General features: G+C 37.9%; 13 protein-coding genes, 1 non-coding gene and 2 pseudogenes across 18 annotated transcripts; 8 read left to right on the top strand and 8 right to left on the bottom strand.

Annotated features, from left to right (window-relative positions):
* Positions 1–3,421: 3,421 nt before the first annotated feature.
* LOC148293759 (small nucleolar RNA R71) lies at positions 3,422–3,528 on the bottom strand. Its single transcript, XR_015836869.1, has one exon. It is a non-coding gene; the product is annotated as a small nucleolar RNA R71 (small nucleolar RNA).
* A 4,738-nt stretch (positions 3,529–8,266) lies between these two features.
* On the top strand, positions 8,267–9,439 carry LOC148293760 (uncharacterized). The gene has a single exon (XM_088254596.1). The coding sequence runs from the start codon at positions 8,267–8,269 to the stop codon at positions 9,437–9,439; it is 1,173 nt and encodes a 390-aa protein (XP_088110722.1).
* A 9,857-nt stretch (positions 9,440–19,296) lies between these two features.
* Positions 19,297–23,404, bottom strand: LOC110748126 (uncharacterized). Its single transcript, XM_088255635.1, has 14 exons — positions 23,075–23,404; positions 22,907–22,978; positions 22,701–22,772; positions 22,519–22,590; positions 22,205–22,276; positions 21,723–21,794; positions 21,536–21,607; positions 21,309–21,380; positions 21,151–21,228; positions 20,954–21,025; positions 20,605–20,676; positions 20,457–20,515; positions 19,733–19,798; positions 19,297–19,506 (listed from the first exon to the last, which is right to left on the bottom strand). Coding segments are annotated over exons 3-13 (654 nt in total). The 5' UTR covers positions 22,712–22,772; positions 22,907–22,978; positions 23,075–23,404; the 3' UTR covers positions 19,297–19,506; positions 19,733–19,796.
* Positions 23,405–30,392: 6,988 nt separating this feature from the next.
* Positions 30,393–39,450, bottom strand: LOC110773046 (2-isopropylmalate synthase 1, chloroplastic). 2 transcript variants are annotated; one of them, XM_088254913.1, is made up of 13 exons: positions 39,310–39,450; positions 37,656–38,420; positions 36,160–36,373; positions 35,986–36,066; positions 34,718–34,810; positions 34,525–34,611; positions 34,243–34,343; positions 32,682–32,715; positions 32,513–32,587; positions 31,786–31,869; positions 31,561–31,695; positions 30,840–30,985; positions 30,393–30,741 (listed from the first exon to the last, which is right to left on the bottom strand). In XM_088254913.1, the coding sequence occupies exons 2-13, from the start codon at positions 38,369–38,371 to the stop codon at positions 30,609–30,611; spliced, it is 1,899 nt and encodes a 632-aa protein (XP_088111039.1). In that variant the 5' UTR covers positions 38,372–38,420; positions 39,310–39,450; the 3' UTR covers positions 30,393–30,608. The 2 variants fall into 2 exon arrangements, with proteins under 2 accessions (XP_088111039.1, XP_088111040.1); XM_088254914.1 differs by lacking the exon at positions 39,310–39,450 and adding an exon at positions 38,951–39,107.
* Positions 39,451–39,870: 420 nt separating this feature from the next.
* LOC110773049 (GTP-binding protein-like protein) lies at positions 39,871–46,860 on the top strand. The gene is made up of 10 exons (XM_021977535.2): positions 39,871–40,097; positions 40,773–40,826; positions 40,929–41,102; positions 41,689–41,760; positions 42,618–42,677; positions 44,074–44,183; positions 44,880–45,179; positions 45,813–46,004; positions 46,292–46,343; positions 46,466–46,860. The coding sequence occupies exons 1-10, from the start codon at positions 40,056–40,058 to the stop codon at positions 46,514–46,516; spliced, it is 1,107 nt and encodes a 368-aa protein (XP_021833227.2). The 5' UTR covers positions 39,871–40,055; the 3' UTR covers positions 46,517–46,860.
* A 1,161-nt stretch (positions 46,861–48,021) lies between these two features.
* On the bottom strand, positions 48,022–76,746 carry LOC148293761 (uncharacterized). Its single transcript, XM_088255515.1, has 2 exons — positions 76,578–76,746; positions 48,022–49,640 (listed from the first exon to the last, which is right to left on the bottom strand). Exon 2 carries the CDS (start codon positions 49,613–49,615, stop codon positions 48,488–48,490), a length of 1,128 nt encoding a protein of 375 aa, XP_088111641.1. The 5' UTR covers positions 49,616–49,640; positions 76,578–76,746; the 3' UTR covers positions 48,022–48,487.
* On the top strand, positions 72,532–73,188 carry LOC148293762 (UPF0481 protein At3g47200-like). The gene has a single exon (XM_088254598.1). It carries the CDS (start codon positions 72,532–72,534, stop codon positions 73,186–73,188), a length of 657 nt encoding a protein of 218 aa, XP_088110724.1.
* Positions 76,747–79,348: 2,602 nt separating the features above from the next.
* LOC148293763 (uncharacterized) lies at positions 79,349–79,949 on the bottom strand. Its single transcript, XM_088254599.1, has 2 exons — positions 79,824–79,949; positions 79,349–79,705 (listed from the first exon to the last, which is right to left on the bottom strand). Exons 1-2 carry the CDS (start codon positions 79,947–79,949, stop codon positions 79,349–79,351), a joined length of 483 nt encoding a protein of 160 aa, XP_088110725.1.
* A 1,645-nt stretch (positions 79,950–81,594) lies between these two features.
* Positions 81,595–82,423, bottom strand: LOC148293764 (uncharacterized; annotated as a pseudogene).
* Positions 82,424–85,048: 2,625 nt separating this feature from the next.
* Positions 85,049–88,604, bottom strand: LOC110768751 (uncharacterized). The gene is made up of 3 exons (XM_021972598.2): positions 88,418–88,604; positions 86,860–87,096; positions 85,049–85,384 (listed from the first exon to the last, which is right to left on the bottom strand). The coding sequence occupies exons 1-3, from the start codon at positions 88,433–88,435 to the stop codon at positions 85,337–85,339; spliced, it is 303 nt and encodes a 100-aa protein (XP_021828290.1). The 5' UTR covers positions 88,436–88,604; the 3' UTR covers positions 85,049–85,336.
* Positions 88,605–97,622: 9,018 nt separating this feature from the next.
* Positions 97,623–98,537, top strand: LOC148293765 (uncharacterized). Its single transcript, XM_088254600.1, has one exon. It carries the CDS (start codon positions 97,623–97,625, stop codon positions 98,535–98,537), a length of 915 nt encoding a protein of 304 aa, XP_088110726.1.
* A 5,833-nt stretch (positions 98,538–104,370) lies between these two features.
* On the top strand, positions 104,371–108,497 carry LOC110768566 (UBP1-associated protein 2B). 3 transcript variants are annotated; one of them, XR_015836542.1, is made up of 3 exons: positions 104,371–106,014; positions 107,304–107,612; positions 107,733–108,497. XR_015836542.1 is itself a non-coding variant. In XM_088254872.1 (2 exons), exon 1 carries the CDS (start codon positions 104,507–104,509, stop codon positions 106,001–106,003), a length of 1,497 nt encoding a protein of 498 aa, XP_088110998.1. In that variant the 5' UTR covers positions 104,371–104,506; the 3' UTR covers positions 106,004–106,014; positions 107,304–108,497. The 3 variants fall into 3 exon arrangements, 2 of the variants coding, with proteins under 2 accessions (XP_088110998.1, XP_021828031.2); XM_088254872.1 differs by having other exon boundaries at positions 107,304–108,497; XM_021972339.2 differs by lacking the exons at positions 107,304–107,612; positions 107,733–108,497 and adding an exon at positions 106,741–107,057 and having other exon boundaries at positions 104,372–106,014.
* Positions 108,498–109,752: 1,255 nt separating this feature from the next.
* On the top strand, positions 109,753–112,844 carry TSC10A (NAD(P)-binding Rossmann-fold superfamily protein). 2 transcript variants are annotated; one of them, XM_088254462.1, is made up of 4 exons: positions 109,753–110,170; positions 110,464–111,239; positions 111,349–111,639; positions 112,455–112,844. In XM_088254462.1, the coding sequence occupies exons 2-4, from the start codon at positions 110,555–110,557 to the stop codon at positions 112,460–112,462; spliced, it is 984 nt and encodes a 327-aa protein (XP_088110588.1). In that variant the 5' UTR covers positions 109,753–110,170; positions 110,464–110,554; the 3' UTR covers positions 112,463–112,844. The 2 variants fall into 2 exon arrangements, with proteins under 2 accessions (XP_088110588.1, XP_088110587.1); XM_088254461.1 differs by having other exon boundaries at positions 109,754–110,170; positions 110,460–111,239.
* Positions 112,845–116,194: 3,350 nt separating this feature from the next.
* ABCF5 (general control non-repressible 5) lies at positions 116,195–120,947 on the top strand. Its single transcript, XM_021975137.2, has 9 exons — positions 116,195–117,280; positions 117,724–118,065; positions 118,565–118,705; positions 118,812–118,991; positions 119,160–119,315; positions 119,616–119,717; positions 119,826–119,954; positions 120,419–120,523; positions 120,611–120,947. The coding sequence occupies exons 1-9, from the start codon at positions 116,378–116,380 to the stop codon at positions 120,704–120,706; spliced, it is 2,154 nt and encodes a 717-aa protein (XP_021830829.2). The 5' UTR covers positions 116,195–116,377; the 3' UTR covers positions 120,707–120,947.
* Positions 120,948–121,596: 649 nt separating this feature from the next.
* LOC148293766 (DNA-dependent metalloprotease WSS1 homolog 2-like) lies at positions 121,597–124,505 on the top strand. Its single transcript, XM_088253930.1, has 5 exons — positions 121,597–122,107; positions 122,711–122,903; positions 123,000–123,080; positions 123,204–123,290; positions 123,390–124,505. The coding sequence occupies exons 2-5, from the start codon at positions 122,817–122,819 to the stop codon at positions 123,471–123,473; spliced, it is 339 nt and encodes a 112-aa protein (XP_088110056.1). The 5' UTR covers positions 121,597–122,107; positions 122,711–122,816; the 3' UTR covers positions 123,474–124,505.
* A 419-nt stretch (positions 124,506–124,924) lies between these two features.
* LOC110770906 (large ribosomal subunit protein eL6-like) lies at positions 124,925–140,409 on the bottom strand (annotated as a pseudogene).
* Positions 140,410–142,625: the final 2,216 nt, after the last annotated feature.

The following is a 142,625-nucleotide window of genomic DNA, read 5'->3' on the forward strand; positions in this document are numbered from 1 at the left end:
TGGAAGCATTATGTATGCACAAGTGTGTACAAGGCCAGACCTAGCCTTGTGCATTAGCAAGATGGGGAGATTTCAGTCAAATCCAGGAATGCAACATTGGATAGCTGGAAAGAAGGTTCTAAGGTACCTACAGAGAACAAAGGCTTATATGTTGATTTACAGACGCACAAAAAATTTAGAGTTTGTTGGTTATGCTGATGCAAATCTTGGAAAAGCAGAGGATGATTACATCTCTACTTCAGGTTTTCTTTTCAAGATGGCAGGAGCAGCTGTTGCTTGGAAGAGTGCTAAACAAACTGGTGTTTCGAGTTCAACCATGTTTTCTGAATACATAGCTTGCTATGAAGCCACTTCGCATGCAGTATGGCTGAGGAATTTTATTAAGGACATTAAGGTGGTGGACTCGATTTCTAGACCAATACAGATATTTAATGACAACACAACAGCTGTTTTCCACTGCATGAACAACAAGATGTTGTCTGGACTTCAGCATATTGACAGGAAATATTTAATAGTGAGGGAGAAGGTAGCGGACAAACTAGTCAGGTTTGATCATATCAGAACTCAAGACATGATTGCAGATCCGTTCACAAAGTTTTTGCCTTCATAAGCTTTTCTGAGACATGTTGAGAGTATGAGAATTTTTCCTAGCTTTGATGCTGCAATCTAGTGGGAGTCTTGTTCCCATTATGATATTTTACTAGTTTGTTTGTTTTTGTTCATTTTGCTGTTTTTTGGATTGAGGGATTTGCATTTAAGAATGTTAATTTTGGTTGACAGTTTTATTAATTGATTGAATAAATTCTGCCAATTTTGACTATTTAGCTATTTAAACTTGTTATGCAATTTTATTTATGCATGTGAGTTTATGGTCTCTTTTGAGATACTATTGTTTTTAATAACATTGCGGATTGGCTCTTGCTAAGTCGTAAATGGGCGCTTGTACTGAAATGCATAAAGATTCACACTAAGGATCAGTACATATTCAGGTTCACGTTGTAGGTACTTCATGTGTTTAGAGATTGCATTATGTGATTATAGATGGCCTATTTTAATAAAGAGAGCAGTGTTTGTCTATAGTTCGTTTTGTTTAATCACTCTTCACGGTAGCTTGAAGGGGAAAGAATTAACTATTTAAACTCATGGCCAATAAAGACTATTAAACCTTTCGGAATACAGAAACTTAGTGTTCTAGTGCTTGATCTAGTGGGAGAATGTTATGTTTTCCTATTTAGATCGGTGCACTAGATACTAAGTCGTATAAGGTTTAATAAGAGTTTAATTAAGTTATGCCTTGAGGCCCAAAACCTTGTGAAATAAGGAAGGGGTTTGGAGCCTAATTAAGGAGTCCTATTTTGTTTCCTTTTTGCGTGAACCAATTCAAGTGGGCTTGAAAGATAAGTCAAGTCGGCCTCGGTGATGAGTAGAGACGACTTGACCTAGCCGTATATAAGCTAAAGGCCCTGCTCTCATCAGACATGTTCTCAAAACCTATTCTCATCATAAAGAGAGAGCTGAAACAGATTCTGAGAAAGAGCAGAAGTCCGTGAGCTGTCACTGTTAAATTGCTAGGATTGCTGCGTGTTCGGTTCACAATCGTATATCATTTTGTACCCTTCTAGCTTATGATTTCGTTATGTTTTTGAGTTAACCCTGTGCTTTTAACCTCTTTTGTGTTTGTCATTCAGTTCATTGAGCTCTAGGTATCACTTGAGGCTTTTGAAGTAAAATGGTGAAAACAATGTGTAAAAACTGAAGACTGAGTTACAAATTCATTTCGGACATATCTTTTTCATCTGTGCTTGGATTAGGCCAATTCACGTGTGCTTGGAAAGAAGACATTCTGAACTTGAAGATGGACAGCTCAAGCTCATCAATTGATTAATCCAAGCCCAATCCGTGAGCCCATCAAAAGACACATCATGCTGACTTGCAGATGAGCTCATTGCTTGCTTGGTCATGCTGACATGAGGATGAGCTATTGGTTTCTGGATGGAAGCTTGGTCATGCTAACATGAAGATGAGCTAGGACTGCTGGTGGGATTTATTGGTGAAGTGCAGCAACCAATTCTGATTTTCTAATACAAGTGCATCAACCAATTCAGATTTTCTAATACAAGTGCATCAACCAATTCAGATTTTCTAATACAAGTGCATCAACCAATTCAGATTTTATAATACAAGTGTTGTATGCATTAGTCATATTGAATTCAGATTTATCACTCCCCTCTCCCTATAAATACCTCTTCAATTCCAGATTCAAAGTGTGCAAGCCTGGGATTCACAACCCCACAAAACCCTCTCCATCCATCCTCAAACACTTCCATCATTTTCCCAAACACATTCAGAAATTATCCTCAAACACTCTCACAATCCCAAACACTCCAGCAATCAACCAAAAGCTCTAAACAGCCTCAAATCACCAAAACAACTCCAACAAACCTCTCTTCTATTTCCCTACGAATTTCTTCTTTCTCAACCATCACCTCTCTTCTGTAGCTACAGTAATAATTTTAAAAATTCTTTCTATGTCCTTTTTGTTTTTAGACCTTTCATCCTTCGTTACAACTCGGAATTGAGCATGCCGTGTATCTACGAACTCGTTTCGACGAGCCCGATACAACGGTCCAAACCAATTTTCCAAATTCTATTCCGGTCAAAAAGTCGATTTTAATCATAATAAAATATTTCAGGGCAAAATTGTCTTTTTACCAAAATAAATTAATAATTAATAATTATTTAAGGACCGAGTTGTTACATATTCTTTTTAGTGTTTCTAATCAATCTAATTTTATGTTTCAGGTAGTTTATGTCTAACAGGCCATTCCTTGAACAAGTGAGGTCTTCGTTCCAACATTCCAGATCTTTGAACGCAGGACCATCATTGCAACCCAATCGGGTGACCTCTGAAATTCAGAATCGTCTAGAAAGGGAGTTGTCAACTACAAAAGAGCAAGCTCTTGCTACATTTACAAGTCTTGCTCTCCACACTGAACTTCATGGTTCTTCACCTTCAAATTCGGAACCAAGTTCAGACCAAGAAGAAGAAGAAATGATGGCTGCCATTGAGTCCATGGGAGACCTTGATATCCCAACAATTCCAGCATCCCCTTCAAGCATTTCGCTGCCCACTATAGCTCGAAACTATGAGCTTAAATCTTCTCATCTTAATATGTTGCCTTCCTTTTATGGTTTACCTAATGAAGATCCATTAACTCATATAAAGCATATTTTTAATGTTGTAAGTTCTTTTCCCTTGACAGGTGTGACGGAAGATCAACTTCGAATGAGAGTGTTTCCATACACTTTAAAGGATAAGGCGAAGTATTGGTTGAATTCTTTGAAGCCTGGTTCACTCACTACATGGGCTGCCATTCAAAAGAAGTTCCTGAAAAAATACTTCTCCACGCAAAAGACCGACATGCTTAGGGACAAGATCTTGTTATTTGCACAGCAAGATGATGAATCGTTTTGTGAAGCATAGGAGAGATTCAATGGGCTGCTCAATCAATGTCCTCATCATGGGATTCCATTGAAGCTTCAAATGCGTATGTTTTATAAAGGACTAACCCCTTCTAGTCATAATATTGTCACAAATTTTGCAGGTGGTTCTTATAAGATCAAGACTCCGGAAGAAACGTATGAACTCTTTGAGGGGATAGCAATGGAGACCCAACATACGGATACAAGAGGTAAACGTGTTGTTAGTGGTTTTAATGACTCTTCTAGTGTGCAGATTTCAAAACTTAAACAAAAGCTAGATACTCTTCTTGCATTGAACTCAAGAAACCCTCCGAAGGAAGTGTGTAGCATCTGTGAAACTCATGACCATGCTACCATAGCTTGTCCACTTGGGGCTGGATATCCAGAATTTGTGCAAGAGCAAGCTAAGTTGGTAAATTCCTACAACCAAGGTCCAAGAAATGATCCATACTCTCAAAGTTATAATCCATGTTGGAGGAATCATCCAAACTTTTCATGGAGAAATACCCAGAATCAAGCAAATCCCCCTTCATTCCAAAAGCCACAACAATCGTCATCATCATTGGAGGATATAGTGAAGCAGATGGCAATCAACCAATCCAATTTTCAGCAAACTACACAAGCTGCCATCTCCAAATTGGAAGTCCAATTAGGCCAAATAGCTGCTGAAATAACTCAAAGAGAGCTTGGGAAATGGCCAAGCCAAACTGAGATCAATCCAAAGAACCATGAAGTCAAGGCCATTCATGTGCTCAGATCAGGTAAGATTGTTGATAATAAAGTTGGTTCTAATCTTTCAAATGATGTTGTTATTGTAGGAAATGATGTTGTTATTGTATGGGTATCGTTTTTGTTAAACCCTTAGGAGACACAACTCCTCCTACTAGGGATGCCTAGAGGTTTAAAGGCTTGTTGCATATGCTCAATGCAATCGAGTTACCTGCGGAAGTGGTCTACTTAACTTCTTGTTTTTGTTTTATTTTGTTTTGCTCGAGGACTATCAAAATCTAGGTCTGGGGGTATTTGTTCGGTTCACAATTGTATATCATTTGGTACCCTTCTAGCTTATGATTTCGTTATGTTTTTGAGTTAACCCTGTGCTTTTAACCTCTTTTGTGTTTGTCATTCAGTTCATTGAGCTCTAGGTATCACTTGAGGCTTTTGAAGTAAAATGGTGAAAACAATGTGTAAAAACTGAAGACTGAGTTACAAATTCATTTCGGACATATCTTTTTCATCTGTGCTTGGATTGGGCCAATTCACATGTGCTTGGAAAGAAGACATTCTGAACTTGAAGATGGACAGCTCAAGCTCATCAATTGATTAATCCAAGCCCAATCCGTGAGCCCATCAAAAGACACATCATGCTGACTTGCAGATGAGCTCATTACTTGCTTGGTCATGCTGACATGAGGATGAGCTATTGGTTTCTGGATGGAAGCTTGGTCATGCTGACATGAAGATGAACTAGGGCTGCTGGTGGGATTTATTGGTGAAGTGCAGCAACCAATTCTGATTTTCTAATACAAGTGCATCAACCAATTCTGATTTTCTAATACAAGTGCATCAACCAATTCAGATTTTATAATACAAGTGTTGTATGCATTAGTCATATTGAATTCAGATTTATCACTCCCCTCTCCCTATAAATACCTCTTCAATTCCAGATTCAAAGTGTGCAAGCCTGGCATTCACAACCCCACAAAACCCTCTCCATCCATCCTCAAACACTTCCATCATTTTCCCAAACACATTCAGAAATTATCCTCAAACACTCTCACAATCCCAAACACTCCCGCAATCAACCAAAAGCTCTAAACAGCCTCAAATCACCAAAACAACTCCAACAAACCTCTCTTCTATTTCCCTACGAATTTCTTCTTTCTCAACCATCACCACTCACTCAAACTCATCCCAAATCACCTCCATATCCTTCATACATCTTTCTAGAAGTGGGGAAGCTCTTGGAGAAGCATTAGAAGTGGAGAAGCACTTGGAGAAGCCTTGGACACCACAAGAACTTCAGAAAAGGGGTTTTTCTACTCTTATTGCATTCATTATGTTTTCTCATTTCTGTTCAAGTCTCTTTTCCATTATGAGTAACTAAATCCATAACTAGGGTTTTGATGTAACCTAACATGAATATTCTGGGTTTATAAATTTCAAGTTTCAAGTTTGATTCATGATTCATGTTCTTATTCATTTTGCCTACTTGCCTATATGCTGATCGGAATGCCTAGCTACCATTCAGATTTGTATATCTTGGTTTGAATTAAGAGTAGACACCATACTTTAATTCGAATTGAACTATGAATAAGAAGAGTGTGTATGAGAATTCGACAATCTGGATTAGATACATACTTGGTTGTTTAAAATGTTCTTCTACGCTTAATGGATTCCTAATGCTTAATTTTAGGTTAGACAACAAATGATCAAATTAGGGAATTTGGAATACAAGGTTAGGACCAGACACCATGGCTTAATCATACATTAGCTAGAATCAATCCTTGAATCTGAATTAGACTTGTCACTTAAATCCTTATAACCCAGAATTGAATTGTTATGGTGAATCGAATGCCCTAGTCTCCAAACCTGTGTTTTAACCTTCAAAATCACTCTTTGTTACATTTGTTTACTTGTTTCCTTTGCAATTTCAGTTTGTTCAGTTCTTTTCACAAGCACAAGCACTCTCACTTCAATTTCCAATTTCATTTGCTTCTGTCTCAAACTAATCTCACTTTAAATTCTGTTTTAGACTTAACTTCTTAACTTCTTGAATTCGGTAATCTAAGTACATAACTAATTTGAACTTCTCAGTCTTCGTGGGTACGACCTCGTACTTGTCTTGCTATACTACTAATTGGCACGTACACTTGTGAGTTAACATAATTAAAGAACACTGCGCAATGGGTAGGATGTATTCAGAAGCTGTGTATTCTAGGAAGTCGGCTCCAGGTACGTTTTCATCATGTCCCTATACGTATTACATGTTTGTGTGAAAGATCTAATATGTATTAAAGAAATCTAACACTCTTAACAGACCCCAGCTCCAATGTAACAAAGAGCATGCTTTCGGCTACCATCAGAATTAACCTTACAACTTCCTGCCAAAGGGGCTTGCCAATGAAGATAAACTACACCCTGATGAAGAGGAACAGAGATAGACTTAGTGGCTATAAGACAATCATTAACATATTGCAGAATCATTTGCTACGATTTAGAGGGAAGCAAAAAACCGTGCTAAAAAACAAGCTTACAACGTCATTTCCAAATGAACCAAAGGCTAACAACAAACACCAAATTCCAAGCCAAACCAGTCATAAAAGATCTCTTGGAATGCAGATTATGAAATTGTGTTTTTAAGTACTGGAGCTTGCTGACCCTAAAGCAACCACCAGACTTGGAGGCCTTTGGCTAGTTGAGGGTGTGGGTGGGTATGGCTAGTGGTGGGTTTGGGTGAGCCCCATTTCGAGATTCCACCGGGCTTAAGCAGCCCGAGCAGTTTGTGGGGACCACCAAACCAGGCAGGCCCAAAGGCAAAAATGAGCCCGAGCTCGTGCCCGAGGGCAATGACGTTAGCGCATGAGATTCAAATTTTCTTTTACTATTGGCATGTGAATGCCAATGGTACAAAAATTTGAAACTTCCGTGCGCGCTGGCGCTAGTCCTGCTTTCCATCAACTGCTATAAGCTACGTGTCGCGTTCTGGCGTCTCCGATCAAAATTTTCCTCCAATTCAACAACTGCCAAGTTTTGTATAAAAAAAATTCAATTTTTTTTCTGTTTAAATAAATAAATAAACATTTTGATTTTTTTTTTCTATAAATACCTACCAAATTTTAATACTTGCTTTTTTTTTCTGTTTAAATAAATAAATAAATAAAGTGAATGTTATAGATAAATGGGAAAATGATGGATGCCCACCATACATCTTTTGGTATAAAACCTACCACTATGTCGTGCCCACTATATTGTACCTACTAAGATATAGTTTTTATATTTGCATAGTGTGGTAAATAGTGTTTCTCATTTGCCTATAAATACCAGGCATTAATTGAATGAAGATATCAGTTCCTACGAGTATCAATAAGATTGATACCATTCTCTCTCAATTTCTTCTGAATCTGACTAGTTTTATATTACGTTATCAGCACGAGTCTCTAACCACCCGAGGCTCTTGATTGAACTCGGTATAATCTTCTTCTCTCTAAATTCATATACTGTAATTTAAATATGAGTACTATTTTTACTAACCAAGTTTCATTTAGATGTAGCTATACATATATTAATTAAAACAGGTGGAAGCTATGTCAACACAAGAATATTCTATATTATCTAACTTTTGTGCAGGGTACTTATCTATTATCTAACTTTTGTGCAGAATATTTTTCTAATTCATTTTATATCTAACATTCGTGCATGACATTTATATATCATATACTCATTCCCTTTTGAATAAATGCATAAGTTTAATAGATAAAGTTTATATATTATTTTTATGTAATGAAGTTTCCTTATTATACATGAACCTGAAGTTCATATTATGAACCCGAAGTTCCAAACCAAAATGATAATTGTAATATCATAAATACTTTATAAGGAGTGAATTTTGTTGAATGAAAACCTGAAGTTTAAATTCAAAATAATATTAGAACTAGAAGTTCTAAATGATATGATAATCCAAATAGCCAGAAGTCTTAAAAATTATTAAATTTTGATATATAGCTTCAAGTACATAATCTTGAGCATTTAATTCATACTGTTATTTTATAGATACACAACAATGTCAAACCTTGCCAAAATCGATTTCATTGCACTAGATATTTCTGGAAAGAATTATCTAACGTGGGTTCTGGATGCTGAAATCCACTTGCAAGCAAATAATTTGGGAAATACCATCAGGGAAGGAAATCAAGCATCCCTGCAAGATCGTGCAAAAGCAATGATTTTCCTTCGACGGCATCTTCATGAAGGATTAAAGACTGAATATCTTGGGGTAAAAGATCCAGCAATACTCTGGAAAAATTTGGAAGAAAGATATGACCATCAAAAGAGCATAATACTTCCAAAGGCTCGATATGATTGGATGCATCTGCGTTTGCAGGATTTCAAATCTGTAAATGAGTATAATTCAGCACTATTTAAAATTGTATCTCAATTAACCTTGTGTGGAGACAGAATTACAGATGAAGATATGCTGGAAAAGACATTCACTACTTTCCATGCATCCAACATGCTCCTGCAGCAGCAATACAGAGAAAGGGGGTTTAAGAAATATTCCCAACTGATTTCATGTCTTCTTGTTGCAGAACAAAACAATGAACTTTTAATGAAAAATCATCAGTCTCATCCAACGGGATCAAAACCATTCCCTGAAGCGAATGCAAATGAGAATATGCAAGCATTATGGCCTGAAGCAAATGCAAGCAGATATGGGCGTGGTCGTGGTCATGGACGCGGCCGAGGTCGAGGTCATGGTCGTAATTATGACAATTACCGAAATCAAGTAAGTTATTCAAATAAGAGAAACGCATCACACCACCAGCAGTGGAATAATAGTGATAGAAAAGGAAAAGGAAAAGTGATGTATAATTCCCAAAAGAAAGATGATGATGCTTGTTATAGATGTGGAGTGAAAGGACACTGGTCACGTACATGCCGTACACCAAAACATTTTGTTAATCTATATCAAGAATCAATCAAGGGAAAGGGAAAGGAAAAGGAAACAAACTACACTGATTTCGATAATTTTTTTGATGATGATAACGAGCCGTTAGATATCACCCATTTAGAAGTTTCTGATTTCTTTACAGAAATAAATGGAAACACTGATCCCATAATCAATGAAGAAAATGCCAATGATGATGGCTATGATGGCTATGATGGCAATGGTGGCAATGAGGACAATGATGGCAATGATGGCCATGATGCCAATGATGACATGAATGATGAATAATTCAATGTTGAACTTTGCATTATACTTTATGTTGTGTGTTTAAAATTCCGCATGTTGTGCTTAAAATAAAGAGCTTGTTGTATGTTGAGTGTTTCGATTTCTGCATTCTGTGTGTAATTCAATAAGATAAATCTATGATCTAATTATCTCTATCATCTTATATAGAAATATGGAAAATTTCAATGCCTTGAGATGTGATGGAAATGTATGTCTAGTAGACAGTGCAACGACGCATACGATTCTTCGAGATAAGAAGTATTTCAAGCACTTGAAAATAGCTAAAGCCAATGTAAATACCATTTCGGGTACTGCCAAATTAATTGAAGGCTCCGGGAGAGCAACAATAATACTACCTGGGGGAACAACTATTTATATAGAAAATGCTTTGTATTCAGTCAATTCCAGAAGAAATCTACTGAGTTTTAAAGATCTTCGTCTTAATGGATTTCATATTGAGACTATGAATGAGGGGAACAAAGAATATCTTTACATCACTCATATTAACTCATGCCAGAAGCATGTAGTGGAAAAACTTCCAGCTTTCTCATCAGGATTATATTATACTACCATAAGTGCAGTAGAATCAAATTATATAAACCAGAAGTTTAATAATCAGAAACTATTCATGCTCTGGCATGATAGACTTGGTCATCCAGGGACAACAATGATGCGTCGAATAATTGGAAATACATTTGGTCACCCATTGAAGGACCAGAAGATTCTTCCACAAAGTGATTGCCCATGTGTGGCTTGTTCACAAGGAAAGTTGGTTATTAAACCATCACCGGTGAAAGTTGTTGGTGAATCTCCCATGTTTTTACATCGGATTCAAGGAGATATTTGTGGACCTATTCACCCACCATGTGGACCTTTCCGTTATTTTATGGTATTAATAGATGCATCTTCCAAATGGTCACATGTTTGCTTACTATCTACAAGGTCTAATGCTTTTGCAAAACTACTTGCTCAAATAATTAAATTAAGGGCACATTTTCCTGATTATTCTATTAAAACTATTCGTCTTGATAACGCTGGTGAATTTACATCTCAAGCCTTTGATGATTATTGCATGTCAATTGGTATTAATGTTGAACACCTTGTTGCACACACTCATACTCAAAATGGTTTAGCAGAAAATTTTATCAAACGCCTTCAAATGATTGCTAGACCCCTAATTTTTAGATCACAATTACCCACTTCGATCTGGGGACATGCTATATTACATGCTGCATCTTTAGTTCGCATTCGTCCAAGTTCTATTCATCAATATTTTCCATTACAACTTGTTTTTGGACAACAACCTAACATTTCTCATTTAAAGATTTTTGGTTGTGCTGTTTATTTCCCAATTTCTCCACCACAACGAACTAAGATGGGTCACCAACGACGTCTTGGCATTTACATTGAATTTGATTCTCCATCCATCATTAGATATCTTGAACCCTCAACGGGTGATATGTTCTTGGCACGATTTGCAGATTGCCACTTTAATGAGACAGTTTTCCCGCCGTTAGGGGGAGAAAAAGTACCGATTCCAGAAGAACGGCGTGAAATTACATGGAATGTACCATCACTATCTCATCTTGATCCACATACAAATCAAAGTGAACATGAAGTTCAAAGGATCATTCATTTGCAGAACATTGCAAATCAATTACCGGACGCATTTACTGATACAAAGAAAGTGATAAAGTCTTATATACCGGCCGTAAATACTCCCGCAAGGATTGATATCCCTGAAGGACAACATGATAACACATCAAAGGCACGCCTGAAGCGTGGGCGTCCTGTGGGTGCTAAAGATAAAAATCCCCGAAAGAGAAAGACACTAGTGCATATTCCAGAAGAATATAAAATCATAAAAGGTACTCCTGAAGAGACAATAACTGATCAGTTTAAGGTTGATAAAAACACTGCCCCTGTAGCGGCATATGCACCCGAAGATACACATGATGAGATTAGTTTAAATTACATGAGTACGGGAGAAAGCTGGAATAGAAAGGAAGTGATTATTGATAATATATTTGCTTACAAAGTTGCAATAGACATTGCAAAAGACAATGAGGATCCTGAGCCAAAAACGGTTGAAGAATGTCGACATAGAAAAGATTGGCCAAAATGGAAAGATGCTATACAAGCAGAGTTAGATTCATTGGAAAACCGTAAAGTATTTGGACCAGTAGTCCGAACACCTGAAGGCATAAAACCTGTTGGACACAAATGGGTGTTTGTACGAAAACGAAATGAGAAAAATGAGATTGTGAGATACAAAGCACGTCTTGTAGCACAAGGTTTCTCATAGAAACCCGGGATTGATTATAATGAAACATATTCCCCCGTGATAGACGCAATTACATTGCGCTACTTAATTAGCCTGGTTGTTACAGAAAGGCTTGATATGCGACTTATGGATGTTGTTACAGCATATTTATACGGATCACTTGATACTGATATTTATATGACGATCCCTGAAGGTTTTAAAAATCCTGTAACAAATAATCCAAAGCAATGTGGTTTGTATTCGATCAAATTACAACGGTCCTTGTATGGACTAAAGCAATCAGGGAGAATGTGGTACAACCACCTTAGCGAATACCTCTTACAAGAAGGGTATATAAACAATCCTATTTGTCCGTGTGTCTTTATCAAAAGAACGGAAAATGGATTGGCTATTATTGCAGTTTATGTGGATGATTTAAATCTTGTAGGGACCCCTGAAGAGCTTACAAAAACTGCTGCATATCTAACAAAAGAATTTGAGATGAAAAATCTTGGGAAGACTAAATTTTGCCTTGGCTTGCAAATAGAGCATTTGTCAAATGGAATATTTATCCATCAATCAACATATACAGAAAAATTGTTGAAACGATTCTACATGGAAAAGGCTCATCCATTGAGTAGCCCTATGGTTGTTCGATCACTTGATGTAAAGAAAGATGTTTTTCGCCCAAGAGAAGATAATGAAGAGCTACTTGGTCCAGAGGTACCATACCTTAGTGCAATTGGAGCTTTAATGTATCTAGCAAATTGTACACGGCCTGATATTGCTTTCTCAGTAAATCTGTTAGCAAGACATAGCTCTGCACCAACAAAAAGACATTGGAAGGGTATCAAACATATATTGAGATACCTTCGTGGAACAACCGACATGGGTTTATATTATTCAGAGAAATCAAAACCACAAATAGTCGGTTATGCAGATGCTGGTTATCTTTCTGATCCACATCATGGCAAATCTCAAACTGGTTATGTATTCACTTGTGGTGGCGCTGCCATATCATGGAGATCCATAAAGCAGACTTTAGTCGCCACTTCTTCGAACCATTCTGAAATATTAGCACTACATGAAGCAAGTCGTGAATGCATATGGCTGAGAAATATGACTCAACATATACTAGAAACGTGTGGATTGTCTTCAAATAAAAATACTCCAACAACATTATACGAAGACAATGCAGCTTGTATTACACAAATCAAGAATGGTTACATCAAGGGTGACAGAACCAAGCACATTTCACCAAAGTTCTTCCACACCCATGAGCTTCAGAAAAGTGGTGAAATACATATCCAACAAATACAATCAAGCGACAACTTTGCAGATTTGTTCACTAAAGCATTACCAACTACAAGGTTTAGAAAGATGGTTCACGATATTGGGATGCGTAAACTCGCAAATCTTTTGCCAGCATCAGGGGGAGCGTGTGAGTCATAAAGATATCCACACACTGTACTCTTTTTCCTTCGTCTAGGTTTTTATCCCACTGGGTTTTTCCTGACAAGGTTTTAATGAGGCAGTGTCACACGTTCGTCTGTGTTATATGGAACATAACACAAAATTATATGATACACATGAATATGTACTCTTTTTCCCTTTGACCAGGTTTTGTCCCACTGGGTTTTACTGGCAGAGGTTTTTAACGAGGCATATTTCATGCATGGTGGACATCCAAGGGGGAGTGTTATAGATAAATGGGAAAATGATGGATGCCCACCATACATCTTTTGGTATAAAACCTACCACTATGTCGTGCCCACTATATTGTACCTACTAAGATATAGTTTTTATATTTGCATAGTGTGGTAAATAGTGTTTCTCATTTGCCTATAAATACCAGGCATTAATTGAATGAAGATATCAGTTCCTACGAGTATCAACAAGATTGATACCATTCTCTCTCAATTTCTTCTGAATCTGACTAGTTTTATATTAGTGAACAGTATTTGCCCTTTGTCATAGCAATGGGTGAAAACACAAGTCTTTTGCAATGGCTGCAACTATTCACGTGAATAGTAACAACCCTTGCTTGCTCTTGTGCCCGTGAAGCAAGTTCCAGCGCGCAGCAAGCTGCTCGGGCAGATGTGGGCTCCACAAGCCTAGGCAGGCCCAAAGGCATAAACAACCTAAGCTATTGCCTGAGGGCGATGACATCATCAAAGTAAAAAAATTTGAAAAAATTCCAAGAAATTCAAAAACATTTTTTTATACATACCTAGCAATTTTATTATTATTAATTTCATACATTTAAATAAAATTAATCCCATGTAAATAGTGGTTGCCATTGGGTTACTATGGCAATGGGTGGAAACACAACTTGCCTTTTGCAAGGGCTGCCACTATTCACATAAATAGTGTTTGCCCTTACTTTCCATTGCCCTTTGCCATGGCACCATGGGTGGAAATGCTCTTATGGATGATGGTCCAATGGTTGGTTGCAAAAAGAGGATAAAGGAGGGAGGATGAGGGCATTCTTTGGGGATAGGGATGGTGGATGGGGGTGGGAGAAACGGGGATGATGGATGGGTTGTTTTATTTTTAATATTTTTAACTTTTTAATTTTCATTTAGTTTTTTTGTTTTCATTTTATTTATTAATTGTTTAAATTGTGGAAGTACAATTTTGCCCTATACGCACTTAAGCACATGCAATTAAACTAACATAATTAAAGCAAAGAGTCAATTCCATTATTAAACCCGTAATTGGGACCTCAACCCAATTCGACACCTAATTGATGACAAAGTTGCTATAGCCATTGACAAGATTAAATTTGCAAGCCCAAGGAATAAAGATAGACTGGTATGGCCTTTTGAAAAGAATGGATGCTACTATGTAAAATCGGGGTATCACTGGTTGCATAGCTCCTCAATTACTCAACAACAAAATAGACCATCCTCCTCTTGCGATGTTGATGCGGTTTGCTGAAAGTTTGTTTGGGGAATAAAAGCTCCCCCGCAAATTTGTAATTTTATTTGGAGAGCTATTCGGAATGGAATTGCCACGAAGGAGAACTTATTTCAACGAAAAATGGGCACCTCCCATATTTTCTCTATTTGCGGGGAATTTGCCGAATATGTTGAACACATCCCCTTACCCTATCCTTGGGTTGAACCTGTGTGGTTTGGTGGCCAATTGAATATCAAGATAGATAAGGGAGCGGTCACAAGTATGGATAGATGGTTGTTGTCAATCATAAATGAGGGGGTTCTAAGTGTGACCAATCGAGAATGGATGAGTGCTATTATTGCTCACACATGCTAGTACATTTGGAAACCCATTGCAAAGCTATTATGGAGCATAAGACCCTGCATCCCCTCTCCGTTAAGGGTAATCCAAACCTCTTGTGGCGATTTTTTGGAGGTTCAGCGTTCCATCAATCAACGTCGAAATGGTACATCTCAAGTATATAAACCACCCCAGTGGTGGTCTCCTCCCCCAAGTAATATCTTCACGGTTAATGTAGATGCTTCATGGCAATCTACTATTCAACAAGCAGGTGTGGGGTCCTTCGCAGTGCTTTGGGGGATTTTGTGGTAGGTGGTGCTCTTCCAATTATAATTGATTCCCCTTGACTCCTTGAAGCTTTAGTTGTGTTGAAGGGGTGCAAATTCACCAAGCAGCAGGGTTGTGCTCACACTGTAATTGAATCAGACTACAAGGAGATTATCAATGCTCTTCAAGGGTCCATTTCAAGAGGAAGGTGGCATGTATATCTTGTGCTCACTTTGATAAAAGAGATCCAAGAAGAATTCAGTGAGTGTAGTTGGTCTTGGGTTCCCAAAACCGCAAACTTGGCAGCGTACCACTTGGTCAGGATAGCAATGTCAAGGATGAGCCCATCTTTTTGGGTCAATAGACCTCCATCCTCGTTGGTAGGCATTCTTAATAAGGATGGGTTACCTTGTCCACCCCATTATTAGTTTGGGACTAGTGAGGAACTTGACAATGCCACCACCACCGGTTTGGACTCCAGCGTTGTAACTTTGGCTTTTTGCCCTGGCAATATTATTTCAGTTTGACCCAAAACAAAACTAACAGAATTGAGAGATGTGACTTGATTTGCTGACGATGCAAAGTGTGATGACCAAAATTGAAAATTTGAAAGTTCGGTGACCAAAATTAAATTCGACCAAAACCCGAGTGACCAAAAACGTAAGGGTTAATTACAGTTTAGTACCATGTGGTTACACCCTTGAGACATCTTAGTCCCTATCTTTTTAATTTTAACAATCACATACCCTAGTCTTTTAAATTTGTTATAATGCGGTTCCGCTGTTAGGGTTTCTGTCATATCTCTCTGTTAGTTGCCACATGGCACTGTGGGTCCCACATTTTTCATATTTTTTAATTTTAAATTGATTAAAATATGAATAAAATATTAAAAACCAAAAAAATAAAAAAAAATTCTCTCTCTCTCTCTCTCTCTGCATTCTCCCGATCAAGCTCCAACACCCAACCTTCAAACCCATACCACAGCCACCCTCCACTGCAGTGCAACCACCCAGCGCCCTCTTCCCCCATGACCACCGCCCTCCAACCCCTAAGGAACTCATAACCCTAACCCAGCAACCCCCCTTCTGATTTCCTTTTGTTGTTGAGAGACCACCCCGACTTGCAACGAACCCATAACCCAGCTTGCCGACCATTCTCTCTCCATCCTACAAACCTCGTTACCGCCGTTAGTCGGTGCTTTCCGGCTAGATCTGTCGGTCTTCATCTCTCTCTCTCTCTCTCTCTCTCTCTCTCTTATCTCTGCTTTCTACCCTATGACACCCCCACCTGCAAACTATACCACACCCCAGCTTGCAAGCACATTTCCATGAACCCAGAAACCCTGACCAGATTTCTTCCCCCCAACCCAAATTTCCTCTCCCTCCCCCAAGTTCTTCCCCCCCACCTAGATTTATTCTTTCCCTCCCACCTCCCAAATTTCTTCCCCACACACAGATTTATTCTTCCCCCCTCTCCGATTTCTTCTTCCCCCCTCTCCAATTTCTTCTTCCCCCTCATCCCAGATTTCTTCCTCGTCTTCTTAACCACTCGCTTAAATCGAAGGCTATTTGGCCGACGCCAGCTACAAGGTTTGCTCCTCCGATCTATGACATGTCACTCAGCCCCTCGAGACCGTCATGGTCAACTCCCCCAATGACCTCTCCCAGCTCGCCTCCAACACCGTTCTCTACAACCCCTCCGACCTTACCTCCTGGGTCGACTCGCTCCTCTCCGAGTTCAACCACCAGCCCCTCTGATCTCGACTTCCCTAACGCCATCATCAGGGGGATGAAATCGGGAGGAGAGAGAGAGAGAGAGAGAGAGAGAGAGAGAGAGAGAGAGTTTTATTTTATTTTATTTTATTTTCGATTTGTTAATATTTTATTCATATTTAAAAAAAAAAAAAATTAAATGTGGTACCCATAGTGCCACGTAGGCAACCAACGAAGAAATATGACGGAAACCTAACAGTGGAACCACATTGTAACAAATTTAAAAGACCTGGGTATGTGATTGTTAAAATTAAAAAGATAGGGACTAACATGTCTTAAGAGTGTAACCACATGGTACTAAACTGTAATTAACCCAAAATGTAATTACCCCTAAAAAACAGGATATGAGGGAAGAAAGGGGATGATGAAATTCAATATGCAAGCATCTCTTGGTCGTGATGGGTGGGTGTAGGCACTGGGTGGGGTTGGGTTTGTGGGTAGGAATGGTGGGATGAGGTCGACTGGGTTGTTTATGTGCCTCTGAGCTGTTGGTTTGTTAAATGAAGAGGCCCAGGAGAGAGAAGAATGGAGAAGAGGGGTCGAGAGAAAAAACGAAAGGAGAAAAATGGCATTTTTTTTCCTTCTCAAGTTTTTCTTTTAAAAAAAAAAAAAAAAAAAAGTTTATATTACTATGAAAATTTCAAAAAAAAAATAAAAATTGTAAACATATTGTAAAACAACGTAAATATCATTTTATGTTTTTTTAATTAAAAGGTTTAATTAAAAAAACATAAATATCAATTTCAATATCATATCCACAGTCACAACACTTCTAGAAAAAAGTTTACCAAACCCTAAAACATTGTTTTTTATACTCACATCACTTTTATAAATATAGATTATCAAACACTTCACAACTTCATTTCAAAGCTGTTTTATTTTTAAGCACATCAATACTATACTAGGCCTTATTGTTGTCCATTTGATTTGAACACAGGAATTTAAAATTTTGGAAAAAAGAACATAAGGAAGTTTAAAATACTAACGAATTTCAATTCATCTAAAAGGATGGGAATTTCTTTTTGTACATGTCTAAAAGGATGAACAAAAGTTCACGAATAAAACATATAAAGTTTTTAATTTATTATATGACTAACCTATTAGGCATAGTGAGAATTAAGTCCATTAAAATTGCAATGCAGTCTAGCATAATGAAGAAAATGCCTTGACTTGCAGACCAATGGTCTTAGATTCAAACCCTTATGGCACCTTAGAGCGATTCCAGCGATGTACCCCTGAGGCGGGGGGGGCAAGAAGAAAAAGGCGTTCCAGAGGGCCTTTTTTGCCCGGGCTGGGTGTGGGCTCCACAAGCATGGGCTGGCCCTCAGGTAAAACCAGCCATTGCTCTAGCCTGGGTTTGCTGACATCATAAACAAAAAAAAAACTAAAATTTCAGAATTTAAAAAAAATAAATACTTAGTCATATTTTTCACTTCCTACACCAAAACTCTATACAAATTCCTCTCCTCATATCTCATGTGAATAGTAGTTGTCATGGCAATGGGTGAAAACACTACAAGCCTTTTGCAAGGGCTGCTACTATTCATGTGAATAGTAATAGCCCTAGCCCCCCCTTACTCTTTGCCATGACAAATAGGTGGAGTGCTCTTAATAGTTTGTGTGTGAGAAACCCCCCTTATTAGAGCACTTCCACCCATTTGCCATAACAAAGGGCAAGGGGAAGCAAGGGCTGTTACTATTCACATGAATAGTGGCAGCCCTTGCAAAAGACTTGTTGTGTTTCCACCCATTGCCATGGCAATCTAAAGTCAACCACTATTCACATGAAATATGAGGAGATGAATTTGTATAGAGTTTTGGTGTGAGAAGTAAAGAATATGGCAAGGTATTTATTTTTTAAAAAAATTCTTATTTTTTTGGTTTTTTTTTTACTTTTTTTTTTTTTAATTTTTTTTGTTATTTAAGTTAACTGTTGACATCATTATGACATCAACATTACATCACTTGCCCAGGTAAGAGCACGAGCTAATTCTGCCTAAGGCCTTGCCCAGGTTGGTGGGCCCCAGACTTGCCCAGGCTTGCCTTTGGTGCCGGAACTGTCTTTGTGAGCTAGGCCCTATCTTGCCCGGGCAAAAGGCCTTTCACTAGAATGCCCTTAGTTAAGATTATTACTTGTATTAGAAAGAAAAATTAATTAATTGACAAGCGTCCTCTTTTCATTTTGTTGAGTAACTAGATTAAACTAAGTTAATTTTTTACCATTTGTCTATTGATTTGGTGGCTTAAATTTGAAATCCCATAAGATTTAAACCAAAATATTCTTTGCAATTTGGATTCGATCCAGGATCCAGGTAGTGCACCCATTCGGATGAAGCCTAAGACTGGCGTTACACTAGTAACTTCAAACTACCATACTTAAGAACCAAACAATGACGCATACACATTCTAAGTGACATGCAACTCGCACATCCATTATAAAAAATGTTCAAAACACTACGTGAGCTGCAGATCCAAAGAATGACCTGCTGTTTGAACTTTCTACGCTGAAGTTGTTGGCGATTAAATTACTGCAAATTACACCCAAAAAAACTCTGAGTGTTAGTTTCAAGTTCAACTAAATTGTGTAAGCAAGCCCATCCTGCAAAAACAAAATCTGTAGGGCTGTTGGAGAGAATGACACTAAAGACCTAGCAATTTCTATATACGAAGAGTAATCAAAGTTATGAAACTAAAAACGTTTAAATATATAGAAATAGAAAAATCTAAATATATAGTGAAATATCAAGAACATACAGCTTTAACTTTTCTCCGTTGACCCATGAAGGAAAGCTCCCCAGTAGATTGTTGTATGATAAATCTCTGCATGCGTATCATGAGAAAAAACATCAAATACATAGTTCATACAATTAACATAACAATGCTGTGATCATTATTGTCGTACATATAAAACCACTCAAGTTCTCTGTGTTTTCCTCATGAACCTAAAAGAGCTTTGCTTTGCAATAATAGGTATCCATGTCTTGAAGACAAAAAATATGACTGACAGAAAAGACTGCAGGACAAGGAATGGTCTCCAAATCATCTTGCCGGAAGAAAAACTTCAAAACAATTTGAGATTACTAAAATTGTTACAAAGTAGCCTAGGTGAAATGACTCTAGTGGTGAGCAAAATCGGTTCACGACTTATTGTAGCTTATTGCATATAAACCTGTACTTCCCTGAAGTTGTTTGCTTAGTTCTAGGTATTTAGTAGAAATCTCCAACTCAAAGTCAACCTTTAGCATCTAGTATCAGGGTCACTCCAAAAAACTTGGAAAAAGAAAAGTTGGGCATTCAAAATCCTTCAAGTTAATGTAAAAGCTGATACTGTACAGTTCAGATAAACCCAAAGTAAATGCATTCCATTCATACACACAGATATGACTTTATCAAATCTCAAATGTAGAACATATCTATCAGAAAACTCCAGTTTAACGCATTACAGTGATGCTCAAAGCAAATAGGCAGATATACTTACATGTTGAGAAGAGACGAACGTTTAGATTCAGGCAGGGCAACTTATTGTTTCCAAGAAACCTAATTATGAAGACAGAAATACATGCCGCAATACTTTAAGCGTACATTCAGAAGGAATATAAAATAATTAAGAGGGAGTGACAAATTACAGAATAGAGAGCGAACTCAAGTTAAACAGTGAGTCTGGTATCTGTCCAGTTAAATTGTTGAAGCTCAAATCCCTGGGGCGAAAAAAGAATAACTCAGTTATGTCCATTAAGACAAAAGCAGCTATCCTAAAAATTCTTATAAAACAAGAACCATCATGTTGATGAACTAAAACTGGTAAAATTGAATACCCTCATGGTAATATTAGTAAACCTCAACTATATTATAAAAGAGGACAAGGTTGCATTTACGATATGATCCACGCCAGTACTTAAAAAAAAAAAGGGTTCCATGTTGAGCCCCTTGGGTGTTCCCAACATGCATGCTCACCCATCACCAAGAAAAACTTACAGCTTAGACAAACTTTGGTATTCTCCAATGTTAGAAGGAATTGAATCAGAAATATTGTTATTCCTCAGCACTCTGCAGGATATGAAACCAAGTTATCATATTAGATTCAGAAGGAAAACAAACTAGAAAACAGAAGTATGATCTAGGTGTATAAATTTACAATAGATTCAAATGTAAGCAAGAAAGATTTGCCTTACAAAACACTGAGAGACTTCATATCCTTAATAAATCCAAGAGATGAGCTCCGGTTGAAATTGGATAAATCACTAATTCGCCTATTGTCATATCAAACATGAGATAGTTAGCATTATATACGCATAAAACCAAAAAGTGACAAGTAGAACTAGATACTCACAGCTCTTTCAGAGAAGTCAGGTTGGAAAATGTAACTGGTATAGGACTTTCAAAAGAATTTCCTTGAAACCTCCTAAGAAAATATTTCGCTAAGAATTAGTGGAATACAGAAGTGATTGATTTTTCTCAAAAAAGCATTGAGCTTACAAAATCTAACTAAAGAATTAACCTATTATCATTTAACTGCAACTGCATCAAAATAAAAAGCACTTATTTAGATTTTCTTACAAGACAGAAAGCTTTGACCAATTTCCAATGAAGTCAGGTATCCTGCCAGTCAGTTCAGTGTCCGATGCCCAACTGCAACAAACAAATGAATTCCTCTAATATATATTAAAGTAATAATTTTTCCTATTATTAATAAAAGCTTTTTTTTTTAATCCGGAAAAAATAAACATATCTTTAAAGTTCTTACAGTGTTTCCAAGTTTTGCAGATTAGCAAATGTTGATGGAATTTCGCCACTAACTCCAGAACTATCAAAGTAACTGCCTAGGTAAACAATAATGAAATATCAGAAATTTATTCCTATCATACATCTTTTAATAATCGCAAGTTAATAGATGCTAAGCCATCAGTAAAGAACAGATGAATGTGGAAAACTAACAATAGAATATTGTAATAAAATAACTAGATATCAAAAGAAATGATATCCCGGCTCTAAGTAATGGAGGTATCATATCCATTATGACAGTTCTATTGTTATACATTCACTTTAACTTGGAGAAATGAATATTTGGGAGCAACTATGTTTTTGCTTTTATAAATGAAGAGTCCTCCATAGAACCCTGTCTTGGGAGAACATATAAGATTCACATTGTGCGAACCATAACCTGAAAAGATTCTTGGAATTTCGCACTGCATACAGAAAAGAAAATGAACAACATATCAAACTTACATCTCTTTTAGTTTTGATAAACTCCCTAGCTCAGATGGCAGAGGACCAGAAAAGTTGTTTGCTCCAAAAGCGCTACAAAATTGACAAGTCATCAATCAAAAACTTTCCATGAATATTATCTTTTAGAGGTTCAGATAATCAAGACTAAATACAGGAACCAAGTATAAGACAGAAGGTACATGCTTGAATTGAGCAGTAAAGACACTAACATACTTGGATCAGGGGGTTACTTCATGTCCAATTTTGTAGAGTAATGGTAGACTGCCTGACAGGGGAACATTTTCGTATACAGAACAAAAAATAAGAAAACTTACAATGTTGTCAAATCAGTGAGATTTCCGAGTTCCTTCGATAGCTCGCCTGATAATGCATTAATTCCAAGGGTCCTAGAAATTAAAATTGAGATATCATCATGAACACCAAAAAATTAAAAAGAACAAAAACGAAAATTATGATGGTGGAATCAGTTTCTCAAATAATATTCAGAAGGGCTCACAAGTATTGCATGCTAGTCAGATTTCCAATGGGCGCAGAGAGAGGTCCTGTCAAGTAATTCTGATCCAAATTCCTGTAAGAAAATGGAGGAAACTTTAAAAATGACAACTTGGGCATTTAGTAAATTACACAAACAAACTAATCAAAGGCAGAGAGACCTAATTAGAAAGCATACAGATTGAAGAGAGAGCTAATTAGAAAGCATACAGATTGAAGAGGAAAGTCTAAGTCCAGAGCTCATCTGGGATTACACCAACAACATCCAAGGCATAAACTTTCCTGCAAATGCAGTTAAGCAAACAATGAAAGGTGTGAATTTGAAGACAAAGAAAGTGAAGCTCTTTCAGAATGGCATTGGCGTAAAAAGAGACTTACAGTTTGGTGATGTGGCAAGTGGAGTTGGTGTCGAAAGAACAATCGCATTTGATGAAGGGGTTGTAATCGTTGTTGTTGAAGTCGGTGGAATCTGTGGCTGCTTCACTGCAAAGGGTCTCCGATGGTGTTCCATTGCCGCTGATTGGCCGAAATCTTCCATTGCGCAAAGATTGAGTTTAAAGCTTTCACTGCACCGCTAATTACAATGAGTTGATATATTCATCACTTTCAAATGAACAAAATAACAGGACAGGCATTTTCTTTGTTCTGATCACAAAAAATGGACACCAAAAAAACAAAAAAGAACAAAATGAAGCAGGCCCAAGGCACTTCTTTTCCCCCCACTTGACATTTTCCATTTTAAATCCCACAAGGAAATTTTAAAAAGTAGCCAAATTTTGGACATGTTAAAGAGTTCTAGGTATTGCTAACGAGGGTTGGTTGAGTTGGTAAGAATCGTTATTTTCGTTATCAAAGACTAGGTTCGAGTCCGACAATCACTCTTGGTGGATAATCTGTAAAAACCAAAAAAAGGACTAAGATTGTTGACGTGAGTCTCCTAATTAATTAAGAGATTTATTTCCTTGATTAATTAAGGGATTTACTTTCCTATTTTATATAATTGATAAATCATTGTATAATTAGGAGATACTTTCCTAATTCTTTCCTGTATCTAATTCCTTGTATAGCACTCTTGTAAACTCTTATATATACCTCCTTATTGGGAAGAATAAAGTTAACCTAATACATTCAAACCATATTCATATTTTAGTATGGTATCAAAGCAATTGATCCTCGGTTGTCTTTAAATTCTCATATCAAATTTCTTCATATCCAAACCCTAAATCAAATTCCTCATATTTACAGCTTCAGATTCAGATCTTCATACCCAAATCCTTATATCCTCTTATCACAAAACCCTAAACACATATTTTTTTTTTCTCTTATCACAAAACCCTAAACACATCTTTTTTCTCTTATTCTTACATCCTTCTGCTACCATGGATATCGTCTCATCTTCACAAACTACTGCCTCTACTTCCCTGTCCTCCAAAATTGCCACAACAGGTTCCCAAGGTTATGTTTTGCATAGTTCTTCAAAGAAACACACATGGGTTATTGACACCGGAGCCACTGATCACATGACCTTTGATCCTGGACAAATTACCTCTCATACACCATCTTCTCAATCGGTGGTGTCTAATGTCAATAGTACCCCCTCCCCAGTAATTGGGGAGGGTTCCCTCTCTCTCTCTGACTCCCTCACTTTAGATTCTGTGTTGATTGTTCCATCCTTACATCACAAGACGATTGGTTGTGGTACTATGAAGGGCAAACTCTACTATCTGGACTTGGCATCTGACAGTGAAGCCAGTCTCAGTCAAACTTACAAAATTGGGGGTGCGAGTGTTGAGAAGCACACTTCAGAAGTACGGTTATGGCATCGCTGTCTTGGACATGCTTCGTTTGAATATTTACAGAAGCTATTTCCTTATTTTCCAAGTTAGATATTTCCAGTTTTAAGTGTAACATCTGTGAACTGGCCAAGAGCCATCGTGTTCCTTTTCCCTTAAGCTCAACTAAAAGTTTGGTTCCTTTTTCTCTTGTTCATTCTGATGTTTGGGGCCCGGCTAAAATTACCACTCCAGGGGGAGCTCGATGGTTTGTCATGTTTATCGATGATTGCACACGTATGACCTGGGTTTCCCTTCTCCAAACTAAAGGGGAAGTCAGTTCCAAATTTCAACAGTTCTATCACATGGTAGAGACACAATTTCATACTAGAATTCAGGTTCTTCGTTCCAACAATGGCGAAGAATTTCTCAACCATGATCTGAATCAGTTCTTCCAAGATGACATCATCCATCAACGCTTTTGCCCTTACACTCCCCAACAGAATGGTGTGGCTGAACGGAATAATAGACACTTATTAGAAGCAGTTCGTGCCCCACTCTTTGGTGCCAATATGCCTGGGTCTTTTTGGGGAGAAGCCGTCCTCTCTGCAGCATATCTTATCAATCGGATCCCCTCTAGTATTCTCAATTTCAAAACCCCCCTTCAAACACTCCACCACCATATCCAAATACCTCCTACCCAAAACTTGGAACCACGCATTTTTGGTTGTGTGGTCTTTGTCCACTTACATGATCATCAAGGCAACGAATTGGATCCCCGCACCGACAAGTGTGTTTTCATTGGTTATGCACCTCATCAGAAAGGTTACCGGTGTTATCATCCTCCTAGTCAGAAGATCTATACTTCTATGGATGTTGTGTTCCGGGAACACGAGATATATTTTTCAACCGCACAGGAGGAGCATCACGATGCCAACAGTTCTCAAATTTCAGAAATTTTTTCCTTCTGATTTTTTTCCAGATTCGTTACAGACTAAAAACGACCGGTCGCAGGACGCAAACGACCGGTCGCCAGACGCAAACAACCAGTCGCCAGAGAGTCTACCTGAAAGCGACCGGTCGTCTGCACCCAACGACCGGTCGCTCCCCAAATATTTTCCTCCACTTGATCCGCTTCAGTCATCTCCCTGCCATCAAACTCAGGAGGAGAAAATTGAGGAGTTTGTGCCCGCTCTAGAGAGTTTTTCAGCTCCAGTACCACACCAATCACCTGCTGAGGACGTCATTCAGGTAACTTCTCTTCCTAAAATTGATAACATTAATGAAATATCCCATGATGATTTAATTTCAGAAGGCACATAGCCTGCATATCAGATTCCAAAACGGAAGAATTGTGGTAAACCTCCAATTCACTACGAGGCATATCTTAAATCAAAAGGGAAATATCTCATCAACAATTATGTATCCCTAAACAGATTATTAGAGTCACGGGTACACTTTGTGAAGCAGTTGGTCGACATACCTGTTCCCAACAGTGTAACTGAAGCACTAGAAAACCCAAAATGGAAAGAAGCCATGAATGAAGAAATGTGAGCTCTCCAGAAGAATGGCACATGGGAACTTGTGCCATTACCTCATGGAAAGAAGACAATGGGATGCATGTGGATTTATACTGTGAAACTCAAAGCAGATGGATCCATTGAACGATATAAAGCTAGATTGGTGGCGAAGGGGTACACACAAAGATATGGAATTGACTACCAAGAGATCTTTGCCCCAGTAGCCAAGATTAAAACAATCAGAGTCCTTCTGTCTTTAGCAGCAAATCTTGATTGGCCATTACATCAGTTTGATGTAAAAAATGCATTCTTACATGGAGACTTGGAAGAAGAAGTATATATGGACTTACCACCATGATGTAACTTAGCTCGTGACAAGGAGAATCAAGTTTGCAAACTCAGAAAGTCACTGTATGGGTTAAAGCAATCCCCCAGAGCATGGTTTGGCAGATTCACTAAATCCATGAAGAATTTTGGATATATACAGAGTAATGCAGATCACACCTTATTCTTGAAGCGTGATGGAAGAAGCCTTACTGCATTGATTGTGTATGTGGATGACATAGTCGTAACTGGAAACGACACAGGAGAGTAACTAAAATTGCAAAAGTATTTGTCTCAAGAATTTGAGATGAAGGATTTTGGTGATCTGAAGTACTTTCTAGGAATTGAAGTAGCCAGATCCATAACTGGTATATTTGTCTCAAAGGAAGTATGTATTAGATCTACTCATTGAAATAGGAATGTTGGGATGCAAACCTGCTGATACACCTATCGAGATGAATCACAAGTTATGTGAAGACATGGATCAATAACCAACCAATAAGGAACAGTACCAACGCCTTGTTGGAAGGTTGATATATTTAGCCCACACAAGACCAGATATTGCATATGTTGTGAGTGTGGTTAGTCAGTTTATGCATTCACCCAGTATGTCACATAAGAATGCAGTTGATCGGATCTTAAGATACTTAAAGTCAGCACCTAGGAAAGGATTAATGTTCTCAAAAAATAGAGATCTCGAAGTTGTGGGATATACAGATGCTGATTGGGTTGGCTTTATTACTAATAGACGCTCTACTTTAGGTTACTTCACGTTTGTGGGAGGTAACCTAGTCACTTGGCGGAGTAAGAAACAAAATGTGGTTTCTCGGTCTAGTGCTGAAGCAGAGTATCGAGGAATGGCTCACGGAGTTTGTGAATTACTATGGATCAGAAGATTGTTGACAGAATTGGGTTTCAAGCCAGAAAAACCAATGGAGTTACATTGTGATAACAAGTCAACTATCGATATTGCCCATAATCCAGTTCAACATGATCGAACTAAACATGTTGAGATGGATAGACATTTTATCAAAGAAAAAATTGAGAAGAAGATCATTCACCTACCATTCGTAAAATCAGAAGATCAATTGGCGGATATCTTAACCAAAGCTGTTTGTGGAAGAGTATTTCATGACTCACTTACCAAGTTGGGCATTGGTGACGTATATGCACCTCAACTTGAGGAGGAGTGTTGACGTGAGTTTCCTAATTAATCAATGAGATTTACTTTCCTATTTTATATAATTGATAAATCATTGTATAATTAAGAGATACTTTCCTAATTCTTTCATGTATCTAATTCCTTGTATAACACTCTTGTAAACTCTTATATATACCTCCTTATGGAGAAGAATAAAGTTAACCTAATACATTCAAACCATATTCATATTTTAGCAAAGATCACCTCCCCTTGGTGGGCTCTGGGATGAAGTAGTCTCTCCTCCCCTTAAACTTTTATTCATAAAAAAAAAAGAGTTATAGGTATTTTTTTTCAAATTTTAGAATTTTAATCACTTAATGAGAATTTGAGAAATGTAAAGAGTTCTAGGCCTTGTCTCGAGTGGTTATGTTTCTGAATCTTGAAGGAAAAGGCTAAAGATCTTATTTTAGGAAATAAAAAGATTAATTTTTTTAAAGGGCTAATTACAATTTAGTAACTTGTGGTTACACATGTTAATCCCTATATTTTCAATATTTACAATAACATACCCCCGTCTTTTAAATTTGTTACAATGTGGTTTAACCGTTAGATTTTCGTCATATCTCTCCGTTAATTGTCTACGTGGCACTATGGGTCCCATATTTTTTTTTTACTTTTTAAATTTTAAATTAATTAAAATATGAAGAAAATATTTTAAACAACCAAAATATATATATATATATATATATATATATATATATATATATCTCTCTCTCTCTCTCTCTCTCTCTCTCTCTCCAATTTCTTCTTCCCCTTCTCCTATGAGCACCACCTACAAGCTCCAACCCCCAAACCCATCCCACAACCACCCTCCAACCCAACTTGCAACCACAGCCCCCACGAACCTAGAACCCCAGCCCCGATTTCTTCTCCCCCCAGACTCCCCGATTTCTTCTTCCCCGTCTGTTTTTTGTTGAAGGTTTGAGGACTTTTTGGGTTGATTGTTGTCCATGGATTTTCAGAAGAATTTGAGAAAAATGCAAAACCAAGAAAGAAAGGGAAATGAGGTGCCGAGAGAGAGAGAGAGAGAGAGAGAGAGAGGTTGATTGTTGTCTATGGATTTTCAGAAGAAACTGAGAAAAATGCAAAACCAAGAACGAATTTCACATTTAGTGGTTGCATATTGCAACATCGAATTTGATGCATTAGTTGGACATAGTTTACGACTTAAGACTTGATTGCAATTTAAAATCAAAATTGTAAATTAGCCATGCACAAAAAAGAAGTATAATTGCAAAAGACCCTCTAGTGTAGTGGTTTGGAGTATTTACTCCCTCAGACAAGATTATGGGTTCGAGTCCAAACATCTATGTAGTATGTGTGAGTTTAATATACTATCGCCCCTCTCAATAGAAAAGGTCCCTAAAAAAAGTATAATTACAAAAGTTTACTATTATTTTCTTGAACTAGAAAAGTTATGCAGTTTAATAATAGATTTAAAACTAAATTGAGGTTATTTTCTTTCTTGTATCCATTTCGTCACTTTGTGACTTTGTACTTGTTCTGTTTTATTAATAAATATTAGGGAGCTTCACTAATATACCAAAAATAAAGGTTGAAATTATAAAAAACCTCAAATGGAATATGAGCCGTGTATCTCTCCGCTGTACACAATCCCCCATATGTAATCTTTATCGTCCGTTTCAACAATTTACACGACACCTCCCCTGAGCTATCGGTCCACATCGCTACTCACGTTTCAACCTTCCTACAAACAATAGTACAGTATTTATATACTAATTTCTGTTTTTCTTTTTCTTTTTGGTTTTTGTTTTCTTGTTTGGAAAAACGTGGCGGGACAGACAAAAACTGCCAACATATATTTTTAGAAGATGACGAGAATGGCCAAACATATCGTTCAAAATGATTAACAATGGTGCTACTACTACATAAATTGTCATCCAGCAAACTGGGGTAATTTTTTTAATGCCGCATTCTATGTTTTAAAAATGATTTAAAGTTAGAATTTCTTCATACATTGAAAAAATACAATTATAAAAAGAAAATCAATTGGCACACGCGAGCATATACAAAGAAGCTAGTATTAATAAAGCATTAAAATCTTTTTAAAAAAAAAAAAAACTTAAATTGATTAATAAATCCAATTAAAAAGATTAAAATTAGTAGAAGACTTCACCTACCATTGCCCGACCAAAACAACTGCCGCCACCGCCCAGCCCATCAACCAAACCGCCACACCCCCTTTTCTTGCCCCAAATTCCATTCTCAATCCAAAAACCCTTCCCCTTCCCCTTCTAAGAGGTTAGACTTCTCAATTCTCTGTACTTAAATTGCCAATAGAAATGAATTGTTATTTTTGGTTTCTCTCTTCATTGTTTATTTTTCTTGTCTCTGTTTGATAACTATCAGGCCCTATCCCCTCCCATTCTAGATATTGTCATATGTGTAAAATTGAAATTTTGGATTGAATTTGTTTGGGCTGTAGAAATTTGGAAATAGAGGAAGTGAAGAATGAAGAAGTTGAACAAAATAGAAAAAAGAGGAAGGAAGAAGATGAAAATAATTGAGATATTAAGGACATTGAAACTGCTTTTGGAACCAATAATTATTCTGGACGGTCAGATTAAAATATTGTAATCCAACCCTTCAAAGTTTGATGTATTGATACTTGAAAGTATATTAGAATTTTCTCACTTCAATATGATTTCTTTGTCAACATCAATATCTATGTTTTGGGGATTGGCAAAGCATTAAAAATTATAATGCCCCCTCAATTTCAATATATTGATTTACAATGCACATAAAAACTCAAGAAATTATGACTTAATCAACCTAAACAATCTTATGATTAGGAAGCGATTTCAATTGTATTTAGTCAGACTTTCTACTTCGGCTTTCTCAGCCGCACAATAACACTCTCAACACACAAAATTCAATTATAAAATTCATAATAAAGTGCACCCAAAATTCAATTACAGGTTATGAACAATTCCATTTCCAAAACTTGTGCACACACAAGAGAGCCAATCTGGGTCGTCCCTAAATTTCTCGACACCTTTGTACAAAAAGCAAGAAATCAAATGGAATAATGATTTGAGAGCTTATATATCGCACGCGAATTGCTCCACCCCATTTCATGCAGACACTGGGGTTCGTTCTACGGGAACCTTTGTCGGGGAACTTTCCTTAAAACCTAACATCTTATTCAATGCACCAACGTAGGCCTTCACGCTAGACACAACAATATCCACTCCTGCCCCAATTCCACTGGCACCAGAAGACAAAATAGAGATTTCCATACTGTTAACATGCAAGTAAATGAAAATATGCAAACTTGAAAACAAACAAACTTTTAGACACCGCACCTGAATGTCCGTTGAACTGTTTCTCCGGTGAGAGCATGAGTAGTTATATGACTGTTTTCCCCTCGGATCAAAACACGAGTAGTTGCTATTGCATCAATTCCTTCTGTGACAGCATTCATAGAGTACTCAAGGAGTGTTACCGGTTCCTGCTAGAGGGAGAGGCCAACTTCTTACAACACACGCAAATAATGTTGTTTCCCAATATAAAGAACAGTATGACAATTTCTCAAAAAAACAAAAAACAAAAAACAAAAACCAGAACAGTCGGGCATTAAAAATATTTCAAACAAAAAGTACTACAATGGTCATCATCCATCATTCATCTTAGTTGACATAAATCCTCTGAACACAATAAACTCATCGGAGCATGCATGTCAACTCTGAAAATAGCCTTCAACAGCACACTATAGATTCCCAAGGTTCCATTATTATCAGTCTTACGGTAAGACTCTTACCAACTAACTCTTAACAAATTAAAGAAAAAGAAGAAAACTGATTGCAAACTATGACTCTTATTCCATTGACCGAAAGAAAGAAGGCTACATGCTACAAAGACGACTACATGATGAAAAAAATATAATACTTTAAAAAGGGAAACCCAGAAACCCTAAAGATGCTAAATAAATACCCTAAAAATATTAAGTGAATCTAACCTAAAAGCAGTACAAGTGTAAAATGCAAATGTAAATATAATTGAAAGATGCAAATTTTCTTATTGCACCTTTACAATGAGATCAACAGCCTTGTAAGCTGAATCCACTGGACCTGTTCCAACTGCACATGCCACATGTTCTCTCCCATCAGCATCGAATAATTTAACAGTTGCTGTGGAAAGACCAAGAGTTCCACAGGTAACCTGAGAATCCAATCCAGGTAAATTGGAGATTATTTCTTAAAACTTTAGAGGATCAGAAAATGAACAAGGTTGAAAACTATATTGACAAACCTGTAAATCATGAAGCTTCCAGACAACTTCTGGCTGAAAAACTTCATCCGACACTAATGCTCTGAGATCGGCATCGGTTACTCTCTGTGTCACAAACAATTAAAATAAGAGTGCAAACAAGAATATCAGAATCAAAACAAAAATATAAATATGTTAAAATATAGACATGTTCCGGAGTTCATTCAGTTTTGCAGAAGTAAAAAATGGATCCTCTAAGAAAAAGTATTTTGTTTTGGTTCGACCTGTAATCATATGTGAAGTAGTAGATGGTATCAACTGGATGGTTTCTTTTTAGATTCCAATGTTTCAGAGTTTTGTTCTTCAAATTAAACTTTTACTATACGTCAACAAAAGAGAAACCCAGGAGATACAATAACTCATCTGATAGCCTCACTTTCTATTTGCACAATGAAATACAAATGCCTATCCAACAAGGTTAATGTCTTAATGGTGTTCCCGTAAGATATAATAAGTGGGGGGGAAAAGCAAAGAAAAAGAAATCTATAATTCCATTGAGGTTTCACCAATGTTTAAACCGTTGGCCGATATACCAAAATATTGGCTAATATTTTAGTTTATGGGCAGCACCCACCTTGGTTAGGGTGGCTTCGCTTTGGTTTATTATTGTATCAGTGGAAACTCAGGTAAGCCTTCTCATCCTAGAATTTGACAAGGGAATCATACCCATGGAGTATACAGAGGGAGAATATTACACCTTTCAATTTACCTTTTTCTGGTCGGCTATTGCTTTGAAACGCCAGAATATAGTCTCAAGTTGATCATCAGCAAGTTCATAACCAAGCTAACAAGACCAAAGAAGAGCATAAGGGAAATGCAGGAGAGAAGAAACCAAATTCAATTGATACACCTTGCAAAAAATGAAAATCATTGTGTACCTCTTCAAGTCGCTTTTTCAAAGCATGGCGTCCACTACAAAAGAAAATTACACACAGAAAAAGAGCAACACCAAAAAAAAAATCACTATTTGGAGGGAGTGAAAGTGTAATACACACTTAAAAATAATAAGTAAATTCCAAAAAAAAAAAAAAAACAAAGAACACTTAAGTACCATACTTTTTTTTTTTTAAAATTGGGAAGTATCATACATTTTTAAGTCAAACAACGGAAATCCAAATGGTGCCTTTTATCTTATTGAACAAATGGCAAGGGCTTTAAGATTATTAATGAGCTCATTCCCAAACAAATTACAAGAACAGCAAGTTAAGAGGATATTAAATTTGAATCGAGTCAGGTTGATTAGCACAAAATGACAACTAACATTTAAAAGAACATGCAGACTACATCCACAAACTTGTATTTGACGATTAACAATCAAATTTAACAATCTACCAAATCGCAACTACTCAAACAGGTTTGGCATGGGCTGTCTGTGTGTCATCTTTACCTGTTATGCCAGATCCTTCCCCCAACCCCAGGTTAAAAAATCTGAATACAATTGTATTCATCTGAATGTCGCTGAAAACTGAAACAAAAGTAGTTGGAAGCTGGAGGTCCCAAGTCCTTTTTAAGAATTGAAAATAAAAACCAAAAGACTTAGCACCTCTTTTTGGTAACAATTTTCATTTTGTCTTTAATCAAAGATCTAGAAGGAAAAAACAAAGAAAAAAAAAGAATTGCATCGTAAGGGGGATGGGAATGTGTATGGAATCATGCATATGCATTGCATCGTATCCCCTTTATAGCAAATAGCAAAGAAAAAAAAAAGAATATAAAGAAAAGAAAAATTCGAAAGAAATTTAACTTGTTGGAAACTTAACTTGAAAGAACTAACTAGTTGCAACTCACAAGCCAGAAGAGACGAAGCAAGAGGTTTAGGTCATCCTATTTGTGCATGGTAGACAATTTGTTTAAAAACAAAAAAGTACAACGAAACAGAAAAATTGAACATGATTTTGAAAGCCAAAAGTTAAAGAACAATCAAATCTGCAAAATAAAATAGAGCCGAAGATTGGTAAATTCAATTGTGACTATCTAAACCAAATCATTAAGCTCTACAGGAAGAACAACAATGAAAATGTAAAAGTGAAAAATAACAGCATAACTTCTTGTGAGATCATGGTAAAAACAATTAAATTGGTCTCTGCACTCATAAACATGCTTAAGGGAACTAGTCACTGAGAGGGATGCTCTAATATGAACATCATTGCCTGTTTATAATCAGCCTCACTATATCAACAATGTGATAGCCAGCTTCACAAACCATGGCTCACTTACGCTAGGGATAGCAAATACAATTCTCAAGATTCAGTTCACACCTCAGCCACCAAGCATGCGGAAATTAATAAATTATTCCTCAATAAAATGCTTATTAATCATTCTATAGGAGGATGGAGCTCTTATTTTTCTGCATGTCATTTTCAGCAACACAAGAAACCACACAGGAAAAAAAAAAATTCATCCCACAACTTAGAATTACCATAATAAAAGACATTATACCTAAGTTTCCCGAGGACAATACCAGCTTCATTGGACCGTTCATACCCAATATCTTCAGGAGATATAATTTCATATGTACCTTTGTGCTTGAGCATTCCATCCTATAGATCAGAAAGACTTTTACAAATACATATTAACAAATTCAATGCATAACCAACTGAAAATATGGAAATTAGCAAAGACTTTTAAAATTGAAATGAGTGAACAAGCAATATGAGTAATTTAAATGATAAGCCAACAAATAGAATATATCCTTTCAGCTGGAACTTAAATGACAGCAACCTGATGGATACCACTTTCATGTGCAAAAGCATTAGCTCCAACAATAGCCTTGTGTGGCTGCACATGCAACCCAGTATACTCTTCGACCTAAACAATCAAAATATTGAGTAAGAAATGCCATTCAAAAGGACTTATGGTAATGAAGGAATAACAGGTTGAAGTTCCAAAAGAAGTTAAACAAAACAAAAGATACCATCTTGCTTGTTATATAGATATGCCGAGCATTGATCCCGGTATAAAGCCCCCCAAGCACATGATCCCCACGACAATCTAAGGTCATGACAACCTGCATGTTATTCAGTTAAAAATGTCATTTAAAGGAAAACAAGAAGAAATAATGTGAAGAGTAACACCTGCAGAGGAAGCTTTAAGAATTGAGTGATACAATACAGAAAAATGAAAATAAAACATATTTGGAAAGAATTTTTTAGCTTCAGTTTCATTTCCTAACGAAGAATGCCAATGACACAGAACCAATAGTTTTGATACCAGTATACATGGGAAAGGAACAAAATAATCATAGAATTTCTGAATACAGTTTGGTGACCAAATGGTTGAGAAACTCCTAAGAGGCTAGAAATATGTAGCAGCAAAACTTCAGAAGACTTATCCAAACTGTATCCATATATGATATGAATAACTCTGTAATATTTCAGAATACATAACAGAATCTTCGTAACTTAAACCAAAATATCAAAATGAAATCATGGAAACATAAGTTTCCAATATTATCAGTCACTGATTGATGCATACTGGATCTATCACAATATGAGCCCTTTTAGCATAGAAAAGGACTAAACGATTTAAAAGCATAGTCTCCAATATTGAATCCAGAACACATCTCCTTAGAAAAATATTGTTATTAGCAAATCCTTGAAGTATCATTTCTATACTTGTAGATGCTCGTACAAAATGTTTAAAGGGCTTGCAACTCAGATAGCTATCTGGTTGCGGGACGCTTAGTTAGTTTCAGGTTGCATGGAATTCAGGCAAAGTGGCAAAAAAGAAATTTGAGACAAACCACAAAGCATCTGGTGGCAAAAACGTTAGGGAGGTAAGAGGGTCTAGGGCCTTGAAAAGATGACACAAAAAGAGTCATATGAGTTTGAGGCTGGAAATACATAAAAGAACAGATGCAGGTATCATGACAAATGACACTCTAAAGCATTGAAGACTTGAAGCATTACTGTATTTCAAAAACTAGCAAAAGTAGTTATGCTGATAACAGATCATCAGTCCACAAATAGAAACAACTCAATGGAATAGGCGAGAATTTATCTCATAGCCAGACATCTTCGAGGTGTTATTTTCTTGCAGATAACATAATATCAAACTGGATTGATTCGAAATCAGGCTCATAAAAAGGACTTATTCTGAAATTTTGCTTTTTTCACATTCGAAATTGCACAAAATAAACTTGAAAGTATGCAATCTTATGTGGCTGCAGAAGTAAACCCTCACCTCCTCTAATGAAGCATTCCCAGCCCTTTCACCAATGCCATTGATTGTTACTTCCAGTTGCCTAGCACCTGCACTTGCCCCCTGAACATGGATGACATAAGATGTGAGTGCATGTTTTCATTAACTACACACCTACCAAAACAAAACCAAAAAAATTAGCAAAACATAGCATACCGCTATAGTATTGGCAGTAGAAAGCCCAAGATCATTTTGGCAGTGAGTCGAAATGATAACATTCTCAATTCCAGGGGTATTCGATTTTATGTCAGAAATCAACTGACTATATTCACTTGGCACGTTATAACCCACAGTGTCAGGAATGTTCAGAGTTGTTGCTCCAGCCTTTATAACTTCACCCAAAATCTGGTACAAAAATTCCCTATCGGATCTGGTAGGGTTTGGGCCAAGAAAACAAAAGACATTTATTATTAAAAACAAAAGAAAATGAAATGGATTAAATAGAAATCGATAATTGAAAGGACTGAAAGAAGTTTACAAATCATGATATGGACAAATAGGCTCAAATAGCAAGTCACAATAAAAAATATACAATCAAATTAATAGAAAGATATCCATATGAAAGGGAATATATTAATGACGAGTTTACATGTGGAACAAGTACAAATTTTACAAAAGTAAAGAAAACTATATGGCCTAAGTGAATGGAGGAGTTGAAAATGGTGCCTATCCTCCCCCAGATAATTACGTACAGTTTGCTCTTGAGCATCGGAACACTTTCCACATTCTCATTATTTGACCAGAAAACAAGAAGGAAGGCCAACTGAACTCTGATGTCCTTGCTGGTCAGATACATAACATACTTCAAAAGTAAAAATTTAAAATTATGGTCATGCTTAAAAGAATACCAGCCTTTATAAACCTATGAACAGGTGACAGCATGTAACATAGATTCCATGAGAATCAATTATTAGGTCATATAAAATATTCACTCGCTCAAGAAACAATTTGACAGCTTGCAGGCAAGCAACAACCACTAGCCATCATCCTCAAACTTGAATTAATTTCATTTCTCCTCTAATTGATAGCAGTAAAGTAAAAACAGAACAGGATTTGATCCATCAGGTACCACCAAACATTAGATGACATCTTGATATAACTATTACAAGCTCTGACCTTATGGCCAACAGCCAATACCACCATAAATTCTTACCAGTAATGCCAAGGTCAGTATCCATGTTTCCTACATCTGCAGTAGATATTTTCTAAACATATACTATCTAAGCCTTTATTTTATAATTTTTTGTGAACGATGAAGGGGGTACCATTTCTCACTTCAGTTATATAAAACGCAACCTTGCAAAACCCTTAAATGTAAGAAAACTTGTACTAATTAGTTGGGCACAATTTCTGAAGTGTCAACATAGCACACACAGAGTAATATATATAGTGTGCATCTGTATATATAAATTGCAGTAATTTAAAGGTTATAACTCATCACTATAATACATTATAAATTTACTAAATTGCAGAAATGATGGCATCACCATACAATTTACATAAAGGCCAGAAGATAGTAACCCATAGTTTTCTTTTTATAAGATAACTCAAATTTCTAGTTTTTCTTTTCCTAAGAAACCAACCAAATAGGCATTCCATACATAAATTCACAAAATTACAGAGAGAGAGAGAGAGTCAAAACAAAAACCTACCTCCCAGCATCTTCAGGACTAAACTCAACATCATCACAACCCAAGCTCCTGGCATAACTCACCATGTCCCTTGCAATCTCAACCACCTGTTTCTTAGTCTTCCTCAGCTTATACTCCATATGAATGGCACTGGTCGCAATAAAAGTATGAATCCTGGGCCTTTTGGCGCACTCCACGGCATCCCATGCCCTCTTAATATCTTTCTTATTGCACCGCGACAACCCACATATCACAGGCACATAACCATCCTTGTCAACTGAATTCCCAACCTCCTTCGCAATCATCTTTACGGCCTCAAAATCATCATTGGAAGCCGCGGGGAACCCGGCCTCGATTATGTCAACTCCAAGCTTTGCGAGCTGCCGAGCAATGTCGAGTTTTTCTTTGGAGGTCAAGGAGGCGCCAGGGGACTGCTCACCATCACGGAGAGTGGTGTCGAAGATACGGACATAGTTGGGATCGGAAATGCGGTTGGGGATGTAATCAGGGCGGCGAGCAGCCTTAGGGTTAGTGCTTTGGGAGCAGAGAATGTGGGGTTTGGACTGGGGTTTAGAGGTGGTGTGGAGATGGGGAGTGGAAGTTAAAAACGTGGGCCTGTTTCGGTTGAGCAAATGTGAGCGGAAGAGAAGTTGGGTTTGGGAGATCTTGGAGATGTTGATCGAGGACATGGAGGCTGGTGTTGGTAAGACTTGATGGTGTGTGCAGACAGCTGCCATGGTGAAGGGGGAGAGGGAGACGGGGACAGAGAGAGTAGACAAACCAACCCTGAGAGACAAATATGAAAAGATTCAAATTAGTGGGGATTGTGGGTAAGTGTACTTGAATTCAACCTAATGGTTACGGTAAGCATACTAATCAAATGGCTCTGTTTTATAAAACAGATGTCAGCAAATATGAAAGGGTACTGAACTGTAAAGCTCAAATACCAGCAAAAGTGTTCCTCACAGAAAATCAACTGCAAACACGCTGAAAGTTTCAATTTTTATAATACTTTAACATTGATTTAAATATCTTAAGATGTTAAGCAGCACATCAATAATGGAGGAGCCAAGGTGGGTTGGGGGCTGGGACTTAACAGGACACCAAAAAGAAAATTGAAGATTAAAAACAAACCAACCTCAGACTTACATGCATCAAACCCCACACACAAGACACGAAAACCCCAGGAAAACATCATTGCAGTAACCAGAGACAAAGAAATAGTGCAGAAAAACAAAATGGCAGACCTCAACAAAAAACCCAAAAAGAACCAGGAAAAAAGTTCAGAGAATATAAAGAACAAAATCAAAGCATACCTATTGGAAGATGAAAAAGAGAAGAGGGATTTGAAAGGCAAAAACGAGAGACTGAAAAAAGGGGAGCTTGAGCAGATGAGGAAGAGAACTCCGGATATGAGAGTTGTGTTTCTACACGGGTCAGTTGGACTGTGCTTTGGAGTGTGGTCCCATTTCTTTATTAATGTAACCAAAAAAGACAAGAGAATCTACCCATTTGAAGAACCACCTAAATTCTAATCTTCTAAAGTAGAAACCAGAATATAATATTCTCAGTCAATGAACATGAAAGGAAGATTGAAGAATAAGCATTAGAGTTGTAACAAATGCTGACACATTACAACTTTGAGAAGAGAAGAGAAAGTTGAAGAAGAACAAACTTGTAGGGAAGAGTTGAGCGCTGAAATCTTCTTGAAGAAAAGACCTTTAGTGCTGTTCAAGCCTTCTTAGAGCCACTGGGTTTGTTGTTGTTGTGGGTCTAAGGGTTTTTTCAGCTGCAGATTCTCAGTGGAGTGAGAAGACTTTCAGGCTATCTCAGATTCACATTTGGCGGCTGTATCAGGAAGGGAGGAAGGGCGAAAAACCGTGATCCTTTGTTGTTTTCTTTTCAGTCGAGATCACTTTGACTGTGAATTTCTTAATTAAAAAATTAAGATTTTTTTCGTGGCCGAGAAATAGTTACCTCATTTAAATTGATTTTTTTTAATATGAGAAGACGATATTCTAAATAAATATAAAGTACGGGAAGGAAAGGGGAATATTCAAGTCCTCTTTGAAATGTGCGTATCCAAGGGATAAATCTGAAAAATTCTAAACTATTATTAATTGATAAGGGATGATAAATAATTTTTTTAAAGACATGATAAGGGATAAATTTGTAATTCTGATAAGAAGTAAAATTGAGTGGGTATGTTTATGAAATAAATGGGTTCAAAACTTCAAATAGACTTTTACCCTACCCCCTCCTCCGTCTTGCTTCTGGTACCTTCCTCTTCTTCTCCTTGCTCTCCCAGACAGAAAACACTTCAGCAGAATCATTCCGAGGCCGATCACAAGCCCTTCCGTACATCTCCATTCTAGCTCTCCCACTCCCTCTCCGAGCTAGTGTGCTTTAAGTGCTTCAACAATGGCGACTTTGATGCAGAAAATTAAGGACATCGAAGATGAGGTATTTGCCTGTACTGCAATCTCTGTTGTACTTTTTCTGCGAATGAAAAACCCTAGAACATTCTATATTTTCCATTTGGTCAATGAAAACTAAAAGAAAGTGAGGGGAAGCGTAAAAAAATTTAGCTTTATCATTTCTTTGATGCTTAGGGCTTTAATAGCTAAGAAAAAAAAAATCGAACAATATGTAAATAGAAGAGGGAAACATATTTTTTGTCATAATTCTTAGGGTCTTTTAGATTTGTTAATTTCCAACAGTTAGAAATTGTCTATGTCCACTCAACTCCAATCAAGGAAGATACGAGAACAAAAAATTGAAATTTTGAGTTTGGCTTTTGGTTCTTTTAATGGATTTCCAAGATTTTTAGACTGAATTTAAATTGAGGGCTCTCTGCTGATTGTTTATTTTGAAGATAACAGTTTTAGGAAACAAAATTTCATATCTTTGTTTCTGTTTTTCTTCTTTCTTGTGTATTTTTAAAACTACATGATTAACAGTCCAAGTTTGATTTTATTGAATAGCTGTAGGTCCAGGTTTTGGTGCTTTTGATTTATTACTTCTCAATCAACTGTTTGAAATGCAGTTATTGTTTTTGAGGTGCTGCTTCTGGATATTGCATATTCCTTTATTGACTTGGATATTAATAGTTCTTTGTTTTTTTCTTATTGCTTGCAGATGGCTAGGACTCAAAAGAACAAGGCTACTGCCCATCACTTGGGCTTGCTGAAGGTAAATATTCTTGTTCGTTGTAATATTTGCCATTAAATTGCTGTTTATGATTTCATCCTTTGACAGAACTGATCCAGATGTAATTTGGTCATTTGTTGCTAGGCTAAACTTGCAAAGCTCAGGAGAGACCTACTTGAGCCTCCATCAAAAGGTGGTGGTGGTGCGGGTGAAGGTTTTGATGTCACTAAAAGTGGAGATGCAAGAGTTGGTTTGGTGGGTTTCCCTTCAGTTGGGAAATCTACACTGCTGAACAAATTAACAGGGACCTTCTCAGAGGTAGAGAACTGTTGATTAATCTCAATCTACACAAAATCTGTATGGGGCAAATAATTTTTTTTAAGAGAAAAAGAATTATTTGCCGAAGTATGTTAGGCATGGAAGCATATAGATTTTGATTGAGATTACTTATGATGCTTAATCTGTTGACACGTCTATAATATTGGGTCAAAATTAAATTTCTAATTTTCTGTGCAATCTACTGGGATTCATTGCCTGGTCTCCCTATTTAGAGATCCTCAATCAATGTCATTGCCTGAAGTTCTTTTTTTGTTTTTTTAATCATTGTCTTATGTCTTTTAGGATCGGCGGATTAGAACTATGCGTAGAAATCCTTTGTAATTTGGTTTCATTTATAACCTTCTGCTTTAAAACGTTGGGGTTTTGGGTGTTAAGCATTCCTGTGTTTGTGTCTGATATCTGCATATGTGATAAAACCTAAATGCTTGTTTACTTTGTGAAACCTGAATGTTATTATTGTTAGTCCTTCCTTCATTGTGCAGCCATGCAATAATTGTGGGTTGCCAACTAGGATTTTAAGAAAATCCCTGATATTCTGAAGACCATGTAATGTTTTTGTTTACAGGTTGCTTCCTATGAATTCACGACCTTGACTTGCATTCCAGGTGTGATTGTGTATCGAGGTGCAAAAATTCAGGTAGTATAATGTTCAGTATTGTTATCTCTGTTACATTTAGCTATATACTTTAGAAGGAGAAACCAAATTCTCTTATCTCAATGTGGCTGTGTGTATACATGCATATGTTAATTCATACATCTAAGCATGCGTGTGTAGATATAATAATATAGTATAATTTTTTATTGTCTCACAGTCATCAACTTCCACTTTTTGTTGTCTTTTTGTCAGTTCTGTTCTTTTTTTGAATGTGTAATGTTGATAGAGATTTGACAATTGAAAATAAAATGTGCATGTTTTCAATGTGTTTAAACTTTGTATTTGTATTTTTCCAAAAAGTAGATAAGTAAAGCAAAGGTTTCATGAATGGTGAACCATCATCTTAGGTAAAAGTAAAGATAAAAGACCAGTTGCTGAATCAATCCCCAACCTGCCACACCCTCCTTTTCTCCCTCTTCTGCCTTTATTTCCTGGACTCCTTAATTAAGTTAATGCTGTTTATGTAGATTAATGTTACCTTTTTCTTCTTTTAATTATTCTTTTTATCATATTTACCTTCGGGAAGTCATTTTCATCATATTATAAGCTTTATGATTTGAGTGCCTCACATCATTTTTCACCATTATAGGCTGGTAGCCATCATTTTGAACTTATGCATGAGATGGAGGGATACGTATATAAATTAGGGTAACTACATGTGCTGTGTCAAAACATGGCCTTAATGTTTTAGTTTTATTCAAAATGGCTGTACTGGATTTTATGGAAGATGTGCTTCCAAAACATGATACCAAATTTTCACTTGTCGAGACTGGTTCATTTGTTTCCCTTATTGTCAGTTTTGATTCTTTAACTTTTGAATTTCATACTTTAATTTGCAGTTGTTAGATCTACCTGGAATTATTGAGGGTGCTAAGGATGGAAAGGGTAGAGGAAGACAGGTAATGTGTGATATTTGTTCCACATTGTGCTACCGTAGCATGCTGAGGATTTATTTCAATGCACGTATTTCATATACTCATTTTTGTTTTTGATATCTGCATTCTGCTGTTAAATCTCAGCACCGATTTGATAATGTCTCTCTCTCTTTTTCTTTTTTTAACTACCAAGAGTGAAATGAGAAAGAGAATAGAGACGAGAGAGGTGACAAAGTTTGAAAGATTTGAAACTAAAAACTAAAACTAGAACCATTATAACTGTTTGTAGTTTTTAATTATATCTTAAACATCATCTTTTGTATTTTCCTTCATCCCTCCCTAACTTCACTCACCTCTTTCTCCTCTACCTCTCCCCTCTCCCCTCTCCCCTCTCCTCTCTCTTTTTTCAGTTTCCTGTTCTCTTTCTGTTCCGTCAGGCCTTTTTCCAAGCAATGATCTCATATCCAAATTACATATTCAATTTGATTTCTCCAATTAGGAGCCTTTTATAAACTTCATGGTTGGTCAATGAAATTTTATATTTGGCTAGAAAATAGATTTTACAAGTTACATGCTTATCTGATAGGATGTGCAGATTCTCCAGCATTATCTTTTCGAGATTTTTTGTTCATGTTTAAATGGGCAATAACTCTTGTGCAAGACGGGTATTTTACACCATCACAGTGGCATGTTTGTTTTACATGCTTACTACTGGACATGAATGTGACAAACATGTTAGAGCATGGGAATTTACAATCCCCTGCATATCTTCTCTTAGGTCCTGGAGAATGTTACTACTGACTGTCTTGAGTTAAACTATAGGTCTACGTAGAGGCCATGTTTTTGACATGCTTGCAGCTGAACATAAAACTGGGCAAGCATGTCGTACAATGTTCAGACATGTCAATACCCCGCCAACTCCATGAAAACTAGGTTATATTATACAGGCTGCTGGGCAAGGACATGAACGAGTGTTTGATAATGTATAGATGCTCCTATACCCTCAGCGGCTCAGTTTTCCATGCAATTTTTTAAATACTGTATGGGGTTAGATGGATAGACCAAACAATTGCTGAATAAACAAATGACCGGTATTGTCTCCTTACATATTGCCAACTAGTCCAATGGTTTTTGGTCATGGAAGTTTATAAAGACATTTTATAACATACTTTTGCAAAAGACCGACCTTGTATATTTTGCACCTTTTCTAGTAGTAAAAGATGCTTGAGATATTTTTCCCTTTTGGGTATGAATGGTATTGATATGATTTGTGTGATGCGTTATACCAATCAAGGCTTGAGATATGGCAGAGACTGTTCGGAATACAGAAAATGAGTTGTTTTTTCCTTCCTGGGTTTGTCTCTGCGCTTTTTCTTTTCTGGGTTTGCTTTTCAGCTTATTGAACTTTCATGTCATCCAGGTTATCAGCACTGCTAGGACATGCAATTGCATTTTAATTGTTCTTGATGCAATAAAGCCAATAACTCACAAGCGTCTAATTGAGAAAGAGCTTGAGGGATTTGGCATAAGGTAATCTATGTGGTTAACTCTGTATCTGGTCTGCATATGTTTGTTATTTTGTTGTTGTAGTGTTAACTGTGTGTTATATGATTTATCAGATCTTATGCATTGGTCAATGCTATTATGCCATATGAAACATCAGATGATCGAATGATCTTTTAATTTGGTTGTACCTGTACATTTCATTTACATCGTATAAACTTTTTTTTTCAAGTTTGAAATATTGGTTGACCAATATGTGTGTGTGTGTGTGTGTGTGTATATTTTCTAATTTCTTGTATGAAATCTTCCTGGGAATTACATCCTAGGGTGCATATTTCGTGTGGATGATGTAGTGTTGAATTAGCTGGTACAGACCTGTCTGGATTTGAAACTCAGATCTCTTCAAATGGTTTAGTAATGTACACTGCTTCTTCAGTGCTTTTCTTTTTTGTTTAACAGTGGAAGCTGTTCAGCTCTCTGTTATTGCCAAATATGGAATATTTCAATTACCTATTTTCTTTTGCAGTAAACACCATGTTCCATACTTGGTACAATTTATTTTTAGTACATACACACACAGATGCATAAAAATGTTTGTATGTGTGTGCATCTAGATTTATATGTATGTAATCTTTGCCACACACTATCTGGAGACTTTACTCATACATTCTCATCCTAGATAGTTTGTACTTCTTATAATGGATACATGCTTACTCTGAGCAGGTTAAACAAGGAACCACCTAACCTGACCTTCAGGAAGAAAGATAAGGGTGGGATTAATTTCACGTCAACAGTTACCAACACACATCTGGATCTTGATACTGTGAAGGCAATATGTAGCGAATACAGAATTCACAATGCTGACATCACTCTTAGGTTTGATGCAACTGCTGATGACCTCATAGATGTAATTGAAGGCAGTAGGATATATATGCCTTGCATCTATGTTGTGAACAAGATTGATCAGATTACACTTGAAGAGCTTGAGATTTTGGATAAACTTCCTCACTACTGTCCAGTCAGGTAATTCTTATTTATGACCGAAATTATAATTTCATAGCAGATTATTGTTGCAACACCTTAGTAGGAGTATTTGAAATTTTTGGATGTTCTATCTCCCCTTCAAGAGCTTGAACCTCTGTATTATGATTGAGATATAACATGCTGGAAACTCTAATTAAAAATATTAAAAGCCTGTTAGAGGAATTTGACTAGTGCCAAAACATTACTGCCAGTGGACATTTTCAACAATGCATTAAATATTATAATTTTCTATAAAAAAAACATTGCATTTAAAGTATCTACAAATTAAGAAGCGTTGTAGTTTTCAATATAAGATTAATTAAGCATCAGGCTTAGTGTGCAAACATTATGCAGTTGTACAAAGCATGACATAAGGAATAAGGTATTTTACAAATTCAAATAAATAGCATACAGCTTGCAGTCATTGATCCAATTGGACTTGGATTGTGTAGCACCTATGCGTCATTCTTTGGATTTGTTTTTCCGCGGCATTGTTTGTTACTATATTGCTGCTGTTTGTTTCTCGTAACTTTTCACCATTTTCTGGTATTGTTTGGTTAGTTCACATTTCTGAAATTACTGTGTAGTAGTTTTTTAACTTTAATTGTGTAATTTTCCATGACTGATCTGCAGTGCTCACCTGGAATGGAATCTCGATGGTTTGCTGGAGAAAATATGGGAGTATCTTAATTTAACTCGCATATATACAAAACCTAAAGGGATGAATCCAGACTATGAAGATCCTGTGATTCTGTCGTCTAAGACAAGAACGGTTGAGGATTTCTGTGAACGAATTCATAAAGATTTTATTAAACAATTTAAGTAGTAAGTACCTCTTCTAAATTTTCTTAATTTTTTTTTTGTTTGGAAATGATAACATGTAGTCCGACAACAGAAAAAGGTACTTGTGGCACTTGTTTTAACATCTGTAGAAAAGTAGAGCTTTAAAGTGGATATAGGCTTCAACTTTTGTGTGGACCAGATTACGTATAATACCATGTGATTTCTATACTTGAGACTTGTTCTGAAGCACTGTTGTATGCCTCATTGTTTCTTTTGAGCTTATTTCCCCATCGTTGTTCATGAAAGTTAACTTTGAGGTTCTGTTGCAGTGCTCTGGTTTGGGGGTCAAGCGCGAAACACAAGCCCCAAAGAGTTGGCAAGGTTGGTTTTTATTCTCTGTTCAGCATGCTCGTATCTTCCATTTGCTACTACTTGATTTGTGACTTATTCACGAACATTTGATTTGTTGATTAAGTTGCATGTTTGCTACTTTGACACAACAGGAGCATCTCCTCGAAGATGAAGATGTTGTTCAGATTATCAAAAAGGTGTGATTTGGTGGGAAGTCAAAAATCCTTGTAACCTTAGCATCAGGATGTCATTTACAAGACTAAAGCTTTCGAGATAAGGCTTTTCTCCCCAGCTCTCAGTCGATTGTACTTTGTAGACCATACAGCACTCATTCTCTATTGTCCTGCTTTCTTAAGGATAGGCAGAACTTGAGGCAGCTTGATATTTAAACATCATAACGCAGGTATTTTTGGTAAAGCTAATTTTTGGTCATCTCAACTTTTGTTTAGCTTGTATTAGGAATGTCATCTGTTACCAAATTGAGTGGTCGCATATATCGAAGGAACTAATGGTAAGGCATTGAAATCTGCAGAACTTGGAATTTAAATTCGCACTTGCATATTGAAGTTATAATCCAAAATCTAACTTTTCATGTCCTTAATTTTTGAATGGCATGTTTACTTATCGGAATGGATACGACAAGAAAGGGAATTATTCCAGTTCCTCTTTACTAACACAAAGAATATAAAAAAAATGTAGATTCCACCTAAAAATGAGTAATGCAATACCCTCAAAACTACGAATTGAATCAATTAGGGGATCAAGTTGATCTAATTCCGATTTCTTACTTACCCTATTCCAAGGGCATAAAGGGAACGAAATATTAAATAAATAAAAAGGGAAAAAGCATTTCAACACACCAAGCTGAGTCAGGACCCCGAAAAAAAATGAAAGTTATTTACGTGCCAGAAGATCAATGGACTTAAAATAATAAGAAATAATGATTCGACAACATATCCATCCAATAGTTGGTATCCTTTGCATTTTGGATGTCTTTATGAAATTGTCTATATTACAACTTCAACTTCATTATCACTTGAAGTTGTAACAAACGTTAACAGATTGAGTTAAAAACATGGATTTTCACCATCAGAGGTTCGTCTAGAATACTTAATTGCATCATTTGTTAAGAAACTTTTAATTATCGTAATTTATTTTCTAGTGAACTTCGGAGACATTTTGTGATAAAGAGCCTTTATAATATCCAAATTTTCAATATTACTTTCCAAATGTGTCTAATCAACTGTTTTTCATACAATGCCAAATTTTACAGTTCCAAGCGAAAGTAATTGGTTCAATGATCAACTTACTATGACTTATCTTATTCTAATCCAAAACTAGAATTAGCTATGGTCATCAACTAGTTCAACCATTTTAGACCTAAGTATGGCCCAAGAAGGGAGGGAGACAGATGCAGTGTAGACAGTGGCGGACCCAGACTTTCGTTCATCTGGGGGCTTAAAAAAATTCAACCAATATATAATCAAACAAAAAATATTTCAAACTTTGAATATTAATAGCATTGTCTAATAAGTAAATTTACAATTATCCTCGACGACATACCAGGTACTGGCCCAGACTCTTAAGAGCAAAATTTTTCTCAATCAATTTTAAGCTTTCGAGCGGAAGGTAGTGTAGAGACGTAGAGAATAAACATAATTATTATGAGGAATTCAAACATACAAAGCCAAAACCAAGGATAATAATATAGAGAAATTAAATACGATATCAAACGTAGTATCATTAATATTCAACAAACTTACATAGAAGCAGGGAAAGCAGTAGTGCTTAACAGAAGCTTCGCAGAAGCAGCACTTGAAAACACTCAAAAACACTCCAAAACACTCAAAACACAAAGTTTATTTTCTGCTTGAGAGGCGATCTTTTTCGGTGCTTCGCAAAGGAGGAGAAGCCCTTCATTTAAAGCCTCCTGGCTGTTGACGTGTCAATTAGAGGCAGAAGATCACAAAGCAGCCTACAGTAGAGCGGCATCTTCACTTTAATGATTCTGTCCGAACGTTCACGCAAACGGCCAAAAAAGGAAAAAGGCAGACTCTTACAAAAGCAAATAAAAACAGAGTAAAAGCAGGAACGTCTTGCTTTTACCAGAAAAACGTAAAAAGCTTTATCACAAATTACAGTAAACACAAATTGTCTTCTTATCAGACATAATATTACTTAGGCCCACCATAAAGATTCGAATGGAGATCTGGATGAAAGTGGTCAAGCATGTCTTCATTAGCAAAAGGGGCCACCTCATCTTCAGGTTGAGTGGCGGAAGCTGATGCCATCGACTCGTCATCTAAATCCAGGATCTCGAGGAATTTCTTTTTCAAATCTTCTTTTGATGAAGAAGAGCCTGGCTGATCTATCAGCATCTGTAGCCTTTGCGAAACACTTAGACTGGCAGAAGAAGTGACCAAAGGCTGAGCAGCAACAGGATCAAAGGAGGGAATAATTGCTGGGGTAATCTTGACAGGAACTAAGTGGTCTCTTGTGAATTTGTCCCACCAACGAATTAAGATGCTTCGGACTAAGTTAGGAATATAGGTCCATTCTTCATCAATGTCTTCCGAGATGACATATTCCCATTTTAATATCCAAGGTAGCTCATACATTATCATGAACCACATGAACAAAGTCCTTTGATCAGGATGATTCTTATTCCATTTACAAAATTTCATTTGAAAAGACTCCTTAATTTCAGGAGGAAGGTATTCCATAGTAGGACCCCAGATAAGGAAAAAGCTCTTGAACCAATTTGGGAGTTCTTTCAGAGCCCGAAGCTTAAATTGGATGAACCAAGTATGAGAATAGTTTTGATTTTGAAAACATAAGACATATTCCCATGCTTTTTTATAATCCCAGAAATTATATGAATATGGCCTAATTTCAGGATGGATAAATCTTTTAGCCCTTTCAGGGCTAGGACCCCATTCTTCCAAGGAAATAACATTTAGAATTTGGATTTTGGAAAAGGCTATTGTGTTGGTATTTTCACCTCTATGACGATGAACTATATTAACAGATTTAGTTTCAATTAGGAGAGTTTCATAGAATAGACGGGGCTTATTTAAGGGAGGAAGGTTATCCCTTAAATATTTTTCAGCTAGAAAATTCGGATGTTTGTCCAGATCATTCATTTCAATAATTGCTACAGACATATTCATATACTCACGGAATGGATTTTCAGCAATCTGCTTCTCCTTACCCTTATTATATGGAGAAGAAGTCATCAAGGGCTTTGGATCAGTCGGGGAAGACCTAGCAAGAGCTCCTGAAGAGCTCCTACTTGGAGTCATTTGTCCGGAACTCCTGGTTCGCACCCTGCAAAAATTCTCGAGTTAAGAAATCAGGGAGCGCATTAGTTTCACCTTTAATAAATTCAATATCAAAATCGAAAGCAGATAGTATTCCTTGCCATCTTGCGAAAATTTGTTTTGATGCTAAATTTTTTACATCTTTAAAAAGAATGTCTTTTGCAGCCTTGCAATCCACTCTTATTAGGAATTTTTTATTTAAAAGATCACTCTCGAATTTAGAAACAGCATGGACTATGGCTAGCATTTCTTTCTTAACAGTAGAATAATTCTTTTGAGCCGGTTTCCAAACTCCAGAAGTGAATCTAACCAGTTGCTCTGAATTATTGACCTTCTGTTTTAGGATTCCTCCATACCCGATTTCTGAAGCATCTGTTTCTACTATTTTAAAGGCTTCGGGGTTGGCTAAGGCTAAGCAAGGAAGTTCTTTGACTTTAATTTTCAACCTTCTTACCGCTTTAGTGTGTTCTTCTGACCAGGGAGTTGGGTTCTTTTTCAACCTTTGGTATAACAATTTTGAATCTTGAGCCAAATCTTTATAAAAATCTTTTATATAATTAAGACTTCCTAAGAACCTTTGTAACTGTTGCTTGTCCCTTATCTCATCAGGGAATTTTTCAGCAAAGGATATTGCTCGATCAATAGGAACTATCAGTCCCTTATTAATATTGTGTCCCAAAAAACGAATCTTTGAAGAAAATAATTTCATTTTCTTTGCCGAAACCACTAATCCTGCATGCTTCACAACTCTCAAAAAGATATTCAGATGTTTAAAGTGTTGTTCTAAAGAATTAGAATAAACCAAAACATCATCAATATAAACAATGGTGAAAGCTGTGTAAGGATTAAATATATCATTCATAATATTTTGAAACTCAGAGGGAGCATTTTTTAGACCAAACGGTAAAACATTCCATTCGTAATGTCCGAAGGGGACATTAAAGGCTGTTTTGTACCTGTCTTTTTCCGCAATTTGAATTTGCCAATATCCCGATTTCATATCAAATTTAGAAAAAATTACTGCCTTATTCAATCTATCCAAAAGGTCCTTTTATTAGGAATTGGATATCTAACCCATTTTAAGGCTTTATTAAGAGGTTTGTAGTTTATCACCAATCTAGGTACCCCTCTTTCTAATTCTGCTGCGTTTTCTACATAGAAGGCAGAACAGCTCCAGGGAGATGAGCTTTTCCTAATTAACTTTTTCCCTAATAAATCTTGAATTTCAGATTTACAAATTTCCATTAGCCTAGCATTCATTTGAATTGGCCTAGCTTTGGTTGGGATTTTCTTTTCATCAAAATCAGGCTCATACGGCAATTCCACTATGTGTCTTTTCCTATTCCAAAAAGCATTGGGTATTTCGGCACAAACTTGATTTTCAAACATCTTTTGGACTTCTTCTACCTTTTCTTTTACCCTATTGTCTTGCAGTTGTTCCTCTATTCTTTTGTACTGCAATTCTTCTTTCAGGTGATATAGATAACTTTCTTTTTTCTTTATCTTTTCTTGAATTTCATTAATATACTTATGCTTGGGTGGTTGAGAGAACCTAAAGACTATAGGTTGACCCTCTACCTCAGTTCTTATTCCCTCTTCAGAAACAGAGAAAGGATAAAGCATATTAATGAAAGGGGTTCCTAATATCAGGGACTGGTTTAATCCTTTCACCAAGACAAAAGGGGTTTCAAAGCAAATTCCCTGATTAAGTACAGCAGCATTAGATAATTTAAACTGAATCCCCATCCTTTGACTATTGACTGCTGTGTGTAGGACTTGGGTAGTTTTCTGAAAATACCTCGTTGGTACAACACCTTCATTTATACAATTAAGATCGGCTCCAGTGTCTATCAGCCCTTCAACAGTAAACTTGTAGGTTTTATTAATAACAATAGTTATCATTGCATACCATTTTTGTGATATTACCTTATCTATGCTATTAATGAATCTCATAGTATTAACTTGTTCTTCCTGTAGGGTTTCTCTTGTTACAGGTTCTATTTTCTCTTGAAATTCTTCCATTAGGTTTTCGAATTCTAATTGCTCAGATTTTTCTTCTGTATCTTTTTCTGAAAAAGGACGATAGAGTTCTAAAACTCTAACCCTATTTTTTAACTCTCTAAGTTCTTCTTTCACATCATGGACTTCGCACTGAAGGTCGTTGAGCGTAGGTTCCTTTTTATGAATTTTATCATTCATTCTGTTTACTATAGTCTTAAAACTATAGTTTTCAACTGGTTGTCTTACATTAGCTATGGCCGGTTGGGGATTATTTGGTCCGGTTCTAGCTAGCGAGATATAACTTTCCAAAGCTTCTCTCTTCTTTTCTGGATCTTCTATTTTATCAATTAAGACTACTATTAGACTTTCTTCTTTTGTTAAGACACATATTCTCAGATCTTTAAATTGACAGGCGCACTCTTCCTCGCTACCTGAGCTAGTCTCAGTATCTGATTCAAACAATTCCTCATTTTCTAGTTGGGCTAGTTCGTCATCACTATCTTGTTCAGAACTAGATGAATTAAGCATTATTTGGCAAAGCTGTTGCTTAAGGTCTTCACTAATGCTTAGGTTACTGATTTTATCCTTCATTTTGCACTCAGATTTATAATGTCCTACTTTTCCACACTTATAGCATGTAGGGACAGCTCCTTTCTTTCCTTTACTAGCCTTTTTGCTAGTATCTCCTGTGTATTTCCTTTTTCTGAAAGTTCTATATGGCTTCTTAGGTTCAGACTTATATTTCTCGTATTTTTTAGTCTTACGCCCCCCAAATTTCTTTCCCTTCTTGTATGTTTTATGTGAATATGATTTTATTGGTTCAAAACCAAATTGTTCACAAAAGTCACCTAATTCCTTTTTTCCTAGGGCCTTTTGCTTATCAAGCTGTTTTCTTAATTTCATATCTGTGCAAAGAGCTAATCCTTCTGCGCAGATTTCAGAGGACAATTCCCCATAGGTGTAAGACCCATAAGGAATGACACCACCATTTTTCTCTTTAATTCTATTCCTAACCTTTTCAGCGAATAGAAGTGGCAATCCTGAAAGAAATTTCTCTTTCCAAAAGTCAGCATTACAGTCTTGCCTAGTGAATACCTTGGAGTAAAACACGTCCTTATACCACCTAAAATGGGACAAGGTAGGACACTTAAGGTTCATTAAGAGTTCTCTAGACCTGTCGTGCTGTAATTCTGTAGTTCCTACAAAATGTAGAGTAATTGTGTAAATTAGTGAATTTACCGCATCTTCCTGGTAAATGTTTTCACTTTTGATTAATCCAGTTACTGGGTCTTGTACATTCTGCTGACCAATAGCCACCTGGGCGTTCAGGATTTGGGCTCTTGCTGAGTCGCTTAGGTGGAAATCCCACCATCCTTTTAATTGACCTACAAAGCCTGCGATGATAGCTTCAGCCACCCTCTTATCTCCATTTCCTTTTATCTTAGAGGCTGAAGCGTACATCATCATATGTTTCATTGCATTAATGATCTGATATTCCGTTAGACCATCAATATTCCATTCTACTATGGAGCTTCCATCATACTGAGCGGAATTCCACATTCCATCTTCCTCAAACTGTAAATCTACTGGAGTGGGTCTGGGGTAGTAATTTCTTGTTTTAGCAGTTTGAGTGAATTTCTTTTCATTTGTTAACCTATTAATTTCAGGTCGTTCTTCCTTAAACATCGTTTCAAGGTCTTCTATTTCTCCTTCAGTGAGAACCGACACTTGAGGACCTTTTCCTTTATCTGACAATTTTACTTCTGATAATTTCTTTGCCAGGATGTCAACAAAATTTTCATCTTCTGACAATGTTCTTCCCATCTTAAAGTTTTTATTATCTAAAGGGGGAGGTGGTTTGAAGAATACCTGACTACTCATTTCCTTGATCCTTTTAGTTTCTGAGGGACCGGGGTCAGATTTCTGCTCCTTTACAGAAACAGACGTTTCAATCCTAGTGACTTGCTTTCCTAGAGACTGCAGAAACAGGTTGGTGTAATTATTCTGCTGAATAACTGCGCCTATATCCTCTTTACTAGCTGTGCGAAAATTATTGGCGCTATCATCAAGGAAAATGGTTTCTTTGTAGGGAGCCGCTATCATATCTTTCTGTTTAATTACCATCTCGGGTGGATGTACGGCTTTTACTGATTTCCCATCTTTGGAAGTGTAAGTCGAGAATGGGCTTCCTATCATCTCTATATGGCTCCTATATTCAGGAATGTCATATTTCTGAGCACACCAATCTAACCACGTAAAAAAGAAACAATTGAATTTCTTTTCTTTCATAAAGGCGGTATGGGCTTTCCAGAGATGATTTTGCCTATGCTCCTGAAAGGCTGTTTCAAACCAGATTCTTTTATTAATATTTTCAATACTCAGATAATTCCTTTTTATCTTTTCGTGTTCTATTTCAAAGGATTTTAACATATTTATTTCAAATTCTACATCCGAGAAGGAAGGCTCGGGTTGAGGTGGATTTATCCTAATTCCTGGGTTTGGAAGGGTTTGTTCAAACCTGTAGGCTGGCCTTTGTGTCTGTTCCTGGGTTCTCCTAAGACCTGCCAAGATCATTCTATCATGGTCTAGATCGTAAGCTATATCAGAGGAGGTGCTCGACCTATGTGGTTCTAGGTTAGATCCAAAGGGTGCTAGATCAATCCTAGTTTTTCTAGCGTTGGAGAATTGTATTTCTACCTCTCCATCAGCGAATTGGGAGATCCGAGTAGGTTCTTGATTTTCAAGGGGCTTCTTTGGGACTATTTCATCCAAAATCCACTTTTCTGGTAGGGTTATATCACTCCACTTTATCATTTTTGGGACTGCTGGAGAATGTTGTCTATCCGTTCTTCTGGAGAAGCAAGCTCTAGTAACAGTCCTAGCCATAGAACCCTACGAGTTAAAAACTCTCAAGAAATAATCATGCGGGACGTAGAAAAGGAGTTGTGCAACTGGGATATACCCAGAGTACCCATCACTGATATATACTATAAAGGATCTTTCAAGTTCAGATCTGATTACGCAATAAAAACTGTTGAAAAAACGATATCTGTCATTGATAAAAAAAGATAGTTTTCAGCTATTCACCCAGAGTCAAATCGACCAGCATCTGGAGAGAAATTATAACTATTTGCACATAGGATTGGTGCAGGTAGCGGTGAAACCACTTACCAGAACAGGATTGCCCAGTTCAATCTTGCTTTGTGTAAGAGATGGAAGACATAGAAAGTTCACGGATTCCTTGTTAGGAATAGTTGAGTCAACCTTAGGGGAAGGTCCGATATACTTTAACTGTTTCCCAAACTTTTTTGTTGCACTTTCCGACGTAAATGTCTTAAAAGCTTTAACATTGAATATTCAAACTCAGGGTTATGATATGGACCCAGGATCCCAAAATCTAGCGATCATTTATAGGGTTTCATATAAGGTTATGAACACTGTCTGTCCCAAAGCTAAAGATTTAGACAGCAAAGGTGAAACTACCTTGTTCCAAACCAACCTTGAAAAATCAAACGTAATATAAAATAAAATCAATCATCTGTACAAATTGAATGCATATAAATAAGAATATAATGAAATTAGTTTGTAAAAAATAACTAAATACTAACCTGTAAAATCAATTGAAGTAGCGAGTTTGATTTGTTGGGCTGCAGACTTTTGTCAAATAACGAGTTTGACGGCTGAGTTCTCTACAAAATTACAGAATAAGTGAACTTGGTGGGATCTCTATTCTTCTTTTTTAACATAGGGTTTAGGGTTTTTCTTTTTTAATATAAGTTTTGGGCTTAAAGTGTATGTATTGAATGGGCTATGTGGGAGCTTTACTTAAGAAGGACCTAAAAATAATTAAAAATAATGAATTTAAATGGGATTATATGGCTGAAGCTTTTTGGTAAGTGTGGGCAGCTGCCCACAGTTGGCTTTAATTGGGTCCGCCAGTGAGTGTAGAAACTGCAGTCCCGCTCAAATGCCCATTAGATTAATCTAACGACACTCATAATAGGGGTTCTTAGATCTAGGTCCAAAACAATTAGTTGTCATTGGGTCTAATCCTCGTGTTTTTGGTTTTAGATGTAGGTCCTTTGACATTTATTACTTTTTTGCTGTGTCGATTTTACCCTTTAAGGTAAATAAGGAAAACACATTGAAAATATAAATTTAATGCATTATTTCCTTGAAATTGAATTCCAAATTTTGAATTTTGAATTTTTTTTCCTTGATAATATTCCTAATATATAGATAAAATACAATTTAATCAATAAAAAGTAAAGATTCACATATTATACCAATTGATCAAACAAGCACCCACATTAAATTATGTACATAACACACAGGTAAATAATGTTAATACATACAAGTATATATATGTACCTGTCTTACAGGTAAGTGTTTTTTTCTTGAGTTTTCTTAAGCATTTTTTTCTGGAGGTTCATATTTATATACATATGTACATGTCTTCCATGTAATAGTGTTTTTTTTTTTCCCAATAAATTTTGTATGGATTTTTATCTCAGTTAAGTTTAAGGATCCATACCAAGATATTATATGAGTTCAATTAGCTGGACTAGAGGGTATAACTACCTAGACTAGAGGTAATTTATGGATTTAATTACCTAGACTAGAGGTAATTTATGGATTTAATTACCTGGACCAGAGGTAATTTATGGGTTTAATTACCTGCATACTGCATACGAGGTGTATACCTAGGTACCTTACCTATTGTTAAGGTATGAAGTTTTTATGAACTCTTATTACAAATTTTGATGTCGGTATACCTTGGGAAAATTTCAGAATTCAATAAATAGATTTGCAATTAAATTCAAATCAAATATGATAATTAATATCGTACAAATCAATAACTTACCAGTTTTAGGAATTCATAATTTACCTTATTTATGTTTTAGGTGTATAACTGGAACAAAAAATAAAAAATAAAAAAAAGTAAATATCAATAAATTGAAATAGACATGTAATCTTATGTGGCGCAAAAGTCAAAGGACTTGGATTAACAACAATTTCTGCATGGATTGCACCCAAAATCTCTCCTCATAATTGGACTTATGCCAAATTTTCTATAATTAATAATCTTATCCCTCCCCCATACTCCTTGTCTTACTCAAACACCCATTTATTTTGTATAAAAAAAGAAAAAAAGAAAGAAAAAAGAAGAAGAAGGGATACACACTTCGTCTTCTTTCTTCTCTACACAACCTTTTCTTGATTACGTATCCTTGTCTCGCTTTCTTCTTCGCATCTACTGCAATCTTCTTCGCCTCTTGGTGCATTTAATTTGGGGCTTTTCTCTTTTCTATGTAATTTGCGAATTGGTCTTTTCTAACTCAAACGACCTCATCTTCAATTTTAGATTACATATTTTTTGCTTTTTTTTGCAGTTATGATGGAAGAAGACCACTATTAACTAACAATAGTAGACTTATCTAGTGTTCCTATCTATATGTAATTGGTGTCTACCACCCTATTTTTGGTACGTAAACACCACTAATAGTCACGGATATACGTAGAACGTAATGTTATGACTTATTTCATTATCTCTATTTCTAGTAATTAAGCAACATTAATAGTCATGAATAAACGTAGAACGTAATGTTATGACTCATTTCACTATTCATGGTTAGGTCGTGCCTTTATACTTTGTTATTAATTATTTGTAATTCAAGAATACTTCTCATAACTATTTTGTCACTAAATTATATTCAACAGAAATTACTACAAATGGAAGGTGCAATGTGAAGAAGAAGGTGGAGAGGGACCGAGAAGACTCGAGCTATGTGATAACAACATATGATGAAGTGCACAATCACGAGAGCCCTTGTGTGGTCTATTACAATCAGATGCCTCCTCCTATGGATCCCAACAACATTTGGACATGCTAGCTTCTTCACAATCTTCGGCTTCTTCATAGTTTAATTTCTCCCTTATTAAGTACATGCTATATATAAATTAAAGGGCTAACGTCAGAAGACTCTTTGGAGTTTTGGGGTCATTCTCAATATGGGCCCTTGAGTTTTAATTTCATCAATTTACACCAGATGGTTTTCAAATCTGACCAATTTAAGCCTTCTGTTAAGTTGATCGTTTGGTTAGACGTTAACTGATGACGTGTCCATTGCGAAACCGACCAATTCTTTAAAAAATTAATTAATCAATTATATAATATAATAAAATAACATTGAAAAAAAGCTTATTAAAAAAAAAACCTCCCTCTCTTCATCCCTCTCTCTCTCCGCCACCTTCTCCTCCCAACTCTCCCAACCCATTCCCCCTCACACCTCCTACATGTCTAGCAGCCACTCACACCTCCTCTTTGACCTGGAGGCTGGAGAAAGCGGCAAGGGCGACGAGGCGGCCCAGAAAGCCATGCTGGTGTACATGAGTGAGGTTGGGAAGGAAGAAAGCGGCCATTATCATCAGGTACAGGGTAGTGAGAGCAGAGAGAGTAGCCATGAGGCCTCAAATCAGTTGAATCAGAGATTTGTTAATTAATTAATTAGTTTTGTTGATTTAATTAAGTAATCTTTTTGGGTGTTTAGTTAATGTTTGTGGCTTTTCGATCATTAAGAGCACCTCCACCCCAAAAGGCAAGGGCAAGGGCAAGAAAAAAAAAATTATGCAACAAAATATAAACAATTTAGAAATGTAAGAAATAAAATGATTATGCAAGAAAAAAAAATATGGAAGAAAATATAAACAATTTACAAATGCAAGAAAAAAAAAAGATTACAATTTACAAATATTGGAAGGAGAAGAGTTAGTATGAGGATTTGGTGTGGAAAGTGAATAAAATTGTTATGTATTTATAGGGAAAACATCCATAATTTTTTGGTTTTTTTTTTTTTTTTTAAATTGAAAATTTATTTTATTTATTTGGATTTTTTTGCTTGCTGACGTCAGCGTCAGCACCTTCGAGCTTGAGCCCATGCAGAAATTGCCCGTGGGCTTGCTCGGGTTGGTGGAACCCAGGGCTTGCCCGGGTTGCAAGTCGCATGCTGGAGGGTCTTTTGGGCTGGCAAGGGGCCTTTTGCCAGGGTTGGTGGCATGCGCTGGACATGCTCTTAGGTGTGGATTTTCTTTTTCCTTTTTTTTTTGTTTTTTCCTCAAGAGAGCTGTATATTGATTTGAGATGAAGTGGAAGAATTCCCTATTCTCCTTATAGCTTTGCATTTTTCTTTTTATTCTCAGCTACTATGCACTTTAAATTCAGTATTTTTATTGTTTTTGAAGTAGCCACAAATTTCTAAAATAATGCAAGACCACAAATTAAAACTGGGAATAACATTGGCCCTTTTTTTTTTTTTGGGTGTTGGTTAATTGTTTTGAGGTTGGTTTTTGACTAACTCAAAAACCAATTTTGATAATTAAAAGACAAAAAAAAACATAAAAATATAAAGAAGTATGTGTGTGGAATTTGGTATTAGGTGCATATGAGTAGCAGATGGTGGAGCTGCACTTCGGAGAAGAGGTGCGGATGGCTAGATTCATCAAAGGAGGAGAGGGATGGGATGGGAGAGCTGGGAGGAGAAGGGGACGGAGAGAGAGAGGGAGAGAGAGAGGGACGAAGATAGGAGTTTTTTTAATAAGCTTTTTTAAAAATGTTATTTTATTATATTATATAAATGATTTATTACTTTTTAAGGAATTGATGGTCCCATAGTGGACACGTCATCATTTAACGTCTGACCAAATGGTTAACTTAACTGAAGACTTAAATTGCTCATATTTGAAAACCATCGAGTGTAAATTGATGAAATCAAAACTCGGGGGCCCATATTGAGAATGACCCCAAACTTTCAGGGGTTTTTTTTTTCATTAGCCCTTATATCAAATAAGAATGCTATTATTTTTACCACTTGTCTTATTTCTTCAACAAAATAAGATATGGGCGGAAGTAGTAACACTCACTCTATATAGTGACGAGAGTCATTTCCATTAGAGCACTTCCAGCAGAGCAGGCCAGCCCGGATAGGAGGGGGCTCGAGCCCTGTTTCGCGCTTCCAACGAGATTCAACAACCAGTGTAGATGGTGGGGGTTACCAAACTGGGCAAGCCCAAAGGCAAATTGAGCCCGAGCTTGTACCCTAGGGGCTAGTGTCAGCGCACGTGATTCAAATTTTTTTACTGTTGGCGTGTGGCGTGCATGCGACAACTGTAAAAAAAAATTGAAATTCGCGTGCGCTAACATAAGCCTGGCGTCAACCCTGCTTTCGGCCAATGGCTATAAACACCTACCAATATTCTTCACTTTTCACACTAAATCTTCATACATTTTCTTCTCCTTCCAATATTATTCACTTTCCACACCAAATTTTCTTCACTTTCCAAATTTCATTTGTGTAAAAATACAAATCGCATCTTCCATCGAAGCGGGAGGGATGTGGACAACCATAGAAGATGTATTGTTGTGTGAGTGTTGGGTATAAGTTGGTCATTGCCTGATCACGAGCAATGAGATGAAGTTATTTCATATGGAGAAAAAAATTCGTGCCGAATTTTGTGAAAGATCGAGTTCGGCTCGTACAGAAATGGCCTTGGCAAGTAGATGGAAATTTTTGAATAAAGAGTTAGGGAAATGGAGATATGCGTTGGCAAAAGCGAGGGACAACGTTCGAAGCAGCAAAAATCTTGGCAACGAGGTAAATTATTTGTAATTGTCGTTTTCTTAAATTTAATGTCCTTTTTTTGTTGTTGAAATTTTCTTGCATTTTCAATTTTTTTTTAATTATAGATTATGCAAGCATAAATATGGTTCAGTGCCATTGGCCAAGGAAAAAAAAAATTCAACATTCACCAATGTTGGGAGGTAGTGAAAAAGTGTTCGCGATTCAAAAGTATTCCCACGGGTCCGAACGTTGTGTTGAATGAGACGTCACTCCAGATTCAACGGCATCGGATTCACTATTGGAGTCCTCGATGAATCAAGACTCACCAATCTAAATGAAGCCGAGACCTATTGGGAGAAAGGCAGCAAAGGCCAAGAGAGGGAGTAATTCCAATTGTGCAAAAATTTTGGAGAAAATTGCTATGAACGGCACAATGAGAATTGAGAGAGATATGAAAAGAGATGTGGATGAGAAGGCAAGATATGAAGCATTTGCAAGAGAAAGGGAGTATGCACACAAACAAGACATGGAGAAGAAGGATCGGGAAACCATGGCCATGTATACGAGCCATATGTCCCCTGAAACAAAGTCATTTTTTAAGCTAGAACAAAGGGATGTTATGAGAAGAAGGCTTTTCCGTGATGATGGACCTAGCAACACTTATTGGTTAAATGATGAAAACCATTAGGTTGTATTGCTTGTCTTTTATTTAATTAGTTGTATTGCTTGTCTTTTATTTAATTAGTTGTATTGCTTTTCTTTTATTTAATAAAGAAAGCATTCAATAATTAGCTATTTATTTAACACGTTGCATACATAAAAACAAACCATACTTCGATTCAAAAAAGAAAGAAAGCATAGTTCAAAACAAAACACAAACAAAGCATACATCAACAAAAAGCATAATTAAAAACTAAGCATTAAACTTGACTTCATTGACCGTCATTGCCTCTCAGCGCCTATAAGTGCTCCATCAAGTCAACTTGACGTCGTTCATGAACATAACAAGATTGCATTTCTGTATAACGGTCAATCATATGGTTGTTGTAACGACCATCCCTAATCAACGGTTCGTGCTGCAGTGGTTGTCCATTTGCTCCCACGGGCCGTTCATAAATTCTTGTCAATGTCGTGTTCATAGGATCGGGTTCAAACATCTCTGGTTCATCATAATCATACTCATCCTCCACAATCATGTTATGGAGAATGATGCACGTCATCATAATGCTCTGAAGTAACTTTTCATCAAACATACAAGCAGCCCCCCTAATGATTGCCCACCAAGCTTAGAGGATACCAAAACACCTTTCCACATCTTTCCTATAACCCTCTTGATAAGCAACAAATGATTTTTCCTTCTCCTATTGGGGATGCGGAATTGTTTTGAACAATGTCGTTTACCTCGGGTAAATTCCATCTGCTAGGTAGTACTCACCCGAGTAGACGGTATTGTTGATTTCATAGGTGATATGAGGGGCTTAACCTCTCAACACATCATTGAACACCAGGGATTGATCGAGCACGTTAAGGTCGTTTTGAGATCCCGCAACTTCGAAAAAGGCATGCCAAACCCATGTATCAAATGACGCAAGGACTTCTAGAATGATACTTTTTTGGCTTTTCCTATTCCCATAATCTCCTTGCTAGACAGTTTGACAATTCTTCCATTGCCAGTGCATACAGTCAATGCTTCCAATCATGCCTGGGAAACTGATCGGTTCATAATTGTATATTATTTCTTACCCTTCTAGCTTATGATTTGGTTATGTTTTTGAGTTAAACTTGTGCTTTTAGTCCTTTTTGTGTTTATCTTTCAGTTAATTGAGCTTTAGGTAACAATGATGGCTTTGGAGAACATAATTCATGCAATTCAAGCATGTTAAGGCCTAATTTGGATGAATTGATGAAGAGCTTAAAGACAAATTCATTATGGCTACAGCCCCCTGCCAGTCCAGTTCCGTAGGTCATATTGCAAGCTTTGTTTCAGCAACCTACATAGCTCGGATGAGGCCACATTCTTCATGAAAGTTGCTCCAATTGGTGTGTACTATAACATATCCAAAATTCAGCCCCATTGGATAAATCTGGAGTCCGTTACCTAGCAAACACAGAACCATGCTCAGGATGGATCTTATCAGCGCGGAAAATGAGTTAGCAATTTGTTTCGGCCTTAACGTCTTCCTCCGACCTTGGATTGGCCCAAATAACATATGGCTGGAAAGAAGACATTCTGAACTTCAATTTAGAGTGCTTAAAGTCCTAATTTGATTAAGAGAAGCCCAAGTTGTAAGCCCTTGAACTTGCTGGTCATGCTGACCTCAGCATGTGCTGGTTGGATGCTTGGTCATGGTGAGCTAGGTATGAGCTATCATTTCTGGTTGGAAACTTGGTCATGGTGACATGAAGATGAGCTAGGGCTGCTGGTGGGATTTAGTGGTGAAGTGCATCAACCAATTCAAGATTTTCTAATACAAGTGCATCAACCATTTCAGATTTTATAATTCAAGTGTTGTATGCATTAGTCTTATTGAATTCTGATTTTCACTTCCCCTAGGCCTATAAATAGGGAAGTTCTCTAAGCTTGTAATAACACCCCAAGGGGGGGAGCTCTCAAACACTTCTCTAGAGCTCCCTTCCCTTCTCTCCCTCAAATTCTCTTAGTTTCCTTTGTAGTTCTCAATTGTTGTAATAAGATCATTCTACTAAATTTTCTTCTCCAAATCTCTCAAACACTTCTCCCATCTCTAAAGTTCTCCAAACACTTCTCCTCCCTTCTCCAAATTTCCCAAACACATTTCCCTTCTCTTCCAAAAGTCTCCATGTCTCAAACACTTCACAAACACCTTTCTCTCCACTCCCTAAGTTCCCAAAGTCTCCAAGTTCACAAACATTCTCCATGTTCTCCAAACACTTTCTCAAACAACTCTCTACTTCTACTTTCTTCTCCAAAAAGCCTCCATGTCCTCAAACACTTTTCCCAAACACTTCTCCTTTCTTCCTCAAAGTTCTCTTAGTCTCTCTTTAATGTTTTCTTAGTTGTAATTTATTTTTCTTGTAATGTACATTCTTTCTTAAGTATTCAAGTTTGATAAGTTTCCAAGTTTCAATTATGGTTTTTGTTCTTATTCATTATGCTTATAAGTTAATATGCTAGTTTGAATGATTGATCACCATTTAGGCTTGCATGTTAGCTATCTTGGTTTGAATTAAGAGTAGACACCATGCTTTAATTCGAATTGAACTATGAATAGGAAGAGTATGTATGGACATTCGACAACAGGGATTAGATACATGCTTGGTTGTTTAAATTGTTCTTCTATGCTTAATGGGTTCCTAATGCTTAATTTTAGGTTAGACAACAAATGATCAAATTAGGGAATTAGGAACACAAGGTTATGACCACACACCATGGCTTAATCATACTTTAGCTAGAATCAATCCATTAATCTAATTGAACTTGGGAACTTATCTACTTGAGTTAGTTATTTTCTTTCTTCCTTGTTTTATTTATTTCCCTTTTTTTTCATTTCTGTTTTGTGTAGGGAAAATGAATTGGATCATTCAATCACCAATCCTCGTGGGATCGACCTCGCACTTACATACGCTATACTACCGAACGGCTCGTGCACTTGCGAGTATCACAAGTTGAGGATGCAACTGAATCCATTTTGGTGCAGCTGTATTTACGCAACAAGTTTTTGGCGCCGTTGCCGGGGATCGGTAACATTGTTTGATTCTATTTGGCTTTCCTACTTTTTTTTTTTTTTTTTCTTAACTGGACAATTTCAAGTTTTAAAGTTAATGACGTTAATGGACAAGTTGTGTTTGTAGTCCAACAGAAAAGGACAATTGCCCAACAAGCAAGAGAACTGGGTTTAAGTCCCAGCTTACACAACCCATTGGTGCTTGTTGCTTTGAAGCATGGAATTGGACATGTGTTGATTTTTCCTTTTCATTTTTAGTTTTTTTTTTATATTTCGTAATCCTTTAATTCTGTTTCAAGTTTTTTGTGTTCGTTTTAGCAATTTATGATAGCTTAATAAAAATGGAGAGAGATGGCAACCTCAATCATAAGAATGGGAAGTGTGGAGCAATGGGAGAAGTCGCGACCTCCAAGTGCATCACATTCGACCTAATCGCTTCAAGGGGGAGCATTTCAATCCTTTCTCTTCTTTGAATTATGTTTCTTTCCGTCATTGTTTTTACCTTTTGGTCCGCGTTGAGTTCTTTGTTTTTCTGTGCTGAATCCAACCATATAAAGAACGTAAAATATGGACTTATGGTTGGAAAGTTATAGCCTAAAAACTGAACAGAGGTCGAAGCTGAAAAACATAGAAACGAATCTGTCCAAATGGTGATAAACGGGTGATAGAAAGTGCTGTTTGTGTTTTTCTTTGGTTTATTGGTTTGTTTCTTTTAGTACAACAATTTATGTTGTTTGTTTGAATTTGTTTAGAGTACTTAGTTCATTTTCGTTTATGGTTTGTTGTTCCATTTTATCTTTATTTGTTTTTGTTTCTTATCTTAAAAATTAAAAAAGATTTTTTATATTAGCTGACTCGTGGTAACTCCAGTGAGCGTCTCCGTCAATACAGTGTCTAGGAGTTCTTTAGGCGACACCTTCGGTGTCTAAGAAGTTTGGGTTTTAAGTGGGACCTTTGTGACCCCTCCAACCTTCCCGGATCCCCTGGCTGTGTTTTCTGAGGCCCTTAACTGGTCATCCATGAGTTTCTTGTATATTTGTGTGTTTTTTTTCAAAAAAAAAAAAACAAAACAAAACAAAATTAAAAAAATTAAAAAATTAAAAAGTTTAAAAAAAAAATTGAAATTTGAGTTTTTATTTAATTTTCCTTGTAAATTGCAATTTGGAACTTCTTTGTTGTTTTTTTTAGTTGTAAATAATAATAAATTAAAAAAAAAAATCAATTTGGAAGTTCTTTGTTTTCTTTTATGTTCTTTTTTTTGTTTTGTTAGGTTAGTTTATTTATTTACGTGGTGTGGTTAGTTAGTTTATTTCTGAGTGTTAAAAACACATTTTTATTTCATTTCAAACATTACAAACAAAGAAAAAAAAAAGTAAAAAAAAAAAAAAACATTCAAGTAAATAACAAAATAACAACATCATCATCATCTTCATCATCATCTTCTTCATCTTCTTCATCTCCATCATCATCATGGCTTGCCTCTATTTTCTCGCACTTGTAGAATCTGCAGCAACTCCACATGGTCCTCATTTTTTCTCTGCAGTGCTTCCACGTGCTGATTGGCACAGTAGAGCCGCTTCTGCAAGTCCGCCACCATAGCCTTCAAGGAAACTATTTCCTCGCTCATCGCGGCACACTCCCTTGTCCTCGCCAGTAATCGCATGCCCAAATTGGTAGCGGAGACCGCGTGGAGCACAGTTAAATTGTGGGACTCCTCTACCGCTGCCTTATCAGACCTCTGTGCCACATGCAGATGATCTGTCGGAGTGAGCTTGCTGCTAATCATGCCTCCTAGCAGCACTGCTTTGTTCGACAGTGCCTCAGAAAAGTTCGGTATTGCCTCAGCAAAGTTTGAGGCCGTGCCGTGATGATATGAAGAGTTTGGAAAGACAGTGTTTGGAGGAGCCCTTGTTTGGGCATTCGGTGGTGCAAGTGAGAGCTCAAGGTTGAGATCATCAAGGTGAGTGCATGAGGATGCCATTTGTTTTGCTTCTGAATTTTTTGATGTTTTTCCTTGAGTTTGCAGGAAGAAATGCTGGGTATCATCCGCTTGCAGAGGTGTGGTTTAAATAGACATATGCTGATGAGAGAGAGCCAACACCATTTCGGATTTCCCGGGCATGCTCGACCTAATCGCTTCAAGGGGGAGCACCTTTACTTTACTTTTCTTTTTTTTTTCCTCCGTGTTTTCTGGTGTTTAATGTTTTTGCCCGTTACTTTCATTTTCTAGAGCTTTGTGTTTTTGCTTTTCCCTTTCGGCTATCATCTTTAGTTTATTTTAGTTAGGGAAATGTGTTTTCTTTTCCGTTTGTCGTCTTTGTTTTATTTTAGTTGGGAAGTGTGTTTTCTTTTTCTTTTTCTTTCTGCAACCTTACTCTTTTATTTCCGAAACAAAATAACGAAAATACAAAAACAACAAAATAAAATAAAAACAACAATAATGCAGTAGGAAATCATTTCTTCTCGGTGCTTGGTGTCTCGACCATTGGAGCTTTGAGTTTGGCCCTCTGGCTGTCCTCTTCCGGGGCTTCACGCACAGCTTCTTGGGGCTCATCACTTGAGCTCCCAAAGATCGCAATCTTAGCTTGAGCGTAACTACTCTCGCGATCTGCTTGTTTGCGTTTACCCGGTCGGTCTAGGTCCTCCAGCTGTTTTCGCATGTCGCGAGAGTACAACTCTACCATTTTTGATAGGTTTTTATTCTCGTCTCGCAATACTTCTAGCTGGTGTCGATTCACCTCCACAATCCTTGACCTCTCCCTTTTCAAGCTTTTTATAGCACTCTGACAGTCTTCAACCAAACTTCGCTCCGCCGCCAACTGAGCTTTAAGCACCTCTACCTCATGGGACTTCGCAAGTAGGCGATGACCCAAACTTGCGACACATGCTGTACTCTGCACGCTCAGTGCCAGGGCATCACTCGTGACCCGGTTGTCATCCCTTGTCCCGAACACACGTATATCTTTGGGAGTCACTAAATTTCTGCAAACTCCAATGGCAACATCGTTGTCCAGGAGTATTGAGTCATTGACAGTCACAGGCCCCCGTGCGGAGGCAAAGTAGGGCATCCATACTGGTGCTACTGCTTGGCCTCGTGTCTGAGTCGGTGGAGCTAGGTTGAGATCTAACGAAAAGGGGTAGGAAGAAGCCATTTGATTTCTCACTTTTTTTTCTTTTTCTTGCTTCTTTTCTCTTTTGTGTTTCTGAGTTTGGGTGTTTTTTGTTTTTTGTTTTTTCCCCTTCTTTTTCCTTCTTATAGATGTAGTCTTTGACAAACAAACCCTAGCCGTTGCAGCGTCTAAGCGTTTTCTGAATATCCAGCGTTCCTCGAGTCCCACAACCTTCTCACTTTCCAACCGTTTCCAACACATTTGTCACGACTTGCTTTGTCTGAACGGACGCGTTCAGCAAAGTTGTCGCGCCTTTCCATGAGCCCGTAATTTTCGCTTGTGGATCTGCGGCGCCTCTATGCGTCGACACGTGGCTCCTGCTTTCTGCCCGTGACTATCCATGAAACGACATCAGGGACCACATTCCCTCTTTTTAGAAATCCCGCTTTGCGCTCATAATTCACGTTTTATCTTTTTAAGAAAAAAATTAAATTTAAACGTGTGGGCTTCAGATTTCATGTTGGGTCGGGTTTTACCGTTGTTGGGTTAATTTCATTTTGGGTTGGGCTTTCAATTGTTTGGGTTTCAGTTTGTGTAAGACTATCTGTTAGGGCTTACTGTTTTGAGTGTTTTACTGTTTCGTGTTTTTTTATTTATTTATTTTATTTTATTTTATTTGATTGTTTGTTTTGTAATTTTTATTTTGTAATTGTTTTATTTTATTTTTGTATGTTTTGTGATTTTTATTTGCTTTAATACCCTTCATTTGTTGTTATGACATTGGTTGTGGCTAATTTTTAAACATTGAGGACAATGTTCATTTCTAGGTTTGGGGGTATTGGAGTTTAGCAAGTAAATTTGGTTTTTCTTAAAATTTAAAAAAAATTAAAAATTGAAAGAAAAAAATTTTTTTTTTTTTTTTTTTTGCTTGTTTTTATTTTAAGTATTGTTTTGTTTTGTTTTTGTTTTGAGTCACTTTCCGAACACTTATGATGAGATAGTGATAAATGTTTGCATGACTTAAATAAAAATTGGATTTCATTTTATTTTAGTGTTTTTTTTTCTTTATTAAAAAATAAAAAAAAATTTGGCATTGTTCTAGCATGATATGTTTGAAACCTTCTTTACACTTGCCATTTGTTTCATAATTTTCCAATTAAAGGATTTGCATGACCCAAAGAATTGTATCAAGCACAAATTAGACTTATATAACCATATAAAGTGAGCTTTTGAGCCTTGTACTTCAATTCATGAGTGTTATATACATACTCTTATTTTCTTGTCATCAAAGTTGTTGTTTGATCTCATTATTTATTGATTTGGTTGAACACTTAAAAGTCATTCATTCTTATGCAATTTGACTTCACGACATTTAAGAAGTGATATTAAGGCCCTCTTTGGATCGTTTGTGCCTTTCAAGCTAACCTTATGCATGCTTAAGCATGATTTTCCATTGTTAACCATTTTGAGCCTACATGTAAACCTTTTCTTTCATTTAACCAATTATATTTCCTCGCCTTAGCCTGAAAAACAAATATTTACCTTTCTAAGGAACTCATGAGCTTTAATTGGGATGTGTTTTTCATACTAAGTTTGGGAATTTCGAAGAAAAAAAAAATCACACAATTGGTGAAAGAAAAGAGAAAAGTTGTGATTAAGTGGTGGTTGAATGAAATTTCATTTTTGGGCCTTCAAAATAAATTGGTGGTTGTTCAGGAAAGGAGTGAATCAATGTAAATGAAGGGTATAAGGAGTTTTGATCAGGTAAAAGAAAAAAATCTAATCGTGATGATTCGAAGTCTTGTAAACAATTATTTTATGCTCTTGCATTGCGAGTTCCTTGGACTTTGTATTATCCATATCCTTCATTTCTTACTCACCTTACACCCTTGGCCCCATTACAACCCATGTTAAAGACCTAAATTGATCTTAAATGTCATGTGGTTGAATTGCATTCATTTTTCTACTTTTAAGTGTTTGACATCCTTCTTGAGATCATATTAATGCAAGTTCTTCATATTTCTATTGCGAGTTAAGTCCCTTATGGTTTAACTCTATTCTCATGTTTATAACTGAGTGTGCATTATAGCCCTCTTCTGAGTGATTCATTTGTGAGAGGACAACTTTGGTGAGATTTGAAGTTGAACTTATGCTTTGTATGATTTTTGAAATTGTGTGAAAACTAAGATTGGGGAATTTGTTGCATTTGGCTATCACACTACTACACTTTGAGCATATTGTGTTTAGAACTTTGCCGCTTTGTAAATAATGTCTAAAAATTGAGCTTTTATTGTTAAAACGTTTAAGTCATGTGCATGAGTCATTTCTCTTCAGAAAATGTTCGGAAAAATTGTTTTAAGTTCTTTGTGTTTTTGTGTTTGTTTTTGTTTTTGGTTTTGCTTAAGGACTAACAATCTTTAAGTTTTCTAATTACTTTGTTTTACAGAGTCAGTAAAACGTTTGTGGGTATCGTATCTGTTAAACCCTCAGGAGACACAACTCCTCCTACTAGGGATGCCTAGAGGTTTAAAGGCTTGTTGCATATGCTAAATGCAATCGAGTTACCTACGAAAGTGGTTTAGTTAACTTCTAGTTTTGTTTTTAACTTTGTTTTGTGTTGTTTTGCTCGAGGACTAGCAAAATCTAGGTTTGGGGGTATTTGATCGGTTCATAATTGTATATTATTTCTTACCCTTCTAGCTTATGATTTGGTTATGTTTTTGAGTTAAACTTGTGCTTTTAGTCCTTTTTGTGTTTATCTTTCAGTTAATTGAGCTTTAGGTAACAATGATGGCTTTGGAGAACATAATTCATGCAATTCAAGCATGTTAAGGCCTAATTTGGATGAATTGATGAAGAGCTTAAAGACAAATTCATTATGGCTACAGCCCCCTGCCAGTCCAGTTCCGTAGGTCATATTGCAAGCTTTGTTTCAGCAACCTACATAGCTCGGATGAGGCCACATTCTTCATGAAAGTTGCTCCAATTGGTGTGTACTATAACATATCCAAAATTCAGCCCCATTGGATAAATCTGGAGTCCGTTACCTAGCAAACACAGAACCATGCTCAGGATGGATCTTATCAGCGCGGAAAATGAGTTAGCAATTTGTTTCGGCCTTAACTTCTTCCTCCGACCTTGGATTGGCCCAAATAACATATGGCTGGAAAGAAGACATTCTGAACTTCAATTTAGAGTGCTTAAAGTCCTAATTTGATTAAGAGAAGCCCAAGTTGTAAGCCCTTGAACTTGCTGGTCATGCTGACCTCAGCATGTGCTGGTTGGATGCTTGGTCATGGTGAGCTAGGTATGAGCTATCATTTCTGGTTGGAAACTTGGTCATGGTGACATGAAGATGAGCTAGGGCTGCTGGTGGGATTTAGTGGTGAAGTGCATCAACCAATTCAAGATTTTCTAATACAAGTGCATCAACCATTTCAGATTTTATAATTCAAGTGTTGTATGCATTAGTCTTATTGAATTCTGATTTTCACTTCCCCTAGGCCTATAAATAGGGAAGTTCTCTAAGCTTGTAATAACACCCCAAGGGGGGGAGCTCTCAAACACTTCTCTAGAGCTCCCTTCCCTTCTCTCCCTCAAATTCTCTTAGTTTCCTTTGTAGTTCTCAATTGTTGTAATAAGATCATTCTACTAAATTTTCTTCTCCAAATCTCTCAAACACTTCTCCCATCTCTAAAGTTCTCCAAACACTTCTCCTCCCTTCTCCAAATTTCCCAAACACATTTCCCTTCTCTTCCAAAAGTCTCCATGTCTCAAACACTTCACAAACACCTTTCTCTCCACTCCCTAAGTTCCCAAAGTCTCCAAGTTCACAAACATTCTCCATGTTCTCCAAACACTTTCTCAAACAACTCTCTACTTCTACTTTCTTCTCCAAAAAGCCTCCATGTCCTCAAACACTTTTCCCAAACACTTCTCCTTTCTTCCTCAAAGTTCTCTTAGTCTCTCTTTAATGTTTTCTTAGTTGTAATTTATTTTTCTTGTAATGTACATTCTTTCTTAAGTATTCAAGTTTGATAAGTTTCCAAGTTTCAATTATGGTTTTTGTTCTTATTCATTATGCTTATAAGTTAATATGCTAGTTTGAATGATTGATCACCATTTAGGCTTGCATGTTAGCTATCTTGGTTTGAATTAAGAGTAGACACCATGCTTTAATTCGAATTGAACTATGAATAGGAAGAGTATGTATGGACATTCGACAACAGGGATTAGATACATGCTTGGTTGTTTAAATTGTTCTTCTATGCTTAATGGGTTCCTAATGCTTAATTTTAGGTTAGACAACAAATGATCAAATTAGGGAATTAGGAACACAAGGTTATGACCACACACCATGGCTTAATCATACTTTAGCTAGAATCAATCCATTAATCTAATTGAACTTGGGAACTTATCTACTTGAGTTAGTTATTTTCTTTCTTCCTTGTTTTATTTATTTCCCTTTTTTTTCATTTCTGTTTTGTGTAGGGAAAATGAATTGGATCATTCAATCACCAATCCTCGTGGGATCGACCTCGCACTTACATACGCTATACTACCGAACGGCTCGTGCACTTGCGAGTATCACAAGTTGAGGATGCAACTGAATCCATTTTGGTGCAGCTGTATTTACGCAACAGAAACCTCGAGCCTTGGCTTTTTGTAGAAGCCTTTAGAGGTCTCTAGGAGTAGGTTTATGGAGGTAATCCCTTGTGTAGAGAGTTTCGATTGCATCACAGAATTTGACCAAGCTCTCTAGGATAGTGGATTTCCCCATCCTAGCAATCTCATCCACCTGGTATGTGGATGTGCCAAATGCCAGCATCCGTAAAGAAGCTGTAAGCTTTTGCTCCGGAAGAAGCCCCAAAACCCCAGTAGCATCACACTTCTTAACGAAGTATACGTCATAATTGCAAACATCATGCATGATTTTATTGAACAAATGGGGCTATATTCTATATCACCCTCGAAAATCAACAATAGATTACAACGAATTTGGGATAAAGTAATCTTCCAAGAGATTTTTACCCCGAGAATCCCTACGTCTGTCCACGTTTGGGCCATGGGCTAGCGACCTTGGCTTGATTGATGGAGCATACCCACTTCCATGGAAACTTGATCATCATCTTCTTCCTCCTTTCTTGCCTCTCCAACAACCTCCTCATGTAAGACATTAAGAGTGGAAATGGAAGGAAACAAACAAGTTGGTTCACATGACCTAGAAAGGCTTTACATTTAATTAGCAAATTTCATAAATAAATAAAAAGTTCAATCGTGTGTCCTCCACGTCCTCCCATCGTTGTATCTTCAAAATTCCAAAACAACTACAACATGTGAGTGAAAAGCTCTGCACACCTCAGTCACTCTCTATAGGCCCCCTTCATAAGTGGAAGGAAGGTTTAAACCCCTTATTGGAAGATTACAAACAAAAGTACCTAGATGACTTTGTAATGCGAACCGGGATGGACGAACATTACTATCAGGATAAAATGAAGGGCCAAGAACAAAGAATCAAGAGTTATTACGTAGACCGAATCCTATTGGACAATGATGACTTTGCAAGAATGATGGTACTTGATGGAGCATTCATTATCGAGATGTTATTGAAGAATTTTTTGGATAAATATGTCGATAACCTCATATTTGGAAAACCGCATTTGATAGCAGAGATATGGCCAGATCTCTGTATGCTTGAAAATCAAGTGCCTTTTTTATTTATTTTGGAAGAGCTTTTTGACGCAAAGAAAATCACACTGCCTTTTGATGCTGAGGGGACCTCAATATTGAAGCTGGCCTTATATTTCTTTGATCTTTTATTATTGGCGGAGGGAATGGAAAACCTCTTGGGGTCAATAGAACACTTTGTTGATCTCTTCAAGAAAGTGTACGAAGCAGATCTTCCCTTGGACTCACATGTTGAAAAGAAATCAAAACATGAAGTCATACCCAGCTTGACACTTCTATGCAAAGCTGGAGTCAAAATTGAGGCAGGACCAACGAAAAGCATATTTGATATACGATTCAATCGAACCAAAGGAGTTCTGAAGATCGCACCATTTCAGTTGGGTACCGAATTTGAAGTAATAAGAAATGTTGTTGCATATGAACAATGTTATTAATCATGAGATTGTTACATCATATGTACAATATTATTACTCATGAGTTTGTTACATGAGTGATTATGCTTACTTCATGGGTATTTGGTGAAAACTCTAAGAGATTTGGAATTACTGGTTAAGAGTAAAGTTCTATTAGAAGATAAAATGTTGGGCGAAGGGTTAGAGAAGTATACATCATCAGTTATCAACGATGCTACTGGGCTTATTGTGAATTATGATAACTTATTTTATGCTAATATTTGTGAGAAACTTGAGGAGTATTGCAAGAATCCGTGGAACAGATGGAATACTGTTTTGAGACAAAAGTATTTCAATACACCTTGGATAGTCATCTATGTCATTGTAGCCGCTCTTCTTCTCACACGAACCCTTACTCAAACCATATCATCTATTGTCCTGCATTAGCTAATCATTTGAGTTTTTTGATTTGGGCAGATTCTGGTTTTCTTATAGTGATTGATCTTTTTTAGGCTTGAGCTCTTAAATGGAACCTCATGCTTTATAACTGTTGGTATCTTAGCTTTTTACTATATAATGGTTATCAAGTAGGGAGTTGTGGACTGAGGTATGAGTGTTTCTCTTTATGTTTTTGTGTTTTGTTGATCTTCATCAATTGGAGTGTCTCCTTCCCCTTGGCAGCCAGAGTGCTTGCGTTGGTGCCAGTTGTCTAATACCGAATGTGCTCGGTTGATTATTATGTAAACAATAGTCACCCAAGTTGTCAGTCAACGAGTATGGGTTTGGAACTTGTAAATGTTAAATAATTAAATTGGGAGTTTCGGTATGACAGGTGTCGTAAGCAGTCCCTTAGTCCCTCATGTTCGGAATCTAGAAAGCACATTTGTTGGGAAAATGGCTTCTGAAAGGACATTCCTGTGAAACCGGCACAAGGGGAGACAAAGGATTGTTGGGACGTCATTTGCTGGTTATTTGAGTCATTTGGAGGTTCGGCATGAAGGGTGCCAAATAAGGCGGTGTGACGTGAGTGAAATCACATATGTACCTTTGGTACCAAAGGGAAATTGTGATGTCAGTGCGAGACTCGCGTGAGTCCACCTACACATTCGACACCATCTGTGTCGAACGGAAGTTGTGACGTCACCACTCTGTCGCATGTGCCCCCTTCCGAACGGACTGTGTATGTCATGTGTCGCCTTGCACGTTCGACATAGAGGGTGTCGAACAGAAGGTGTGAGTTCAGCACGCTTGTCGCGTGAGTCCCCTTCCACATTCGGCATGGAGGGTGCCGAACATAAGGTGTGACATTACTCCGCTTGTCGCGTGAGTCCCCTTGCACATTCGGTACGAAGGGTGTCGAACAGAAGGTGTGACATCACTATACTCGTTGCATGAGTCCCCTTGCACGTTCATCATGAATCCTCTTGTACGTTAGGGACGGAGGGCGCCGAACGGAAGGCGTGATGTCAGCACGCTTTTCGCGTGAGTCCCCTTGCATGTTCGGCATGGAGGCGTTGTTTCTAATGGGGGTGGTTAGGAGAGGGAGGCACGTTTCGAGTGTCGAGGTTGGCATCTATATAAGGGGGGCGAAGGGGAGAAGTGAAGGTACTTAGAAGTTTTCGAAAGATTTGGTAGAGCAGCATAAATGATTTCCGGCCGTCGTGTGTGGCGGAGATAACAAGGTATGACTTGTTTTGGATTGAAATGCCCTTTTGTGATGAACTTGCATGAGAATTTTCCGTTTTTCGTATGAACATGGATGAGAGTGGAAGAGTTAGGCATGTCATTTTCTGAGGTACCTTGTTTTCAATCTTTGCATGCCCATTAGTTTGTCTTTATTTTGTGTTTGTAGATGTCTGATATTTCTGAAGGGTTGATAGTGGAAGGTAATAGGGCGGGGGAAGAAGAGTAATCAGTGAGCTCTGTGGAGGGGGTGGGGGGGGCGGGGCGGGGAGGCTTATAGGGAGATGCAAAGGAACTATGCTGCCTTAGAGGCTATTGCCAACCGGGTATTGGGTATAACACAAGCACTGGAAGTTAGTTCAAGTGGGAAGGAGGAGCTATATGGGTCTGGTGCAATAGTGGTGGCCTCTGCTGGTGTGAGCGTTCCAGTGGGGGTACCACTGCTGAGGAGAAAATTGCTATGTTTCTATTAGTTGGAGTTGTTGAATGGGGAGTTTATGATCCCTGATTGTGTGGGGTTAAGGCCGCCAACGCCTATAGAAGTGATGATGTATCCACCCAAAGGTTGCGTGACGATGTTCTCAGCCATGTATAAGTCTGGGCTGAGGCTACGGTTTCATCCTTGGGTGCAGATGATGTTGGCGAGATTGGGTTATACTCCTAGGTAATACAACCCCACTTTTTGGATTGTGCTACATGAGGTGTACATAGCTTGGTGGTTGGCGAAGCGAGGAGAGCCAACCTTCGAGCAGTTCACACATATGTACTCTGTATCCAGGCAGCAGGGCAACTTTGGCTAGGTGCAAGTTAATTGCCGAAAGGCAAAGGGCAAGTACATGCCTACCCAATTTCAATCTATAGGTCCTTGGTCATAACTTTCTGTTTTAACTTCTGTTTTTTGTATGTGTTTGGGTATGGATGTTCATGTCTTCTGAAGCCTTTGAAATTGATAGCCCTCTTGTTTGTGCAAGTTCCGTGAAGTGCAGGCCGGTGTCAAAGGAAAAGGAGGAGGAGATAGAGTTGGTGAGAACTCTAGTCTTAGTTGAGAGACGAGAAGTGAAGAACATTGTGATGCCAGCACTGCTTCTAGAGTCAGGGTTACTTCAAGGGAGTAAGTGTGTTGGTTTTGCTATGTTGTCCTCCTTTTGTGTTTGCATCTGTATGTGGTGCTAACTCTGTTGAGGTTTGTGGATAGTAGTGGTAGGTATACCAAATGGAGTAGCTATAGTAGACGGGTCACCAAAGGTGGTGAAAGTTGACGAAGAGAAGAAGCAGCATAAGCTGAGGGAGATGAGAGAGAGGGAGAAGGCCAATAGGGCCAAGAAGGCTGAGGGGAAATAGGCTAGGGGTTCGGCCAGCACGACCGGGGAGGTGGAGGTAAGGCTGGCTATGGGTCGTGTCGTATCGGGTTCGTGTCGTGTCAAACTCTTAAATGTGTCAAGAAACCTCAACCCGTACACGACCCGTTTATTAATCGTGTCAAGAATTGCAAACCCAAACACGACCTGTTTATAAACGGGTTGACACGACACGACCCGTGTAACCCGTTTACTAAACAGACCCAGAGAATGCAAACTATTAAGATTTCAAATACAAACGCAACAAACCCAATCAAAGCAAATCAAATAGATAAGTTTTCTATATAGCAGAATACCAAGAACACAATCCATAGACTACGCCATGAATAAGAGCAAAAAAGGAAACCAAAAATCTCTGAAACCATTGAAGAAGGGATAAGAAGAACTTACAGAGTACCAGCAATGATAAGAAAAATTAAAAATAATGGGAGTGGCGGCTGAGTAAAGAGAGGAAAGAAGAAGAAGAAAGGAAAGAAGATGAAGAAAAAAGGATGAGAGAGTGTCGGCACAAAGAAGAGAGGAAAGAAAGAAAAAAAAAAGAGATGAAGGAAAGATGGGAGTGGCGGCTGAGTTAAGAAAGTAGGGTTAGGTTTTGTCTTTTGGGGTTCTTAAACCCCCTTTTCTCATAAAAAAAAAAAGAAAAAGAAAAAGAAAAAGAAAGTAGGGTTATTATTATTAATTGGATTTGGGTTATTAATTAGGTTATTCGGCATTTGGGCTGCTGGTATATTAAGCCTTTTGTTTTTCTGTTTTTGTTAGAAATGTTATATAAATAGTAGTTTATGATTTTTTTTATGTAACTTTTATTTATTAAATCTTACTTCATCTTTAAAAAAAAATTATGAACATTTTAAAGGAAATAGTAGTATAGTAGATAGCACCATTACTTATAATTATATGCATGTTTAATTTATATAGGGAGAGATAGTTTCTGTTTGATATAATTAAATGTATGTTTAATCTTGGTTTATATAAATATAACTTGGGAAATCTTTTTTGTTTTATGTATACATATACATTGTAACAAAAAAAAGATGATATATATGTACATCCAAAACCAAATGAAAGTATTTCACGTGGTATTAGCTAATGACAATTTAATGGAAAAAGAATTTGTGATATGTATGTTTGTTCATTCCTAAAAAAATGTGTTAGTCTTGCTCTAGACAAGCACACATATACTCCTATCATGATTCATAGGTAACAAGCACACATGCATTTTTGTTATATAGTATAGTAAAAAATACATAATCTTAAAGTGATATGTACTCTTATACATGTGCACATATATGTATATATATTAAGGGTTTAGGGATTAGAGTTTAGGGATTAGGGATTAGGGATTAGGGTTTAGAGTTTAGAGTTTAGGGTTTAGGGTTTAGAGTTTAGGGTTTAAAGTTTAGGGTTTAGGGTTTAGGGATTAAAACGTTAAACCCTAAACCTTAGATACATAATTAACTCAAATAATAAGGAAAAATTACAAAGAAATATAATTTAGGGATAAAAATGTAATAATTAAGTACTCATCAGTTTGTAAAGACATTATAAATATCAAATGTTGTAAAATATAATCACAAAGTTATCAACACCAAGATGGATAAGGTGCAAGGAGAGGGGTGGAATTGGCTGGGGTTCGAAACCCATTGGGTGTCTTTCCCGTGCGGGTTTCGAGTCGTGTAACGGTCGAGTTGGAAATTGTCACCCCTAGGCAAAAGGGGCTGGAGTCAGCTATCCAAGACGTCATGGGAGGATCAAAGCAGCCGCCTTTTAACCTGGGGCCTCCACTAAAGCTGTCGCTCGGTATAGAGGAGTTGTTCCCTAAGGGTACAAATGATACGGACTTCGCCGCTGTTCGGCGGCAGAAGAAGGAGGTGACCTTAGCGATGCATCGTCAGGAAGTTCCCCTTGTTAACGCCTTCCTAACCTGGGTGAAGATGGATGTGCGAGAGCTCGCTCAAACCAAGGCCATGGACTTCTCTGATTGAGTCCAGAAGTCGGTTATGTCTGCTGCCAACGTGAGTATCTTGATACTTTGGTTAATTTTTGGTTTTTGAAACTAACTCTATTTGATGATGATGTTGTTTGTCCGCAGGCTTTTGGGAATATGTATCTTACCCTAGTCAGGGCAGATAAGAAGGTGGCGTTAGCGAGATGGCAGACGGAGACGACGAAGGCCACCACTGCCGAAGCTCAAGCTGCCATTCAGAGAAGAATGCGCTGCAACTAAAGGTGGGGAGGCTGAAGAGGGAGCTGAAGGAGATATCTAGCTTGTTGGAGGCTGCAAAAAAAGGCCAGGGCCAAGGCTGAGAGGAAGAAGGTGGAGGAGCTGGCGGTGGAGGAGTACAAGGGTTCGGAGGAGTTCCGAGACCTTATGCTAGAGGGGATGGTGGAGGAGCAGCTGGGCTGGGAAAAGCTGATAGCGAGGTTCAACCCAGCCCTGAATATCAACTTCGACATTGGTGGTGTTCCTCCTCCTATTCCGTCAAGTAGGGAATGGATGTTTACTTCCCCATCTTTTGTGGATTCTGTTACTTCACCCGATGCCGAAGGCAGCAGTAGTAGAGCGATCCCTATGGCCAAGCCTGTAGCTAAAGAGGCGTAGGAGGAGCGTGCTGATGCCTGAGGGCCTTGTATTTTTGTTTTTGTGTAACTTAGTATTTGTTCCGAATAGTTTATTAGAGTGCGGATGGTGCTCTTGTTTTGTATGGATATTGACATGACATAAGGCAGGGTTATTTGTTATGTTTGTATGATAACATGTGCTTTGGTGTTTTGAAAGTCTATTTGCTAATTGAGATCATAAAATGAGTAAAAATAAGCCAGGGTCAGGCGTTTCATTAGGTAGGTACCGAAAAGCAATAAGTACATAAAATGTATGAGTTAAGGCTCGAGACATGGATGCGGAAGGTCTAAGAAAACAGAAAGTCCTAGGATCTGGGCAAGCTCACTTGTGGTATACTTGAGGTGATCAGTGTTCCATGGATGAGGCAAAGGTTTGTCATTGGGGTCGCGGAGCTGATAAGTACCTGGGCGGCAGACCTTGATAACCTCATAAGGACCTTCCCATGTTGGTCCCAAGGTGTACCTTCGGTTGAGTTTTTGGTGGCCAAGGAAACTTTGCGCATTACCCAGTCTCCAATCTTGAAGGCACGAAGTTTCACTCAGAAGTCGTAGTACCTGGCGACACGCTGTTTGTAGGCGAAGTTACGCATTTTTGCTTGGTCACGAAGCTCAATGATGAGGTCAAGGTTTAAGGCTAACTGCTCGTTGTTTGTTTCAGTGTCATATGCAGAGGTTCTGTAGGAGGGCTGCCCAATCTCCACTGGAACAACGGCCTCGATGCCGAAGGAAAGAGAGAAAGGTGTCTCGCCCGTGGAGGTACGAAAGGTGGTGCAGTAGGACCAGAGGACCTCTAGGAGTAGTTCTGGCCAACACCCCTTGACTTTGTCAAGTTTAGTTTTCAAGGTCTTTTTGATGATTTTGTTCACAACTTCGACTTGGCCATTGGATTGGGTGGGCTGGATAGGCAAAACAAAGATGGATCTTGAGTTTGGAGCAAAATTGCTTGAATTTTGCGTTGTTGAATTGCCGACCGTTGTCTGTGACAATTGCCTAGGGTATACCGAAGTAACATACGATGTTCTGCCAGACAAACGTCTCAATGCGAGCTACTGTGATGGTAGCAAGGGCTTCATCTTCAGCCCATTTGGTGAAATAGTCTACAACGACTACCGCGTACTTCATCGGGCCCTTTCCCTCCATCATGGGTCCAATGAGGTCTAATCCCCATTGGGCAAATGGCCATGGACTTGCTATTGGTGTCAATGGTTCGGCTTGGAGCTATGGGATGTTGGCAAACCGTTGGCATTTGTCGCACTTCACCTAACCCAATTTAATTACTTAACATTTTACAAGTTCCCAACCTATAAGCCACTCCTCGATTGACAATTTGAGGGACTACTGTTTACACCATAATCAACTGAGTGCATTCGACATTAGACGACTGGTACCTAAGCAAGCACTTCGGCTGCCAAGGGGAATGAGACACTCCGAAAGACATCCAGACAAGCCCCTAGAATACAAGTAACATCACCGCCTTCTGAACCCATCGAAAGAAGACCTCCTTCCGAAGCGATGACCACCTGTCGAAGCTCCCAACTACATAACCTAGGACCATGGACACGTGTCACCTCCGCAACAATTTGCACAAAGTCCCACATCGAAACTTTGTGCAAAACTCTCATTTTCACTTCCCTATAAATAGGGAACAGTGCCCAAATAAAAAAGAGTAACTACTTTTCACCTTTACTATTACTCTGCCAAAATTATCACATACATTCGCTGACTTAAGCATTGGAGTGCCTTCGGCAGGTACCACACCGGTGCCTGAAGCTTGATGATTGCTTCTTCCTTGTTTTCTTTTGCAGGATCCCTTTGTACCGAAGGTCCACAACCTTCTCTGCCTGTTGAAGATCCAACACTCCTTTACCTAAGTTGACCCTCCCAAAAAGAGCATCAACACTACTAAACAAGATGAAACACGAATGAAATATAATAGCATGGAAAGAGAGTAGAGAGACAACCAAAACAACCTAGTTGCCCTTGTAGACTCCATCTGTCCATAAGGAGGACGAGAAAAACAAAAACAAGATAAAAATGAGAGGATACAAAACAAAAAGACATCTATCTATCTTAATAAGAATAGCTTTCTCAATACATACAATCACAAAACATCCCAATAAAAAAATAAATAGCTTTCTAGGTCGATGCCATTGAGGTAGAAAGGTTATGGAGTTGTGGTCATTGATGCATTTCCATCGCTGCACATAACTGCATTTCACTAGGAAAAACAAACGGTCTTTTGTTACTAACAACATATCTGATTGAGTCATTATTGCGTACAAATCTACAGATTTTGCTATATTTTTGTTCATCACATTGACATGATAATTCAGCACTCAAAATCTTTGCTCCTTCAGAATCGGAAATGCCCTCTGGTCTGTTTAGTGAAGAGCCGACATTCCTCTCATCCAAGCAATGAAAAGGTATCAAGCAAGGACGCAGTGTAAAGAAAGGAAAGTGATGACTAGGTGAAGCTATTCTACTACTTCTTTCTGCATGGACAAGTTCCACCTCTCCACTTTCGAAATCGTAATTGCAGATCCACCCTAATTGGCCAAAGAAAAAGACATGGGAATTTGGACTTATTGCATAGGGTTTAGCTGGATCTTTCATACCAAAATTCCACACTCTACGATCATAATACTCTTTGCCAAGAAGAAGTCTAATGACCTTCCATTCAAATTGTTTTACAGAAACACTATATCTAAGAGTCCACTGACCAACACCAGAACCAAATGGGCTTGTCGATCATCGTCAGACCAAACGCGATAAGTATGCGAACTATCTACTTTTGCATAAGACCACTTGAGATCCCAAGACATCCCATTAATGTTGTATCATCATCCTTAATCTTATCATCCTCCTCAAGGACATGATCAGGGAGATCAAAGGAACACGCTTTTATAGTATTGAGGTCAATACACAAAAGTTTTCGTGAACTAGTTAGACTGCACCCCGCACAAGTATACAAAATGCCTGCAAAGCTTGAAAGTTTTGAACCCCTTAATAAACATAAGGTCGAGTTGCAGCCCATGTCGAACCCATTGTCTGGTTTTCAACGAAAATATATCCATGTCCAGCAAGGTTGAGGTTGAGGTTTGCCGGGAATAATCAATTCGAACAACTCTCAAGTGATTGGATTCAAGAGGGTCAAAAGCCAAGGCAGCACAAAATTGCTCATTCTCATGTACGCATGCTTTAGGTATGGAGACATGTTGTTTGGTGATAGGGTTGAACACACAGAACTAATAAGTGCCCAGGTTGAACAATAGAATTAAGCCATTACAACAATCCAGGCGATTATCAGAGGTATCGCGCTTCTAGAATTGACACAATTTGTACATATCAAGTTGTGGGGCATTCAAGAAGGGATAATCACGTACAAAGATATAATTGATTTGATGATCCGTATGTGTACCCTCAAGTTCAAGTGAGTGTAGAGTGCGGAAGAAAAGACCTACAATAGGAGACTATGACCAAAATCTTCCCAGCCGAACATGGGAGATTATTTGATGCCATGACTTGAACACCATCTTGCATTTTACCAAATCCTTTTGTGATAATTTGCACAAATTATCATACAACAAATCATCACAAAAAGATACATTCCCCATACCCGAATCCTGATTCAGATTGGCAGCAGCACCCGACGAGGACGAGGACGAGGACGAGGACGAGGACACAATTGACAAGTTAGAGAGACGATCAATAATCATTCTTGCATACTTGACAAGAAGAGAAATAAAAGAAACCTCAAGTTGATTGATAAATGTAGATGTCAAACTATAAATAGGAAGGCTGAGTAGTAAATCCTCCTCATATTTGGATTTCACTTGATTTCCTTTTGCCGGTTGGTTTACAAAGAAAAACTCCTAATATATTCATCTTTTCTGTTTTTGGTAGGAAACAAACGAACCATCTCTTTGAATTGATAAAACGTGTACACACACAAACATGCCTCGACCCAAGTAGACGCCCAGAATGAACTTTAAGTGCAGAAAACCAACACAAGCAAACGCCATGTTGTTTACAAAACCTACACAAGCAAACGTGTACTTGCTCAAATTTTAATAAGTTCTTCACTAGAAAAATACAATTGCATACAACAACAAAAAAGTCTGTGAATATGAAATATGTCATAATATTGATAAATGTAATCATTTACACTCATCAAGTGTTCAAATATGAATAGAAGAAGAAGAAGAAAAAAATCAATCATTCTTAAACTTCAGAGAGATATAAAAGAAAACAATAAAAAGGCTTCACAAATAATTTACAAATAGTTCTGACCAAAAAAAAAATTTACAAATTAGCGGTTTGGGTGGTGTGATACACATAGAAGTGTCAAACATGCCGTGTCGGGCTGGATCGGCCTCTTTAGAGTCGGCCCATTTAATAAACGAGTTGTGCTAGGTCCGTTCATTTATGAAAATCTTCAATCTTGGCCCGTGCCCACGGCTAGGGTCGTGCTCGTGTCGGGCCACTAAACGGGCCAAGATGGGCCCACATCCAATTAGACTTATGTATTGCCTTTTTTTTTTTGTAATTTTTTTACAACTTCATTTAAATTTTTTTTACAATTATGTATATACAAACAAGATTTATTATTTGTTGAAAAAAGAGGTCAATAACTTTATTTAAAGTATATTTAAATGACTAGATTATTGTTTGGATTTTAAAAATTGAAACTTGAAAAAAAAAATTATTATTTTATATATAAAGAAAATATTTAATTTTAATATATATTATTAGAGAAAAGAAATAAACTTGAATTTAAGATATAAATGTAATAATATCATGTATTATTTTTTCTCTTAAATAAATATAATTTAATAAATAGGCTTTAAACATGCCAGCACGGCCCTCAACGGGCCACGGGCCAACCTGGCCCATTGGGCCTAATTACCTCGTCTCGACCTGCCCAAAGATACAGGCTGTGTTGGGCCTTACTTAAGCGGGCCATGCTTGGACCGGCCCGATCTGTTTGACACCTCTAGATACACACGACACAACATATAATTGGTTAAAACATGCCACATTTAAAGGCCGATATCTTGCATAAGTTTTGAGTTTTGCGATTGTATAATTGGACTAGCTACTTCCGCGCGTGCGAGAGGCCTTTCTTAATCATGCGCGACTTAAGAAGCTTTTTTTTTTAAATCTTTTCTCTTTGCAATTGTATTTCTCTAAATCCCATATCAATAGTTTCTTATTTGAATGACATGCTTCTAGAAAAATATGCGACATTAATCACACGTGTGTCATTCAAATAAGAAAATGTTGAATCCGCACGAGATTATAAAAGGTTGTGCGTGTAGAGCAGGGGCGGAGCTATTCATGAGCCTGAGATGGCCTGGGCCCCCCACCATCTTCTCACCTCTTTGATTGTATAAAAAGTATAGTATAGATTGAACAAAAAATCCCATAGTTTTAAGCTTGTGGCCCCCCCAAATATCAAACTCTACCTCCACCACTGGTGCATAGGGTACTCACGACTCACCTAAGGTCCTAAAAATGACTTCATGTAAGGTCCTCTTTAATAACGGCCCTTAGATGAATCTAACAACACTTAGAATTAATAATCTTATCCCTCCCTCATACTCCTAGTCTTACTCAAACACCCTTTTATTTTGTAAAAAAAAATTAAAAAAAATTAAAAAAAATTAAAAAAAATTAAAAAAATATATATAAAAAAAAGGGATACACGCTTCGTCTTCCAGCTTCACCGTGTCTTCTTTCTTCTCTGCACGACCTTTTCTTGATTACGTATCCCTATCTCACTTCTTCGCATCTATTGCTCGATCTTCTTCGTCTCTTGATGCGTTTAATTTGGGGCTTTTCTCTGTTCTATGTAATTTGCTATTTGGTCTTTTCTAACTCAAACGACCTCATCTTCTTCTGCGAATTATAATTGTCATTGACAGTCTGGTGCAGCCCCTTAGCATCTTTTACGTTTGAGACGACATTAGAAAGAAGCATCATCCGCTTCTTAAGAGGATGAAATTTGCATAGAAAAAGTAGCCTATACTTTTGTCTCTCTTCCCTCCAAAATTCATAGACATATAAGTCGGATTGATTGTGAAGTTAAAAACTTTTATGATGGTTTTTTCCCTTGGTAGAAATACTTTCACATTGGGCATAGTTCACTTATGATGGTAAATGAATATAACCTCTCCAAATTAACCCAATAGTTTCTTGGCATCATTTATCTCTGTTCAGATTAAACCAATCTTCTAATATGAAATAAATTTTTCAGGTTGACATTTTATACAATTTACATAGACTACAGAGGGAGAAACACCAAGGCATCTTGCATCATACATACATGCAAGGTTTTGTTAAGAGGCCAAGGCAGCATTACATGATGCAGAGAGCAGAAACATGAGCAAAGAAAAAATCAGAATCACCAAATCCAACAACACATAACAAATGAGGGGGTGGGGTTAGGAAAAATAACACCCATTCTCAAAGTAGAAAACAGGAAACACATAACAAGCGCCAAGGAGGTAAGTTAATCTCCTTGCTCATCAGGCTCTCACACAACAGTTGAAGTAGCTGAAGATGCTCCTTCGAGTCTGTTCCGAAAACAAAACAAAACACCAACAGACAATAAATAATACGATCTTGTTAACAAAACCAAATTAAAGATTAAAGTATATGAAAGGGACAGTTCATGATCATGTAGCTGAGTCAAATCCTTTCACCATCATAGGGGCCCTTCTTATATAAAAGTAATCCATAATTATTTAGACAACTAATCAGTATGTTTTTTTTATAGGAAAAATGGTCCAAATGACATGAATAGGAAACTACTTATTACACAAATGCCATAAGAAAAATTATTAAAATTATTCCTTTTTATTTATCTTCTAAACACATACAAACAAATGACATCTTCTCAAATTGACAGATAAATCCACAGTCAATAAAATTATCGGCCAATATTGAATTATATGGCTTAAAACAGCCGGTGCATGTGCACCATTTGGACTTGCGTGTAAAGATCTAGGATCACTCATTAAATTCTTATTCTAGCATACAGAGGATATCTTTTTCTTTTTATAGTTTAATTTAAACACAACAGATTATTTTAATGGCCTGGAGCATCTCATGCATGTGGAACCACCTTTAAAATTAAATGTAACCTTAATATATTCATAAAAACATTCTAATTTATTTCTATATGTGCAACTATGTGAATTGTTCTCAAAGATTATCACCATAATGGGTTTTCCCCAGGATTTTTCTCTATATATATAATAAACTTTCCTATGTGACTTTCACAGACCCAAAAAGACATTTTGCATGTTTCATCAAGGATTTGGTCAATAGGCTTAGCTGATCCCGGAACTAGACGATTTGTATCCTTTACTTAAACCCCCAGGAAAGAAAAAAAAGTGATCCTTCCCTAAGTAATCCTCTTGGGGCAAAAAATCTTTCAAGCATTAAATTTTGGATGAAGTCTGATAAACTATTTTTGAAAGTGATTATGAAATTTTCCACTAAGGAAACATTACTTAGCACAAAGGCCTACAAACATCTTTGACCAAATCAGGTGGTTTATGCTCTGAGTGACCTTTACAAAATTATTACTTTCTCTAGTTTCTACTTTAATATAATAACCACAAAGTAAAAAAATTCTTCATGAAAAAACAGACTGAACAATGGTCAACCTACCTGTAACCCAATAAGCTTATTGAATTCTATTAAAAGATATCCTAATACAAGTGCATGAAGTGTCCCTTAACTTGCTTTAAAAATTGAATATGTATATATAATTAGTACTGTAATAGATGGTTGCTACCTACTCAGCTACATTGTCGACTCAGCTGCTTTAATAAAGGGTGGTCGATTTCCCAATCCCCACCATCCCAACAGTGCTACCACATGCATGCCTGCCTCTAACATAAATATTGTTCATGAGCCTACTCTCTCTTCATTTATAACTAGACCAACTACCACTTGTATAGTTGTATCATAATGCCATTTTATCACATTTATATACCAAAATAAGAACTGAAAAAGAAAGGCCATAAAAGGAATCTCTTACAGTTGGAGAGTGGTGCCTCTGATGGTAGTGGGGGTGGTGGTCATTGTGGGGAGGTTCCACATTAGCTGTGTTTGTTGCAATGAGTTCTTCTTCATTTCCAAGACTGGCTCTGGACACATCTCTCTTGTTTTGCTTCCTCATTTCCCTTATTTTTGAGAAATCAAGAGAGTAGTCTGGGACTTGGCCCTTCTGATCCCAGTCCCCAAATTGGGGCACTGATAACCATGGGGCATTTTTCTGCATGAAGCAAAGTAGCAATGAATAAATAAAATGTAATTAGTTGCAATAAAGGAATCAACATTGCCAATTGAAAATTGCTTCTCTCCATCTTCAATGAGCTTAAACATTAACCATAGAACAAAACAATTTAGACCCACATACATTGGCCACAATTTTTACCATCCATCTAATAGAGATGAGAGAAAACAACCTATTTCAAAGGACCAAAAGACTATTAAATAATATGTAGGGTAAGGAGTAGATATAGGCTTAATGAAGTTGGCCCCATTGTCCACCCGAGTATGAATCCCACTCCCTATAGTTTAGATTAGATTAAAGTAGAATATCATTTCTATCCAAAAAAAAATCTGGGGGTTAAGGAAACACGAAAAGAAAGCACTCAATCAATAAATAGGAACCTACATGGATAGGATTAAATAATCTGTACGTTCAAACCCAAGTATTAATGAAGAGGTATGAAATAAACACTCATTAAATAGCCATTTCAATCATCAAATCACTCCTCCAAATTCATTGAAGTGATTTTAATAAAGAATTTCACAATACTGTTGTGGAAGACCAACTGGGACAGAGTCATAGGCCAAGACACGGACTTTTTAGGACTTCGGTTCATGTAGTAAAGACTAAAGAAAGAAAGTAACATGGTTGGTATAACCAGTTTTAAGATTCAAACTTTGAAAAACACAATCCCTGAATTTCATTATGTTCTTTCAAAATGACAAATCACATAGTTGAATTCTATTTAAAAGACTCTAAGCTGATTGTGACGAACATTGAAATTCAAAACCCTCCAATTATATAAAAAAGGAGACAACTTTGACTGTAATCAATGCTTCTGTGGATATCTCAGAAAAGGTCAAAAGACTCAACCAAAAAAAACAAGCAGCTTTAAGTTTTCAAACCGGAATTAAGAGAAAGAAACAGATGGAAACTTGACCAATAAAATCATAATAATAGATCTAATTTTCTATGGAATTTCAAGCCAATGAACAAATTAAACAGAGTTCACAGCCCCTCTCCCCCACCTCTCCAAAAAAAAATGTTTAAGCTCCGTTTGGTTACCCAGAAACCGCAGTAAAACAAAAGATACCATTTACAGAACAGATTTTGAACTACACACTTGTTGTTTAGTCCAACAGAACCATTTACAACATTCAAAGAAAATTGCTAACTTGGGTTTCTTTCTTTCACCTTTTGCAACCAAAACAACCCAAACTTCCCTCACTTCCCTCACTTTTCCTCAGTTATTTTTTTCCCAGAAACCAAACAACAAACCAACCACAGCCAATAGAAAAAAGAAGAAGAAGAAGAGAATCACCTCCTTTCGATCCTCCATGAGATAAAGACTGGTCTCAGATCCTCAAAGAAACTTGCCCACCTTTATAATCGCCAAGATAAATAAAATACAAAGAGTCTACAGACTTCAGAGCTTTGGTGAGAGGGAAAGGAGACTCTGTTGCATCAAACTTTTACAGTATCATACACAGCACGGCAGACAAATCAGACAAATGCGTATATATAAGAAGAGATTTATTATAATAGGCCTCTTCTTTTTGAGTAATTACAGAAGTGCCACTCCCATGACGCGCTTTACTTGCGTCTTTGGTTTGGCCTGTCTATCTCTTTTGCTCGGGTGCCGCCTTGTCTGGCTTTACTTTTGCAAGTTTTGGCCTTGGCTTAGCTGTGTGTGCGTGCGCTCTGTGGACGCTTCATTTACAACTTTCTTTGCTGGTTAGGAATGCCTAGTCAACTTTCATGTTATCTGGCATACAAGCATCTTACGCGTGTCGTACGTGGGTTTCTTATCATTTTGGGCCCTAGATAAATCTAGTCCATGGGCTGTCCTAGACGATGAATGCGTAATTGCCATAAATTACATCTCGCGCCATTGGGTGTCCGTAAGTAGGGTGGGCACGGTCCAGTTCGGTTCGTTTTACCCTAAAATTGAAAATCAAAACAAATAAATAATTAGTTTGATTTGGTTTAATTCGGTTTTGGTTAGGTTCCACATGTTATATTGGGTTTTAGTTGTGCATTGATTTCTCTTTTTTTTGTTAGGCTTGTCTCATCATTACTTGAATTCAAAGTATATATATAGTGGATGATGGTGTTGAAGGCATGTAAAATGGGTCTGGCTGAGCCAAGCCGACCTTAATAGGCGTTGGCCCAAACTCTACCCAATAGCGGGATTGTTTAGCTCTAAGAGTTAAACGGGCCAGGTCGGGTCTCTACCTTTAATAAACTAAGTACAGGCCCAACTCAAGGGCCAAGTATTTTCGAGCTTATGGGAGGGCTAATGGGCCGGGCCTATATGGCCTTATCAAATGGGCCAAATTTTCTTTAAAACATTATTGGCTTATATTTTTAACATGAAATTAAATTTACCTCTCATAATTGTTAACTTTATTATAACAAGAAATTAATTTCAATTATATTCAAATAAATTTAACAATTACTTAGTGGGCAATTATGATTTATGAGATTAAACAATTTTTTTTAAATTTCATTAAAACTGGAGCAATATAGAAACTAGGGTTAATTACAATTTTGGTACTTCGGGTTTGGCCCGATTTTAATTTTGGTCACCGCACTTTTAATTTTTCGATTTTGGTCATCACATTTTGCATTGTTAACAAATCAAGTCCAATTGAGAATTCCGTCAATTAAGACACATGTGGTGCGTACATGCAGGGTATTATTGTCCTTTCACCTCAGCCCCTGAATCAAAACATGATTCTTGCGCATTTCTCCCTAAAACAATTTTAGGGTTTTGGGATTGGGGGGAGAAACCGGGTCGATTTTGAGGTTTAGGGTTCGATTCAGATTCGCAAGTAAGAAGCGTACAATTTCTGGAACTGTCATGAAGAAGCAGACATGGTGGGTTCCAAAGGTGTGGACCCAAAGAAAGCTCCAATTCATCCAAGTGAGTTTCTGAGTTTATGTACGACTTTATTGTTGTTGTGGGGTTGATTTATTGTTATTTTTGGTGCATTGTGGTAGTACTTTATATGCATTCATTGCGTGTGAAATGGACTGAGCATGGTGGATGAATAGTGTAAAGTGGAAAACGGATCTTTCCTGTAGAGAGTGTTGTCTAGTAGTGCTTTAGGAATGTAATATGGATGTTTTTAAATTCTTTTTTTGTCAAAATATAATGTCTGCTATTGTTAACTATATGCCAAAAATGTAAATTTTTTCAGATAATTGACACTTCATTCTGAAGGTAAGATATGCTGGTAAATTCATGAACAATGGGAAGGATTATGAGGGAGGTACGGTAGATGTTTATGATAATACTGATCCAAATAGGTTTTCTATAACAGAATTAAGGGATATTATGAAGCAAAGTGGGATTCAAAATTGCAGAGGATTTTTTACACTTTTGCTGGTAAGCGAGTGCATGAAGGGGTATTAGGGTTGGATTCAGATGCTGAAATTTTAGATATGTTATCTGTCATCTGTATCAATCTGCATATCATGGTATATGTAGATCATGAGGTTGATGTGCCTGACATTATTGAGGAGAATTACAGCCAATCACAACAGACAGAATATGAGCAATTCTTTAATGATATTCTAGATGAATGCTTCAGTCAAGTAAATGAGAATTTTGTTAAAACATAGTGTAAAAATTATGTGAATGATGGAGGTAAAGTTGCTAAAGGGAAAGGAACCATGTATGATTCATATTATATTGAGGTTGTTGATGTTGATAATGATGAGGAAGATGATGTTGATGGGTATGAGGAAGATGATGTTGTTGAGGCTAGTGGTGAGGCTTCACTTCATAGTGTTCCCATATATGAGGACAGTGGTGATGAGTTTGACAAAGAAATTTATGATGAGGAAAATGATGCAGCTCTTGGGGATGATAATATGTTTATGCACAATGTTCAAATTCCCAAGGTTCCAGTGTATGTTGAAAGAAAAAAAAAAACAAGAAAAGCCATTTATACCACAAGGTCACATGAATGATACTCTGCTTGATGAGAATTACAACTCAGATGGCTTTTGTAGTCCACCTAATTCTGATGATGAAGGACAAAAATCAAGGTATCCAGAGTTTAATGCTAAGACTGATGTGGAGAATCCTCAATTTGAAGTGAGCATGTTATTTTCATTTAAGAAAGAGTTAAGAGAAGTTATTTCACATTATGCTATTAATGAGGGGTATGAGGTGAAGGTTACTAAAAATGATGGGAAGAGGATGCAAGGAAAGTGAAATTAACTGTAGGATGACTAAGAATGCCTAGAGAGGGGTGAATAGGCCAATTTAAAATTATAATCAATAAATAAAAATAAACTTTAGTAGCATGATTGATATGGCTTATCAATCTTGAAACGTGCATAGTAGAAAATAAAGGAACACGCAGAGAATTATTTTACGTGATAAAACCTCACCTCTGGGGAAAATCCACGAGACTCCTCAGTCCAACACAAATCCACTATAGAACGATGATTACAAGAAGTACTCACACACTTATCCTAAACACATTCTAGATCATGTTTACCGACTTCTTTGTAACTCAACTTCTGTCATGAGATGATCTTTCGACACTCCTTATGTTGAACACAATACTGGTCATGATTGCTTCAAGCTCGCTGAAGGAAAACCGTCACCACGGTCTTGGTGCCCTCAACCGTCTGAGTCACCGAACATGCAAATGAATGCAATATGAATGATGAAAGTATTTGATAAATCACCAAGTAAACATGAAACACTTGATGACTTATCTCAAAGATATGCACATCAGCTTTTCTTAGGATTTCAAAACAAATATATCAAAGTTGTGTTTTGTAAAAGAGATGCACACCATGTTTTATACATAACCCATTCTCCTCTTTGCAAGAGAAGTGCAAAAGGCCACAAATCAATATCTTGCCATTGATTAGATTTGATACTCTTAGAATCCTAATTGATTTTATCAGCTCTATGACTTTCACTCTAACCAATTGTTTATAGAAGGAAACAATATTAATCATGGAAACCAATTTGGTATTAAAAGAAACATGCTCTCCAAGCCAAATATGAAAAATGATATTTTTACTTAAACCAAAATAAGGTCCAACTAGGAAAATAATCTCAAGAGATAAAATCTAATCCTATTAGAATAGGACTAATATAAAAGCACTTGAGTGAAAATAACTCCAACTAGGAATCCTATAATGAATGCATGATTATGTCATGATTTACCTGAAATCAGTTTCCTCATATCGATCAAGTCACACTTCGAAAATCCAGGGTTGAATATGTTGCGTCAAAACTTCCAGTAAAAGATATTCACACACTAATTCCCGACCTATTCTAAAGTCTAGGAAATACCAATACAATTTTCATACTAACACAAAGTGTATGAAATGCAAGTGGAATCTATGGGCTTCTTTCATGGCAGATGGGACTTTGCAAATTAAGAGCATGACAGAGACACACACGTGTAGCATAAGTTATAGCAACCCTTAAGCTACTGCAAGTTGCCTTGCTAAAAAATATCTTGATTGAATTATAAATGAGCCCAAGATGGGGTTGAGGTTATTCCAAGCTCTTATTAAGAGGGAGATATGGTATGAGGTTAGTTTGAGTATACGTGATCAGTACATAATTGTATACCTTTATACCCTTCTAGCATATGAATTTGGTTATGTTTTTGAGTTAAACTTGTGCTTTTAATCTCTTTTGTGTTTGACATTCAGTTCATTGAGCTTTAGGTAGCAATGGTAGTTTTGGATAGGAAAATGAGTAAGATGATGCAAAAGCGTGCAGACTGAGCTACAAACTTGTTTCAAGCTTAACATCTTCATCTGACCTTGGATTGGCCCAAATGACATGTGGTTGGAAAGATGACATTCTGTACTTCAAGTTAGAGGGCTTAAAGTCGTCAATTGCTAAAGGAAAGCCCAATTTGTGAGCCCATGAAGTTGTTGATCATACTGAGCTAGGCATGAGCTATTTTTGCTAGTGGGATTGTTGGTGGGCAAACAAGATGAAGTGATTTTGCTAGTGGGATTGTTGGTGGGCAAACAAGATATAGTGCTTTTGCTAGTGGGATTATTGGTGGGCAGACAAGATGTAGTGTTTTTGCTAGTGCGATTGTTGGTGGGTAGACAAGATGAAGTGCATCAGCCAAAAGATATAAGACAATATGAAGTGGGAGATGTAGCACTAAGCCTTATAAGCTAAATTATTTTCAAATGCAATTGTGTGTTAGGTGGAATGGGTGTGGTTGGTGGATTCAATTGTCTAATCTGATTTCATCTACCCCCTTGTGCCTATAAATAGAGAGTTTTCAAGGAGCTGGGGATTCATTCATCATTCATTCATATTCCATCACATTGTACACAAAGAGAAGGAGAGTTGAGAGTCACAAAGGGAGAGAAGAGAGAAGGCAGCAGCTAGGAGGCTTTTGGCCTCATGGCAGCCATGGAGATGAAGCTTTTCCATCTCTAGCATCTTCTTCTCTTTCTTTTGCCTTTTATTTTATTCTTGTAGTTCCTTAGCTTTACTTTGTCTTTCTATTTAATAAACACCTTGTAATATTCTGTTATTGTTATAAACATGATGATTTTAAGTTTTTGAAGTTTGATTGGTTTCCAAGTTTCAATTTTTGTTCTTGTTCTTAGTCATTATGCCTATCAGTTGATATGCTTGTTTGAATGTTCGATCACTATTTAAACTTGTATGTTAGCTATCTTAGTTGGAATTAAGAGTAGACACCATATGTCTTAATTCGAATTGTGTGAGAAATTTAATATTATTTTATTTAATATTAATTTTCTATTTGAATGGAAATTAATAAAGTCCATTGGGTTAAAGACATGACCATTGGGTTATTATAATGGCCCATCTTCAAATGGGGGATGGCAACTCTTCATATATGTCTGGAATCATAGACCTAGGGATGCATTGTTCACCTTTTCAGATTGGGATACCTTTTTAGAAAGGGTATTTCATCATCTATAAATTGAACAAGCCTCTTGCAGTCATTTTATTCAATTAATTCACTATATACATGCTTCCATATATAAAGAACATTAAAGTTTTCATATTCACAAAGTTCCTTGTGAATTGCAGTGCTTTTTTCACAAGGAGGGGAGTTGTTGTATCCTGGGAGACGAATGCTAGTAAACCATAAGCACTAGTGTGGGGCATAATTCATCTTAAGGTCAAAGTGTCCAACACTTGCCTCAACTCAATTAAGGTTCTTCTAATTCAATTCTCCTTTTGTAAAAATCTGTTCTATTTGCAGTATTTATTTATTTTATAGCAATTTAGCACTCATATTTCCAACAAATTGAACTATGAATATGAAAAGTATATATGGACATTCGACAACAGGGATCTCCTATGCTTATTGGATTTCTAATGCTTAATTTATGTTTGACAACAAGGATCTAATTGGAGAATTAGGAATACAAGGTTTATACCAGACACCATGGCTAAATTATACATGAGAGGAATCAATCTTTTTACTTGAATTGAACTTGTTAATTTTGATTGCTTTAGACTTAGAATTGGATTGTTCCCTAGCGTTCTAAAACTGTTTTCAAATCCAAAATCAGTTTTAGTGTCTTCTTCCTTTGTTTAATTTTATAGATTATTATAAATAAACCCAATCCTAGACATGTATTTATAAAAAAACCCAAACACTATTTAAACATAGAAACACACCCAAAATCAACAATTGTATATTTTTTGGGTGTGTTTATAAATGGATTTTGAGTGTGTGTAATGATGGGTTTTGGGTGTGTTTATAAAGTGTTTTGGGTGTTGGGTTTTTTTATAATTTCAGCCCCCATTTTGGGTGTTTTGGTGAAACTCCCTTAATTTTATGTTTTCAATTCTTATGCTCTTCTATATCTTCTTTAAACCTTGTTTCCAAGTTTTGTATAGGGAATCAAATTGAATCAATCCATCATCAATCCTCATTAGATCGACCTTGCACTTACATATGCTATACTACTGTTGTGTAGATTTCAGCTGCACCAAAATGGATTAAGCTGCATCCTCAACTTGTGATACTCGCAAGTGCACGAGCCGTTCGGTAGTATAGCGTATGTAAGTGCGAGGTCGATCCCACGAGGATTGGTGATTGAATGATCCAATTCATTTTCCCTACACAAAACAGAAATGAAAAAAAAAGCAAGGAAATAAATAAAACAAGGAAGAAAGAAATAACTAACTCAAGCAGATAAGTTCCCAAGTTCAATTAGATTATTGGATTGATTCTAGCTAAAGTATGATTAAGCCATGGTGTTTGGTCATAACCTTGTGTTCCTAATTCCCTAATTTGATCATTTGTTGTCGAACCTAAAATTAAGCATTAGGAACCCATTAAGCATAGAAGAACAATTTAAACAACCAAGCATGTATCTAATCCCTGTTGTCGAATGTCCATACATACTCTTCCTATTCATAGTTCAATTCGAATTAAAGCATGGTGTCTACTCTTAATTCAAACCAAGATAGCTAACATGCAAGCCTAAATGGTGATCAATCATTCAAACTAGCATATTAACTTATAAGCATAATGAATAAGAACAAAAATCATAATTGAAACTTGGAAACTAATCAAACTTGAAACTAAAGAAAAGAATTTACATAACAATGAAAATTAAGTAGAACTTGGAAAAACTTAAGGAGAATTTCAGCACAAAGATCTCATTATAACAATTGAAAACTAGAAAGAGAAACTAAGAGAATTTGAGGGAGAGAAGGGAAGGGAGCTCTAGAGAAGTGTTTGAGAGCTCCCCCCCTTGGGGTGTGTTTACAAGCTTAGAGAACTTCCCTATTTATAGGCCTAGGGGAAGTGAAAATCTGAATTCAATATGGCTAATGCATACAACACTTGTTTTATAAAATCTGAAATGGTTGATGCACTTGTATTAGAAAATCTAAATTGGGTGATGCACTTGTATTAGAAAATCTTGAATTGGTTGATGCACTTCACCAATAGATCCCACCAGCAGCCCTAGCTCATCTTCATGTCACCATGACCAAGCTTCCAACCAGAAATGATAGCTCATACCTAGCTCACCATGACCAAGCATCCAACCAGCACATGTTGAGGTCAGCATGACCAGAAACTTCAAGGGCTTACAACTTGGGCTTCTCTTAATCAAATTAGGACTTTAAGCACTCGAAATTGAAGTTCAGAATGTCTTCTTTCCAGCCATATGTTATTTGGGCCAATCCAAGGTCGGATGAAGAAGTTAAGGCCGAAACAAATTGCTAACTCATTTTCCGCGCTGATAAGATCCATCCTGAGCATGGTTCTGTGTTTGCTAGGTAACGGACTCCAGATTTATCCAATGGGGCTGAATTTTGGATATGTTATAGTACACACCAATTGGAACAACTTTCATGAAGAAAGTGGCCTCATTCGAGCTATGTAGGTTGCTGAAACAAGGCTTGACATATGACCTACGAAACTGGACTGGCAGGGGGCTGTAGCCAAAATGAGTTTGTCTTTAAGCTCTTCTTCCCTTTATCCAAATCAGGCTTTAACATGCATGGATTGCATCATTTCCTATCCAAAGCCATCATTGTTCCCTAAAGCTGAAAGATAAACACAAAAAGGATTAAAAGTACAAGTTTAACTCAAAAACATAACCAAATCATAAGCTAGAAGGGTACAAAATGATATACAATTATGAACCGATCAACTACCCAACATTTTGTGCACTTGCGAGTATCACAAGTTCAGGATGCAACTGAATCGATTTTGGCGTAGCTGAATCCGACACAATAATATGTGGTAGGGCTAGGTAGAAGGCTATTGAAATCATTGAGGGTACTTATGCTTCACAGTACTCTAAGTTGTGGGAGTATTGTGCAGAGGGTAGGGAAACCAATGTGGGCAGCACTATAATGATGAAAATTGAAGCCCCTTATTTCCAAAGGCTTTATGTGTGTTTGGATGCTTGCAAAAAAGGCTTTTTAGCTGGATGTAGACCTATCATAGGTGTTTATAGGTGTCATTTAAAGGGCATATTCCAAAGTATGAATCTCCTTCTGATTTTCTTTTTATAACTACATCATCATAGGGCAATTTCTTATCCAAAGCATGTGAATCTATGTTACACTAACTATGTTAACATATGATAGGGCAATTACTTGTGGCAGTGGGTATTAATGCAAATGACAATATGTACCCAATTGCTTAAGTTGTGGCTAAGTTGGAGACCAAAGAAACATGGTGTCGGTTCCTTCAATTACTTATTGAGGATTTGGGTCCTGTTAGTGAACATGGATGAACTTTCATTTCATACCAACAAAAGGTAGTTTAATATTCTTAGTTTAATCTTTAAGGTTTAATATGCTTAATGTAATATACTTAATTTAATATTCTTAGTTTAATATTGTAGGGATTAGATGCTGCATTTGATTTAGTTGTGCCTAAAGCAGCATATAGTTGGTGTGTCAAACATCTTTATGGGAATTTCAAGACATTGCATAAGGGAAAAGTTTTGAAAGATTTGTTAAGGAATGCTGCCATAGCACCAAAGTGGCTGAGTTTGAGTGTGAGATGAACAAGATGAAGGGATTAGAGAGTGGTGAAGCTGCACATGATTGGTTGATGAATAGGGACATAAACAAATGCGTTAGACATACATTTATTATAAGGATTAAGTGTGATATGTTATTGAATAACCTATGTGAATGTTTTAATTCTTGGATTCTGCAAGCAAGGGATAAAGCCATCTTCACTATGTTGGAAATGATTAGGTGCAACCTAATGAGGAGGTTACAAGTTAAGAATGATTCTACGAGGAGTCATGAGCAGCCAATTTGTCCTAAAATCCAGAATAAACTTGAGAAGTTCAAGTCATTGTCCAGGAAATATATGCTAATGTACTATGGAAATGGCTTGTTCCAAGTGGGGGACTCAATAGCATATCAATATGTTGTCGACTTAAGTAGAATAAGATGTAGCTGCAATAGATGGGATCTCACTAGCATTCCTTGCCACCATGTTGTTGCTGCAATTTTCCGAAATAGGGAAGATGCTGAGGTATATGTGGATCCATACTATACCAATAAGGCATATATGAGGGCTTACAAACCTATCTTCAATCCTATCAAAGCTATGCACATGTGGCCTAAGACAACTCAAGTTCCACCACTGCCTCCAATGGTTAAAAAGTTGTCTGGAAGGCCAAAGAAAAGGAGGATAATAAAGGATCTAGAGATGGAAAAGAAATATCCAAAATGTGAGCAAATAAGGTTGAAAAGAAAAAGTGGCATAGTCACATGCCAAAAATGCTCGAAAAAGGCTCATAATAAGGGGAGTTGCAAAAATCAACCAAATCCTACTTCCAAAGGAGTTTATGTTGACAAAAGATATGCAACTAAAACCCCACCTGCTGCAAATGTTAGTCAAACCCCACCTATTACAAATGTTAGTCAAACCTCATCTCCTTCAATACCTAATTTGGGTTGAATTCATAAGCTACCAATAAGTCATGCTTAGTATTTTTCTGTATTAATTACTGATTGTGCATATATATAAGTTGTAACATCCCACATCGACCAATGGAGAGGGGGTTGATGTGCCTTATATGTACATGCCCGCATCCATCTAGCATGAGGCCTTTGGGGATAGGGGCTAGAGCAATCCCATGACGGGTGACCCACTGGGAAGTTGCTCGTGAGCTCCCAGAAACAAAACCGTGAGGGCAGAGAGGGGGGCCCAAAGCGGACAATATCGTGCTATGGCGGAGCGATCCCGGGATGTGACAACATATAAGTAGCTTGTAAAGATGTATAATTTGTTGTTGTTGTGTTATTATAGCTGAGGAAAAAAATATGTTCCCAACACTCAAAGAACACAAGGAGGTAAATATTATAATGTTGGAGCAGTAAGACATTTGCTTGGTGGTTTCCATGAAGCATAATTTCTAGTTTGCCTCAATCCACTAGAAGCATATGCATTCTGACTTTGAGCAGAAGCAGGTGGAGGAATGGGTGGCCTCATCCTAGTTGTAGCAGAAGTAGGTGTGATGAAAGTTCCACCTCTAGGACCTGTGTGCTTGGTGGTTTGGGCAGGTGGTGGTGGATGAGTCTGCAATTGGATAATAAGATGATAAGATAAATATTTAATGAGAAAAACATAAGTCAGCAAAATTTCATCAACATAAGTCATCAATATAAGCAAGGCAGCTACTAGAAAGCAAGGTATGCATATTCCAAAGAAGCAGAAGACCTGATTTTTAAAAGGATGAGACTTTTTTGATGTTGACTGATATAATTTAGGATATTGTATTTTGCCTTATTTTGTGAACCATGGCCAAGTCTGTGTACTGTAGCATGTGTATATTGCTTCTAACTGATTTTGTGAATCATGGCCAAGTTTGTGTACAACAACATGTGTATGTTGGTTTGTGTACTGCACCATGTATATGTTTCCATTTCATTTCATTTAAGCCAAAGAATGTAACAACCAAAATAAGAGTTGAATGTTTTCATTTCATGACTAGAAATTTACAACCTCTGAGACATGTCTTTCCCCAAATTTTGATCACAATGCTACAACCAAAACGTTTGAGCAGCTAAAACATGTCTTTACCCAAATTAAAGCACCATCTAAGCACCTCATTTTTTTATAACTAAATTGAAAACCACATTGACAGTAATCAAGATACAAATGATCAACAACATCTCTTTTATTTCTTTCAGCAGATTCAAAACATCTCCAACTTGTAGCTGTATAAATTGAAACACCACGTCCTTTTTACCATTGTTTTCTATCCGTTGCGAGTCTCTAAAGATTATATCTTCCCTCTCTTTTGTGTTGTCAATATCATCACACCATACGAAATATTTGCATCCAGCACCTTCCTACATCATACAACCACTGTGCATAACCACAACATCCCTATCATAAAATAAAACTGATTCAAAACCATGCCTTACGTATTTCCTTGTACATTTCTAGAAATATTTGTTGTAATATTGTTCTATAGTTGATAGAAGTAATTTCATTTCATCTCCACATAAAAGGCACCTCAATCCATGAGAAGATGAAGTAGACATCTACAAACTACATGAAATGTAGCTAATTGTAAGAACTGAAATAATAAAAAAAAAAAATACAAGAAATAGGCAAATTTAGAAACTGAAATCGACATATAACCAAATCAGACAAGAAATTACCCCCAAAATGGATGAATTCCTACCTGAAATTGATGATTCCCTTTCAAATCGTGACTTCACCTATTAAATCTTCATCAATTGGATGATATCGAACCCTATACCTTGAAATTGACCAGCCTTTTCCCCAAATTCCAGAACCCTAAATCTTTTTTAGAAGAAATCGCACGCGACAATTGTGTTTTGATTCAGGGGCTGAGGCGAAAGGGTAATAATACCCTTGCATGCATGCACTACGTGTGTCTTAACTGACGGAATTCCCAATTGGAATTGATTTGTTAATGATGCAAAATGTGATGACCAAAATCGGAAAATTAAAAGTGCGGTGACCAAAATTAAAATCGGGCCAAACCCGAGTGACCAAAATTGTAATTAATCCAATCTATGAAGAGGATTTAAGAGCAAAATTGCAAATTAGATGAATGAGAAACTTGACTGCAATATGAGAATTAGAGAATTGGAAAGTTGTGAGGATGAAAGTATTTTGTGAGGAATGAGAGGAAATAAGGACTCATATTTATACACCTTGAAATGAATTGATGATCAAGTTTTAGACTTATTAGCTTCATTTCCTATAAAACTTCTTAACGTTTTATCTTAGAGTTTTTTTTAGGGAAAATGACATTGACTTAATAACCTTTAACTGTTGGGACATTGCTACTACCTGTGTGGGTATCTAAAGAAAGGGCATCTAAGCAAATATGAGATAGTGTATGGTCATTTTGGAATGTCATATTTGAAATGGGTTTTTATCACAAATGGTCCATGAGGTTTGCAAAATTATCACCTTTGGTCCTTTATATTTTTTTTTTGACATTATTGGTCCTTTATGTTACACATCACACATCAATTTGGTCCATACCGTTAAGTTCCGTCAAAATTTCAGTTACATTGATGACATGATATGTATGTGGTGCCCACATATCCAATGGAATAATGCCACATGTATCTAAATAATTTTTTTTTAAAAAATAGTTAAGATTTAAAATCTAAAGAATTTAGAAAACTAAAATAAAGAAGGAAAAAAATTGTCACTCCCCCTCATTCCCCTTATGTCTCCCCCACTTTCCCCCTCTAATCTCTCTCTCTCTCTCTCTCTCTCTCTCTCTCTCTCTCTCTCTCTCTCTCAACCCCACCCACCACATACCTCCCTATTCACCCACCCCCCTCCCTGATTCAACCTCACTGCCTCGACTCAACCCCACAAAATCGCCCACCCCCTCTTTCTTAGCACTGTCGTTGCCACTAGAAAGATTGCTTGTTTAAATTGAAAGGTTTTCAAATCCACAAATCAATTGCTTCATATTTTTCTTTTTGGTTTTTGAATTTTCTGAGGGAGGGGGTAAAGAAAAGGAGTAGAGGGAGCCATCAATGTTGATGGGGGTAGGGGGAGAGTGCGGTGGCGGTGTGGGGTGTGGGGTGTGGGGGTTTGTGGCCATGTGGGTAACTTCATGTGTGGGTCTGGGGGATTGGGGGAAGAGAGAGAGAGAGAGAGAGAGAGAGAGAGAGAGAGAGAGAGAGAGAAGCGGCAAAGGTGGTGGTTGAGAGTTGTGGAATGGGTCTCATTAATAGCAAAGGTGGTGGGCGGTGGGCGGTGGTGAATGGTGGTGGAGATGTCTCTAGGTTAGCTTTTTTGGTTGAGACGTGTACTGGGTTAGCTTGAGAGAGAGAAGAGATAATTTTTTTAAAATTATTAGTTTTTATTTTAGATATTTATAAAAATACCCAATCCTAGACATGTATTTATAAAAATACCCAAACACTATTTAAACATAGAAACATACCCAAAATGGGTTTTGGGTATGTGTGTAATGATGGGTTTTGGGTATGTTTATAAATGGGTTTTGAGTGTGTGTAATGATGAGTTTTGGGTATGTTTATAAAGTGTTTTGGGTGTTGGGTATTTTTATAATTTCAGCCCCCATTTTGGGTATTTTAGTGAAACTCCCTTTTTATTTAATGTTAAAAGCTTTATTAATATTTTAAGCTATTTTTTAGTTTCTGAAACATTTAAATATATTTTCTAACAAAAAAAAAACCCTTTAAATATATATTGTTTAATCCACATGGCATGCCAAGTCAGCAATTTAACAGAAATTTTAACAGAATCTCACGGTAGAGGCCAAATTGATATGTGAGGTGTAACATAAAGGAATAATAATGTTAGGAAAAAAAAAAACATAAAGGACCAAAGGTGATAATTTCGTAAACCTCAGGGACCATTTGTGATAATAACCCATTTGAAATTGGCTATTATTAAAAAAAGGGGGGTGTATCCAATCTATACTTATAAAGACTTTTTTCAAATGAGTGACTTTTATAGGGCTGACAAATTCTTAAATACTTTCATATAGTTGATAAAAGTTACTAGTAAATTGGCAAGACTTTTGTATTAACAATTAGCCTGAAAAGTATAGAAAAGTCATTAATTTAATAAGCTTTTTAAAAGTCATTAACTTTTTGGATACCACCAAACTTGTAAAGACTTTTTAAAAGTCACAACTAGATATCACCAAACTTTTAAATACTTTTTAAAAGTCACAATTGAATACCACTAGACTTTTATAAACTCTTTAAAAATCTAAATTGAATACCTCCATACTTTTAAACTATATAAAAGTCATTAAAAGTTTGAATTGGATACACTCCTAGGTGTTTTACAAAAGGGTTATTTTAGAATTGGGATTACAAACTTTAGAGCATCTCCAAGGGAGATGTCAATTGCAAAATGTTAAATTTGAATTTGATGGCTTATGTGGCAATTTAACACTTTATAAAAAATTGAACTCCACCCGAAATGTCAAATATCATATTATTTTATTATATTTTTAAAAGCAAATGAGCCCATATGATGCATACAGTTTGAAAATAGAGTAAATGACAGTAGGTCCATGACAAAAAAATATTTGACATCAAATTCATGTAAGATTTGACTATTCAGTTAGAGTAACTTTAATCTTCAATGTTTATAATTTCATATTTATGTGATAATTTGACATATCGGTCGGAGATTCTATTTACAAAAAATGCAATAAGGGGGGATTCTGTTAGTTATTGTTCTCTTGGCTGTGATAGCCATGTTTCTTTGCTTAGATGAGGTGTTGTTCCCCCGATTGTTTGTATTTGCTTCCTGCTTGTTGTCCAATGAATTATCTTCTTGACCAATAAAAAAAAGTCCCCCAAGCCAAGCCAAATTATGACCTAGACCAGAAGTTGAATTCATGTTTTTTTTTGGTCATCTTGCTTTATTAACCTCATCCTCGCACAGAGAAGGTTTCAAACACAAAGAGGTGCTGGTGAGGACAGAGAGGAACAGAGAGATGACGGTGAGGATAGTGAGGAGCTTTGAACCCTGAGAAAAATCGGAGATTCGCTGAGTTAGAAATCCTGTTTGTTTTTTAGAGTCAGATTCTTGTATTAAAAAAAAGCCAGGTGAAGGTGGTATTTTTTTTTTGGTGAAAACCAAGGTATCCCCGCGCGATTGCGGGGACTAACCCTCGAGGTACTGTCGGACGCAAAGTGGGGACCTCTTCCAACAAAGTCTGCTCTATTCGCAAGCGCCTGGGATCGAACCCAGGACCTCTTGTTTAAAGGATCCAAGCCCCTTCCACTTGGACCAACTCCTGTTGGTTGAAGGTGGTTTTTTACCATCATTGTTGGATTAACATTTGGTATTTTGGATGTTGATTATGGACTTCTTTGTAACATAACAACTATAGATATTGAACAAATTTAAATATGGTGTTTGTGGAGGAGGTCTGGGTGTGCGGGGAAGGGAGGGAGTGTGAGAGGATGTAGTTCAGAGAAGGGGGTTTTGGGTTGGGGAGAGAGAGAGAGAGAGAGAGAGAGAGGCGCGATGGGGGGAGGATGGTCCAGTGGGTCGGTAAGAGAGATGATGTGCAAGAGTTGTAATTAAAATTTGTTTTAAATCTGGACCATAGAAACAATCGAACGGTGAAAAACAAAAGTTGGTAACTAATCCGCATATTCGTACTCCGTAACGAAGAATCCACCATGCAATAGGGATTTACGATTTTAGGCTTTAGTTATTTCGGTAAAAGTACCAAAATATCCCTAAACCCTAATAGGGTGGAAAGATCTTTGTTACCTTTATATTTCTCGGTTCCCCTATTTATTTGTGTTCCTCTAGTTCCTCTGTATCCCGTGTTTCCACTTGGGCGCCGTCACCAGCTCCCCAAAGAAACCCTAACCCCCAAATCCCCAATCTCTCTATCTGAGACGCCTCCGTCCACCCACAAAATGGGGAGAAAACGAAAGCTCGACTCCAACAACACCGAGTCCTCCGAGCCCTCCAAGAAACAACAACCGGTCGTTGAAGAAGAGGAACCCAAACCCCAAAACGAACCAGCAGAGGAAGTAGTCGAAGAAGAAGAAGAGGAAGAAGTTGAAGAAGAAGAAGAGGAGGAAGATGAACCAGAAGAAGAAAAAGAAGATGAAGGAGAGGAAGAGGAAGAGGACGAGGATGAAGAAGAACCTGGTGTTGAGTATAAGCAAAACGAGAACGTGACGACGACGTCCACGTCGGCAGCTTCGGATCTGGCCGATGACGGTGCCGACGAGGACGAGCCGATCCAGAATCTTCTAGAACCCTTCAGCAAGGACCAGCTTATTGCCCTGCTCCGCGAAGCAGCCGATACGCACGGTGACGTATCTGATCGGATCCGTAAAGTTGCAGATGAGGACCCGATCCACCGCAAGATCTTCGTCCACGGGCTCGGATGGGACACCAACGCCGAAACCCTAACCAGCGTGTTTAAGGAGTACGGTGAGATTGAGGATTGCAAGGCTGTGTGCGATAAGGTCTCTGGTAAGTCCAAAGGTTATGGCTTCATTCTTTTCAAGACCCGTTCTGGGGCTCGAAAAGCCCTGAAGCAGCCGCAGAAGAAGATCGGCAATCGGATGACTGCGTGCCAGCTGGCGGCTATTGGCCCAGGTCCGGCTCCAAGTGCTGCCGCCGCTGTGCCTGTGGCGGTCCAGGCGGCCCAGTCACAGACAGTGTCGGAGTACACGCAGAGGAAGATCTATGTGAGCAATGTTGGGGCTGACTTGGAACCCCAGAAGCTGATGATGTTCTTTTCTAGGTTTGGAGAAATTGAGGAAGGGCCACTGGGGCTTGATAAGATGACTGGGAGGCCTAAAGGGTTTTGTTTGTTTGTGTATAAGTCGCCAGAGAGTGCAAAGAGGGCATTGGAAGAGCCGCACAAGAATTTTGAGGGCCACATTTTGCATTGCCAGAAGGCTATTGACGGTCCAAAGCCGGTCAAGTCTCAGCACCCGAACCAGCACCACCACAAATCCCATAATTCCAAGTTTCAGAGGAATGAGAATCCGGGTTATGTTGGTGGAGCTGCGGCAGGAATGGGGCATTTGATGGCGCCAGCAAGTGGTGGGATTGGGTTTAACCAGGGTGCTGCGGCCGCCCAGGCATTGAATCCGGCACTTGGGCAGGCACTGACTGCATTGTTTGCAACTCAGGGGGCTGGTTTGGGGCTGACAAACCTTTTGGGAACTTTTGGAACGGCTCCGAATGTGAATCCGGGTGTTCCTGGTGCAGGACATGCCATACAGGGTGGGTATGCGAATCAGGCAAGTATAAGCCCTGGAATGATGGGAAGCTATGGAAATCAAGGTGCAATGCAAGGTGGCTACCCGAACCCGCAGATAGGGCAAGGTGGTTCAGGAAGAGGGCAGCATGGTGTTGGGCAATCTGGTGGCGCTCCTTACTTGGGGCATTAGGTGCCCCTGAGGTATAACAAAATCACTCTTTTACTTGGTAATTTTAGTTATTCTCACGCTCACACCACAACTAATCACAAAGTCACTCTTATACTATTCCTTTTTTGGTAGTCAAATACTATTTGTACTTTAGTAAGTTTAATTGAACGAGTGTAGAAGATTTAATTGTATAGGCTAACAGGAAATAGAACATCATTGCTTGAATCCCATTCATTTTCATTTACTAGGTTACTAAAGGCTATTAGGGGTTTCAAGTTTTAGATGCCATCTATTGTCAATGCAGGGGTGATTCCTTTGCGAGGAAAGGCCTGGTGTATAATTTGTTGTGTGAAAACAAATTGACTTTTGGGTTTAGATGACAGAAACTTTGGCTTGCTGGGTATTTAGATTGATTTTCAAGAACTGAATAAGTGACTTTGCAATTGATCAAGGGAGTGTGCGTTCTTTTGAGCAATTCTTTTAGAATTGTTAGGATCTTTTTCAATATTATTGCTTCTTTATTTTGTACAGCTCCTTAAGATGGATACTTTCTTGTCAAAGTTCTTGAATTTAAGCAGTTTGAATTATCTAATGTTTTGCATCAAGTATTTCATTGTTGCATTTAGAAATTAACTGTCGAGACTAGTTCTCCTTTCGACTTTGAAGTCTTAACTTGTATTCATTTTAAAGGGATTTTGGGTTTTAAACCTTTCATCTCTTTTGAAATTATTTTTCACAATTTTTTATTAAATGTGCAGATCTCAAATAGGTGCATCAGTGTTTTTGTACTGGTCTGGTGATTCTTCTGAAGTTTAAAAGGAGCTGATGGTTACTACAAAGAGCAGAATCTTAAAACTGTCAAATGAAATTTCTGTTTTCTTTCCCTTTTCTGTCTTTTCCTTCTTCAAAGTACTGTAGTTTTTTTAATTTTATTTGTTTGAAAGCTCAAGAGTTTGAGAAATTCTCTTATAAACCTATCTGTATTTTATGGAGTCAGCGAGGTTGAACAAAAATACTTTTTAAATTCCAATCCTATGGATTAAATGAACTTTATAATGTAGTTTTTCTTCTGCAATGCTCATTGTTAACTTTGTTTATTAATGTTCTTTTATTGTTTTTTTATTGGTTTTGAATAATTTTCTTGTATTTAACACCACAATTTTATCATCTATAGTATATTTGATGGATCTTTCTAAACTGTGTTTTTGTCAGCTCGAAATGGTACTGAATGGTGCCCTATGAGTCATGATATTTTTGTGTGAAACATCAGACCTCATACGATTCGCTTTAGATGATAACATGATCTTATTGTTTACTGCAGTCCTTTTGGCAGGTAATGTGATGCAGGTTGTGAGGCCATAGAAAATTTATTGTTAGGTTTTTTAGAGTTTCGAAGTAGGAGCTGTGATCAGTTTTCAAGTAAATGCTTCTTAATATAAAAGTTGGTCATCTAGCCATGGGTATAGAGCTTGTAGCTGAATATAGAATAATGGTGTGGTGGAGCTGGTGTTTATGTTCAGTTACCAACTCTAATATCATAATCTTAGTACCCATGTGTGAAACAAAGTTCATGGACTTCAGGATTGTTGATAGTTCTCACAAAATAACTGATAGACTTCGTGGAATGGAGGTAAGACAATGAACTTAAGATATTGCTGTTTTTTGCTGTATATTTTTTTTGTTAAAAGAAGCTTGTCCGGCACCATTGGTTTCAAAATACATTTCAAGTGATTTGGTCTGGTTGGGACAGGATTCGAACTCGCAATCTTCAGGTTATGATGGGGTTGATGAGTTGACCAATCCTCTATCCCGTGCCTTCCCCCTTCCCCCTTCCCTTTCATTCATTAGTTCTACTCAGGTCTACCCCTTAATTCTCCTTCATTACTCTTGCATGGTCGGGATATCCAGCTGAACTTCCGAAGTTAGCGTCTTTTTGTTAAGTAACACTAGTTTGCATTGACAAATTTTGGGTCAGCAGAACAAGTGACTCATGTTCTGCTTGCATATATAGAAGTCAATTGAACTTCCTTATCAATTGGCAAAGTTCATAGTACTTCATTTTAGCCCTCATTGAAGGTCTTTCTAAAGCTGCTTTGCAATCTCATCCTTGTTTGTTAAACCTAATGGAGGTTCAATCCATGGATCCACTGTAAAAGTAAAACTTCGGATATGATAGACGGGAACTACATGACGATAGTTGCCGTTTTCTCAAGCAAGATTTGTAATCATGTATCTGTGTTCCTGTCCTAGTGAGTGGAGATCACATGTGGATTTTTTGAATGAGCGGTGCCCAAGTGACCGCAACCCTTGTACATGCCGGAAGTCACATTCAGGGATTCAGTTTTGCTCAAAGTATTGAACAAATGGTCACCCAATTACTATTACTTAAATGTACCAACGGTGTTAGACTCCTGGGTTGTCTCCAGTGAATATATCTGTTCTGGATTTTGTCAGAGGGTTGTATTCTGTGCTAGAATGTTATGTTGGAAAGATGTGAAAGCTGGTCTTTTGAAAATTCTCTACAGTTGTGATAAGAGCTTCATACACGATTAGAATATCAGGTTGTGCACTGCAATTTTGAAATATTTTTAGTTTCACTTTGGTTGCATTCGTACCTTTGGATGTGAAAGTAAAAGATTGTTATGATATAATTTTAAGCATTTAGTCTCAATATTATGGCCTTTGCTAACATTGCCCCAGGAAATGCTTTTACCGCGCATATCTTACTATTTAACAACATTCTTTATAGAAAAAAACACTTGTCAAACTGTTGTTCATTCAACCCAGAAAAAAAAAAAACCGTTCTCCTTCCTGTTTTTGTTGCGTGCATTTTTTAGAGTGCTGTTAAATGAACTCTAAAATTAACTGAGTACACTCTACTACCAAACTATTTATTGGATGACTAATTTATCTTAATATAAAATGACCAAAAAGGATATATTGAATTGGGAAACAAATATAATTTTAATATGTACACCCTACTCAGCATATCCAACTCTAATCAGACATATTACTTGATTCTGACGGCGAACAACGCAGCGAGCATTGGCGGTGGTGCAAAGAGGTATCGTTGAATGTTCGTTCCTTTTCCCTTTCCTTTGCCGACCAATAGCCCTCCATTGTTGCCCAACAAATTCTCCATTAGAGATGAAGGCCAAATCTGAATAGCCCTCCATTGTTGCCCAACAAATTCTCCATTAGAGATGAAGGCCAAATCTGAAAGCGGAAGACCATCTAACTATTATTAACAATCATTGAAGCTATTAGTTGGATCTAAAGTTCAAATATAAGAAGGAAGACCATCTAACTATTATTAACAATCATTGAAGCTATTAGTTGGATCTAAAGTTCAAATATACGAAGGCATTTGGGAATTAGTTTTCATTTGAATCAAGTTTGCAGTGGCTATTAGACCCATATGGCTTGCTGTCGAACCAGTTTGAACAAATTCGTTATTTGAAGACTAAATCATAACCCCATTGAGATGAGAAAAAAAAGAAACAGAAGGAATTTGCAGAACAAAAAAAAAAAAACCAGATTTGTTCAAATTGACTCCTTTTAATGTGAAGAACAAAAGCTTTAGAAGAAATTAAAATATGACGTGACAAATGAGATGTGATATAGTGTATTAGGGGTACCAAGGGTATTTGTGTAGTTAAATATGATATACTTAGTTAATTTTACATTTTAATTTAAATATTAGGGTGTACTTAGTTAATTTTACATTTTAATTTAAATATTAGGGTGTACTTAGATTTCAGGATGTATAAGAAAATGAAAATGGTTAGGAAAAGGATTGTGGGTCAGATTAAAGCTTATGCAAGCCTGTAGAAACTGGGCCAAATGGCGGGCCTTAGGAACATGGACTCTATTAAAATGATTTCAGAAAAAAAAAAAAAAAAACGCTCAGCTACACCGTTAGTACTGAGATCGCATCCCAACCCAATAGAAAGAAGACACCTGTGTTATTGTGTCCACGTCACATCAGACTAAAACAGAACAAACAACAAACAACTCTCCCAAATCGTCATCTCCGTCGCCGTCCTCTCTCTCTCTCTCTCTCTCTCTCTCTCTCTCTTCACACCAGTTAAGTTGACATGCTTGGTGCATCTCACTCAACTATTTGGTTCCCTTTCTCAGCTCAGTAGCTTCCCAACACTGAGGGCGATTGATTGGGGTTTAAAAAAGGTAATTTATAGCCTCCCTTCCTCCTTCGACTTTCATTTTTACTCATGGATTGATTTAGTTAATGGATTCATCATCCATCCATCTAGGGTTTACTTGCTTCTATTTCTTCTTCAACGGGAAATCAACAGATTTTTTATTTATTTAATTCATCATAGATGCAAAGTCAATTGTATTTGAATGAATGAAAACCTCTGTCCAAGTTGATTTTCATCCAATTGTTGCTCAATTTTCTTTTTCAAAATTGAAATCTCGTTATGACTTTCTCTAATTTGAATTATTCTATGTATAGATAGATGGGGGGATATCTATTGATAAGCACTGCACAGAAGCTTTGATTGAGACATCACCAGCCTTCATTTGCACTATCTTTTCAAAGCTCCGTCAATGGCATACTTCAACCTCTCTTTCCTCGCCCTCCTCCTCCTCCTGCTCCCACTCGCTCTCCTTCTCATCCTCTACTTCATAGTCCGGCCCCGCCCTGTCAAGATCCCAATCAAGAACCGCCACGTGTTCATCACCGGAGGTTCCAGTGGAATCGGGCTGGCATTGGCCCATCAGGCCGCCTCCGAGGGTGCCCGAGTCTCCATCCTCGCCCGCTCCATCGACAAGCTCGAGGAAGCTAAGAACTACATCCAACTCTCCACGGGCATTGACGTGTCGATCTTCTCTGCTGACGTTCGTGACTACGATGCGGTATCAAAAGCGGTGGAGGAGGCAGGCCCCATTGATGTGCTGATTGTCAACCAAGGGGTCTTCGTCCCTGAAGAACTTGAGAAGCAGGGATTGGATGAGGTGAAGTTCATGGTGGACGTAAATCTGATTGGCAGCTTCAACATGATCAAAGCTGCTTTGCCCAAAATGAAGAAAGGAGAGGACAGTATGCCCCGTTCGATTGCTCTCATGTCTTCCCAAGCTGGTCAAGTTGGTATCTACGGCTACACAGCTTACTCTGCGAGCAAGTTTGGCCTTCGTGGGTTGGCCGAAGCTCTGCAACAAGAGGTGATATCTCATGATATTCATGTTTCTCTGATATTCCCTCCGGACACAGACACCCCAGGTCTCACTGAAGGTAAAATGTGAATAAAGTTGTTTACTTTCCATGTGAGATTTGCTTGATTTGATTGAATTGGATTTGATTTTTCATCCACTCTGATTTTGATATTCACTACTTCTTGTAGAGACAAAAAAGCGGCCGCAACTGACCAGCATTATAGCAGAGTCGTCAGGGGTGATGAAAGCTGAAGAAGTTGCGAAGAAGGCTTTTGAGGGGATCAAATCTGCTGCTTTTATTGTGCCTTGTAACCTTGAAGGGGCGTTGCTGTCTATTGCCACTGCTGGGATGTCTCCTCAGAGATCGTTTGTTATGGCATTTGTTGAAGTGGTTGCTGCTGGTTTGGTTCGTCTTGTTGCTCTGTTTTTCCAGTGGAATTGGTATAATGGTATACGCACGTGGCATGCACAGAACAAAAGTGAGTATTGTTTCGTATCAGCAGTTGAAATGATCTGTTTTTCAGTGTTCAGTTTGATGTTACTGCACATGTTTCTTGGACACAATTGTCATGTCTAAAAAATCTTTGTTGTTATTATGTTGACTTAATCGAAACTGCGAACTTTGATGATTGGTGCTGCTGGTTATATATTTTTTTTGTATTTCAGATGTTAGATGGTTCATGCATTTAAGTTAATCACAATGCTTAGTGTTTCACAAACTTTGCATTTCAAGACAAGCTATGTGTTAGAGAGAGAGAGAGAGAGAGAGAGAGAGAGAGAGAGATTAATATCATTTCCTTGATGGTTCTGGTTTCATGTTTCTGATATGGACCAAGTATAACAAGATGCACCAGTCAGAAAGAGTGACGTAAGCAACATAGATGCCAGTGCTTAGGGGGCAGCGGAAGACTAAAATTAACATGGTGGAAAATCACAGATAGTCGAAAGATGTAATTCTGTATGACTTATGAAAATATGGTCAACGATTTGATGGAACAGAGAACTGAGATTCATGTAGCTGACCTCAAATGGTTGGGAACTTGGGACTTGTCACTGTTAGATGGCAGGAGATCAAAGTGAAATTTACCTGCATGCAGCTTCTATTTTTGTCATAGAATATTGAAATTCTAGTACTGGTTTTCCATTGTATCTAGAGCCCCCATTTCGTCCAATGTAAAGTAACAGTCGGAAAATTTGATCTTTTCTTTTCCTGTGTTAATTTCCTTGCATTTTTTTTTTTGGTTATGATTGAAAATTGAACAGTTCTTGCTTTGTCTATGATTTTTAATTTCAGGGGCCTGAAGTTGGTGCATTGTAAGGGCACTTCTTACATCGCAGCTGTTGGTTGCGGGATACTTTGGTTCTTCGAGTCACTGACCTTCACAGAAGGTGGTTTGGGCTATCGAATTTGCACCGAGCATCGCTTAGCATTTGGTATTTGGTACTGCTTGAGGAAACTTGTTTTTTACCTCCACCAGTCTTCCTTTAAATTAAGACTGTTGTCGTTCCAGGGCATGTGGTATGTTAAATCTTCATTGCTGACTCTGATAGATACCTAGAGTTGTAGGCACAGGAAATTGAAATCACTCTTGAGATTAGGTTTTGCCTTCTTTTCCCCCCAACATAAATTCAATAATATGTTCTGATGAAATAATTTGCTGGATTAGAATTTCATTGCGGTAAATATCCTAAAAGCATATATAGTAAGCTCAAAACTTCACCTATACTTGTTCTCTTTCCATTTTAATTACATCACTTACACCTGCAAATATGAGAACAAGGTGGCATACAAGTTATTTAGGTATGGACATTGTTTTACAGTGTTTGTTAAAATATAAACCAGTAGTGAAATGTTTCTTCGGATCAAAGGCTTTGGAATTTCTGGTTTGTTTTTTAAAACCTATGTTCAAAAGAATTAAATACAAATATGAAACGTTCTAGTCCTTACCAAGTATAATATCAGTGAAAGAATATAAACAGGATCTGGTAATTTTCTTGTGGATTGTTGATTAAAGGACTAAGAAATGTCTACAAGAGTTTTGTAGCTCAAATTGTTCACAACATTTTTTTTTTTTTCAGATGAAACATTTATTTCTACCCACCTGGTTCTGTATTTGATTCCTCTATCTTTTAATTTTGCTTGTATACAGGGAAAAATTTTTTTTGCTTGTATACAGGAAAAAAAAAAAATGAAATGAAGAATGCCGAAATTAGAGATATTTAGTCATATACCCATTCTTAGCAGTAATGATATAAATAAACCCTACACCATTTAATTTCTATAAAAAAAAATAAAAAAAAACCCCAAAAAATGATAGTTGGCCCTATTGAATTTAATTTTGATTATTAAATTATTTTGATGCCCTATTAAGTGTTTTGGGTTTTTTTTAGAGTAATGCTATTTAGACATACAACATTGACCACCTTAGTTGACCACCTTATGTGGCAATTGATGTGTCATACCATGTCAATTAATGAATGTTGCCATGAGGCCACTTACTTGGAACGCTAAGGTTTTTTAATTGACATGGCGACATTCATTAATTGACTTGGTATGACACATCAATTGCCACATAAGATGGTCAGCTAAAGTGGTCAATGTTGTGCGTCTAAATAGCATTACTTTTTTTTTTATAATGAGGTTTTGAGATGGGGCTTGTTTTAAAAAATTGATGACAGTTTTATAATTTATAAGAAGTTAAAAACTTCTTTGTTATGTTGTAAATGAGTTTTGAGTGTGTTTCTAAAGTCCATTTCATATAAGGTTTTTTTTTTATATAAATAATTTGAGCTTCTATATTAGGTATAATAATGAATCTCTCCTGAAATTATGGGCTAGGTAGGCTAAGTAATTGGAGGTATTATATTGTGGTATTGGAGTACAACTACGTGGTATAAGTTGTATATGATATTTAGTATAGATATTTATTGATATTATACATTAAAAGTGAAAATTTTGAGCCATGTGTGAAATGAGAATAGTTATCTCCGATCAATTACAATATACCAATTGAAATTGTGATTAGTTGGAATAGTACTATTTTGCTACCTAGAGCTATGCGTGTAGACCTGGCAATATTGCACACGACCCGTTAACACGACACGAATTCGCACGAAATTATCAGTATTTGGGTTGAGCTTAATGGGTCGGGTTGAAAACGGGTGAACCCGTTAGCCACCCGTTAAGCTAACGGGTCGTGTTGGGTCGAAAACGGGTGAACCCGTTACACCCGTTAGGGAGGTTAATTTTGTAATTTTGCAAAATTTCTTTTCTTTTCTTCTTCACCTTTTCCTCTTTTTTTTGGGTGAGTTCACCTTTTCCGCTTTAGCTTTCTCTTTCCGTGTCCTTTTCTTCTTTCCTTTTTTTCCTTTTCTTCTTCCTCTCCTTTTTTTCTTCTCTTCTTCTCTCCACTCAACAGACTCCTCCAGCTCTTCCTCTCCTTTTTTTCTTCTTCTCTTCTTCTCTGCTTCTCTCCACTCAACAGACTCCGTCAGCCCAGCCACTAGAGTCCACCAACGAGCCCAGCCACCAGAGTCAGCCAGGGAATAAGGAGGAGGTATCTGGGTCGAGTTCCACAGATTGAATTTTCTTTTTTCCTCAGTTTCTGTTGTTGTTGGGTTTTAATATATTTGTGAGAGAGATATATACTATTTTGGGGTGAGAAGATTGAAATGTAAAGGGAAAGAGGGAAGAAAGGTTAGGGTTGGGGTTTGGGGGAAAAAGGACAGAGAAGGTGTTGGCTAGCTGGGTAGAGAAGCTGTGCTTTGATGTTTTTTTTTTTTTTTTTTTTTTTTTCTCGTTTATTCTTAACGGGTTAACGGGTCGTGTCGGATATTCGCGAATTGTAACGGGTCGTGTTTGGGTCTAGTATTTGTCACCTGTTAACTTAACGGGTCGTGTTCGTGTCAACCCGTTAAGAAAACGGGTTGACCCGTTAACGACCCGGAACCCGCTAAAACGACCCGTTTGCCAGCTCTATATGCGTGGACGATTTATGTGACGTGACTATTCCACTTGCTATTCATTGTGAGATTAGTTGTTGATTTTTGACTGCAAAACTTTCATCTCATCAAATGTTGTTGAATGAAAATATGTTATGGGGACGTGGCTTGAGGATACCCTCACAATGAATAGCACGTGGCATTAGATGAAGGTATATGTTATCAATTTCTGAGGATCTCCTTGCAGAATCTGCACCACGAAACGAAACTCGTATTAATAGGTTATGTTTATTTTTCGCGGCTACAAAATATTCAGAATGTCTTTTACTTATAATTTTCATAGGTACCGTACAATGGATGACATTGACTTCTATACGATACGGGTTCGAGTTTGGAACTAAAATTTTGAGTCTTTATTCTTGTTTTTTTTTTTTTTTTTTTTTTTTTTCTCCATATATAATAAAGATGAAAACTCTCTCTCAACGTGGACAGGATTTTACTAAAATTTTCAGTCGTTAATTCTTTGCTTTGTTTTATTAACTTTTTTTTGTCTTATTGACATTAATTTTTCATTTTTATCAGTTTGATTTTCGTGCTGAGGTGATTTTTGGTTCGAACTTGAGATCAGTGATTATCGTGCCAAGACAATTATTATTATTTTAATACAAGAGATAGTCTAAATTACAAAAGGCACACAGTTTTTTTATAAAGATGCAGATCAATGCCCATTTTCATTAAACTAAACCCGTTGGGGTGCTAAGTTGATAAAATCACAACACAAATATAAAAAAGAAAGTTAAATGGTATTAACAAACATAAAAGGTTGTCATTGATAATGTATAATATACTTCAAAATAATATACCGTCTTCGGCTACCATTTTCCAATATCGTAAACAATGATAAATAGAAAAAGATTTGAAGCAAAAAAAGACAATTAGAAAAAAAAAACAGAAAACAATGACAAACGATAGAATACCAGTAGTGTAAAAAGAACGCTCCTTTTCTATCCATTCTCTGTCTCTCTCTAACTATTTTTACGAGGGTATTTTAAAGTCCACACATATCACCAATATATTCGTATTCGTAGGCTTAGAGTTTTTTCTCACAGAGACGGAGAGAGAAACTCCACACTCTGCCCTCTGCCTCTCTCTCTCTCTCTCTTCTTTCTCACACCTTAATATTTCTCCAATTCATGTCCACCAAAACTTGTGCTTATCTTCCCCAAAGCCTCTCACTCACCAAAAGAATTTCCCTCGCTTTCTCACTTCCCAGCCATGGATTTGACTTCTAAGCTTCACCGCCTTGACCTCCGCTCGAGCTTCCTCACTGGTTCAGCCCATTTCGATGCCCGAATGACCGCTTTCCCACCTCGGCTTTGCTCAGTTTCAAATCGAATATCTGCTCAATCAACTAGAGGTAACAACACCAATTCTATCAAAACCACTCATTTATACAAACCCAGAAGGCCGAATGCTAAAATTCCAACCCGGATATCGGCTTTGGCCGTCGAAACATCGGTAGCCGAAACTACGGCCGAAAACGATATTGAATCTTTGTTTTCGGATAATTCTAAGAATGAATTTGAGCATAAACGTGGTAAAAAGAATTCAAATTCCGGGGCTTCAGGTATTTCTTCTGGTGTTAAGCTTGAAAATGTGAGGAAGAGCTATAAAGGTGTGACTGTATTGAAAGATGTGAGTTGGGAAGTGAAAAAGGGGGACAAAGTTGGATTGGTAGGTGTAAATGGAGCAGGGAAAACAACCCAAATGAGAATTATTGCTGGTTTAGAAGAACCCGATTCTGGGAATGTAATAAAGGCGAAACCCAATATGAAAATTGCGTTTTTGAGTCAAGAATTCGAGGTTTCTTTGAGTAGGACAGTCAAGGAGGAGTTTATGAGTGCGTTTAAGGAGGAGATGGAGGTAGCAGGGAAGTTGGAGAAGGTTCAAAAGGCGTTGGAGAATTCGGTTAATGATTTGGAGTTGATGGGAAGGCTTTTGGATGAGTTTGATAAGCTTCAGAATCAGGCACAGGCAGTTGACTTGGATATGGTCGATGCAAAGATTAATAAGTTGATGCCTGAACTTGGGTTTGCTCCGGAGGATTCGGATAGATTGGTGGCCTCATTTAGCAGTGGTTGGCAGATGAGAATGTCACTTGGGAAGATTTTACTTCAGGTATATTAACTATCCTATTCATCAGGGGTATTTTATGTGTTGGATGATCTATGTTGGTGTAGGAAGCTGAATTATAGCTTCAAGTTTTTCTAATGCATGGATGGATATCTTTCTACATGATTTTCATTCTTGCTACGACAGTATTATGCCCCTTTTTGTATTTGCAGAAAATGGTTTCAGGGCAATTGTTTATTAGTAGTTTATAAGGAAATTGCTAACATAAACTTCTGGAGAGCGAGATGCTGTTTCCAACAAATATTTGTTTCATAAAACTTATGATATTTGTTTATGTGAGGTGAATTTGACAAACAACACAAAAAGTTAGCAGACTAATCATTTGTGGTTTATCCCTTTTTCACATGGTAATATGGATTGCATGTGTAAGCTGACTTAGAATGTATAGTGGTTCAGCTGTTGATCATTGCACCATGTTTTATCTTCAGGAGCCGGATTTACTACTCTTGGATGAGCCGACTAATCACCTTGACCTTGACACAATTGAGTGGCTTGAGGATTATCTCAATCAGCAAGATGTGCCAATGGTTATCATATCTCATGATCGAGCTTTTCTTGATCAGTTGTGTACAAAAATAGTGGAAACTGATATGGGTGTCTCCAGGACATATGATGGAAATTACTCTGAGTATTTTATTGCAAAGGCAGCATGGATTGAAACTCAAAATGCTGCTTGGGAGAAGCAGCAGAAGGAAATTGAGCAGACAAAAGACTTGATACAAAGGTTGGGTGCTGGAGCAAATTCTGGCCGTGCTTCTTCCGCTGAAAAGGTACGCTGAGATTTACCAGACTCGCACATAAATTGAGCTGCAATTCCAAAAGAAACTAAATACACCAATCTAACCTGGACAATCAGTTACAGTTGGATGTTGTTGCATCATTTTCTCTGTTTAACAACAATACAACCTAGCTGCTTTAATTTTCTTTTCTCAGTCATGAACACTTGAGAGTGGTGAGAAATATTTATTCCAAAACAAAGCGTTTCTCAAACTGTTCGTTCAGTGGGCTTGTAGTCTGTCTCATCCAATCATTGTTGTTTAGTCAAACAAACTAAATATTGCATAAACTTTTCTTTATTTAATTTTTGATACCTAATGCTTCTCGTTCATCATGATACTCATTAGAAATGCTAAACGTACATGATTGTTGATTATATCTATTTGATGTCCCTAAAATATTTGTATGTTTTGCTCTCTATGGCATGATATTTAATCATTTTACTGCCTACTTCAATCCTTTATCTAACATTCTCTCTATTGCCAACAACAGAAGCTGGAGAAACTTCAGGAAGAGGATCTAATTGAAAGGCCATTCCAGAGGAAACAAATGAAGATCAGGTTTCCTGAGCGGGGACGAAGCGGAAGATTTGTTGCAACAATAAAGAATCTGGAATTCGGCTTTGAGGATAAGGTGGGTTGACATATGTATTTTTAAACTATTCATCTGCAAATTTTATACTTTGTTGAAGAGAAATGAGACAAGTTGTTAATATTTGTCAATCTGTGTTTTGTACCAGGTCCTATTTAACAGGGCAAATCTTACAATTGAAAAGGGAGAGAAAATTGCCATTATTGGCCCAAATGGATGTGGAAAGAGTACTTTGCTGAAACTAATAATGGGTTTACAAAAGCCAATAGCAGGTGAAGTTGAGATTGGCGAGCATAATGTCCTCCCAAACTATTTTGAGCAAAATCAGGTGCGTTACCATAATTTATATAATGTTACTTTGATTTAATTAATACCATCAAGCTTCTAGATTTCCTCCCGTAAATTTTTATTTCCATTTTATTGAAGTTTCTTTGTTCTTTACAATATGCTTTGCCTGGCAATATTGCTGGTGTTAACCTATTTCATGTATTTTTAGGCTGAGGCACTTGATTTAAATAAAACAGTGCTTGAGACAGTAGAAGAAGCTGCAGAGGACTGGAGACTTGATGATATAAAGGGTCTCCTTGGGCGTTGTAATTTCAAATCTGATATGCTTGATAGAAAGGTTTCCCTCTTGAGTGGTGGCGAGAAGGTAATTTAAAAGGATTGCAACTGAAATTTGTCAGTTCTTTGTACCTAAGTATATATATAATCAATGGTCTTCTCTATATCTTTTCCTTCCCAGCGAGGCATTAACTTTAATGTTTGTGAAGGTTTGAATTTCTTTGTGTTTTTCCTTGATTCTACTTTGTGCTTACATACTTATACGAATAGCCTGCACTACACATGGAAGTAAATGTGTCAATATCCCAAATCAAATGGAGGACATGAAAAAATTGATTGATTGCTGAACAAGATGATGGTTTAACGGTTTGTCTTTCACTTTTGTTAGGCACGCCTTGCCTTTTGCAAGTTCATGGTAAAGCCATCGACTCTGCTAGTTCTGGATGAACCAACAAATCACTTGGATATTCCTTCAAAAGAGATGCTTGAGGTATATCTCACATTTTTCTTTCCATTCTCTGTCTACAATTAATGTTTTGTTTTACTTCAGCTTCTCAGCATCACTTGCCTATAATATGGCCTCTAATTGTTACTTCAGGAGGCAATAACGGAGTACAAGGGCACAGTCATCACAGTTTCTCATGACCGATACTTCATAAAGCAAATAGTTAATAGAGTAGTGGAAGTTAAAGATCGCAAGTTGCAAAATTATGCAGGCGATTACAATGTAAGCATTCTATCTACCCTCACTGTACCTGAATTAAAGTACGTGATTTATGGATTTATCTATCTTAGTAATTTTTGAAAAGAAATGAGCTAAAGTTGAAGATTATCTCAGCATCTTGCAGCTGAGCCTCAACCAAATTATGATTCATGAAATATTTAACTTGATAGTTTGCTCAGATTGATGACTCCCCCTTAGCAGATTGTTAAGCCCTTAATTGTCGTCCTAGGATGATTATATAGCATCATATCAATTTCCTAACTATTCAAGTAAAAAAGTAGAATTATCATGCCGTGACATGGATCCGTTTGCTTAATCCCTCTTTCATTTGTAATCTAAGCAGAAGGAAAACTTAATGAGCAGTAGTGATCCCATTTAGAGAGTCTGGAGTTTATTAAAAAACTAAATTGATTATGCAGTTGCTTATTTAATCAGTGATTCTAACCTTGAACTTTTATGACCTGCAGTATTATCTAGAGAAGAATCTTGATGCTAGGGAAAGAGAGCTTGAGCGCGAGGCAGAGATTGAAGAAAAGGCTCCGAAAGTGAAAGCCAAATCGAAGATGTCTAAGGTAAGCTTTCGTCCATTATGAAACGAAGAAATTCATATATTTCAGTGCAGCAATCTGAGCCAATACTATCTTTCTTTTCCTCTACAGGCTGAAAAGGAAGCTCGGAGGAAGCAAAAGATGCAGGCATTTCAGCAAGCAAAGGCAAAATCAAAAGGAACAAAGAATGCCAAGAGATGGAATTAAGTGAACCTTTGAGTATCATTGAAGATCCTCCATATTAAACTAATTTTATCTCTTCTAGGAATAGGAGATGAAGTGGCCTTTTGTGACCCAGCTATTCATGTATATATATGATATATATAACAGTTGATATATTAATAGAATTACAGGTTTTGATTTAGAACCAAGGCTGCAACACGAATCCTGTACCTGAAGCTTCTGCGTTTTGTTAATAAGGGCAAAAGGATGAGAACAGGTTTGATTATACTGGTGTATGCTTGGACTAGGACTAGATTTTTTTATTTTTTCAAAAATATCTATATATATGTATATATGTATATATGTACAAACGACCCCTTAAAACATTCACACATTAACACATGCTTCTTCGCTTAATCAAACCGAGCCCTACAGTAGGCCTATCTAAATAAACCACTAACTCTCTGTTAGATCATGTTTAAAAGAAACGACACCCAATATACGTGTTCTAGGTGTTTAGTTCAAATTTTACGAGCTACAGTCTAATCACAAAAACACAAAAACAAAAAGAGAGATCAAGGGCCTGCGAGAATTTGATCAAAGTTAATTACAACTCAATAATGCGGTCCATGGATTCTTTTATATAAAAATACTTACTCTTTGCACTAGTAGCATCAAAAAATAAAAAAAATAAAAAAAATAACACTTTGCACCACTATAGTGTGATGATCTATTTAAGAAATAGGAAATTAGTTAAATACCCATTTCTAGACATAGTTCTATAAAGAAACCCTATACCATTCAATATATATAAACACACCCAAAATAAACCCAAAAATTGACAACTGTCGATTTCTTAAATTCAACATCTATGTTGGATTACTGTTTTGCCCTTTTGCTTTGTCTATTAATCAACTCAATCTTCATCAACATACATCTCAAACTTTCTTCTTCTTCTTCTTCTTCTTCAACAATCGAGCTCTGCTTCTGGCTTTTCTCCTAGTCCAATTCCCATTTAATCTTCATCATCTCCACCACCGCCCTCGCCGACTCCATGACCACAACCCGTCGCCGATTCACCTTCGCCCAAAACTCTATCTCCGATTTCCCTTCCTCCATCTCCGTCGGACGCTCCAATGAACGCACCATCCTTCTTCATCTCCGACGCTACCGCAATCATCTCTGTCTCAATCTCTGTCGGCCGACGACACACCTCCAATTCCTTCTCTAGCGTCGTTGAATCCGAGCGATGTCAACCACAGCAACCTCAATGCAGACGGAGACGAAACGAAGAACTCCTTTGGAGGAATGAGTCGGGCAAAGAAGGCAGGGATCGTACTTGGATTGATCGTTGGATAAAATTCATCGATCTCAGTATGGATACGCCGCCAAGAGAGAGATTCTCTGAAGAACTACTCAGTCTCTCATACACAAAAGCTCTTAGAGGTTACTGTGAAAATTTTAATTTCTCGTAATTTTTTGTTGTTGTTAATTTATGTGTTTACTTAGTGTATGATTGAATTGAGATTTTGGCAATGGTGATATGGTGATTCAATTTGATTCTTCATTCTTTGGAGCGCCGACGATGGTAGAGTTGGTGGTAGTCATAATTTTGGAATGAGTTCTTGGCGTAAAATACTTAATTAGTCAATATGAGTCATTGCTGTATTGCTTTTTCTATTTTAGAATGATATAATATTTGGAATTAGAGATTTAGAATTCATTATGCTTGTTTTTCTCATTGTTGTTGACTTGTTTGGCTCTGTTTGTGTATGCTATCTAATGTTTGGTTACTAAGAAAATTGAATAAAAGAAAAGAAAAATTGATAATTACTGTTCTTGGATTTAGATTCTCAGTGATCTAGGTTCTTTGTGATTTTAATGTGTAAAACACTATTTAGTGTTAACTTGGTTTTGATGTTAGATGTAATTTTTCAAGTAAAGCACTACTAAGTTAGCAGATGTGTGTCTGTGCATATTCATGTATCTACTTACAGATGTGTTTAGTATACATGATGTATTGAGTGCATTTGTGCATGAAAATATAAGAATGATGGGAGTGTCTGAACATGAGGTTGATGAAGTTTTACAACATGCAAAGTCAAACTTAAGGATAGCTGGATTTGATGAAGAGGAAATGAGATTGAGGCAGTGAATGTCATACAGGCCTCATACTCTGAAACTTCCACAAGGACCTTATATATTTTGTGATTTCCGAACACTTCAACTTCCAGGAATTGAGGTATTCTAAAATTATGTATGAGGACATGTGAAGATATTGCAATTATCAATTTTTAGTAGAGGCTTTTAACTTCAACTTCTTGTTACTTGTCTGCAGTTGAACCCTCCGGTGTCAGAGGCATTGAAAAGAATGCACATGCTTGCTGCAGATCCTGGAATTATTTCTGTCATGAACAAGGTATCATTGAATGCATATTCTCACACTTGTATAAACAGATTGTCCAGTATGCTGTGCATATGATTCCTTGGTATACTTTTATGTCCCTGCTGATAATTTATCTTTGCATTGTTCTTTTTAAAGCATAGTTGGCGTGTGGGAATCATGACTGAGATGGCCCCTGTTGGTTATGTTGGCATAATTCCCAAATGCATCCTCGGCTTCAATAAGGTAATCACACTCTAAACATCAGAATATATGATGAAATTAGTGGCAATAGTATTTTCTCTTTTCTTTTAATTTCTGATTGACACTTGGTTGCTGTTGCAGAACCACGGGGAGGAGATATCTCTGCGCCTTCGAACTGATGACCTTAAGGGTTTCAGGAAATATGAAAGTATCATGCTCGTGTAGTTTTTTAATGTATGTCTTACATGTATATATCAATATGCATGTATCTATCTATATACACAAATAGCCTTAGGCTCCTCAAGCATGTTAGTTGGGTCATTGATTAGGATTACAATTCAATGAATTCACTCAAGTAGGCATCTTTCTTATTTCATGGGAAATGCCCCCCATTCTCCCTCTCGCTCAAGTAGGCATCTTTCTTAGCTTGTGTACTGTTTGGATTCCTTATCGTACCTATTATGCAAATGAAATGACGTAGTTGTTAACTTCCAGTAAGTGGTATGAACAGTTGTTATACTGTTCATACCCTGCTACTGAGATGATTTCTATGACATAGTATTAACAGTGCACTTCTATGACATAATATTAACAGTGTACTTTTATGGCATAGTATTAACAGATTTTCAGTAACAAAGCATGCTCTATATTTTGCTCTATATATAGTTATGCACTTGAAGTTTATGATATGCATAATGTAATTTTTACTAGGAAGATAGTGTTATGACATAGTATTAACAGTGTTTTTTTTTTCTTCTTGTAATGTATTTCCTTTTGCCTTTGCGATTGTTTCTGGTGAAACTGTGAACAATTGGAGGTGGTTTCTGCAAAGGATATCGGATGTCTTGCTGGGCCTTTTTTTGGGTTTTTTGAGTTTTTTGTATGAAATGGTATTAACAATGTACTTCTATGATATGGTATTATCAATGTACTTCTATGATATGGTATTAACAATGTACTTCGAGCTTGTTGGGCTTGTTTTGAGTTTTTTGTGTTGGGCTTATTTTAAGTTAATCAATGGCAATCATGTAATTTATAGGAACTTCAACACTATACTTCTATGACATGGTATTAACAATGTACTTCTATGACATGGTATTAACAATGTACATATATGACATGGTATTAACAATGTACTTCGGGCTTGCTGGGCTTGTTTTGGGTTTTTTGTGTTGGGCTTATTTTAAGTTAATCAATGGCAGTCATGTAATTTATAGGAACTTCAACACTATACTTCTATGACATGGTATTAACAATGTACTTCTATGACATGGTATTAACAATGTACGTCTATGACATGGTATTAACAATGTACTTCGGGCTTGCTCGGCTTGTTTTGGGTTTTTTTTGAGTTTTTGTGTTGGGCTTGTTTTAAGTTAATCAGTGGCAGTCATGTAATTTACATGAACTTCAATACTCATTTCTTATGTAGTAAATGATTTTTGGGTATGTTTCTAAAGTGCATTCCATGTGGGGTTTTTTTATAATATCAACCCCTATTTTGGGTATATTACTAAAGCTCCCATATGCCGACAATTTTTTTATTTTTTATTTTTTTGAATAGAAATTGGATATGCCGACAAAATGAAAACACAAAACCGCTGAGAAATCTTAAACAGGCAGTCTAAGCTCAGAAAATTCTCCTCAAGAGTAAGTAAAAGAAACGAGATAATCATCTAAAAGACAAGCTCGTGAGGCTTCATGCCTGACTCACTTAAGAGAGAATCTCGCTGCTAAGTATGTCTTCAAGTCTGGGACGGCGTCAATCGACTTTATCAATGAGGCATCCACACTTTTCTGATCATCTTTCTTTTCTTGTTGGGAAAATATTAATACAAGCAAGAAATTATTCTCTAACATTTAGGAGACTCCTGGATAAAAAAAAACTTAAACATAACAAGAATAAAAGGATCCGAGCAGTAGCAAGCAGATGACATCCTATCTCCTATGAAGAATTAAAAGTTACTTTATTTACTGAAAGGAGTGGAGAGATGCAATGAAAAGGGAGACCAAAAATTATAGAATGTCTGATCAAAATTAAAGAATTAAGAGACAATGATGACACTGCGACATTGTACAACAATACAACTCCATATAGACAATAGCAATAACGGATATAAATTTGCTGAAGAAATTAGGGTATACTAGTGATTTGCCCCCTGAACTTGTACTTTGCTATCAATTAACCCCCTATATTTTTTTTTTAAGAAAATTAAGGATATGAACTATTTTTTTTCGCCAATTTCCCCCTTGCCGTCTAAATCCGCAACATTTCATCCAATTTGCAGTTAAATATGAGAGTAAAATAGTCATTATGTACGTTAAAAATAAATAAAAAATGAAAAATAAAATAAATAATAGAAAATTGAAATCATAGTCATAAAATTAAAACTGAAAACTCTCTCTCTCTCTTCCTTCTTCTTCTTCTTCTTCTTCTTCTTTCTTCTTCTTTTCTCTTCCCTCTATCTCCGTCTTCTTCTCTGTGTTTGTTTCCATCTATGGCCATGAAGTCGTGAAGTTGTCGTCGCCGCCGTCGAGCCTAGATCTTGTAGCCGCCATCATCGAGCCTAGATCTCCGACTGTCCTCTCTTTCGTTTTCTTTTTCCTTCTTCTCTTTGCCTCTATCTCTCCCTTGCTTCTTCTTCTTTGGCTAAACCCAAAACCGTGGGACTTGGGGGCAAGGGTTAGGGATGGATTTTGGCTGGGGTTAGGGTTTAGGGTTGTTGAAGGAGACATAGATGGGGGAGGGGGGTTGGCAATAGGGTTGCTGGGGGAGGGGAGTGGCGATAGGTTTGGTTCATTCTTCTTTATTTTTTTTTTTGGTTGTTGTTGTTGTCAATTTTCCTATTTTTCTGGGTTTGTGGTTGCTGGCTGGGGTTTGTGGGGGAGTGGTGGTAGGGGTAAAGGGTGGTCATGGGAGAATTGGGGGCATCTCACTGCACTAGGATTTTTTTTTCGGTCTATTTTCCTATTTTTCTTCAATATTTTTCCAAAAAAATAAAATTTTAAAATAATTTAATTGAAAATTGGATGAAATGTTGCAGATTTAGACGGCAGGGGGGAAATTGGCAAAAAAAAGAAGTTCATATCCTTAATTTTCTAAAAAAAAGGATTGGGTGTTAATTGAAAATAAGGTACAAATTCAGGGGGCAAATCACTAGTATATCCAAGAAATTATAAAACGAAGCTCTTTCACTGCCTCAAAAAATTCTCCCTCTCCCTTATTTTTCTTCTTCCCCACTTGCTTTGCAAAGTATTTGTCATCAAACTTCTCGACATTCACCCCAGAAATGTCAATCTCGGTGCAAGTGGCAATCACGTAGGACTGGTTCACGCGTATCAAAGGAACACCATTAATTTTGAATGCCCCTGCAATGGCATACAACGAGCATTCAAGTTAGAAATACACTTCCCTGAATGTACCTATGAAAACAGAAAAAAGTATAGAATTAAGAAGCCCTTTATAACAGGTCTAGTGAAGCTACATTTGAAAGTGTATGTATACTCACAAAAACTTGTAATGGAACAGAGATCATATTTTTTAAGCAGAAACACATCCGCATTAAAGTAACTGTGTGCTTAGACATTTGGTGACATTTTGTAAATTGATGCAATCACATATGCTGGTACAGAAGGGTGATTCCCTTAGCTTCCGCACCTTTATCTTTCCCCAAAATGTCCCCTTATAAACAATAAGGGGCCGTTCGGTTAAGTTTTCAGCGCCCGTTTTCATTTTCTGAGAATGAAAACAAACCAAGAATCCGTTCGGTAGACTAAAACAGAAAACAGTGAGAATGTTTTCATAAAATGAAAACAACATAACGTGTACTTTGGAAAAACAGAAAAAATATGTTTTCATTCTCACAGAAAACAAACTCCTAAACCATAAACAGAAACCCACAACCCCATCACTCTACCCAGCAAAACAGAAACGAAACGAAAATCACACCAAAACATAAACCAAAATCAAACATACCACGGCCACGATTGTCAGACCATCATCATCTCAACCGCCATGACTCTGCCATTGCCACCAAACCTCACAGACCCAGTCCCCACATCACCACCACCTATCAAACCCAACCGACACCAACACCAACACCATGCCAATGGAATCACGACCAACACCCAATCGAACCCAATACACATCTCGCCACCTAGTAAAAAAGCAATCGACCCCTAGCACCTCCACCACCCATACCCAATCAAAGCATCACCATCGCCATCACCACCCAATTAAGGAGGGGGGAAGGGAGAGAGAGAGAGAGAGAGAGGTGGGTTGGTGGGATTCATGCCATGGAAGGAAGGAGTGGGTGCAGCGGCATGAAGAGATAGTAAAAAAGAGGGAAGGGAGAATGAAAGAGAAAGTAGAGGAAGAAAGAAAGGAATGGCCCGGTAAGGGAGAAGAAAAGAGAAAGGAGAGAGGAAGAAAGAAAAGGAAAAAAGAAGAAAAGAGGAAGAAAAAAAAAGAGATAAAAATAAATTTAACTTTTAAAAAACAATATAACTTTTTATTTGTCAAATTATACTTTTAAAAAAATGTTTTTTAGAACATAAATTAGCAAAAATATGCTTAAAAAATAACTCACATATTATTTTTATTATCAAATTGTACTACCAGACACGTTTTCATTGTTTTTGTTTTCTGAAGATGTTTTCCAATTAATCTACCAGACGCATTTTCATTTCCTGAAAATGCAAATTTGTTTCCTTGTTTTCATTCTCTGAAAATATTCTTAGAAAACACTCTCTGAAAACGTTACCAGACGGGCCCTAAAACTTTATTTTCCATGAATGATTCCATCTTTGATGAAGCTTTCACAATCTTTCAACTAAAAAACCAAAAACAACCCTAAACACAAATACAAATGCAGAAATGGACGAACTGAAAATGAAAATGGACGCTCACCAGTAACGAGAAGCAACTCAGATGGAAGCTATGGGAGCAAATATTTTCGTCTCCAATCAGAGCACGCCACGTGGAAAAGAAGATTATCCCTTAAATTAATTAATTAAACCATTTATTGGGATAATTAATTAATCAGGATAATATCTTAATTATATGGTATTATCTCATAATTAATAAAGATAATATCATTAATTGGGATATTATCTTATAATTAATGAGATAATATCAATAATTTGGTTATTATCTTATCAAAGGGATAATATCCTAATTATAGGATATTATCTTATAATTAACGAGATAATTCAGATATTATCAAGTCCGACTCGATCTCTACGAAACCCTAGCCTCAAGGCTCCTATAAATAGATGACTTCAGTCATCATTCAAGGTACTTCAAAAACCCTACTTCAAAAACCCTACTTCGAAACCTAGCTCCAAAACCCGAGAAAATACCCGAAGCTCTCTCTCCCTCTCCACTCTCCACTCTCCACTCTCCATATTTTCTCCACACGGCTCCGGCCACCCAGTTTACACCATACATAAAACTCCGTACCCTTTGCTTAGCTATTGTTTTCCTACAAACACTCGAACTAACTTAGGCATCGGAGGGCCTTTGGCCAACACCCCCCGGGTGTGGTCTATTTACTCCAGTCTTTTTTACAGGAATCGAGGAGGAGAGAGAAGGAAGATCGAAGGTTGAAGGATCTAGAAGCGAATATTCTCCCGCGAGATTATTTGCACAAACATTTGGTGCTTTCATTAAGAGCACGAGTTATACTCAACGCGTGCTCAAGGAATCAGTTCCTCCTATTTTCCAATCCACCTAAGCCTTCCAAACAATCATGGTTGGAAGCAAGCGCACAAGGAGCAAGACCGCCGCGATGGCTCAATCCGTGACGGCCCAAAGCTACTCCTCCCACGATCCCGCGATCGACATGGTGGCACCACCACCTTTAGCCGCCAGGAACCCGCAACAAACCACCGCGTCACCTGCCAGACCCGCAGCTGGGACCACCACATTAGCCTTTGTCGTACCATCTCAAGGCCCCGTGGCCGGATCTGGCCACCTTCATAGCATCGCTGCCGAGCATGGTGGAACCTCCCATCAAGGTGGGCTCACTACCACCGCTGACTTTGGCCCAATCTTGGAGCAACTTCAGTCATTCCCTCCATTGCCTCTGCGCCCGACGCACGCTCCCGCTCACACCTCTAATGAAACCCTAGCCCGTGTGCAATTGGGTTCCACACACTTCTCACCTCCCGATCCACGAAGTCAAGTAGACCTTAATCTGAGGGTTGACCAGCTAACTCAGAGAATGGACGACCAAAATAATTTGATGAGGCAACTCCTCAACCAAATAAATTTGGTTCAAAGCCTTGGCCTTGGACAACAGGGCGAAAAGAGAAGAATGGACGGACACGCCGATATGCAGTTCGAGGGGTACCAAGCAGGTCGAGCAGGAGTAAGCAAACAAGGAGATGGACAACAACGTGATCAGCTTGTCGACATGTCGCAAGCATATGCGAGCCACACTCAGAGCAGACGAAGTCTCCCATCCAGACTGAATTTAAGGACCAATGCGCGCGAAAGGCTAGGCCCACAACCTGGCATCCGTGCTCGCCTGGGCCTGCAGGGAAGCGTTCATGAAAGGCTAGGCTCCCGGGGAGGTCAACCTGACGGCCATCGCAATGAGGATCGTGAAGAAAGGCGCTCTGCTGCTCGCTCACAGAGAAATGTTCACAAAAGGCTAGGCCCTCGGGGAGGTCAACCAGATAACCCTCACAATGAGGATCGTGAAGAAAGGCGCTCTGCTGCTCGCTCACAGAGAAATGTTCACAAAAGGCTAGGCCCTCGGGGAGGTCAACCAGATAACCCTCACAATGAGGATCGTGAAGAAAGGCGCTCCGCTGCCCGCTCGCGAAGAACCAATTCTCGTCACCAAGATATAGAGGATCCCTCGCAAGCGCAGTCCACCAACACGCCGTCTAAGCAGTGTAGCCAAGAAGGTCGACCCTTGCAAACCAACGAGGAAGTCAATCAGCGTCGTCCAAATCGCCAAGGTCGCCCACGTGACCGACTAGCCATGCGTGTGGAAGACGTTGAGAAGCTTGTAAATAACCAACTTCGAGACTTAAAGATTGGCGGAAATTTCGAAGATACACTACGCATGGAAGTAGACCGAGCAAATTCCTCACCTTTCACTGCCGAAATCGAGCAGGCTATTCCTCCAAAACAATTCTCAACGCCCTCTTTCACATGCTTCAAAGGAGATTCCGATCCCGAAAGCGATATGAAGCATTTCAAGAGCCTTATGATCCTCTACAAAGCCGAAGACGCGCTAATGTGCAAGGTGTTTGCAATGACTTTGCGAGGAGCAGCTCAGGACTGGTTCCATACCCTGCTCTCCGGGTCGATCAGCAGCTTCAAGGAGCTTGCTTATGTATTCACCAAAGAGTACACTTCTTACCGGACGATCAAGAAGAATCCTGACCACTTGTACAACCTGCGCAAGAAGCCCAACGAATCTCTTCGAGATTACATCAAGAGATTCAAAGCAGAAAAGGCTAACATCGTAGGATGCGATGACCGAATCGTGTCCTCTGCATTCAAGAAAGGTCTTCCAGCTGAGCACGACTTATACCGCGAGCTGACTATCACTCCCAGCCAGACTTTGGCAGAGGTTTTCGCGACTACGGAACGCTACGCCCTCTGGGATGACGATCGAATCGCCGCGAAGAAGTCCACCGAGCAGGAGGATCAGCCGACCAAGCGGGCAGGCCAAAGAAGCGACAGGTTTAGCAGCAGGGAAAAAGACAAACGTAGGTTGCGCCCACAAGGAGACGCTACGACAAAGGAGAACTACACCAAGTTCTCCATCCCTATACATCAAATTTTAGCCCAAGTAAAGGACAAACCTTGGGTAAAAAGACTGCCACCCTTGAAAGGAGATCCGGATAAGAGGGATACCAGAAAGTATTGTGCCTTCCATGCGACGCACGGGCACAATACGAATAATTGCTTTGCTTGGAAAGCGCACCTAGAAGAACTCGTGAGAGAAGGTCACTGCACGGAGTTCATCGCGAAGCAGGCCATCCAACGAATCGAGGACCGCGATGCCGCCAAGGAGCCACCTCAAAAAGTCATAAGGATTAACATAATCCTGGCTGATTCTGAGGAGTCTGGGCTCACCAGCAAGGAAAAGAAGAGGAAGATCAAACAAGCCACTATCATCTCCCAGATCTCCACCAGTCTCCCACCGGCAGAAGACGATCCCGTGATCGGCTTCCAAAAGAAAGATCTAATTGGCCTCGATCTGCCACACAACGATGCCCTTGTCATTAGCATTCAAATCGCTCAGGCCATGGTCGATCGAATCCATGCAGACAAGGGTAGTGCAGCCAATATCCTACAATTGGCAGTCATCCAGCAGATGGGCTTAGAGAAAAAGATCAATAAATCAGCTAGGTCACTAACTGGCTTCAATGGCGCAACAACGGTTACCATGGGCACGATAGATCTCGACGTCTACTCCCCACCTGTAATCAGCTCGCAGACGTTCATGATCATTGATGAAGTCTCGCCCTACAATGGCATTCTGGGCAGACCATGGATCGGCAAGATCAACGCCATCACCTCCGCCACGCATTAGAAAATCCGCTACCCTATCCCTAGGGACGGTGTCGGTCAAATCGACAGCGATCAGGCAATGGCGAGGAAATGCTCAGCTCAAGGGCTGAAGAGAAACAAGCAAACACAGTTCCTCCCGGTAAATCAAGCATATCTGAAGGGAGTAGAGCAACCGGAGGAGAAGGCAAATCCCGTTCCTGATGGCCGAGCAGACCAGAAAGGAAAGGGAATAGCTACTCCCCAATAGCAATCAAAGAATCAGGACCAAGTCGAGAGAATCCGTCCGGAAGTCTCTCCTGAAGAAGGATGGAAGCCCGAAGAGGACGTCGAGCTAGTACCCCTTGATCCTGACAAGCCAGAGAGAAAAGCGCGGATCGGCTCGCGCCTAAGCCAGGAGGAAAAGGCAGAGCTTGCAGCCTTCCTCCAGAACAACAAAGACGTATTCGCATGGTCGCCATCCGACATGCCAGGCATCGATCCCCAAATCATCTGCCATCGCCTACACGTCAACCCAGCAATCAAGCCTGAGCGCAGAAGAGACGCAACTTCGCCCCTAAGCGAGTTGCCATCATTGAAGCCAAGATCGACAACCTCCTAGCTGCTGGTTTCATTGAAGAAGTCTCCTACGCAGAATGGTTGGCGAACGTTGTTCTAGTAGCAAAGAAAAATAAAGGCCTGTGGAGAGTGTGTGCTGACTACACCGACCTCAATAAGGCATGCCCTAAAGACAACTTTCCACTGCCAAGAATTGATCAGCTCGTCGATTCAACTTCCGGCAATCAACTGCTAAGCTTTATGGACGCCTACTCCGGTTACAATCAAATCATGATGCATGAAGACGACAAGGCAAAGACTTCTTTCATCATCGAAAGAGGTACATACTGCTACAAAGTCATGCCCTTTGGGCTGAAGAACACCGGAGCACCCTACCAAAAGCCAAGTAAACAAAATTTTCAAGGAGTAAATCGGTAAAACTATGGAGGTCTACGTAGACGACATGTTGGTCAAAGCTCCCCAGCGAGCAGACCACATCACAAACCTTGCCGAGGCATTCAGCCTGCTCTAAAAATACAACATGAAGTTGAACCCGAGCAAATGCACATTTGGAGTCTCGTCTGGCCGATTCCTGGGATATGTAGTCACCCAAAGAGGAATTGAGGCACATCCAAATCAAATTAAGGCTATACTCAACATGAAGTCACCTAACACAACAAAGGAGATACAAAGTCTAACGGGTAGAGCAGCAGCTCTCAACCGATTCCTCTCGAGATCTACCGACAAGTGCAGGCCATTCTTCAAAGCCTTGAAGAAAGGACACAAGGACAAGTGGGATGACGAGTGCGAAGTAGCTTTTCAAAACTTGAAGACCTACCTCACTACACCTCCCCTACTCTCAAAACCGATACCAGGCAAAGACTTGTACATCTACCTGGCGGTCTTCTACTCAGCTGTCAGCTCAACTCTCATCCGAGAAGAGCTGGGGGCACAACATCCAGTATTCTACACTTTAAAAGCTCTCCTTGACGTAGAGACTCGCTACCCGAAAATGGAGAAGCTCATTTTTTTGCTTGTAGTTTCCAAAAGAAAGCTAAGGCCCTACTATCAAGCGCACCGGATAATTGTCATGACAGAATTTCCTTTGAGATCGATTCTCCACAGCCCCGACGCCTCTCAGCGACTCATGAAATGGGCTATCGAACTAGGTGAATAAGACCTCCTCTACCGGCCGAAGACTGCTATAAAAGCTCAGGCTTTAGCAGATTTTGTTGTAGAGTTTACTCCGACAGCCGAAGAAGAGAAGTTGGTCATAAAAAGCAAGGAAAAAGCAGACGATACCTCCCCCACCGAAGAAGAGAACTAGGTGAATACTTAACGACATGTTGCAGTTACATGTAGACAGAGCGTCAAATCACAAAGGAGCGGGGGCAGGCGTCGTCATAATCACCCCAGACGAAACTTTGTTGGAACAAGCCATCACACTAGGCTTTCCTGCTTCAAACAACGAGGCAGAGTATGAGGCATTGCTCGCCAGACTACGCCTAGCAAAAGAACTGTCGATCAAAAGATTGGCCATCTACTCAGACTCCTAGTTGATCACGAATCAAGCCTTAGGCGAGTACATGGCAAAACATCCGAGAATGATCCAGTACCTTGACAAAGTCCAAGGACTTTTGAAAGAATTCCCTACTTTCACCATCCAACAAGTTCCACGGGCGGAGAACACTCATGCAGATGCGCTGGCAAGCCTAGAATCAGCCATGGACACCCAGTTCAAACGCTCCATCCCAGTAGAACACCTTGACTGGCCAAGCATCGAAGAAGTAGAGCCAATCGAGTCAATGCAGATCGATGAAGACCCCAGCTGGCAAGACCCCATCATCGACTACTTGGTGAATGGAAATCTTCCGTCGGATAAGTCCGAAGCTAGGAAGGTTCAGCAGAAAGCCGCGAGATACTACATGTAAGGCACCAAGCTCATTCGCAGATCATACTCCGGCCCTCATCTCACCTGCATAAAATACCCTAAAACACTTGAGGTCATCTACAGAATTCACGACGACGAGTGTGGCAACCACTCTGGAGGCAGGTCACTCGCCCAGAAGGCTCTAAATATAGGCTATTTTTGGCCTACCATGCGCCATGACTCCACCGAGTATGTCAAAAGATGTGATCGCTGCCAACGGTACAAACCGGTTCCTCACCTGCCTGCCGAAATCTACCATCTGCAGAACAGTCCGTGGTCTTTCATGCAATGGGCCATCGAATTAGTGGGCCCCATGCCAGCGGCACCAGCTAATAAAGAAATAATGATCGTCGCCACTGATTACTTTACTAAATGGATCGAGGCTGAAGCACTATCCTCTACTAAAGAAGCTGATGTGGAACGATTCATCTAGAGAAACATCATCTACTAATTTGGCTGCTCACAATCACCAGTTACCGACAATGGCTCACAATTCATCAACAAGTAGATGACTGAGCCTTGCACATTTATGAAGAAGAGAAGCAACTACTGCAAATTCCAGAATGTGCCACAACAAAAGATAGTTGCTCATAAGCAGCGTCCTTCGGGAGACGCAGGGCGACGACCAGAAGCGTCCTTCGGGAGACGCAGCCCGCAAAGAAGCGTCCTTCGGGAGACGCAGCCCGCAAAGAAGCGTCCTAAGGGAGACGCAGGGTGCGCCAGGAATTTCCTAAGGGAAGTATCCAGGTTTCTATCCGTTTCCTAAGGGAGGCAGGATAAATCATACAGTTGCCCATAAAAAGCGTCCTAAGGGAGACGCAAGGTGCGCTAGGAATTTCTTAAAAGGAGGTCTCCATGCTTTCTGCGGGAAATATCCAGGTTCCTATCCGTTTCCTAAGGGGGGCAGGATAGCCAAAGAGTTACCCATAAAAAGCATCCTAAGGGAGATGCAGGGCAACGACCAGAAGCGTCCTTCGGGAGACGCAGCCCGCAAAGTAGCATCCTAAGGGGGCTGCAGGGTGCGCCAGGAATTTCCTAAGGGAGGTATCTAGGTTCCTATCCGTTTCCTAAGGGGGGCAGGATAGTCATGCAGTTGTCCATAAGCAGCGTCCTAAGGGAGACGCAGGGCAATGATCATAAGCGTCTTTCGGGAGACGCAGCCCACAAAGAAGCGTCCTAAGGGAGACGCAGGGTGCGCCAGGAATTTCCTAAGGGAGGTATCCAGGTTCCTATCCGTTTCCTAAGGGAGGCAGGATAGTCATACAGTTGCCCATAAAAAGCGTCCTAAGGGAGACGCAGGGCAACGACCAGAAGCGTCCTAAGCTTTCTCCGGAAAAATGCAGAATACGCCCGGAATCCCTCATAAGGGACCCCGGCTTTGCAAAAATCATAAGGGGAAATGTACAGCCAAGACACTAGCCGGTTACTCAAGTAGTTCACAAGACAATATGCAGATTGAAGTTGAAATGATAACTGAAATTTCCATAGCAAAGTGACCAACCGGCCAAGTTCAAACAAAAAGAAGATGGTAAACAAGACCAATTATTCTAAACAAAAAGCAGACTACAAAAGCTGAAAAGAAATAAAGGAGTCTTCATCTACTCCGAAACGCCAGCAGGGGATCCTTGATCTGCAGCCTCTTCAGCGTCCACCTGATCAGCCACGCTCTCAGTAGCTCCGCATGCCTGATCTATGAGGTCTGCCACCACTCTCATCGACACGTTTTCGAACGTAGGCCAAACGGGCCACACTCATCGACACGTCTTCGGATGTAGGCCAAACGGGCCACCCTTATCGACATGTCTCCAGACGTCTCATCAACACGTCTCCGGACGTAGGCCAAACGGGCCACTCTCATCGACACGTCTCCGGACGTAGGCCAAACATGCCTGCATCCCCTACAAGGTTGGACTTATTCACCTTGAGATCAGCCGTTGACATTGCAGAAGAACGCTTCGCCCGGGCATATGACTTTCTTGCTTACTTAGCCTCTGCCAACCTCACCTTCAAAGGAATTGGCAATGACGAATCAACTCCACGCTTGACTGCTCGTGACTCAAACAGCTAGATCATGACGGTTTGGTGGATAAGCAGACCTCCCAGGTAAACTAGATCGCACACGGACTACTTCATGGTGTAGATCACGATCTCCAAACTCATCAGCAAGAGGCTTAAGGGGAACATCCCTAATATTGCGCATACCACCAATCTTCTTGCTATCCGCACCAACGAGATGTTTGACCCTAGCAGATGACGAGGGAACAGCTCCTACGTGAGTCTTCTCAGCAGAAGGGAACTTTGGCTTCTTCCTCAATGGAGAACACATTCCTCGCCCGTGTAGAAGTAGCTTGAGTTCTCGATGACTTAACATCAGCCTTCCTCTTTAAGGGGAGTTCATCAGAACACTTCTCCTGTCCAGCAGGCAGATCGTCAGGGTCCGAACCATCTTGCTTCCATCTCTCGACATCCTCGGCAGGGGGTAGTCCATCGACTTCCTCCCGATACTCGCTCAACAGCCACCAGAGGCCACCGCCTCTCCAACCGTCTTCGACGGCCGGTCACGACGACAACTAGCCTAGTCCTACCCAGCTGGTGCTCGCAGCGAAAAAGAGAAAACGAAGAAAAAATATACGTGCTCGACTTACCTTGGGATGCACGGCAACTCCTCTCTTCAACAAGCAGTACAAATTCTCCAAGATCTTTCTCAAGCTAGAAAGTAGAGAAGTTAAGTTTGCGATGTGAGAAAGTGATCGGTTCATAATTGTATATCATTTCGTACCCTTCTAGCTTATGATTTGGTTATGTTTTTGAGTTAAACTTGTGCTTTTAATCCTTTTTGTGTTTATCTTTCAATTCATTTAGCTTTAGGTAACAATGATGGCTTTGGATAGGAAATGATGCAATTCATGCATGTTAAGGCCTGATTTGGGTGAATGGAAGAAGAGCTTAAAGACAAACTAATTTTGGCTACAGCCCCTTGCCAGCCCAGTTTCGTAGGTCAACTTCGTGGCCTTGGATCAGCATGCTCTGGGGCTCGGATGAGGTGAAGATCTTCATGAAACTTGTTCCAATGGGTGTCTAGTACAACATATCCAAATTTCAGCCCAATTGAACATATGTGGAGTGCTTAGCCCGTCCAACACTCAACCTTGCTCAGGAGGATTTGCAGCTGCCAGCTTTTTGCCATGTGCCTCTTTTTAGCCATGTGCCTCACCCCAACTATAACTGACTTTGTACCCAACATAATGAGTGAAGTAGGGAGGCATTCCAGCTATGAAATTCTAAAGGAGCAAGTTGGTACATGATGGTGCTATTAAAGAGAAAGCATGTGCATGCATGTGAAGCAAAAAGAAAGAAAAGAAATGAAATGAAGTCAATTCCAGTCTCTGTTCGGCAGCCAACTTGCAAGGCCCAAAACGCACACTTCTACTACTCCGATGGGAATACTTTCTTCATAGCAGTTGTTCCAATGGGTGTCTAGTATAACATATCCAAATTTGAGCCCCATTGGATACGTTTTGAAACCTCTGGTCTTCCTACACCAAGTCTGGTTCAGAAGAATTGTTTTTTCAGCAAGCAAAAGGCAACCACATGGGTTGGCAGCAAAAGGCAGCCACAACACCTTTGAACCCATGTGAGGAAAGCTTGAGGTGCAGCAGCAAAAGATGAAGGATGGTGTGGGAATTCATCATGATGTTCCTCCCTCTTAGCCCTATAAATAGAGAAGCCTTCAAGCTTCAAAACACACCCCAAGGGGGGGGAGCTCTCAAACACTTCTCTAGAGCTCCCTTCCCTTCTCTCCCTCAAATTCTCTTAGTTTCCTTTCAAGTTGTCAATTGTTGTAACAAAATGATTTTACTAAATTTTCCTTCAAGTTTTCAAGTTCTACTTTAATTTTATTTGTAATGTACATTCTTTCTTAAGTATTCAAGTTTAATTAGTTTCCAAGTTTCAATTATGGTTTTTGTTCTTATTCATTATGCTTATAAGTTAATATGCTAGTTTGAATGATTGATAACCATTTAGGCTTGCATGTTAGCTATCTTGGTTTGAATTAAGAGTAGACACCATGCTTTAATTCGAATTGAACTATGAATAGGAAGAGTATGTATGGACATTCGACAACAGGGATTAGATACATGCTTGGTTGTTTAAATTGTTCTTCTATGCTTAATGGGTTCCTAATGCTTAATTTTAGGTTAGACAACAAATGATCAAATTAGGGAATTAGGAACACAAGGTTAGGACCAAACACCATGGCTTAATCATACTTTAGCTAGAATCAATCCGTTAATCTAATTGAACTTGGGAACTTATTTGCTTGAGTTATTTCCTTTTTTCTTGTTTTATTTATTTTCTTTTTCATTTATGTTTTGTGTAGGGGAAATGAATTGGATCATTCAATCACCAATCCTCGTGGGATCGGCCTCGCACTTACATATGCTATACTACCAAACGGCTCGTGCACTTGCGAGTATCACAAGTTGAGGATGCAGCTGAATCCATTTTGGTGCAGCTGAATCGACGCAACAGAAAGAGTGAAGAGAAGCCCTGCATTTATACAAGCTGGACAACCCGGTTCAAGAAGGAATTGCAAGCTCATTCCTACTGGGGATCCAACTCCAAGAACAGTCAGAAGCCTACTCTAATTGGGAATCCGATCTGCAAAGGAGTCCAACTCACAAAAGAAAGCCCAGACACAATTGGAGAGTCCGAAAAATAATTTCATCTCCTACATGCCACACAAGCGCCATGCAGAAGCTGGGGGGCATTTGTGGGAGCAAATATTTTCGTCTCCAATCAGAGCACGCCGCGTGGAAAAGAAGATTATCCCTTAAATTAATTAATTAAACCATTTATTGGGATAATTAATTAATTAGGATAATATCTTAATTATATGGTATTATCTCATAATTAATAAAGATAATATCATTAATGGGATATTATCATAATAAAGCGATATTATCTTATAATTAATGAGATAATATCAATAATTTGGTTATTATCTTATCAAAGGGATAATATCCTAATTATAGGATATTATCTTATAATTAACGAGATAATTCAGATATTATCAAGTCCGACTCGATCTCTACGAAACCCTAGCCCCGAGGCTCCTATAAATAGATGACTTCAGTCATCATTCAAGGTACTTCAAAAACCCTACTTCAGAAACCCTACTTCGAAACCTAGCTCCAAAACCCGAGAAAATACCCGAAGCTCTCTCTCCCTCTCCACTCTCCACTCTCCATATTTTGTCCACACGGCTCCGGCCGCCCGGTTTACACCATACATAAAACTCCGTACCCTTTGCTTAGCTATTGTTTTCCTACAAACACTCGAACTAACTTAGGCATCGGAGGGCCTTTGGCCAACACCACCCGGGTGTGGTCTATTTACTCCAGTCTTTTTTATAGGAATCGAGAAGGAGAGAGAAGGAAGATCGAAGGTTAAAGGATCTAGAAGCGAATATTCTCCCGCGAGATTATTTGCACAAACAGAAGCTGCTTAAGAAAAACAACTCTCTTGTCCTTTAACCTTCCCGCCAATATAATCAACTCCCTACCTGGTGTAATACTAGCCCTACAAAAATACAACCAATTTAAAATATGCGTGTGTATATATGTATATATAACAAATTAAACCCATTTTCTACTTTAAAAAAACTAAAAGTAGGGAATATAAGAGAACCTGAGGTTGCGCTTGTTGACGAGCGGCTTCTTGACGTCATTGGCAGGGTAGAACTTGGGGGCCTTTTCCGACCCAGTCTCAGTCGTTGGCTTCGGGTCATGGCAGGGAAAAACGCCGCCGTTTTTGGCCTTGATGGCCCAAAGGCCGCGCTTGTGGTACATCTTGGACCTGGAGAACTTGCCTACCCCACGAATCAGATCTGGGTTTCGAGTTTTTCTGGGGAGTCTAGCTTTTGCCGCCATTGCCACCTCTCTCTTTCTTTCTTTCTAAAACCTATGGCTTGCCAATTGCAAAAAAGAGAGAAAAAGGTGCAGACTGTTAAGATATTTATAGTCGTTTGTATTTCAATAAATTCCTGTTTGTTAGGAAGTCTGTTGCTTTTACCTATTCCTTAGGAGAATCCCAGATTATTAGGAGTTGTTAGTCGTGGGATTAGAGGTTGCTTTATTTTCTAGCTTTTTGTTATTTGCATTTGTATTTAATTAGACTTCAAGTCAATGAATCAGTATCGCATTCCTTTTACTCATTCTGCAGCAAACTTGTTAGAATTCAAAGCTTCTCGTAATTAATTTTCTGAATATTTTGGATGTTTGGGAGGAAGGAAGAAATCACAGAGAGAGAATAAAGAAGAGAACGTTGCTCTAAATAGAAAAATGGAGATTACTATTCATTTCTGCTCCACTAGCCAATATATCGTTTAGGAGAGAGAGAGAAGTGAGATGCTTCTCTAATGGATTTACATCAAGATTGAATCTTAGCCATTGCTCCTATCATCCTACGAGATGCTTACATTTGTCACAAGCTATCACTTAAATCCTATAGGCTAGAAAGAGAGTCCACTTGGACTATGATCCAATGGCTCACATTACAAATAGAAATGAAAACATTCATTAATTGACATGAGGCCACTTACTAGGAACGCTAGGGTTTTTTAATTGACATGATGACATTCATTAATTGACTTGGCATGACACATCAATTGCCACATAAGGTGGTCAGCTAAAGTGGTCAATGTTGTGTGTTTAAATAGCATTACTCTTTACAAAATAATGCAATAAAACAATTATATACTTTTTTTTAATTAATTGCAAAATAATGAAACAGTGATAGAACCTGCCTTCTACCTTAACTCAATATCTCAAGAACAACAATGATATTATTTCTTTCACAAAAAACAAGATACAATTTCTCAACTAAACTCCTCAATACAGACTCTCTCACAGTTAATATAAGGTAAACCTAACCAACTCTTAACGCTAACCGATGGTTAACAACTAACCATAGTGCCAGCTTAGATAGAGATTCCTATCAAACATAATCATCCCCTCATTCTACTCTCCACAACCACCCTCAATGTTGCCACCACCATCCCCACTCGACTGCAACTCGTAGAGAAAAAAATCATGATTTCATGTGATTATCTTGAAACAAACTTTAGATGTTCAAGCATCAAATTTATTATTTTGGGATACATCTCTTTCAATAAGGACCAAAAAAGCTCTGAAATTGCATATGGCCTTGAAGGAGAAATGGTGGCTAGGGTTGTTGAGGAGTATAGTTTGCATATGGCTTTGGTCATTTTATATTTTAATAAATAGTTTAGTAGTATAGTGTACTCAATTAATTTTAGGATTCGTTTAGCAGCACTCTAATTTCTATTGGGTCATATGAGAGAAAAAAACGCTTAATAAAATAACTTTTAAAAAAAATGAACAATGTGTCGTTTTCCCCTTGAACTATGGAGTATGACCCTAATTGAACTTACCTCCTTGAACTAAAAAACCTGGCAATTTAGCACCCGAATTAAATGAATTCACTAATTTCACCCCTACTGTTAAATTTTAGTTGATTAATTCCATCCAAAGTTACTTAAAAAAATGTGACTATTGCTTCCTTTTTTTGTAGTGATTCCATCCAAAGTTCAGTCAAAATTCACATGCAAGGCTCATGTGGAACAAAACTGGAGGGAAATATAGTTATTTTAACACCTTTCCCTCCCAATCCTCATCTTCCCTAATATAGCAGCAAATTGCAGCCCTATGGACTGGAACAGATTCTTCTCAACTATGAGTTCTATTTAATTAATTGGTTGATGGATTGGAACTCCAACATCAATTGGAGATACAGAGAGAGAGAGGGCTCATGAGACAAGACTCTTTGTAAATTTGAAATAGACCCATATTAGAAAATATGATGCGGCAAGCCTCTGTCTCTTCCCTTCCTTTCTAACAAGCAAAAAAAAAAAGGCCTCCTCCAACCACAGCCCAGATTCGCACCCCCGAAATTCATGCCCAACATCCTATCTCTCTGACCCAGTTAATTGCTAGCCCATCCCCACCCGCACTCTAGCTAGATCCTGACCCCATTATTCTTCGAATGCATTTAGCTAATTGAAGGAAGTTGAGGTTCCACCTCAAAACCAATTGGCCATGGGGGGAGTGTTGTATTAGTAAAATGACACAAATTAATATGCAAACAACCAATTAAAAATACCTGCAAGTGCACGAATCTATTGAGGTATAGATTATGTAAGTACGGGGTTGATCCCACGAAGAACTGTCAGCTTCATACAAGTTCTAGTTTGAGTACGTAAAGAACACTTATTTAACACACCACACAAGCACAAAACAAAATGGAAACTAAAAATGAGTAAAGAAATGTAAAAGAAAAGAAACAAAACAAGAAA

This window comes from Prunus avium, chromosome 6, assembly GCF_965620075.1.
Source record: "Prunus avium chromosome 6, drPruAviu1.hap1.1, whole genome shotgun sequence".
NCBI lineage: Eukaryota > Viridiplantae > Streptophyta > Magnoliopsida > Rosales > Rosaceae > Prunus > Prunus avium.

Bases quoted from the DNA above. Each gene is read 5' to 3' on its own strand.
- LOC148293760 (XM_088254596.1), top strand. From the start codon at position 8,267: ATGTCAAACCTTGCCAAAATCGATTTCATTGCACTAGATATTTCTGGA.
- LOC110748126 (XM_088255635.1), bottom strand. The intron at 21,795-22,204 runs GTAAGTTTGATA...TTACCTAGGCAG, and splicing joins TTATCAAAACTAAAAGAGAT to TTACTTTGATAGTTCTGGAG. The intron at 21,229-21,308 runs GTGAGTATCTAG...ATATGACAATAG, and splicing joins CTGACTTCTCTGAAAGAGCT to GCGAATTAGTGATTTATCCA.
- LOC110773046 (XM_088254913.1), bottom strand. From the start codon at position 38,371: ATGGCAGCTGTCTGCACACACCATCAAGTCTTACCAACACCAGCCTCC. The intron at 32,716-34,242 runs GTATAATGTCTT...TTTCTTTTGTAG, and splicing joins ATTGTCCTCGGGAAACTTAG to TGGACGCCATGCTTTGAAAA. The intron at 30,986-31,560 runs GTGCAATAAGAA...TCCCTCTAGCAG, and splicing joins CTGTTGATCTCATTGTAAAG to GAACCGGTAACACTCCTTGA.
- LOC110773049 (XM_021977535.2), top strand. From the start codon at position 40,056: ATGGCGACTTTGATGCAGAAAATTAAGGACATCGAAGATGAG. The intron at 42,678-44,073 runs GTAATGTGTGAT...CATGTCATCCAG, and splicing joins GAAAGGGTAGAGGAAGACAG to GTTATCAGCACTGCTAGGAC. The intron at 44,184-44,879 runs GTAATCTATGTG...TACTCTGAGCAG, and splicing joins CTTGAGGGATTTGGCATAAG to GTTAAACAAGGAACCACCTA.
- LOC148293761 (XM_088255515.1), bottom strand. From the start codon at position 49,615: ATGACTCCAAGTAGGAGCTCTTCAGGAGCTCTTGCTAGGTCTTCCCCG.
- LOC148293762 (XM_088254598.1), top strand. From the start codon at position 72,532: ATGGACGAACATTACTATCAGGATAAAATGAAGGGCCAAGAACAAAGA.
- LOC148293763 (XM_088254599.1), bottom strand. From the start codon at position 79,949: ATGGAGGGAAAGGGCCCGATGAAGTACGCGGTAGTCGTTGTAGACTAT. The intron at 79,706-79,823 runs GTATGTTACTTC...TTGCCTATCCAG, and splicing joins CGTTTGTCTGGCAGAACATC to CCCACCCAATCCAATGGCCA.
- LOC110768751 (XM_021972598.2), bottom strand. The intron at 85,385-86,859 runs GTAAGAGATTCC...TTTTCGGAACAG, and splicing joins AGAGGCACCACTCTCCAACT to ACTCGAAGGAGCATCTTCAG.
- LOC148293765 (XM_088254600.1), top strand. From the start codon at position 97,623: ATGAACAAGATGAAGGGATTAGAGAGTGGTGAAGCTGCACATGATTGG.
- LOC110768566 (XM_088254872.1), top strand. From the start codon at position 104,507: ATGGGGAGAAAACGAAAGCTCGACTCCAACAACACCGAGTCCTCCGAG.
- TSC10A (XM_088254462.1), top strand. From the start codon at position 110,555: ATGGCATACTTCAACCTCTCTTTCCTCGCCCTCCTCCTCCTCCTGCTC. The intron at 111,240-111,348 runs GTAAAATGTGAA...TACTTCTTGTAG, and splicing joins CACCCCAGGTCTCACTGAAG to AGACAAAAAAGCGGCCGCAA.
- ABCF5 (XM_021975137.2), top strand. From the start codon at position 116,378: ATGGATTTGACTTCTAAGCTTCACCGCCTTGACCTCCGCTCGAGCTTC. The intron at 118,992-119,159 runs GTGCGTTACCAT...ATGTATTTTTAG, and splicing joins ACTATTTTGAGCAAAATCAG to GCTGAGGCACTTGATTTAAA. The intron at 119,955-120,418 runs GTAAGCATTCTA...TATGACCTGCAG, and splicing joins ATTATGCAGGCGATTACAAT to TATTATCTAGAGAAGAATCT.
- LOC148293766 (XM_088253930.1), top strand. From the start codon at position 122,817: ATGTCATACAGGCCTCATACTCTGAAACTTCCACAAGGACCTTATATA. The intron at 122,904-122,999 runs GTATTCTAAAAT...ACTTGTCTGCAG, and splicing joins TTCAACTTCCAGGAATTGAG to TTGAACCCTCCGGTGTCAGA. The intron at 123,291-123,389 runs GTAATCACACTC...TTGCTGTTGCAG, and splicing joins GCATCCTCGGCTTCAATAAG to AACCACGGGGAGGAGATATC.